At 41.3% G+C, this 144,179-nt stretch overlaps 1 long non-coding RNA gene across 3 annotated transcripts; it reads right to left on the bottom strand.

Annotated features, from left to right (window-relative positions):
* Positions 1-81,987: 81,987 nt before the first annotated feature.
* LOC122876661 lies at positions 81,988-137,973 on the bottom strand. 3 transcript variants are annotated; one of them, XR_006378105.1, is made up of 6 exons: positions 137,741-137,973; positions 136,644-136,966; positions 112,111-112,228; positions 104,598-104,673; positions 104,423-104,470; positions 81,988-84,261 (listed from the first exon to the last, which is right to left on the bottom strand). It is a non-coding gene; the product is annotated as an uncharacterized LOC122876661 (long non-coding RNA). The 3 variants fall into 3 exon arrangements; XR_006378106.1 differs by lacking the exons at positions 104,423-104,470; positions 104,598-104,673; positions 136,644-136,966; positions 137,741-137,973 and adding an exon at positions 121,106-121,157; XR_006378107.1 differs by lacking the exons at positions 104,423-104,470; positions 104,598-104,673; positions 136,644-136,966; positions 137,741-137,973 and adding an exon at positions 112,876-112,944.
* Positions 137,974-144,179: the final 6,206 nt, after the last annotated feature.

The following is a 144,179-nucleotide window of genomic DNA, read 5'->3' as shown; positions in this document are numbered from 1 at the left end:
CCATAATGCTGTGGGTATACTAAATGCTTCATTAACGCCACACACAGGAAATGGAGGGTCAATATTTATAGACCCTGCACAGAGCACTATGTAGATACGGGATCTATTGGCTTGCATTCTAGGGAGGGGAATCAAATTAAGTCAGCGAGTGAGTGGAGTTTTTCTCTCGGTCTTTCTTCCTCTATGAGACGGTCAATTTCCCAACGATCGCCGGTGGTGGCTGGCTGCCACAAGCTTGACCCCAAATCTGTGGAGAGGAAGGAGAGCTGCGCTGTTGCTGAAGTCAGTGAAGGTGGCACTGAAGATAACTCTAAGGTATTATCTCTCTTTCAGAGAGATACAATGTGATAAACAAATGATAGTTACCTTAAAACCTTCATTCCATTTCTCTTCCTACTTACTCTACTTTGCCAGTCGCTATCACTGTATTTTAAATGACTCCCACATTTGGCCAAAACTTTCATTTAATGTGAAACTTTTAACATTGTATTTAACAGATCAAAGAAAAGAAAATAACTCTTGGATTTAAATATGTGTAAGGTAAATAGCTGGTAGAAGAAGTAGAAAAGGTGAGAATCTATGTTACATTAGCACATAGAGAGGGATGGGGAAAAAGAGGAGGGAAGAGAGAGAGCTAGAGAGTGTATGTTAGAGAGAGAAAAAGAGTGAGAGAGAGAGAGAGAAAGGAGTGAAGATATTGCCATAATTCCTGTGTGTCGGCATGGCTGTTAGGAGCTCAGGTGGTTGAGCGTTTGCCCCGGCCAGGCCTCATCAACGTGAAGGGCGATCTCATCCTTTCTGCATCTCTCCTCTCCTCGGCTTGATTAATTGGGTTCCAAATACGCCAGTGGAATACGTAATGTACCCCTCACAACAGCGCCCTCTCCCCACCTGAACACCCCCTCCCTCTCCACCACAGACACCCTTCCTCCCCTCCACCTGCCTCCCAACCTCATTGCTCTTACTCCTCTTCCCACCCCCCATCTCCCACCCTCTCCTCATCTCAAACCCTCTCTCATTCTCATTCCTCTCTACCGCTCTCCATCTCTGTGTGCGCTGGCAATCTCCAAAACACATTAGCATACACTTGGTATTCCAGGCAGGCGGGAGGGGGTGAAGAAATATGAAAAACAATTTAACAATAATAATGACGCTGATGATAAAATTAATTATGCCCAGGGATGGCGGCTGAGAAAAAAGAGAAGGAGGCCTCAGCAGCAGTCGCTCACTTAATTTGATTCCCAGACGCTGGCGGATATCAGGTGCCATTTGACAACCAGACACAATGAATGTGTGCTGCCAAATCTCTACATGGATATGTGCGTGTGTGTGTGTGTGTGAGTTACATGTGTAAGCGCCTGTGTGTTATCCTCAACAAAGGTGCTGTTACAAGCCTCTAAGACAACACATGGGATAGTTATTTTTCTTTTTCACAGTATGTGTTCACAGTGACACTGTGTATGACTGCACACCCTGCAGACAACATCGCAAACGTACATGTGGGCATGCGTACATGCCAGCCCACCCACATCTCTGCCTGCACATCCCTGCGTGAGAAGGCAGAGAAAAAGAAAATGCATTCTGCTTTTCAACAAACCACATCTGTAGCCTACACCGGCACACAACTCTGCAAACATGTTGCAGTGAGTGATGTCGCCTCCATCTCCCAAATGTAGATTTTCCACAACATGTTTTATTTCCTTAGTCTTATGAAACATGCAGCCTCTCCCTAGGGACTGTGATTGACACATACAGGCTTTAGGGATAGGAGTCAAGCATAACTGGCTCTCTTGGGGGGTTAACATTTTAGAGTATTTTTCTCCATAACTACTGCTGTAGTGATGTCTTCTGTAGCAAAGCTGCCTTGTGCTGCTATAGTAACTCATCTCATTAAGATAAACGGTGAGATCATCCTGGGTGGGGTCTGTTTCAATCTCCCTGCATCTCATGTTGCATTATCACGGCTGTCATCATGCATGTGCCATGCTGTCCCTTTGTGTTATTTACACTGCTGCTCAGCACTTTCAGTTTTTCGCTTTATAATTCCAAAACTGCAGTGTGGCAGCAGAGTAATAAAAACATCCTTATCTTCCTTATCCAGGAAATCTTTAAGGTTTAGGCTCTCACTTTCTGTCTTCCTCTGTGGGTACCATGTGTGTGTGAGAGACAAGAAAAGTGAGAGTGGGAGAAGGAGGGGGGGGGGCTTGATAGAAGTGAAAGGGGGCAGAGACCGGTGGGTGCATTGATTTAATTTGCGGAGGTTTGCACGGCGGCAAGGCCTCCCTTTTAACGATCACTAAATTGTTTTCTGACAGAACCCCACCAAGCAATTTCTCCCCCCCGACATTTGATTTACATATGATCTTTAAACACCGCCGAGGCCGCGCTAGCTATTTGGTTATCATTCAAATCACTCTCCTCCGTGTCACACTCCGGGATAGGTCACTTTCCTCATGCCGGCTCCAGAGACGAGACGGTGAAGAGGGAGGCCAGAGGGAAAAAGAGGAATGTATAACTAATGAAATAAATTGATTAAGGGGTGAAATCAATTGGTTTGCAGCCCGCAATGAAGATCTAGTGCTTAATTTAGCATGGACCCTGCAAGCCTGGGCTTTAGCAGCAGAAAGGGAACTGAAAATCTAATTGGTGCTAAATGAAGTAGTGTACAGTGATGTGCACAGGGACACTAAGAGGGGTTCCCATCTTTTCCCTTTTCAAGCTCCAATCACCACCCTCTTTGAATGCACTCAAAGCACACCTCAACTTTGATTCTCCATAATGCATTTAATAAGCCTAGTTTATTGGAATGAAGGTAAAAGAAAGAGAGAACATTTGCATGTCTTTGAAGAATCAAAGAAGAGCACCCTTTAACCTGAGATGTAAAAATTTCAGAAATGTGAGCATGCTGATGGAAAGTAATGATTGCACTGAATTTTTTTCTTCTTTTGGTGAACGTATAAAATCCAGAGGTGGATAAATTAAATTTGAATGTATTTCTGAGTAACAAGGCCTGCACGACCCAAACCCTTGTTTTCATTTTCTTCCACAGAATTGCATGATACACACTCATGCAACATGCTTCTTGTCTATCCACTGTGTTGCAGTAATCGACAGAGGAGTGCGACCATTTTTAATATTGTGCTGCTTTACAAAAAAAACATTTATAATGTCGTTTTGACTGCCGCTTGTATGATGAATCTGCAGAAAGGTTAAGTTAAGTTTAAGCCAATTAGAGTCCCGCTGAGGACGATGGGGTCTTCCTGCACATTGGCACAATTAAGGCTGATCTTTAAGATGAGACACACTGCCAGGCAAACCTCTCTCCATCAAAATGGAGTAGCTGTAAAGCACAGCGACAAAATGACATTATCTGTCTGCTTGTTCTACACCCCGACTAATGTAAAGTGAGGTTCTGACATTAAGAGGAGTCATTTTGAATGTGCTGCTGCATGTTCCAGAGAGGCCTGTTTTATGTTGACTCTTCCCATTTATTCTAAATGTTAGCACTAAGAGGAAAAACTACAAATCTTTGGATATGATAAATTCTTTCTTCCGCATTCTAAACTAAAACTGGCAAATTTGTGACCAAGCGATGGGGGGATGAGCGTCAATAAAATTCATAGGTGGTGAAGAAATGGGCATTGATTTTTTTCCCGCTTTCTCTGTATTTTATGAATGTGTTCCACCTTTCCTTACCTTCCCTGGACGGCTTTTTACAAGACAGGTTTTAGTGAGTCGCCATAAAAGCAATGAGGAGCTACTTAAGTGCACAACAGGGACAGACCCCTGTAAAGATCATCAACAACCTTCCTCGGCCTTCACTTCCTTAAGAGGAGAGAGTATGGGAGCAGGATATAGGAATGTCAAAGACAGTAAATAAAAATGAAAGTAATTGTGAAAAAGCAGTTTTCTAAATCCTGCTTTTTAGTACCCCAGTCGTGTTAAACAGCTGGAGCAATAGGGAGAGTTTCTGCATGGGTTTATTCACATATAGGGGCAATAAACCACCTGGATGTTATCTAAAGCAGACCACATGTAGCCTGATTAAAACTGGTGGAGTTTGTTTCCATCTTTTTTGATTACAAATGCAGTTGTAACTTGTGAATTGCTTCCCTTTATAGCTGGGCAGTCTTTTCTAGTTGCCGTTTCCAGAAATTGCTTTTCCATCCAGATGTCTGGAGAGAAAGCAAATAATCATAGATCTGGTGCTGCATGTGGAATTGGGAGGTCAGTTCTGCATTTGATCTACCAATGACCTAATAAACATTCTAATGCTTTACTTTTAATTAAGTTAGTGTTTGAAAGGAATGTCTCCGCTTTTGATAGCATGCAGGTCGTTCATTGGCTCTGTGTGGGACTTACTGCTAAAGGAGACCAGAGGTCGGTCCACACCTGACTCAAAGTAGGCAGACCTGGACTTTAACAATTTTGCATTCAGTTACTCTCTTCATCAATATTAACAGTGATTAAGAATGGAAGGTATTGGACATGCATTTATGCTTAATAGTGATTTAGATGAATTATGGATTGGAGTATGCTGTCTGTCACCTAAGGGATTTGTACAGCTGATTTTAAATGTCTTTACACACGCACACACACACACACACACACACACACAGACATATATATATATATATATAGATAGATAGATAGATAGATAGATAGATAGATAGATAGATAGATAGATAGATAGATAGATAGATAGATAGATAGATAGATAGATAGATAGATAGATAGATAGATAGATAGATAGATAGATAGATAGATAGATAGATAGATAGATAGATAGATAGATAAATAAAAAATAATGAATGATGAAGAGGAATATGTCAAGCTATTGAGATGGAGAGAGAAAGAGAGGGAGAGGGAGAGGGAGAGGGAAGGATGCTATTGCGAGTGGTTCAGTGTAGGAGAGTTATCAAAGTGGCTCTATGCATGTGAATGAGTCTATTGATCGCGGGGCGGATCGATGCTGTATTTATAACACAGGGGAAGGCTGAATCAATGCATACTTAATGTGTAAAGAGGCGGGAATGCTGGGGCAGGGGTGCAGGATGAGGGCAGGAGGTGGGAGGAGACGAGGGGGTGTGAGGATGGAGAGGTGGAGAGGCTTGTTAAATAACCAGCGTTTACATTTTCTGTTTGCTCAGCACTAGCGGGTCTGTGTGTTTGGAATGTTTTAGTGCAGGAGGTTACGCGTCCCTCACATCAGAGCCTGTTATTCTGATGAGCTGTCAATCAAAACTCCATGTGGTGATCCATGTGTATGCCCTCAAAGCCACAGTTCATCTTAAGTCTAAACCTTTACAGCGGCGTATGATGCAAACTGAAAAATCTTTAAAAAATCCACTAAAAACCTTGGATTTTTCACTTCCTTCCACAAAATTGCACAGTAGCAGTCCTCTAGCACCCACCCAGCAGATGCAAGAGTAGTCCATGTTGGAGGAGGCTCTCAAGGAAGGCCTCCAGACTCCCCTCTCCACATGTTGGTACCATACAAAACAATTAGCATTTTAATTGTTTTGTGTTTTCTTTCATTTGTTCCTCTTTGTTTTCTCTTCTCCTGCATGGGTGTATGCCTGTAAGGGTGCATAATTACAATAATATCCTCTGGTTTGAGAAACATTTCCTGAGAAACATAAATGAATCAGTGAGTTTCTTTTTAGTCAGTATATATTATCTGAAAGTGTCATTTCAGCTCTGAAGAACTGACCCTGCAATGTAAAGGAGCAGAGAAATAAAACAAAACAAAAAACAAACTACATATACTGTACATGGTTTTGGAAAAACACACACTTAAATATAATGTAATTTAACCTCATTGAACATGTGAAACACAGGCCAAATTCCACAGTCAACTTTAGTTCTTAAATGTGTCTGATAAGACAGAAAGTGACGAATGTTGCCGGCTTTTGCTTCCCTGCAGACACATCACAACATGTGATGGGAATTTGGCCTGTGTTTCACATGTTCAATGAGTGGAGCTCAAGCATCATGTCGTGTCGAGGTTCTTCCGTTCAAAGTGCTCCCAGAGAACACATAATGTTTTACTGCTTTCTGCTGGCTAGGAATTTTTTTGGTAAGACTACTCCTGTGGGTCTGATTTGTTTTTTGACTTTTACAGCATCCTACTGAAGACTGAAAGAGCGGACTCACTCACTGCCTGTTGTAAACACACAGGCAGGTGGAAACATACACACACAAGCTGATTTATTTATAGTGGGAAAGGACTATATGGACTGTTTCCTATACCTTTGCCTGAAATGCCATCTTTATTAAATGTAGAAGGATACCACTAGTGTCAACGGCTGTTATGTTCCCTACAGTGACCTGAGGCGCCAAAGTCATTAAACTAGCTATGCTTCCTGGTTAATCAAAGGTTAAGTCAATACAACAAAGAGGCCTTGAAGCTAGCAAACAACAACTAAGAGCAAGTCTTGTGTAGAAGGGTTAACACAACAAATATAACCAACATAAACATCTAGATCAGATACATTTACAGTATTTGGTGTTATTGCTCATCATAAAATAATATAACTGTAGCCTTGCCAAATGCTACAATGTACATCCAATACATTTGGTGCTGCATTAGGTGTGTTTTAGTTTGCAGAGAGAAGTTGTCACAGCTCTTGTTAAAGAGGTCTGGCTGAGGTGAGCAGTCTGGCCATCCAGCAGGTGCTCTGCAGGACGACTATTTCCCAGAGATTTATGTCCCTGAAAACCTACAGGGAGGGTTCACAGAAAGCTTACAGAGGTCAGGTAGCTGATTCAATTTCAATTAATTTTTATTTCCATGTGGATCTTATCAAATTCTGCAAGAGAAAGGGGTAGTAGAATTGTTTTAATCTTTGTGGATTCAAGTTCTTTGTGCTGTATGCAGTTTTGTATTATACACACGTATGTTTAGCAAATGAAACAAATGGTATAAGAGACAAATAATCTAATATTGGCAAATCCAGCTGTCTCCCACTCGCATACACAGTCATTTAGAATTAAAGGAATAGTTTCATATTTTGGGAAATATGCTTTGCTTTCTTGTGTTGTAAATATGAAGCTACAGCCAGCACCTGGTTAACTTAGCTTAGCACAAAGACAAAAAGGTAACAAAATCTGAACTAGTCCTTTAAATTGTGTTTTGCTCTAAACTTAATTTGGGTAAATAGTGTTACAGTTTGGGACACTCTTCTCTGTTGCAGACCCACTTTTTATTGGAAAGTTTAAAAGTTGGGATGTATTTTTCAGAAGCATCTTACACACAATACAGTAGTAAGTACCGTAAAATATCACCATAGTAATGTACTGCAACATAATCATAGAAGATTTAGAAGAGGAGAAAGTGTAACTGTAGCATGAATATGTTTCCAAAAATGAGCAGTGCTGCATGTGTGCTTGTCTGACAGGCGTCTGGCTTTGACTTTGAGACTCAGTTCTGGACGTATGCTTTTTATAGCTCTCCCCCCATTTGAAACTCACATCTAAAAAGCAAACATTTCTCTCTCTCTGTTCATGCGCACCATCCGGGTCCCTGGTATTCTGCACATGTTGGCGCTGCTCCAACACCAGCATCTGCTTTCTGCATCCTGAGCCCCATCCAGCACCAGGAATCCCTCCTCTGGATGGAATGTTTCTGTTCACGGGAAAATAGATCCTCACAAACTCTGCACTAATATTCAGACTGTGTACGCTGTAAGCTGTTCATAATGATAAGACCTTTCACAACAAGGAGGGCTTTTGCACACTCAGCTGAATGTGAATTGGCAGGTTCAATAGGCCATTAGTGCAACACAGGGAAAAAAGCAGCACAAAACATGACATAAAAAGTCACAACAACTCAATAACACGCCCTGTTATCATGATACAAGCAGTTGATGCCTTTAGTCTGTGTGCTGACTGAAAGTAGCTGTGAGTAAATTACTGTATAACATGCCATGTCCAACATTAAGTACACTCAATATTTATTTACATCAACATGCCAGGTATTGATACTGTATTCAGGTAGCTACAGTATGTCATGCTACTTCTCACAATGAGCCTTTAAATGTCAAGCAGAAATCAGCATGTGCAGTAAAGTAGAAGTCTATCCACCCACCTACAGTGCACGCGCACACACACACACACACACACACACACACACACACACACACATACAAAAACGGTGTGTGCAACTGGAAACATTACCTCTATAACTCAATTTAGAGTGGGATGTTAAAGTGAATACACAATGTGAAAAATGAGCATGCAGTTACAGTTGAAATATGGATGTTCACAGGTACATATATTTGTCTGCACACTGAATCATTTAATCTCACCTCTCAGAGTCTGAAAATCCTTTGGCAAGTAAATTTATTCTGTGATTAATCCTGGAACAGTAGAAAAATATTATTCATGAATTTTTAAAATGTTCTAAACATTCAATTCAGCGCAAGGAGAAGCCTCGGAGATGTGCTCAGTGGCTGCACTGAAGAATATTCAATTAGATGCAGTAACATTAACGTTAACATTAAGAAACACTGAAGATGCCTCTGATTATCTAAATCTTTAATCACTGAAATTATCTTTACATGTAATTGGTGTAATCTACAGGCTGTCCAAAATACGTAGCAAACAATCACGCACAAATATTTCCCTTTAATCCACCTGTACTTTAAAAACCTAAAACTAATTTAATGGGTGATATTAAAAAGAGAAAACAGCAAGAGCACCAGCTACGGAAATGTATGTTTCTTGTGGAAAAATTATCTGTATAAAGCATATTAAAACAGCAGGTTTAAACGGGAAGCTTTGAAGACCTATGCGTGGCTGACAACAGACTCCTGATGTATGGCTTAGCAAATTTCATTAAGAGTAGGAATGGCCCATGCTAAAGCCCAGAAATATCACTGGTGTTTTTTTTAATTTGTCAGGTAATTTGTTACAGTGTGATTGAAGAAACTGTTCATGTAATTGGAAAGAGTCAATCTATGAGGGAAGAAGGGGCGAGGACAGATGAGGGGAGAGGGGGAGAGAGAGAGAGAGAGAGAGAGAGAGAGAGAGAGAGAGAGAGAGATGAAGGTGGAGATGGGGGGCTGGAGAGGAGGAGAAAGTGGGCTGGATAAATTGGACACAAAGAGCAGCGGACTGAGATATAAGAGGACAGAAGAGAGAGAGGAGATAAATAGAAAAGCAATGAACAAGGTGAAAGTGAATAAAAGCAGAGCATGGATAAATGAAAACTCATTTTAATTCTAACCGCAGACAGTACCTTCAGTATGATGCCTGTAAGGGAAACTCTTTGATACTTGCTCCCTATCCTGTTACACAAACATTACTTAGGATGTGTGTGTGTGTGTGTGAATCCACAAGTGAGGCGAGTGTGGTTGCTCCACACATGTCCCCAGGCTGCATGGATGTGGTCACTCACAAGACTTTGATAGCTAACAGTCTCTCGGACTTGAAACATTCACAGAAAAGCTGAGATGATGGTGGTCAGCCCAAGGCTCAGACTGGGTGTCGGCCCTGCTCGCTCCAATGCTGCTGTACTGCCTGGACAAGTGACTGGACTCCTCTGATGAATCACACTCAGCCTTTTACAAGACATTTGGGTCACTAGGCCATGTGTGGTGGTGATTAGAACATTATAAAGTGTATAAAGGCTAGCCTCACTGTTGATGCCATAAATTACTGCTATTACATGACAGTGTGTCTGTGTGGGTCTAAAATGATAAAACTACAGTGTTATGATATAAAGATTCTGTCTGACCAGCACCTGTGTCCTTCCACTCTGAATGAAGTTAGAAAGTCAAGATATGGAAAATAAAAATGATTTCCACGACTGTCTCAAATTCTTTCAAAGTATTATTTTTGTTGCTTTTTCTCTGAATTCCTGAGGTAAAATGACAGGTGTTTTGCATCTAATTCTTTCCAAATGCTGTCGTCTGGATGCCACTGATTGTAATCACAAGGACTGATGATGCTGGAGGCCTTTTTCTTTCAGTAACTTCAGGGGATCTTTCAACCAGCAGGAGGCTTGAATGGTGAAGTGCTTTAACCAACAATCAGGCACAGAACAAACACAAACTAACAGTATACAACATGCTCGTTTTAAATTTATGATTAGAAAACAGCTGTTGAATAGTCTGAATAAAACAGTGCCCCACTTGCTCTCAGTACACAAAAATATGTTTGTTTATTTCACAATATCAATCAATTTGAATCACCTGTGTAAACATATTTTTATTCTGTGAATATATTTTCACTGGGACTATAGCATAGCTGTTTGCACCTTAAATTACTGTAGCTGAATGTCTGCATGAATGCGTATGGTGGCCTCAAGTGCAGCTCTGTATAGATCTTAAAGGTAAGCAACATTTATAGATAAATTAACAGAAAAGTTTGTCCGCGCTTAATCTGTGACATCTATCATGTATGCATTAAGTATAAAATGGAAGCATAATTGTGGGGGGGACATCGTTTGATGTTCTTGCAACTTAAAGGTTAAATACCACATTACAATGGTACATATTTGGATGCAAAATGCTATGTACTTTTCTGTGGTACTTACAGATAACTTGATGGTATCTTGCATATGTGCCTGGCTGTTATGTTTCAAGCTTTGGAATGCAGTTATGTGCATTTATTAAAAGTAAAAATAAATGATACCACTAACATATCTCCTCATACTATCTCACTTGTGTTAGAGACAGCTTAAAAGCTGTGGTGGCTTCTCTACTGTGTGACAGAAAATACTGAAAAATTGATATTGACATTAAAGAACAGTTTGTTGCATAACAAGTTTAGAATTTATTAAGCTTACCAAATGGTAATAAAGTGCAACTTCTCCACTTGTATTGAGTCATGCTTGCTCACCCAGTGTACATATGACAATATTTGTTTGTAACTAAGGCAACCTGTCTCTGACAAAAATGTTTTTGGTTAAACTTGCTTTAACAGTAACTGCACTAAGATGGTAAATAATATTTTATATAATAGTTTACAAATGTATAAAGTTTGGGCAATTTATGACATACAAACAACAATCAAGCTAACAAATTTGGCTAGTAGGCTGGTTTGATACTGACTGGACCACAGTGTAGCCATATACTGAATCTACAGTTCTCTACAATACACTGAAGGAGTGAAGTTTATTCCAGGCCTTACTATTCAGGAACAGTTGATGCTGCACACCTGAAAGGCATCCTTGGACAAATAAAATAAACACATAGAAATCAACTGATCAGATAAACTAGGATTTACTGTGATTTCTTTCTGCAACATTTTTACAGTAAATCAATCAAATCAATCAAAATGAACTGCATGTTCTACATGTAAAGACTTAATGTTTTTAACTAAAGATTTGTCACTTGGCAGAAAAATCAGATGTTAAGACACCTGCAGACTCATGGGAGGGTATACTGACATACTAACACTCTCACTCGCACGCAAACAGACAGTATTCATGTATCTCAGAGGGCTTAATAGGTTGTGTTTGTCATTTGAGTGTATGATGCAGCGGTGGCAGTGTGATATGTTGCTATGGAAACATAGTGGCATATCTCTTGCTGTGGTTCTCGGCACATTTCATCACATTCGCCACAATAATAAGCATAATAATGTGGGTGGCGAGAGAATATTTTAAAAAGGATCAGATCGCCCCTAAATGGATGTCAGTTCGATCAAAATGACAGTATCTATCCAAATTTGAATAAACGTCACTGCAAGTGAAAATAAAGGCTTAATGCGTGGTAAAAAAGACGTTACAGTCATCAAGAGAAGTCTGTATGTAGAATCTTTTATTTAGCTGTAGCTCCCATTTCGTCCTACTCCTTCTCCCCTCCACAGCTTATTGGCCTTGGCCACCCTGTAATGTGTGGTGCCTACACTGCCACAATTCCTCCTGGCTCTCGGCTGAGAATGTATCGATTGTTTGCTAGTGTGTATTACGCTCAGGGAAAGTGTCAGGGGCGCTACAGAGAGGGGGTTAGGTGGAGGAAATATCCTGACAGCTCACTCATATGTTCGGCCGCAATAACACCTTCAGAACTTCTCTGGAAAGGCTGTGGAGCAGTGCTGATGTGTGCTGGGTGTTACGATGTATCTGCACCTGTATCTTCATCTTTCACAACTGTTAATCCTTTTATAGCCATAAAGATTTTTAAGGAGAAACCTCATAATTAGAGGTGGAAATCCTTCATTCACTAAAATACACAAGCATGAAGAAAAATCAAAATCAGAATAGTTCATTTTTCCCTTTCCTCACTCTCTCTGTCGGTCTCTCTACTGCAAACATGGAGATGAGTTTCCCATTTATAATTCAGTGATACTGTATCAGGCTCTATCCCCACACAGCCCTTTCTACTTTCCACTGGCCTATGATTACAACTTGCTATATATAGGATAATCAGCGTACGGGACTTCCCTCATTCTCATAAAGGGAAATGAGGCATATGAGTGGTGTAGCCTAGCTTGGCTCAGCGCAGCACAGCCTTGCATGCGCACACACAAAGACAGGATGAAGAGTGAAGGTGTGGCTAAAGAGGGCAGGAATAAGGCAAAGGGGTTAATATTTTGGACGCGGTTACAGGCATATAGCATATTATAGCCCTGGAAGTGTCAGTTACAATTATTTTGCCTTACTAGCAGGTGAATAGGTAATTGCACATTCATCTGAATTTATGTACTGTTAATGAATACGTTGTATTTTTATCCCCCTTTTTAATTTATTTGCATTCTTTTTTTCAATAGATTAGCTGCTTTAGCATTTTGCAAATGTTTATTTTGTTTGTTTCAGTACTCACTTTTCACTGAAATGACCCAATATCCCCGCAGGGATCATTAGCTTTCATCTAATCTGATTTAATATGCACAACTAGGCTAATGTGTATCCACAGAGAAAGGCCCCCTCTCCTCTCTGCTTTCCTTTCACCTGGCACTCTCAGACTCTCCCACAGCAATCCTGGCTCGTCTTGCAAGCTACAAAAGCATCACTGCAATCAAGTGAGGAGAGTATCTGGCCATGAGTATCCCTATGCAGCACATAGCGGACAGGGGAGTCTGATTCATAGTGGGACACTCTGCTCTTCATCATTTTAATAAATGGTCCAGGGGACTGGGGAACATTTTGCCTGCTACAGAGGTACTGATCAGAATGGGGACATTTAAGCTCTCTGTCTCTGCCACTCCTTTTAGCTTGCCCACTTCCTTTTGTCTCTTCTTCTCCCTGCTCTCTCTCTCTCCCTTACTGTCTTCCCCGGCCATGTCTGTCTGGATGTCTGCCTTAAACAGGATAGATTCTCTCGGTGCTTTAAAGGATGGCTACATCAAAGGGCCAGCTGGCTTCACTCCTTCATCAGCAACACTGACCTTCTGCTTGTCACCGCTTAAGCAGCCGTCACATCCACTCCACAGGCTCATCGGCCACTGCCACAGGGGAAAAAAAGCCAAAGAGCCACCTTAATCCAATACAGCGTCTGAGAGCCATGTAAACAGCCAGTGTTTTATGTACTGGGGCAGACGCAGTCTGTGTGCAGTGCTGTGTAGGGATGTATGCTGCTGTGAAAGGGCCAGCGATGATAGTTTGGCTGTCGACCTCTCTGGAGTAAGATAAAAACATATAACTGAACTAATCTAAAAGTTTAAGTTATGGAGCTGCATTCATGACTATTACTGTGGCAATACCAGGTTTTGGTTTAAATAATAGACGCAATAAAGATAATGTAAAACTACTCATTCAACAATCAATAATTCCATCATTTTAAAACCTATTCATTTCAGAGATTTGAACACTCAAAATCATGCCCATACAACAAGGCTACAGCTACACCTTCATGAAACTTTAACCTTGTGCAAGATACTGGCTCTTTAACGACTCCTTCACTTACAGTGCCGAAGCGGCCCTGTCTCCAGAACACTTACTGACCTAAAGATGCAGTGACACAAAAAGCTCAAAGATAATTAAATATTGATTTTTGTTTTCTAATCCTATATAAAAATTGTCCTGAGACTCCCAGCGGTAGTTTTCACACTCAGTAAAAGAGGGGGAAAAAGTCTGGATTGGCGGTTAACCTCTATTTCATGCTGGGGGTGTCGGCATGGGGGTGATAGGATGGGGGTGGCTGCGATGCCGATACGTTCTTGGCTCCAGCCTTGAACCTGGCCCGCACCATTACTCTCTTGCTGCTGATGACACTGATCCCCTCTCTAATCTTTCTCCTGGAGCGGACCGTGGCAGGCTGCCTCTACATTGCATGCCCGATTAATATTCTCCTCACCCACCTCTCCCCATCTTGAATTTACACCCCCTCCTCCCCGATCCACTCCCTTTTTTTTACTACCCAACCCTGATACTCCATCTCTTCCTGCACTCAGAAGCAGAACTTTGAGGTGACATGGAGCTCTCAAAAAAATCCCTCTTTCAAATGTTCTCTCTTCCTCTTTCACACACACTCAGCACAAAAAACACTTAACAAACTCATTCACAAATGGGTGCCTTTGGCCATGCAGTCATTAGAACTAAAAAGTTAGCCACTGGTGATCAATAATGTAAATAAAACTGTAATAACATTAATTCACAGTATGAGGTGGATACATGAAAGGCAATATTCAATCAAAGACATAGTACAGGAAAGCTATGCCAAATGAGACAATGCACAGTATTCTGAACTACATGGTCAAATGCTGTTATTGTGTGTGTGTATTATAATTTTAGCAAATCACAATGTAGTAGCACTCAATCAACATAAAGATGTCCACAGCTTATGTTGTGAGATTTGTCTGTCAGGAAACAACGGAACAACGGAAATACAAATCTCCTACACACACACACACACACACACACATACACGGATGCAGCATACCCTGCAGGGGGCAGCAGTGACCAACCCAGTCTCCTGCACCACAGTGCTAATGCATTAACTTTTTATCCCCTCCATCATGCACGCAGACAAACAAACACTCCACTGGGGTTGTGGGCCAATAAAAGTGATCTTATTAGCACACCCCAGCCCCCACACACACACACACACACACAACCTGCTGCCACCTCCGTCACCAACACCCCCACCCACAAACACACACTTTTAACTCCTGTAACACAACCTACACCGCCCCGTGCGTTCAACGCTGTGCATCCTGATCCTCTACTTCATTAAATAACACTCCACCACTGCCACCATGGCCTTCACTTGCTAAGTGCTCCCCCATCGCCCCTCTTAACCCTGCTCTCCTCCTGTGTGTAACTGAATGGATAACCCAGTTAAGAAAAAAGGGAGAGAGCAGGGCAGATCCAATCCACAGATTGAAGTCGCAGCTCCACGCTAGTTAGTCCCAGGTGGGTCCGTCAGAAGGGGCTACGAGGGAACATATGTGGCTTCTTCCATAATAGATTATGGTAATGCCATGAATACAGTGAAAAACAGAATGTCTGGGTTTGGGCCACATAAACACTTTTTTAACATTTCGGCATGCTGAGACATGACATCTTTATTTGCTGTGACATTTTTTTTTAAACTCAAGGAGATGTTTATTCAAGGCAGCATGCACAAGCACCCTCATGTTTTATTTACAAAGCTGCTGAAGTCGCAATGAACTTATTTGAAAAAGCCTTCTGACCAGCACCAAGGTGATTGGGGATAAGAGTTTCAAATTCCAAATGCTGTTCTTATCATGAGACACTGACTGTGAGTTTTTGTTTGATAGCAATTATTGAGCTACTTAATAGACCTATTATAAAAATAAGGATTTCTTTATTTTGATATATTATATATTTCGTGCTTTAAACTTACTTACAACAAAACACGTGTCAAGTGACATGCCACATGAATTTAATATGCATCACTTTACCTTTACCTTCAGCTGCAGGCAGCATGTTGCTTCTATAGCCGTGGCCTACCATGGAGGGATAATTCTGTTTGTTACCTGCTGCTGTTATCCATATCTAAACTGTCATTATTCCTCTGTTATGCAATGTGTGCTGATGGGATCATTGTATCGAAGCCCCAGGAAATATTGTATGGCAGTGAAGTAGGAGATTATTCAGGCCAAAGTGTGAAATGCTTCTCAGCACTAGAAATAGATGATGGAGTAGGTGTAATAGTCTGTTGTCTTTGTGAGAGCCTAGTTGTTTTTTGTAACAAGCAGAAACACACAACAAATAGACTGGGTCATATACAACTTTAGCTTTTAAAAAAATTGGGCAACAGGACATTTTTTGTGGCAATTGGTATAAAAGTTAATATATCTCACAAGCTTTAGAAAAAAAGATTTTTGGAATACCTTAACCCTTAAACACATACCCCAGGTTTTTAGAGCCCTAAGACCATACTACACCTAAACAATAACCTTAATTTTATTCACTTAAGCCTTCAAGTGCGGTCTACTCCTCAAACTATTTGTTTTTACCGAAAAAGTGTCAAATTTGTTGAAAATCTTTTTTATGCGTTTCTCTAGAAAGTTTATAGGGAGACGAAGTCCCTCCCCTTCCGGTCTCTCATTCAGCATTTCTTTCATCGGTCTTTCTGAAAAGTGAAATGTGTTCCTGAGGTTTACTTTCCATATTCATAAGACAAATCAGCATCCACTAGCAGTTGCTATTAGAAATTGAAACATTTGTAATTTTACCAAACCAACAATTACTTTGTAAGTACAGAAAATACTACCGCTCTCATGGAAATTTACCAGCATGATACTTACGTCATCGTAGCTTGGTTTAATCTATATTCACTCACCAATGCTCTCTTTTAAAGTCATTTTTTCAATTTTTTAGTTGTAATCTCTACTGTCTAAAAACGTCTATAGCATTCACTCCTCTCTGCCCTGCCATTGTTAGAGACATGTCTGAGCTAGCCGCGACCCCTCAACTCGTCCATGGACTGGTCTCTTCTGTTGAGCCGTGACGTCACTTGGTGGCCCGCGGGCCACATCCAGCCCAGAAGCAACCTCTGAGTGGCCCAGCATACATAAATCTATTATGTATGGAAGTAGCTAACGAGTGAGTCATCTCGCTTCCTTCTCATCTCTGTTGAGAATTCCACATGTGCAGTACCGATCGGACAGGCTCAACTTTTTCTCATGTGAGTTCCGACCTTAGTATCTTATCCAAACATCTGGCTATTGACAGTCGGGAAGTGCTCTACTCAAGATATGTCTCTGTCAACCCTGAAAGTATTTGTTTATTTTACTACCATCTCCGAACGCCTGATATTTTTTTTTACTACATTCATTTGCATTTGTTTGACATTTGTCAATACCAAAAATAAAACAAAAAGGTTTTAAATAGGTTGCTGAAAATGTCTGGCCCATCTACATTTCCTGGTTTTAAAATATGGTCCAATTGAATTTGTAATTGAATTGCCCTAGTCTAGGGCTTATGGGAAATGCTGTTACTTAAAGACTGCCATAAAAGAGATATTCAATAAACAACGATATTATGTTTTTTTTAATTACCGTCCTAATGAACCATATGAAGTCAACAACATGCACTGAACAACACAACATATTTTTAGTTATTTGTGTGATTACAAAGGGATTTTGAATGACGTTTTCTTACTTCTGGAGCAAAATCCGGATGTTCTGGTTTCACTTTGCCTCTCTGAGGGATGTTTTTTTTTGTAGTATGCAGATAGCAGCTGATAACATGTAAAGTAATATTGCGTTTTCCTGTTTAGCCTCATTTTGTGTCACAATAAGTATGAATTCATACAGAGAAAAGGATGAAGAAGATTATGTTAGCATACTCTCACAATAACATGATGATGCAATGCCAGTGTGTCAGGTTCACTGCAGAGCAGCACTGTCTTTGATATTGGAGGGTTTGATGACAGACTCTGAGATGTAAATGTGTCTGAAGGAACAGATGATAAGTGATAAATCAGATAATTTAGAAGCAGAATTGGAGCACGAGTATGACATTGCTAACTCAGAGGACATAAACCTGAAGGCAAAACAGTAGACCGATGCAACAGAGTGTGCATAGCCATGTTGGAATGACCACAAGATAGGGACTGTGATTTGTGATGACTGTGCTGACTAATTTGTGTTTGGTAAGTTCAGCGATTAAGCAGTTAGAGTAACCTATGTGTAACACAGTATACACATTATAGTAACATGTATGTAAACATAAAACCTCTGATAAAGATATCAGTAGGTTTTGAAAATAATTTTTTTTGGCATACATAAATGATTGGAAAAACAAATGGCAAAAATGTGTTTTTGGGGGTTTATTATTGATAATACTATGCTTGGAAATGTTAATTTGAAGCTCAATATGTACTCTCAAAAGACCCATCATGTAGGAATGTTTGGAAAATACCCGTGTATTTCAGGGTTAAAACTGATATTACATTATATCTATAGACAATAAACTTTCTAAACTGTGTTTTACAGCATGAGAGATTCTAAGCATTTCTCTTCTCTCAGTACTGCAGGGAGGCATCTATTTGCTCCTCTGTCTCAGCGTGACCGTAAAGACCTTGAGCGTGTGCGCCTATTAGAGCAAAAGTCTGGCTGGATCCAAAATGAATTTGTACATGACGGCTCTGTCAAACATCCATACACCTCCTTCTACCCCCACCAGCAGCTCACCCAAACCCCCCAGACAGGCAGACAGGTGGACGGCATGCACTGGGACAGAATGGTTCTGGGGGGGTGGGTGGGCGATATTGATTCAATGTCTACTGTACTTGGAGAGAGAGGGGCCAACAGCGCTTTTCTTACAAGACTAACTCTGGACCAATCTCATCACATATTCTCTCAGGGGACTTATGCATTTTTTTATCCTCTCCCCCTTTTCTTTTCCTCCCACTCTCTGTGTTGAATTTGTTCTCTCTTTCATTTTTATTCTGTTAAAGGCAAAAAAAAAAAAAAAAAAGGTCGACAAAGGTTGTCCTCACAGCAGTAAACAGAGGGAGAGGGGGGGGTACAGATAGCTCTCCAGAAGACAGGCCTGAGAGCCGAGATATCCCACAATGCAGCTGATAAGAAAGTGGGCCGTATAACCTTTGTTGGGCACGTGACAGGAATGCAGACGGCAGACAGCGTTGTGAAGAGGATGGGGATGGGAAGGGAAGATGCTGCTGCTGCGGGTGCCGCACTTGAAAGATGAAGTCAAAGTCGGGGAAGGAGGGAGGATGAAGAAGGAAGGCGGTGATAAGCAAAAGAAGATGTTAGGTGCCAGAGAGAGAGGGAGGGAGGATGAAAGAGAGATAAAGAGAGGAATTGAGTGGACGGAAGTGCAGGAAAGTGGTTATGTTATGTCTCACTGAAAAGCAAAATAACAATTGGCCTGGCTTTTGTCTAAAAACTAGACCAGGAATGAGCCAAGTAGACAGGAAACTGGAACAAGATACGGTAAAAATATTACTTGAAATATTATTTTACATTGCTTTTATATTTTTTGAGATAACATGTCTGCTCATGTCTTTTATGGTCTCCCTGCCTGGATAGCATCATTTTCTAAAATTGTTATCATTTCACATCTTTGACTTTGCAAAACACTGTATTTGAATCCCTTGTACATAATTAGACTGGCTGAATTAAATCAATACACACTGTTGCTTTTTGCACAGGCATCACTGGGGATCATATCCATGGTAATGCTACATTCAGCAGCTCCCTTCCCAGCCGCATGCTAACACATATCAGCATGATTTGCTCCGTTGGAATAATTGACCCTGAACAATTATTACAATGAGTGCTCTCATTTTTCATCTTCTCAGTTTCCCTCGGCCGTGCATGGCGGATGCTCTCCTCAGTCTCTAAACTGTTGACTTACTGTGGCACAGAATCCAGCCGAAGTCACCTCACAAATGAAGTTCTCCTCTCTATCTCAGGAGACTCTGTCGCCATTTGTTTTCATTATTTTGACAAGCCTTTTTAAGGAGCTCTCCTCTTCAGCATCCATTCACCTCTCTCTCCAACGCTGCTTCTGTGCCCCCCCCATTTATTTGGAGCTCATCCCGAATGAGGTGCAGCGATGTGTTTCAGTCACAGCTCTGTGCCTCAGAAGACATGAGGAGGAGTGGGAGGGGATGAAGAGCGGCACTTCCTCACCTAGATAAGTAGACACCTCCTGTCTCTATCTTCTCCCTCTCTACATCTATTTACAGTGAGTTCTAAGAGGTTCTGAATCAGTCCAGACTGGGTCATGTCAACCCTCCAGCTCTGTTTTCTGGGCCTTTTGCAGCTTTTAGCACTAGAACAATATCATCAAGCTGAAAACACTGCTTCATACAAGGAGTGAATGGAGGAATAAACTAATTTCTTCCATTTCCCTCTCGCTCCACACTCATTATTTACTTTTCAGGAAATGTCTCCATCCTGCTGGAGGTCATACCATTATACAGAGAAATTGAGAATATGTTAATCATCATTTACATGAATATTCAATGCAGGTCATATTATTCAATATAACCATTACCTTAATTGTACTGTAATCAATGCTAAATTGACATTCTCTTTGTGAGTGTGCGCACACTGAGAAAAGCAGCTGAAAGGGTGGAAAATATAAGAGAGTGAATCTGTAACTGAAACAAAGTAATGCCCTGTTGCACATTCCCAGACGTGTTCATGTTCAAGCCAACGTTTTCTTGTCAGTCCCTAAAGTGAGGTACCAAAATATCTTAAACAGACTGATTTGTATATTCCTGAAACAAAGACCTCCAACATCAACACTTCATCAAGGGTAAACAAATCGTCCTTTCTCTCATCTGATTTCACCTCCACTGCATTATGCATCCTGTTTCAAAGCTGGTCTTGATTTGTCTTTGGTTTCAGCCCTGCTTCACTACCACACTAACAGAGCGATACATGAACTCAAAAGGAAAAGTTTAAATCTTGTGGGAGAACAGGCTGTTCACACATCTGGCTGATTGCTATGCAATCCAGCAAATACTTTTTCTAGCATGCATATGGGTGGAGTTTTACACATAGGACAATGTAGTGAGTGCCACGGTGTTCAGACAAAGGAAATCAATTGGACATTAAATTTATTTCACTTCTTTTTAACATCTCACTTGACCTACCTTTTCTGAATCGTCATGACTCTCAAGTATCAAATGAGTGAAAAGGTATTTGCAAGTCCACACCATAGTTTTAGAGATGGAAAAAGTTACATGCAGCCTTCTTTCTTACGAATACACTCTCACTTTAATGCTCCTTAAATCAGCAATGCACCTCGTGTTTATGGGTCTGTGTTGCTCTTTGGTGCATATTCTTGAAATGCTGGCTAAACAGAAATGGAAGCATGTCATGTCAAAACATTTTCAATGTAGCTACAAAATAAATGAAGAGCAGAAAATTTTTCCTCAATCTGAAACATCAATTTTAACCAATAGGCTTTTGGTGTCACTCCATCAGGAAGGGCTTTTTTTCTAGACTCACTGTTTAACAATCCTACAGGGAGTTATCCATCATAGAAGAGACAGACAACCTTCTGCCTGGACCCACTGGGCATAGGAATCATAATCATGTTACATTATTTCAGGTGCTAATTCACCTTAGCGATGATTGATCAATGATGATTTGATTTTCAGCATAGCCACATTCTCTACATAGCACTAACATTACTTGTGTATATCAATAAAATGTGCAATAAAAACTTGGAGCTTGTAAACAGCCAAACAATTACTTTACCATGGGTATCAGCTACTTTGTCGCAGAGATGCACAGAGGTCGGGAATGATGCGTTTTCCACTTCCAGTTTCCCACTTCTGGCCCAGTCCAGCATCCCTTGGAATCACATCCATATTGGAAAATCTCACACATCGTGATTCACATCCAGTTCAAACCTTCAGTGCCAAGGGGAGGGTGGAGAGGTTTGGGTGGTGGATAGGTGTGTAGTGCATCTGACTCTCTGCAAGAGTCTGGAGTTTGCATCCCATCACAGACCTGCCATTAATGTTCCCCTTTTATTAACCACAATCTTGTTGTTTTTTAACATAATCCTGGGTTTCAACATTCTTGTCTGGCGATAGGGTTGTCTGGCCATACATGAACGTGTCTGTCATCTATGGGTTGGAGACAGGCTCTCTGGGAAACGTAGGGGAACCCACTAACTGAGGTAGACAGACAGGAGATGAGGCAGGTTTAGAGAACATCTTTTAAGTTATAATAATTCATCACAAAATATGTTCAAGAATCCATTTAGTAACACATATTTATGAAACATTAAAATATAAGTGTCTATATAGGCCTAGTTCTTTCCAATAAAATCAGCAGTATGATTTTTCAAAGCAAGAGTGAATGCGTTTTTTTTGGGAAAAGACACGTCACAAAGTGTTGTTGTTACTCAATAGGATTATGTACTAAAAATATGTATGATCACAAAAGGACATCAGGTTGACAGAAAGGAACAGACAGAAAAAAAAGTGAGAGAGAGGGGTGAGTTAAAAGAGAGAGAGACAGACTGAAGGCGAGATAGGGATAGTTTACCACCAGCGTTCCTTTGCTCGGCAATGATAGCCAGTGAAGCAGAAAAGTGAATTACCCTTCTACTCCACCACTTCTTAATTTAATATCTCCGATGAGCGGCTTCAGCTCTGGATTGGGCCAGGGAGTGCACATTCGTGCTGTGTCACAAAACATTAGACACTGTCGCTGCTATTCATTTCTTTATAGTAATTCTGAGGCACACCTCTTACTCAGGGCAGCAAGGGACATCTCTCTCCAGATATTCTATTTTGGGTATTTTATTGGGAGAATTATCATCCATTGATGTATATTTAGTTCCTTTTGTGGAACTGTAGAGGAATATGCAGTGGCTGATTGAGTAAAAGGGCACAAGTAATTCCATTGCTCATCTATTTTGCCTTCATTTTTGTTTCCCCAGGAAGGAACTTATGCTCAAGGGTAATAAACAATATAATATCATAAGTGTGAATGAAACAAAATGGTTTTGAATGTTAGTTACCAGTGTTCTATTCCAAAGTCCACATGACAACACAATTTGTATGCATCTTGCTTTACTCATGTTTATACTAGCCAGTTTTCCATCCAGATTCGGTAAGTCAAAACGGTGGCGAACTGCCAAATATTTCAGTGCTCTAATGATTGTGTGAAAGTGAAAAGGTTACCTGGTCTTTACCTTTTAGAGATGTGACAGAACGCGCTTTATGCGTTTCACTTATTGGGAGCTCAACCATGAGATGCTTCTCAATGGCTTTAAGGACGGCGGTGACTTGGTGGGATCATTGTGGGTGGCGACTTTCTCGATGCTGAGTGCTAAGTGTATGTGCATTGGGTGATAGGACTCCCCATAACCTGACCCCCCCCCATCCCCATAGCAAGGCAATTGGCAGGCAAACAGCTGCTTGGTCTAAGCGGGCTGCATATCAATGGCTCTAATTAATTGGATTAATGGAGAGGGTTCTGGGATTTGGGGAGAGGCTGGAGGAAGCATTTCAGCGGAAACAGAATTGCTGTCCCTGAGGGCAGGGGGGTCGTGGGGGAGCTGAGAGGGGGCACACAACTGAATATGGATGAGGAAAAATTGAGTTAAAACAGAAGAGACTGCGGCATTCATTAGACCGCCCACCCTCTGAAGTAGCTGCTTAATATGCACGCTATTACTATGCAAATCAGCGATAATGAAACGCAGAGGATTTTTTTAATCAGACGAAGAACAAGCAGATGTTGGGAGGGCTTGGAAAGAAGTGCCATGAGTGTTTGTGTGTGTATTTGTGTGAGTGTTGCTGTCTGTGTGAATATGTGAGAGTATGTACATGCCAGCGCTGGAAGGTGTTGAGTCCTTCTCTTTAAAGAAAATAAATAAAATAAAATAAAGCAGTCAGTTCTTTAAAGCAGTCATAGCAAATGTGCACTGGGCACAAGCTCCACGTGAACAAACTATCTGGGGGCCTCACTCAAACTGATTAATCTTCTCTGCAGGAGTTACATTAAGAAATCAGAATTAAGAACAGGTTATTTATTGGAGAGATTTGTGTTGGTACCTTGGGGAGAGATAAAGCTTGATCGACTCATACCAGACCAATCTCTGCACTGCCTACAGTGATATGGTAAATCCCTGCGGCAGTTCCCTCTAACTGGAGAGTCAACACTGGTATACACCAGCTGTGCTGGATGGTCTGGTCCTCCTGCTGGCAACATAGTGGAGTGGAGTGGTGTGGGTGTGTGTGTGTGTGTGTGTGTGTGTGTGTGTGTGTGTGTGTGTGTGTGTGTGTGTGCGCATGCGTATGGAGCTGCGCAATGAACTGTGAATGATGCTATGTGTTTGTGCCATCACATATACATCAGTGAGTGTATATATGGTCTGGTAAAGACTCCTGCATGGAAAGCTTCTTCCTGTAAGTGGCTCCCCATAGCTCCTTGCTCTCACAGCCTAATCAAAGAGTTTCTCTGTGGGCCTGTTTCATTAATTGTTCTCTCAGCACAAGTGGAGGAATCAGGCAGACTGGATGAAGTCATCGATCATCAGACAGCCGCCTTTTTAGCAGTAGCTGCCCTGCAGCGCCGAACCTGAGCAAGATGTTGGGCGGGCAGAGGCTGAATGTACGGGACTGGTTATCAGCCTGTGGTGTCGCATGGGTTTTATTTCCTTTGCCTTCAAATAGATACATGCGTCCTACAGTGTTAATTGAGACAAATTAAACAAGAGACTGAGGTTGATTTTATCTGGTAGAGATCAATACTATGAGCCATGCGGATTACAGCAGAAAAGGATGCAAACATTTGTGTTGTGTTGAGATAGACTTTAGTATTGCAGCGGTGCACAGTTGGTATGTGTGTTGTTCATATGTGCGGGTGAGAAAGACAAAGAGGAAAGAGGGAGAGTAAACAAATTAGTGTGTCAGCCCTTTGCCTCAATAGATTGTTGTCATTAGGTGGAGAATGTCAAGTGGGTCCTCCCTAGTAGGCCATATAGAATATTACAGGACTGAATCTCCATCCTGTTTGACTCCCCATGGCACAGTAATAACAACAATCTAATGACTTACAATACATCAGGTGTACTGAAGTTCCCACTATCCTGGAGCCAGGCTGGAATTTGATCTCAGGCTTGATAATGAGAATGGTGATGATGATGAGGTGGTTGAGTGATGATGATGGTGGTGTCCCTTGTTAGTGTGTCTCAGTCCTAATTAGAGAGGGTTATTACAAGGCTGGATTTAAGAGCTACTGTATGTAGACCAGACAGACTCAAACGGGTCTCACTGATTAACAACCCCTAAATAAAATCCATTTCTCCATACAGGCTCACAGCTATTATGGGGAATTATTTTGCATGCCCAAAAGTTCTTTCTGCTACAAATCAAATCAATGTGTCATCCAACTCAGTGCCTGAACATGCTTTAACAATATAAGGAACAGAGGTCACAAGACATTTATCATGGTGATTCAGTAACTTGTGAAATGTTAATTCGTGGATGATTTTCAAAAATAAAGGACATCTAAGAGGGCAATATTCAGATGTTCCAAACCGTCTTTTATGCCAAGGCCCCCGAAGTATTGCATTGCCCTGCAGGAACCCACCACCAAAACACAGACCATCATCGATCCAAATATTTGGTGCAATCTGACTTGGATAATGCTGGTGCTAAATAGCCATGGTCCATGGTATACTGTAGCTCTTAATACTTTTAATTCATTTCCTTCTATCAAAGTAATAGTAGTAGTATCTAGTAATTTGGTATTATACTTAAAGTATTTATAGTACTATACTATAAAGTTTGGAGACTCACAAGAGACAGCAGAGGCCGAGATTTCCTGACATTTAGTCTCTAGTATGAGTCAAGCTCCAAAAATGCTGTATCCTACAATTCCCATAATGCAACTCAATAGCATTTTTCATCAGATCCCCTCCACCTCTCCATTCACTCCACACCTCCAGTTTGTAATGTAGACTTTTTGTTATAATTCTTAAGTCTCAACCCCAAAGTATATATAATTACATCATCAGGGTTATTTTCTCAGACTTTAGAAATCTGAGAGGACGAAATACTGTTTTCACAGGTACTCCTTGTGACTAGTAAGCTGAACTTCATGTGTAAAATTAATGCAGGCTGAAAGTCCACATTGAGAGTCAGTAGTGCACCACACTTATTACACTCAAAGAAAGAGCCATTGAGCCACAACCTTGATAACTAGGGCTTTGGCTGCACCTCGCGACACTGAAACCAGCTAAACCAGCCAAGCCCTACTTCGGACTCACACTGTGAAGGTCAAAGAGGATAAACCCTGTCATGCTCCATCGCTCCATAGGGATATCTCAGCATGTGTGTGTGCATGTATGTGTGAAAGGTATGTGTCAGGTACTAGAAGAAGCATATAAAATCATCACACAGCACAGGACTCAGATATTATAGTGAGCTGCTCTTGCTCACATTTTCCACCGTCACTACCTCCAACACTCACAAGCCGACCGCCATGATAAATAATGCCCCTTTCTGCAGTTCTCCTCAGTGCCATACACTTGAACTAATTGCCACTTCTCTGTCTTTTTCTCAGTTCTCTGTTGTGACCTCATGGGCAGCTGAGATGTCAAAAAAGCGTTTATAGAGAGATAAAATCTTTAAAAAGGTTGTTTTAAACCAAGTAGTCTTTTCCACATATGTAATGCTTCATGTCTTGCTTAGCTATTTACAGTGTTTTATATGTTTTCATTTACTTTGTACAAAGCTATGTTGGAAGACACTAGATAGAAAATTTAATACATTGGATTCAGTGAAAACATCAGTGCCAGAGTGTTACCCAGCTAGCTGTAGACTGTTTTTTGTAAATGAGTTGTCATGAAGTATTGTTTAAAAAAGTAGCCAAATCAATGAAGGATATAGCTGCAGCTCATGGGTACAGCTTTTTTCCTCTAAAGATGCCAGTTTGTTACTGCGCCTTATTTTCCTGCTCAGATGTTACTGTATAATTAGAAATCCAGCTGCAGACACGTGTCAGTAGATTTAAGCAGCACCAGAATGCTGTTGTTTGTGTCACATTTTTGTCTTTAGCACAATCCTGCAGTTTATCTTGCAATTTCTGTGTTTTTCAGGGTGTTGTCATGAACACGAAATCTGTTTGGATGTGTGTCTGTGTGTGCTTGCCTTGGTTTTCTTTGTTTGCATCTGGCCTTGGCATGAAGGGGCCGGAAGGTTTGGTCAGAGAGGCGCTGGCTGATGTCAGCTGGCCAGTGGGCACATGGTTCAGTCGCATCAAATTGCCATCACAGGCCGATTTTGGCTCTACTCTGACACGCTCACGCTCAGTCTCCTGTCTCTACCTCCCATCCCCCTTCTTTCCTTAATAACTCCAGTCTCTTTGTCTGCCTCTGCCTCTATATGTGGATTTGTGTACTGGTAATTCTTTGGAACCAATTCATCACTCATTTTAAAATTACTTTACCAATTATTGTTGGTGTACCAACTAATACCCAACTAATTCTGAACAGTTACACACTGATCGAGAGCATTATCCTATACAATATGCAAGTGGTTCACAGTTCCAATTTCACACAAGCCAAAGTCTATTTACTTCCATTTGACCTTGTTTTTTTTTCTGCATGGAGAAAGCATGGACCTCCTTCATATCTATTATGCTTCAATTAGCAACAGATGCTTCCTTGCAGACCGCTAACCCTAACTGTACGTGATGAGCAAAGCTAATCGCCCTGGTGCTGCCTGACCTTCCTACAGCTGTGAGGGGGAACTTCTCCCAGACTTCTTCAAACACACACACACACACACCTACACACACACACACGTGCGCGCACACTGTGCACCTCAATATTTAAAAATCGAGGGTGGCTGGGGGCACTGGGAATGGGGCTAGTTTTGGTGACCGCAAATTAGCTGCTGTAATTGCATATCCCTCCCTGTGCCCATAATTTTTCAGGCCTGTTTGGTGCAGTGAGGAGAGTTTGTTTGTTTTGGTGTCAAGAAGATTTAAAATCAAGATGAGGACCTCCGGCACACATGTGGACCCTCAAGCCAAATGGCAGCACCATACCCTTAAATAGCCCCGCCTTACCCACTGCACAGTGCGGCCCAGAGGGAGACAGCGAAAAAGGGCGGGAGGAGAGAAGAACCAACTGTGTTCAGTTAAGCATTTTGCCTGACTTTCATGGTTTTTGCTGCTGGCCAATGCCAATAACCAGGAGTACTGCAAAAAATTCTAGCCCCCCTGAGAACAGTTTAACAACTGCTCTGATACAATAAATACTAGGCATGTTCTAGGGCTCCTGTCCAGCTGTGGGCCTCCTGAAATATTCAGGGTCACCACCTAGTCAATGATTGTTTGGGGCACAGTTAAATAATCAATAAATGGATCATGGAGAATATAGCATTGCTGTGTATCAAGGTGGTGTTAGAAGTGTATATCTTGTACCACCACTGCCACTGGGGTTACCTGTTTTTACTGTGTATGTGGTGTTACATGTACATTTTTATTGCAGACAAATACATAATGTGAAGTTGTTTCTACACTGTTGCTCTTTCTGGAGTTAATCAAACACCAATATCATCATCATCCCAGATAGAAACAAATCTGATCCTTGCCAAAATGGAATTTCACAAAGTTTGGAGCTTATTGTTTTGTATTAAAAGTGGTAACTCTTCAAAACCCTCAGGCTTATTGCAGAGGCTTAAGCAGAGCTTACATAAGTGTGTGAGGCAGAATAAGCAAGCTTTGTGTGCTTGTAGACCACCGGGCAAAGGAGTAAGCCAGTGTTCGGCTTACTGAAAAGTCCAATTTTTCTTATTTACCAAAGACAATGACTTGCAGATGATTTTGCTCTCCTCAAAAATGTGCAAGCTAGCAAGCAACCAAACAAGCATAAATCACATTAATTAGCTTTGCAGCTGTGGTGCGGTCCTGTTGATGCCTCAGTGGCTTCAGCGAGATAAGAAATCCTTATGCCATAGTGTAAATACAAACAGCTAACCAAGATTGAACAACAAAGACCAATTAGTGCTTTGGGTTGATAATTTAGGCTCATATTTAGATTAATTATACTCTTGAGGATCTGAAAATAAACATTTGATTCAAACCTATCTTAATCAAAGACACTAAATTACCTGAGTAAATCCTCTTTATCCTGTGCTTTAACTGTGATTTAATCTTGTTCAGTTCCCCTGAATTGTAAACTAAAAATTGATTGAGAAATATTTGAAGATGGTGGATTTAAGCAGTCTTTACCTGAAAAATGTGCAAGATTAATATTTCCTTTAACTGCAATTGTATGTGAATAACAGTTACTGTTACTCTGCTCAGTCTCAGTTTGACCCTGCCTCAATATCTTCTATTTAGATTACACTACTGGCAGATAATATCATATTACACACATAGACTGTACATATATAATTTACAGAGAAAACAGACACTGTTTATACATCAGTGTACTTTTTTAAAATGACAGCGAACAGCACTGTATGTGTTACCACCTGAATGAATACCATACATGAGGATTGTGTTAATTGTAATACAAATGGTCTAAAGATTAATTTGTAGCCACCTACCTGCTCAACCCCAGAAGTCTGGAGAAAATCATGGCAGGATGTCATGAGGAGAAGATTGCATTTTGGCAATGAGATTGTGCTCAGACCTTTGTTCAGAAGTGGTGCTTCTAATTTGTTTTTCTGATCAGTTAGAAAAAGGAAAAAAAAACCCAAAACAATTTCAACCCCAGTGGATGATTCTGAAATTGGTTGCATACAATGTGTCCTACTATGTCTTTGAGTCTTGGTAAAATTATTAATTTTACCAATTTACTGATTGTACCAGTTGATATCTTTGTCACTTTTTGTGCTGTGTAAGAATTTTGCATGTGCAGAAAAGAAAATTTTTCTCACTTATAATGTTGGGCCAGTGCTGAAATTGTGGTCAAAGTTGCAAGCCAAGTTTTTATTTACAACTGACAGTTTTTGCTGGCCAAACATCAAGATTTCACAACTAATCTTGGTAGCAGCAACATCTCTGTTAAGCTCAATTTGTAAGTTTAACAATAGCTCAGTGGGCCATTAATTGTATGTATGTTTATTGTTACTTACTATATGGAGTCACTCACCCATTATTAGTGATTGCACGTTAGGTAATACAGCTAAACAGATTTCATACCAACTTATATACATATACAGTATATACCTAGTGTACACATACTTCTATCAACGTGGCCAATCTGAGCCGCAATTAAAATTAGATTTTTCCATGAGTTTGTAGTCGTTTTGCAGTAGAACAGTAAAAGCCTGTTAATTTGGGGTTTGGGAGCTGCTGGCACGAAAGTGACATCAAAGCATGACAATATAGTTCCAAGATGATTTCTCGTGAAGGCAGTGCCAAACACCAAAGCAATGAATGTTTATCACTGAAGCTGTTGCCAAAAACCACAAAAACAAGAATCTTGAAAAAAATATGGACTTCATTTATCACTTTAAACAAGTGAGTACCACCCACGTGACTGCATGTTTTCCTTCAGTAACTAATGTTTTTGTTAGAACTTTCTGGATGTCTCACTAAGAGTTGGGTGTAGCAACGCAGGATTAGCTCTTAACTGACTTGTCATGACCACAATGATTGAGTCATGAAAAAAAAGAGGAGCATGCTGTATATTCATAACATTGAAAGTCCACCACGAAATTGCACCTGATCTACAGTGTTCTTCACATTTTCTCTTGTTAGCTTGACTGCTGACATAGCAGTTGTCAGTTGTGCACTATTTGACACATGCCAAGGGACTCAAACTCACACAGATGGAAGATTTCAACTGAAGGCTCACATGTTAATGTTCGTCTTTGGAGCTAAATGAAGCCTGGGCACACACTGTTCATGACCACGTCCTTTGGCCACCACAGTTAAACACCACATTGACCACCGCTGGTCAGGGCCCCAACCACCATGGCCATTGAAAATTGGTGGTCAAAGTTTCCTTTTTTTCCATTGCGCTTTGCAGCAAACACATTTTACTGTTTATAAATGATAATGATGAGAATAACAGATGCGTCTGGTGAAAGAATCCCAGCATAAATCGTATCAAGTGAAACCATATAGTTCTAAAATTGTTAAAATGTTGGCATAAATAGTCTGACTTTGAAAGGGGCCATCTCTACCAATAAGTCATAGTTATGGAAAGAACAATTCCTCAATCCTGATTTTCCCCATAAACCTTCCTCTTTTTGCAGATGGCTATCAGACATGCGCATCACATGTCTCAGCAGAACAAGACAGGGTGGTAATATTGCATTGATATGGTTTGAGCCCCCACTATGTGCTGATGACATCATTATCTAGTTGTAACCCTGATCAGCTCCATGTGTTTGTGGGAATGCTGCAAGCACCACAACAGAAAGGGTTCATTGCCTCCATGGAGAAAATACAAACCTAAGCAACTTATGTTGTGAGTTATGCTGAAATGAAAACTAAAGGTCTAATTAATTTAAACTTTCAACAAAAAACACTTTACATGGAAATTAAAGTAATTTCTTTACACCTATGTCTGACATGATTAAAAAAGTTAATTGATGCATTCTACTGTAAATTGATGTCTCTCCAATGTAATTTTGTAATTTTGTAAGTTTGTGTTTCAAAATTAATGCAAATTTTGAAATCTGAAACTGTATTTAAGCAAAAAAGGGTTTGAACAAATCAAATGTGTGGATGTCTCTCCTTAAACATGTCCATCAGTAACCACTGGTAACCATTATAAAAAATACATTTCTGTACAGTGGCAAAGCACGTAAAACATTCTGACCATATATGTTAACACGGAAAGGTAACGTGATATGTTTGTAATCATAATTTTATGTATTATGGTCAATGTATGACATTTCAAGCCTGCCCTCCTACAAATGTATGTTTATATACTACTAATTTGCAATTTGAAAATATGTTTATTTGTAATGTACTGGCACCCAGATTATGTTTTTGAGATTATTGAGAAACGTTGTTAATTAACATATCTGGCAAGTTACAAAATGTTGTTTCTGTATCAGTAAAATTTTCAATAACAACATTTCATTTGTTTTCCTTCAATATACTCTCTACACAATAACACTCACAGCACTTGGTTAAGGTTAGGGAAATATTAGGTTAAATATTGATTTGAAGCACAGTGTGTTTACTGGCGTGTGAATCCACTATCTTTCCCTGACCTTAACCAAAGTGAATTTGTTGCCTAAACTAAACACACGCGGGACTCAGGATGCAAATTCCGGTCTCTAGTGTCAAAGTCCTGCATTTATAAGCCCACCATCCACCCCAGTACAAGAACACACTTCCTTCCCTGGAAAAAACATAATATTTCATAATTCTAGCAGCATTCACATTTCCCTAAAAATGTAGCTAGCAAAAGTGGTATATAACTGTAATTTATAGGAGACAGGGATGGACACATTTGCCTATAATTCAAGTCTAAATCAGAATAAAATAATATAAAAGTTGAAATTTTGTGTCATTTACTGTAATTTAATGCTGACTCAACAGATTTTACCTCTTAATAAAAAGCTATTTAAAAATAGGCAACATCTACATTAGTTATCTCCTTACTGGTCCTCTGTATAAGGTGTTTATTGGTGGAAGTAATTAGTTGTGATTGTAGTGGTGGCAGTGGTGTGTTTGTGTGATTTCATGTGTATGTCTGAGCTGGGGTTATGTTAAAAAGGGAACTAACTGAGTGAATGTACAAGCATATTTCTTTTGTATGTACCAATCCCAGATGACTCTTGACATCTTCCAGGTAATTGTGCCATGTACACATGCTGTTCTGTGTTGATTAGTGTATTGTTTCCTAACCAGCATGCCATGAGTCAGTTATGAAAGGGCTGTGTTAAGATGTACTGAAGAAAGTGCTACGCATGTGATTTACGATGCTTCATAACCGTAATTAATAAAGGCCTTAATGATGTGAAGTGTAGCAAAGCTTCCAACACCCTTTGTATAATTCATGACCCCTGTGTCGTCATTCTTCTTCTTCTTTTCCAGTCGACATTCCCTCCAGTGATCATGTTTCCTGTACTGGGAAAGTTGCTTTTGCCACAGAGACGAAGCGGAAAAACATCTTTCTTTGGAAGCAGCAGAGAAACATACGAATGTTAAAGGCTATCCACACGACCCAGATGACTTCTTTGGTTAAAGCTCTTCATCTTTCTGTTTTCCACGCATTTCTCATCCTCCATTTTTTGATTCAAAATGAAAATTGCAGCAGTTCAGGAATAATAGATATGTTTTTAGAATCTGGCTTGTTTTCCACTTTGTCTTCGAGGTACAACCAGCAATATGTACTTAAAGGACATAAATACCCAAACAGATGTTGAATTAGTAAAGATTTTGAGCAAATGGCCTGCTAATTCACAAGCTTAGAAAACCACAGTGATAATCATGAACCAGTTTGTTGATCTCCAAAGCCTACAGTAAATGCTAATCTAGGCCTGAACTCAAAGAAACATTAAAAAAGTGATCTCATCGTGCCAATGATGGCTGTAATATTTTCTAAAAGTCCCCTTGAGTTCTGCCAACAGTGGTGCCTGTGCTCTAAAAATGTCAGTCACACTGAAGAGGTTAACCCCAGCCCTATAAGAGAGCTGATGGAATATTACACAAATAGATGGACTGTATCTGATCCCAGCTCAGCATGTTGTAAGACCACCCCATTCCAATCTTGCCTCTCTCTGTCACCTCATTAAAAATACAAAGAGGGTAAAGAAGGGCCAGTCCTGAGCAATCTCCGTTAAAGCTGCCAGTGAATGCAGCGGCGTTAATGTCATTTAATGCTGTTTCATCTGAAAAGCCACGTTTGAGTCAGATTTAGTAATCTGGGTTTGCCCATGCTCGTCTGTATGATGTCATTATGCTAAACTGACCTTTACTGCCAGATTAGGATGGGGTGGAGGGAATAGAAGGAGGATTTGGAAAGGGAATTAACAAGAAATGAAAAATGGTGTATTTGGCATGTGGATGATGAAGTATTCAACATAATTTTCAACCTAAGTGCCATCGACCACAAATCAGAATGAGAGTGACAAAATGCCTCTTTGTGGTTTGATCAGCTCATACCCATGTCTTTAAATTAATGTTTAGCTCTTTCAGGAATTCCTCGTGTCAAAGCTTGGTTCTTTTTTTACGCCTTAATAAGCCTCAGCACAAAAAAATCTGATATATACAGTATAAAACCGCTGGGTTGTTCTAAATCCACTGCGCTTTTTAAGTTCATTTGTTCCACTTTCACATTCTTTTCCGTCTCCCAGAACTCCCTGCAGAACGATTCCTGTTCTCTTTACATTTGGACAACATCTGTCAATATGAGCTGGCTAAGCTGCTGCACATACTGTACTGAGACGAGGAGGTGCAGCACACTCAGCATCCCTCACTTCTAAACTTGTGGAACAGAATAAGCACTTACTGTAGATACAGTTCTCTTTACCTTTTACACTAAATCACAACAGACAGACACAAAAGTGAAATAAGGGTTTCTGCGAGAGGATTAATAAACCCAGACTTAATCTTAAAGTTGTGCTCATATTGATCATCTCGGCCATCTTCGATATTCAGAGAAGTTAGAGCTCTCTGAGATCTCTGCTTGAGAAGATGGATAGAGCTATCGACTGCAATTACTGCTTCGCCTATCCATCATCACCAATTCCAAACTGGAAATGTTACACATCCTGGCCACTTTACAGTGCTTTAGCCTCACATAGGGGAGTGAAAATAAATATTTGCACACACAATAAACTCCTGCCTGCCCTGTTGGCACAAGGGGGATTTTCCCTTTGCTTCTCTCCTCCTGGTGGCTTAAGACAGGAGGTTTCACTCCGATGGAGGTGTCTGTTGGGCAAAAGAGGAAGAAATATTATGTTCTAGCTGAGCTTTGACACATCAACACCAGCATCACTCAAACAGCCCTGAGGTATTGGAGCTGAGGTGAAACAAAGACAGGGAAGTATTGCATATAGGCTATTACCGTACCTGCCTGTACCGTTTGAATATTAGAAAAAGCATTCACTTACAAACAATCTGTGAGAGTAAACTCTTTGGTTTTAAAATACATGTCAAAAACTTGGCACTGAAACTGACAACTTGTATTAAAATATTTATTATTGTCACCTGATCAGGTATTTAAGCATGTCATCTATACAAGATGCATAAATGTGACACTTTCATAACCACTGCATACACCTGACACATACCCAAGCGTTTCTTTACCTACAGGCACTAAATGCAGCTCTTGTCAGTTCTGTTCCTCCTCTGCTGACATAATGACATGATAAGCGCTTACTGCACAGGGGGCAGATTCATCTTACACTTCCTTATCATGTCATCATCACAGTGTCATGTCATTATCATAATTATTATCATGTTATGTTCTTCCAGGGAGAAAGTAATTGATGGGTCAGCTAAACTCATCTCTAAGGAGAAGCATCCCCTTGTTAGTTCCTCAGAAATTGCCCAGTGAGCATGTTTGTGGCGTGTGTGTGTGTGTGACCGAGGTGTGACTGTCAACGCTAAGCTTAGACCACCAGATGGTGGTGGTGGTGGTGGTGTGTGTGTGTGTGTGTGTGTGTGTGTGTGTGTGTGTGTGTGTGTGTGTGTGTGCATAGACAACATTCAGACAACATGGAAGAGCAATTTCCCGCAGACAGGAGAAGAGACTGCTCCTGTGAAAACACAAGAGATCCAAACACGTTTGTCTCCTTTTCCTTCACCCTGTGGGACTCTGCTAAAATGAGTGCACGGTTCCTGGTAAATGGAGTGCCTCTATCCTCCAGCAGAGCCACCGTGCCCCTGTATAACGGCCAATCTCCTCTTCAATTGGGCCTGTCTGGCCTGAAGCTGGACCAAGATTCAGAAACTATATTTGTTTGAAATAGTTTGCATTTATCAATGTATGTCTATTGGAATGACACATTTCTGTGTATGTAATATATTTGTAGGCATTGAAAACAGAGGTATTAAACAATGAAGACAGGCAGGTAAAAGATGCATCAGATTCTTAAGCTTTGTTACTACACAACGTGATCCTGTTTGAGTCACAGTTTATTTTGTCATGCTAAGCCTGGATGTTCTCTGTCATTCTGTCTGCTGTGTCTAAACAAACAGTAAATGTGCTGTTTACCCATTTCTCTCTCACCTCTTGTCAGAGACGTACTCTGTGAAGCCAACAGTAGTGTCTCAGCAAAGATCAGAGTGACAGAGACAGCGACAGCAGAGGGAGTGACAGTTATGGGGCCAGGAACACTCCCATGCTCAGTGCTCGTGCACTATTCCATAATTAGCCAATGAAGCCCTCATAAAAGTGAGTTATGTGCCATGAGAGGGGAGGTTCCATATGGCACAAGTGATCCAGAAAAGCAACGTGTCGCAAAGGACCCCTAGAGCCCAACAAGTCAGCTTTTACAGGGGCCTCCCTCCCTGTCATTAATTGATTTTAATAACAGGCTGCGAGGGGCAGAATGCTCTCATTCATTGGGCTGATGGGGCTTTTCCCAGGTCCCTCAGCGAACACTGCAGCACTTAGAGCTGTTTGTTTGGATTGCTTCTAGTGTGTGTGGCTCTCAGACCGGCTCAGTTACTCAGTCAGACACATACTCAATGTCCCAGCCGTTCACTCACTCGCTCGCTCAAACATTTGTTCATTTACCAGCTCACTAATTTCTTCACTCAATCACTGGCCTAGTCATTTATACACTCATTTATTCATTCCTCCTTGTGTGCTCACCAAGGGCCATCATCTTCAAAGCAAGGTTCATGGGAACATGATCAGTGTCTTACAACAGGTCATGCAACCTCAGAGTCAGACACCTGCTCCACTATGTGTGTAGTGGTATTTTTCTGGAAAAAAGAGAGAAGCATACATGAACCCATACATGCAAAACAAGTCTCCACATTGCATTAGACAGACTCTTTCTGGGGAGGTGGGATCTTCTTTTACACAGCCTACATTCACATCTTTGTCTCAGTCATTCCACAGACTCAAAGTGAAAAATCCCTCATTTTGCATAATTTTACTCTTTACTTTGATTTTTCATGATGGGGAGGGGATAGGGAGGGAGCTGGGCCTGTCATAACGGCATAATACACCCATTACTCCTGTGCAGCAGAATTACCACTGATGGAAATGGGATTTTGGAAGATATATGGAATGTAATTATTATATACATATATGCATAGCCTTTTTTGCTCTGAAAAGGAGCTTTGGAGTGATATTTTCAGGTGCGTGGCGTTTGTGTGTGTAACTGCATATGTGCAGCTGTCTTTATGTGTTTATTTCTGTGTATGCATTGATTGACTGTTGCCTTAGCTTGACAAGAGTGCATACAGAATTTTAACATGTTTTGTTTGCTATTTTTTGTATTTAAACGGTGGCAAAGTGCTTTTCTGCCCTAGTATTCCTGTAACCACTCGGTGCAGCCTCTTGCCTCTGCACCTCTGCAGCATCTCTCTTTTGGGGTTGACCCTGTGCTGAACATCTCTCTGAAGGCTAAGGTCTGACACTCCTAAACAGGCAAAGGGGGTCATGCTGACTCATCCCAGCAGTGAAGCTGTCTGAAGAGTCATCAGCCTCTAGAATACCAATTTTTCAAGCTCCCTCAACCAAATAACACACACAGAGAAACCAAATTCCCCTGCAGTGAGTAATGCCAAGATAAGAAATAGAGAATATTTCCTATCATGCACTCACTATCAATGTGAGCAGATGAAAATATTACTTTTAGATTGCATACAAATACCGTGCAGTGCTTTTGCCATAATGTCCCATACTGAGTTCCTGTATTATTAAGTGTGCAGCTGAAGCACGCAACACGACAGGAGGAACATGAGGCAGTATGTATGGTTTTCACTGTGGTGTACCTTAGGCGAGGGGCCTCTGCAGGAGGTTTTCTTTGGAAAGCACCTGGGTGTGAAAATAGGGCCTCCCAGTCTGGCCTGAGAGGCTGTGTAAACAGAGGTTCCAGTCGGGCCAGCCTGCACTGGACTGGACCTCTCCAAACAGAAACCATGAGTCAGCCTCAGGAACCCGTCCACGGTCCTCCTTCAGGGATAATCAGCCAAACGCAGCCTGGAAAATGTACACGCTATAGGGACAATGGAGGTACTAGGCTATTTAAGAACATGTATAAGTATTATCTTTATATAGACTCTTTGTAGAAGACTTTGAAGAAATTTAGGATAGTGTGCTGATTCAAAGCCTGATTTCATCACAGAAAACGTTACCCTCTCTCATCTTATTTCCCTTTACAATGAAAGAGCCCTCTAAACCACAGAGCAAATACTTTTAGTCTCAAAAAGTATCTTATCTGACTTCATGCATGATAAGCATTGCACAAACTGAGTCAACTGAACAAAAAGATTGAACTTTTTCTAAATAAAATGAAAAACCTATATGAGGCAGTGGAGTCTTTGCAGCCATCTTCATGTCAGTGTCTGGTTGAGTGGAAGACTTTATTAAGGCATTCGGGCGTCTGAGCTCTGCAGAGAGGGAGACTTTCCCCTCATCTCCGGTCTGCGTGAATGGAAAGGCAGGGGCCTCACACTCCACTAAGGAATATTTATCTTTCCAGCTGGTTAGATGGATTAAATGACCATCCTGCAGTGAAGGGAGAGGGAAAGAAGGAGAAAGAGAGTTTGAGAGAGAGAGAGGGGTGAGGGGATGGAGAAAGTTTTGTAGAGGAAATGTGCCTCAGAGAAAGAGAGCAGAGAGAGGGTGAGGAGTGGAAAGATGCTTACCATCTTCCACTTAGAAGAAAATAAAACAATGAGAATGACTTAGCAAGTCACATTTACCCCCAGCTGTGACAAATACGATTGTGACTTTGTCTTCTCTCAGTGGCGGGGGGCAAGACACGCAAAAACTCACGCACGCACACATGCAATTACAAATGCATATGCAATCATGCTGGCATGCAAACACTCAGAGCTAATTAACTTCTTGACACATTCACAGAAATTCATTTTCAAAGACAGAACGCATATGTTCATGCAAATGTGATGAGAAACCGTTAAATGCTCAAATATCTGAGGAAAATTGAAAATAATTCTCAATCACTCACCCCTTTGTCAATTTGATCTGACTTTAAAATGTTCTAGATTTCAAACTATCAGGGCACCTGCTGCTCCTGCTAGCACTCCATGGTAAAGTCAACTCAAAGTCATATTAATGTTAATTGATTACAATATACAGGATTTGCTGTATCTGAAATGGGTGGTGGTGGTATATTTTTTTATGCACTAATGTTTCTGAAAACAAATAAATGGACAAACAAAAACATCAAAATTGCCTCTCCACTCAATCGACATATTACCACCTGCCTAGTTTTATATAAAAAAGGGACAAAAGTCTCATTACCAGGAGTTTTCATTTTTCCTTTCATTCAGTCACTACTCCATTTAGTGCACTGGGCATTACATATAATCAGCCCACTGGTATAAGCACATAAACTGCATATAAAGGAGTGTAATAACATCAAAGACCTGCTCTGTGAAATGTGATGCCGGGGTATTCAGACAGGAATGTTGAATGGGTGGCAGCTATGTGTGTGTGATTGTGGTTATGCAAAGTGCAATCTAAGTGGGGAGCTGAAGTCATGGAAATTTCCCTCTATAAAAGTGAAGCATGACAATGGATTTGGAGCATCAAGGCCTGCGGGATTATGGGGATCACATAAATCCCCCTGCACCATAATTTTAGCAAACCACATCAAGCTCTATGTTAAGGGTTAATAATCCAGTGCCCCACCTCTTCCTGCTCCCCTTGCACCCAACCTCAAATCCCTAACATTAACATGTGTACCCAGATGTACTGTACAGAATATAAAGAAATGCAAACACACACATAAACAGACTGGTGCTGGTATTCATACACATGCACAGACCACAAACCTGGCACACACACACACACACACACACACACACACACACACACACACACACACACCTATACAAACATACTATCACACACATACTGTCTGACAGACCCGCACAGAGACGGACTGTGTTCTCAGGTCTGTCCTGTCCCTCTGCATCTGACATCATGGCGGTGTTATAACTGTTGGCAGGGTGTCATGGAGCATGCAACCAGAGGAACTGTCCCCCCTTAACCCCCAACCACCTTAAACTCCCCCTCCCTGCAGCCCCACCCTGCTCCCGCTCCCAACACTGCATCATCTGGAGCTCTGAGGTGTAAGAGGAGAGGATCTGGAAGGGGCCTGAAATCAATCGATGCACTACAACAAGCTGAGCTTCTCTCCACACCCTCGACCCATCCCCCAACAACCAACAGTTTACCATGTATGTGTTTAGGTGCATGTGTGTCTGTGTGTGTTTGACTCTCTCTCTATCTCTCAGTGTCCACTTTAACATCTGTACTAGCAGTAATCAACAATTATGCACACACACACACACACACACACACACACACACACACACAGCACTCTCTTCGAGCTGTTTGGAGAGAGAATCATGCCATGAGGAGAGCACCGGCTCCTTTCCTCTATTAGCCTGCTGTCGGAGGGAAGGCAGGGATAATATATAAGCCAACAGGATTAGGAGGCAACAAAGCATCAGGCTGAAGAAATCCCTCCCAGCCCTGGGGTCCAACCTAGGCCTTCCCTGCTCTTTGGCTGTATGGAGGGCTAACTGAGTCTACCCAATCAGTGCCCTATTCATGGTATGTGTCTCCAGCTGTCATCTAGTCTAGCACTCCTGTACACTACTACCACCATCATCACTCATATTTATCCCTCCTGCTCCAGTAATGATCACTGAATACTGTACATCCTGCAAATAAGAGGTCAAATCCAGTACAGGCAGCCTTATTTTCTGTTTGACAGTCATGATTATAACTTGGGGTTCTGTACCTGTGGGAATCACTTCCATCTGACAGCCTAAAATGCTTTCACCACTTACAGTGTATCTTGTCCAGCATTTGCATTTCAAAGAAGACACCTATGTCATGAGCTTGATGGCTGCCGAACAGCAGCTCAGCTCCCTATATAAGGTGTTGAGCTGGAAGTAAATCTATGTGATTAATCAGGTCTGAAGCTAAAACATAATAATAACCCCCTTTATATTAATGCGCAGCTCATGGCTTGAACAGCTCCGTGGAAAGGCCATTAGTCACCAGCTCCCTGCAAAGCCACAATTAAGCAGTCGCATATTACTCTCTCTCTCCCTCTGTTTCCAACTTTAATCACAGTGCTGTCTCCTTCGTTATGTATTCTGTTCCTGGGTGATCGTGTCTTTAGGCGATGACTTGGACAAGGAAATCATTTTATTTTCCTATTTGTTAAGCTGTGTATTAACAGAGGTAATATTATTCCAGAGCTAAGGTAGAGAGAGAGTGGCTTGAAATGGAATATTAGCTTTCTAAACAGCAAGTTAATGCACCACTTCCAAGTTCAACAGCATCTGCAAGAAAATGGTGAGGCTTTTTTGGAATGGCTTGAAAACACTTCATTACAGATATAGATATTATTTTAGAACATTTTAGAAGTATATTTTGCACCTCATCACCCGCTGTTCTTTCATCTGAGAAAGTGGGTGTATGAAAAGGGGGAACTGACAGATTTTATAATTGTTATAGAAATCGTATTTGAATTCAGGCGCTTACTTGTTTTTTTTGTAAGGGACACTTTAAAAAGCTGTCATGCACGCCAACCACAGGCATTTCCCTCCTCCCTCCCCTCCCATCTCTCCCCTCTCCCCTCTCTTCCTAGTTCTCCTTTTTTGTGATATCCTCTAATTTTGCCCATGCCTAGGCAAATTTGTCGCGGCGCGTGGGCCTGTTTGATTTCATTAAACAGAATATTTAAGCATAAAAATTGTTTAATCGTCTCATGTCATTAGGAGATGGATTTCATTTTGCATACATTTGCATACTTCCCCCTCAAATTAAACCAGGCAAATATGCAAATGCAGAGGCCCAGGTTATGGCGGAGGTGTTTATTGTCATCACTTCAGGCAGTTCCACACTGCAGCGCCTCCGCAGAACAGGGTTGACAGCAACATCTGGACGCCTGGGGGTTGGGAGGGAGGAAGAAGGTGTAGGTGTGAGAATGAAGGTGTGTAACAGGCTGCTGTTCAGTTTTGGCATTTTTAACACCAGAGAGCACTGATCCACCGCTGCAACTACTGCAGCATCTAGCACCAAAAAACTGAATATTCGTCATCACACCATACTGGCTGCTTTAATTACCAACTTCATCCCCAGTGCTTTGGACATCGCTGCGCTAAAATGTATAGTGAGCCAATGAAGACATAAAACACAGCACTGTTCTTTCAACTGTAGCCTCTGCATGTGTTTTTTATCAGCTGTTCTGCTGCTATTGTCCACATGGCTAAGCACTGCTGCTAATGAGGCAGTAATTAGCAACAGCGTAACGCTTCTTCACCCGTGCTTAAGTCCTTGCTCATTTTTTTCCCCCCTGCACTGTAATTTTCTCATGCTGCAATTTCAGGCATCACAGCAGAATTTGTTCCAGCACAATAAAAGGCTGAGCTGCTAAGATGAGTACAGTAGGGCAGCACATTAGCACAAGTGACAACTTTTGCAAAATGGAAAATGTAGGTCTGGATCTAACCTAATTTTATTTCCAATCAGAAGAATGCACTGTGGATGATCCAGATGACGTTCTACAGTCAGGTTCATAATTAGGTAAACACTTCCCTCATCTATCACCTTATAATCTATTCTCACTACATATCACCTCAGTGTTGTTACTAATTCCGAACTAAAACTAGAGGAGCATTGTATTCAATCTGTATATACAATAAATTAAAGTGATGCTGAAGAGTGTTTATCATAAAAAAAATAAATTGATAAACATGTATGGCAATGTAGGAGCAGGCACAATCAGTGTGTTTATACAAGTGGTTATTACCCATGATGATGTACAGCCAGGAAAATGAATGGACATCGGGATCGCAACCTGTTTGTGAGACCCACCACAAGAAAGAGAGAGAAAATGAGTGAGAGAGAGTGTGTCCAAATAGAAATAGACTAAACATACATCAGCAGGACTTGCTTCTTCATGTACCCTGGCGGTCTATAAACAAGTTGTAGAAAAAGAAGAGAGACTGAGAGCTGTGTGTTTGTGTATGTGTGTGCATGTGTGTATGTGGGAGATGGCAAGCACTGCCAGCGTGTTACTGCACAAGTCGGTTACAATCAAAGAAAAGTGACAATGAAGTATCCTGACAAATCATTACCTTCATATGTTGCTATCTGACCAGTATTACATTGCTGTAAAAGGTTAGCCCGCTGCAGACAGCTAGAGCCCAACAAGAGGTCTTGGTGAGAAACCAGGGCCTTGTAGTGACTTTGCAGAGTGGCAGAGGCCTGATGACACTCAGCCCCAGTGGCAGGGACTGGGGTAATAAATCATGGGCAGTGGCAGTCAGATAAACGGTGGTCTGAAGCTGATTGGGAGGAGAAACTATTGTGACGAGTGTGCGATGGTGAGGAGGCACTGACGACCTGTGTGAATAAGGGTCACCACTCCGCAGAGGCAGACCCAAACAGCTCCCTGCGTCTTAATTTACAATGAAAAGCCATTACAGCCACTCGGCTTGCTTCTTCCTGACCCTCCCCTCCTCTGTCCTTCTCCTCTCGCTCGCAGTGGGACAGTCATTCTCCATGACCTTGATGGCCCTTAAGCACTAACTCTGAAATGAGCTCTCCTATCTGGAGGCAGACGTTGCTACAGACTGAGGAGCCGGTGACTCACAGAATAGTGGCCCCTCTGCTGGTCATTCAGGTACTTCTAGACTAAGTCACAGGGATATTTTTATTGGTTTCATTGCATTGGACAGAGGGATTGTATGGATTCCAGTAGCTCAATTTTAATGTTAAATGTTCAGTTTCTCATTAATATTAAATATTGTCATAAATGTACAAGAGCCAGCACAATATTTTGTTTGCATGTTAATTGCAGTGGTGGAATGTAACTAAGTACATTTACTCAAGTAAGTACAAATTTAAAGTACTTGTACTTTAATTGAGTATTTCCATTTCATGTTACCTTATGTACTCCTATTCAACTACATTTCAGATGAAAATATTGTACTTTATACTACACTATATTTATTTAGTTTCTAGTTACATTCCAAATTAAGATTTTATATGACATACGATGAGCTAATAAAATATGAAGCATTGTTACAGATTTAACTACCCAACAGTATATAAAATAGTTCATAGTTAATAGTTAATGCATCAGTAACAATAACAAACTCACAGGGGTCATTTTTCTGCATTCTTACATTAGGTACTTGAAAAAGGTTTTGCTAATAATACATACATGCATTAATTTTCAATTTCAATTGACACTTGAACTTGTAATGGAGTATTTTTGCACGGGGCAATTGCTACTTTTACTTAAGAATCTAAATACTTCCTTCATCACTGGTCAATTGTCAAAATAAACAGTATTTTTTATACATGTACATTTTTATTTTTATTCTTTCTATGATTTTTTTCTGTATACATTTTTTCCTAACTATTATAAACAAGGTAACACCATACTTCATCCTCCTTGTATAAGCTATTGAATGCAATATCTACAAGTCATGCATTAAGCCTTATATTTTAGTTACAAAGAATTACTTTCCTTTGTGATGAATGCTTCAAATGCTTGAGCATGTACATCATTATATATTGTATATCAATATCATTAGGCTGCACTGACTTAAATTCATCAAGGAAGACAACACAGCAATGCTTCTCTCCAAATTTCATGTTAATTTGTATGGGAGGTTTGCACATTTAACTTTTTTAGCCTTCAGATAGTTGTAACCTTAATGTGGTAATGATGTATAACTTAACATATGATTTTCATCTGTTTGTTTACTTTTTTTTTTTTTTTTGCTTTTGGTCAAGATGGCTATCATAGTCAGTGATACTGAATTCTCTGCAGATTTCCACAGCTCCTCTACCTCCCACTCAGGTTGTTCAGTGGTTAGTTGGGGATAAATGAGATTTTTATGACTCTCATGAATCTAGTTTTAATAGTTTTTGATTGCTTGTTTAAGAAATCGTAATTCAAATATATATCTTGATTAAATAGACAATTCTGCAATACTTGTATTTCCATAGGTGTGATGTTTGAGAACAGTACCTATGTATTGTTTTTTGCAAATGCAGGCTGCTTCAATTTGGAGCTGACTTCTTGCTGTTAAATAATTGCTTTGACTATAACTAAAATAGGTTAAAGTAAGGCTTTACTGGCAGTGTAGGAATTATAAGGCAACCTTTATGAGTCACAGCATTCATTGGAGCCAGCACAAACACTGGTGTTGGACTAAGTGTGCTGTTGTGCTACTTGGCTGAGTTAATAACTCCTCTTTCAAAGAGGAAAAACAGTCATCCCTCTTGATCACTGAAAAAGCTGTTCAAAACTACTAAATTGCTCTTAAACTTCACTTCACCGGTAAATCAATACTGCCACTTATTTTCATTAAAAAAGAACACATTTTCACTACAAGAATCTCTATTAGCCTCAAGTTCAAACCACCTGATAAAAAATGTACGGAGAGGTGGTAAGGAGAGAAGCTGATTTCAAGTATCATAATATTTGTGTAAAACGCATTTTCTGTAAAAACCATTTGTGTTTCTATATGATAATCCATACAGTTGTGGTGCTGTAATCCGCTCAGTGCTGACAAAAGCAGGAGAAAACTGCTGCTTTCTGAAAAAATAGTGAAGCGGGTCACAAGCATAATCAATGTAATCATCATACAGTGTTTGCTCCTCAAGCAGAAGCAATGTTTTTATAAAGCAATTCACCCAAAGGTGACCCCCAAACTTCCTAATAACTTCACATACCACTGTATATATAATAGTTTTAAGTATATACTATACTCTTTAGTATTGACTACTCTGCAGTAATTTCAGTTACTTACCTGGTGAATGAGCATTTTTATTTAGTTTGACTCAAAGCTAATACAATGACATGATTCACGCAAAATAAAGGGACATACGGCTTTACTGGATGCATGGATTACAGTCTTTTCAGAAGCATCCAGAAGTCCAGTCCAGATTATGGAGACAGTAATTCAGCCCATCACTGTTTTAGAACAACATGGTGACTAAAGCCTGTGTACAGCCTCGCTGTGCAGAGGAGGAGCTGCATTGTTTGCAGTGGCTCATCTAAGCAGCACCCTGGCGACTCTCTCCTCTGAGTGATGCCTGTCAGTGACACTCTATCAGCTGCCTACATGCCACCAACACCCCCTCTGCTTCACCCCTCTTTGTGTGCTTCCTCTCTGTTCCCACTATGTACTGTCTTGCCTCCTCTTCTCTCTTAGGATTGTTTCACTCCTTTTCTGCTCTCTCTCTCTGACTTTCCTATACCCTGTCCCTTTTTCTTTCAATGTCTACACTCAATCTCTCTCCTGTCTTTCAATTCCAACTGGCTCTCTTTAAAACTCTCCTCCTCCTCCTCCCATATCCTCTTCTCCCCACCTTACTCCTTATCCTAGCTTTTCCTTCCTCCCCGTCTTATGATTAGATAGCATTGGTGTTTGTGCACTGGCTCCCAGTGGACAATCACACTGTGAAGGTGGACGAGGGGGGGATGCAAGGGTTCCATTTTCTACTAGAACAAAACATGCCTGTGGGGCTAGCAGGCATCAAGTGGAAATGCAATCTGGGCCTTTGAGCTGACACCCAGGGTGGGGTAGAGGTGTGGTGTGGGGAACAGGGGCCGCTGGTGTGTGGTGGGACTCCAGAGTGAATGTTATCGTTCTCGGTAGATCCCAATCTGCTTCCCCGGGTCCTCTCCCTCCTTCAAACTTGGACACCGTGGGGAAAACCAGTCCGAGTGGCCTGCAATGAGGAGGGCTAATTCTGAGCATGACGGCCTCTAGCCTTTCCCCTTCATGATAGCCGCATGCAATGTTCAAAAGTGTTTATTGATCGAGAACCACTATTTCTTTAAAAATTCTCTATTATGTTATCATATAGGAGTGTCATTCTCCACAGCACAGAAGAGAGACGGCAAGCCAGTCAGAGGAAATGTGTAGGAAGAGGAAAGAGAAGGACAGGCGAAGGGAACATATAGGTGGTTGGTCTCGGCAGGGCTGGTGTGAATGCAGATTGGGAGTTCCTGGACATGCATAATTCACCACAGGGGAGATAGGAGAGGAGGTGGGTAGGAAGAAAGGGAATAGAAGGGTGGATGAGTGAGAGAGAGAGGAGAGAGGGAGAGAGGGAGGGACAGAGGGAAGGAAAGGGGGAGGAAGGAGAAAGAGGAAAATGAGCAGTGCGTCTCAGGCAGCGTCAGCGTCTACAGTGAGGAGGTAATTAGGGAGCTGTCACTTGTTCCTGTCAGGCACCACTCCCGCTGAAACATCGAGTGTGTGTAAGTGTGTGTGTGTGTGTGTGTGTGTGTGTGTGTGCGCGTGTGCGTTAGGTTGTTCTTGTGGGGGAGGGCTGAGCTTGTGCATAACTGTGTGCGCGCGTGTATGTTTGTGAATGCATGCAGGGTTGCATGTGTATATAAATTGTGTGGAAGAGAGTAGGGAGCGTGCGGTACGAGTTGAATTCAAATGAGACAGAAACACCAGAAGAAAAACAGAATAAAGTAACAGATTCACTGTGATGGAATTGTAATAATGGTGGATAAATATGACCTAGAAGTACACAGCTCAGAGTATTAGAAGAGAGGAGATGGAAAAAAGAAAACTATCACTCCAGGTATTTGGACAGGAGATAGGAGATAAAGGATGGAGAAAGATATGGATGGATTCAATTTGATAAATGATATTTGTGGCAACAAAGAATTCCTCCAACTCACACACATGCATACACACACACGTGCATGTGCCAAGTCAGAACAAAACCCCGGCGAAACAGCCAAGTGATTTGTTGTGGTAAACATATTCATATGCATGCATTGTTGACACAAGACTCACATATATACACTCAGCAGCCAATGTGTCTACTGTCACCCATCTGCATGCTGATTGTAATCCCTATTCAAAATAACAATACATTAATGTTTAAACAGTCTGGTTGTCATGTCAGTATGGGCAATGAGAATATATTTGACAGATTCTTAAGGTGGAAAGACAGAACATGCAGTAGGTACATAAATACAGACATATGTGACACACACACACACACACAAACACACATGCACAGTCAGTCAGGGAATGTGATGCATGGGTATTTAAAGATGTGAATGCCTTTATAATCTGCAGCCCCTCAGGAGACAGTAGCTCACCATATGAGTGAATCAGTGTGGGCCTGTCGGTAGAGTTTTCACTGTGACACCAGCACTCATACCACTCACTGGGTGTTCCAATTAAAACCCACCCCTGCCAGGAGAGCAACAGCTCTCCAACAATACTCAGCTCTCCCATATGCACACATACATGTGCACCATGCATGTGCACACATACACACGCTGCTGACAGACCACAAACACAGTCAGGCTGACGATGATGGATGGTGTGCATAACCTGGCTGGTGATATAGACTTTGGCTAAACAGCTCAGGCCTTCCCCAGGAGGTTTGTCCTCAGGCAGGTGGTGCGCTTCTTTCACACAGGTGGTTTACCAGTGATGTGGAGGATAATTATCTCACAAGGAAATTTCCTCGGTACAAGGAATGTTTAAAGACTGGGAATGCACCACAATAATGTGTGAATGTAATGTGTTAAGCACCATTAAACTGTCAAAGTTTAGCAGAACAGTTTTGTACTGGTCGCTGTTTTCTTTATGCCGATAAACACTGCTGATTATTACATGAGGTTAATAATTGGCATGTTGGAAGACATAGAAAAAACAAGCTGATTTGACAAAACAAAAACATGAATACAAGCTCTTTCCATAGGGCCATATGGAGATGAGCATAATAACCAAGATAACAATTTGTAAGAACTTCTATGCATTGGTTTTCTGACTCGCCAATTCAGTGTAAACAAGGCATATTGTGCAGCAATGTCACAGAGTGAGATGAGCCATTTTCCCTGGGCTGGCCCATAAAAGACTCATTAGGGCACTTCAGACGTATTTGCACTGCAAGGGGCTGCCATTAAACACATCACAAGGCCTAATAAATGCATTATTTAAAAGCTGTGCTCCAATTACTAATTGATTAGAGTCGAGCACCTCATCAATAACGCAGAAGCGGCCCCTTCAAATCAAAATACACATGATTTATACATGAAAGGCTTTAAAAGGGATAAGTTCTCGGCTAATCAGTCATAAATGTTTTAAACACCCAAATTTTTACTCATGATTTGAAGAAAAAAAATTGAGGGCCTGTCAGAATGCTGTGCGTGTGTGTGTGTGTGTGTGTGTGTGTGTGTGTGTGCATGTGTGGGTGGGTTGGGGGAGCTTGAAATATGCACTACAGACAGAGAAACACACATCCTTACCACTGGGAATCAATATAAATGAGGCAGAAACATAGCATGAAGTAACCCTTCAGTCAAACATGACAAGTTTATCGGAGGCAGATTTTATTTCACAAATAAGTGAAATGACTATAATTTGCTTTGCATTCCAACTGTATTAAAACAATTGTCCCTATAGGCAGAGTACTCTTGTCTTTGAATGCAATGATCCATTAACACACTAATGCAATATGAATTACACAATTATTTAATTAAAATGTATGCTTAAATGTGTCATGTACAATTTAACTTAATAATTTAATAATAGACTCAATGACATTTACAATGAAATATATGCCAACATATGTTGGCAGACCAACAGTGACAGACAATGCCAGTTAAAATATTGCTATAAATACATTTTTATTTGAGATACGTATATATTAAACATGCATAGATTTGGTAATTTTGTTTTTCTACATTTTGTTGAACAATACAGTATCTACAGTACTTGATAATGCAGATGATTATAAAAGCACTATGGGAGGTCTCACGATGTCACTCTGCAAAAGGAAAAGATTGGTCATCCTCTCAAAGTATGAAACACAAATTGAACTTCGAAAGCAAAACTACTGAAGTATAAATAATGCAATAAACATTTTTTTGTGCTTCACCTTCCAAAGAGACATTGCAGTATATTCTTCCAGACATTTGAGCCCCTGTGCATATCACTCGTTCCACAGGTGATCATAGCATGATAGCGTACCTGGAGGAAAGAAAAAGAGTGTGAGGAGTAGCATAATGAAAAACAAAGAAATAATAAAAGGCCCAAACCCCAAATGAGATGGGCCCCGAGGAGAGCCCAGAAAATGAGAGAAAAACATCACCACAGATTTTAAACAGAACAGAATGTAAAGAGAGATTAACATGATTATGTCATCCATGTAATTCTTGCATGCATCCTGATCTTCTACTGCTGAATGTTCAACACTCTGAATCATTTATATTTGGCATTGATTTCAAATGTTATGATACCTCAGCCAGTTAAATTATGCAGTAAACCAAGTCAAGTCAAGTCAAGTTTATTTGTATAGACCATTATCTCATACAATGTGTCAGTGGGGTTAACGGGCTGACCCAGCCCAATATCTCTAAGAAGACAAAACTCATCAAACAGACCTTAAGGTCTAGTATGTAACATTTAGGAGGAGCTATTGGCAGAAATGGAATATAATATTCGAGAATGTTTTCATTAGTGTATAATCAACTGAAAATAAGAATCGTTGTGTTTTCATTACCTTAGAATAAGCTGTTTTTATCTACATAGGGAGCGCGTCCCCTTCCACGGAGGTTGCCATGTTGCACCGCCATGTTTCTACAGTAGCCCAAACCAGACGCTGGCTCTAGATAGGGCTGTTCGCGTTTTTCGTGAGTTTTATGGTCATCGTAGTTTCTCCACACACACACACTGGACCTTCAAATGATAAATTTTGTGATGTTTAAAACCCCCATGAAAAACTCAAAACCAACAATGAATTGATCCTACTAACAAGACGCCTATGCAACCAAAGCCTGATATAGCTTCTTTCTCTGGGTCATCAACTTGCATTGCAGTCCAAAAACTATCAAAAACAACTAAATGGGTCACATCATTGCACTGGGTGACATGTTCCTTCATTATAATGAAGACGGTTACTGAGGTTTACTTTGAGTCAGTGCCTCACATACCAGCTGTAAATACTTAAGTGTCGCCTTCATGCAGGGTTATGCGGAGGTGTGGCCACGTTTATTTGTACTTTAGAACGCAACCACTGTCAAGCAATCAGAAAATATCTTTTTATGAATCGCTTCTTTGTTCTCGCTGAGCCGCGACTCGCTCGCTAAAGACAAAATTCAAGTAGGTAGCCCTGTTGTAATAGAGATGCAAATCCCTGCTGCGCATGGTTGATGCGCAGAGTCAAACCGAGTCAAGCCAAGCCAGCACATGTGTATGGAAAAGGGCTAATGGATTCCACTTCAACGCATGGGTGTTACAGCTACAGACTGTAACACATGGGCTTCACAGCCACCAGCTATCTGGTGCTTAACAAAGCATCCCTATGAAATAGGTTATGGCAGGCCATCCTTTTCACTGAGTTGACAGGCTGGAAGGAGGAAGAGGAAGAGAGGGGAGAAGATGAAGAGGATACAGGGGGCTCACAGCGCCTGAATCTTTGGAGGCCAACAGACTGTGTACTTTAGTGGTCAGAGCATTCATATGTGAATGTCTCTGTATCAACCAACCTGAATACATAAGACCAGTCAAATCTATCACACCCTCTGAACAAGCTTTACATCAAGCTGCACCTGTCAGTCTTGAGTGCATTCAGACCAAGACAAGTAAGACAGCTAAGTTCCTCAGGGAAGGTGTCATCGCTGATCAAATAAACTGCTTATGAGCATGAGCACTGACTTTGCTGAATCATAAGGTAACTATCTACTGTTGGAGCCCATAAGAAGTTTACCTTAGCTTTTACGCCATTTAGTGAATTGCTATGAGCTAGCTAATGAGGCTGAACACCACTTTTTGTGTTTACTGTGAGGCTGATAACAACTGTATGGTGAGGAGCAGCATCAACACTGATTATAATGGTACTGCTCTAATACTTGCCACTGAAGTAATCAAGACAGAAATGAAGATATGGCAATTAATGGTCAGGATGTAGATGAAGATGAAGGAAGAGGATGATTGTTATTACGTTGACTGTGATGTTGATGTTGATGGGGATGCAAGAGAATGTATCTACTCTGGAGTTTCAGATGAAGCCAGTTCTTTGAGTTGTCTAGCTGAACGCGTCGTGCCACGGGGGGTTGTCACTTTCCGATGAAAAGACAGGTCCATGCCTACGATGGAATCTCCCAGCAGCCACTGCGACGCCCCATGGAAGCTCATGCTAATCGCCGGCGCTAGTGTTGCCCCCCCCACTGTCAGCTCGCTGAGCTGGCTCCACATCACCAGGGAGCTCCACACACACACACACACACACACAAACTACCATACACTACGACAGCAAGCACAGCGCAGGGACACAGAAGAGGAAGAGGATGGATGGAGGATGATCCTGTCAAGTTAAGATGCACACACTCACTAGCGTACACGATCATGTGTGTGTGTGTGTGTGTGTGTGTGTGTGTGTGTGTGTGTGTGTGTGTGTGGTATGCACGCTTCACTGTATGCAGATGCATGTACACCCACACACGCACACACATTTCATGATGACACTAATGTGTGATAGTACTTTAAATATAGGCATATCGTTTATCTGCTAATGAGTAGAGGGAGATGAGCCTGTTGAATATGGTAATTTGCTGCCGTATTAGCCTTTAGAGGATAGAAGTGTGAGCATGTGTGAAAAAGCATGTGTGTGTGTGTGAGTGTGTGTACTGTAGGTACATGTGTATTTACTCTAGGCATTGTAGCTCTGTGAGTCTCAGTGCTTGGGCTGCACCCCTTGTCTTCCTCAGGGAGTTTCTGGCTCACTATCTGCTATCTACTTCTGCCTCTGTTTGCTTATTTAGAATGAGACGCAGTGCTTGTGAATGTGTCCATGGATGTCACAGGATGTTTGCGTTGCCATGTTTACGTGTGTGCTGCAGGGCATATTTACTTATGGGTGCGTTAGATTTGTCTTGTAGACTGTTTGTGTAGTTTTTAACTGGTTTCTTTTTGTATCAGCCTAGCCTGCATGCATGAGCTTTAATGTGAGAGTCTAGTCCTGCTCCAACAAGTCTCTTATTCAGCATGGCGTCTGTCATTTCTTTTCTGTAAGCTTTTATTGAGCTTGAGCTGGAGCAGGTGACAGTTTTATGAATTGTAACTCTCTGTCATCAGCTAGCAGCGGCACAATAATGTTTTGTTTGCTTGCTCATCAGCTAAGGAGTACAGGTTAAACACTGGTGAGCTACTGAAAAGATGCATTAGCTTTTACAGAAATTGTTAACAATCCATTGCACATCTCTACAACACTGTTAATTCTTATAACAAATATTAGTTTTTCACCCCTAACCAAAGTGTCATTTTTCAAATAGAATTGTTATTAAAAGCTTGCACCACAGACTCAAGCATATCTGACAGTCTAAGTGCTAAAATGGTTAGTAAGTGCACTGTAGTGTAGATACCATGAATAGACTTTTTTCTTTGCATAGGACCTTGTGTAGAAGCTCTCTCCCCAGAAGATGAATTCTGTGGACGATGTACTTGAGAAGTATAGTGTCCTTGTCTGCAACATGGAGCCTATGGTGGTGGTTCATATGGATGAGAAGTGACAGGGGTCCGGAAGTGAGGAGGTGTCTGTCATATGCGGCTGTGCCTTTGACCTCATGTTCTCATAATAAGGGGTAAGGACTCTGCTTTGTCACTCCTAGGTCAGGTGACAGCACGGCAAGCTCGGCATGGGACGTGTAGACAGCAGTGAATCTAAACAGTGATTTGGAGGCAGGCACAGACTCACAAGGGCAGTAAGACATATAATAGTCTGTACTATACACAAACATACACATTGACGGAGAGAGCAAAACATGCATTTTGCAAGTTCCTAAATCCTCTCCCTCAAGACCCCAAACTCATACTTACTCTCCCTCTTCTCCCCGCTCTTCTTTGCCACCCATAAGTCCTCTTAATATTCCAATCGGCACACATTAAAGCAAAGGCAGAGAAATGGAGAGATGCCAAGCAGCCAAAAGGAGCATTACTCATCAGGGTCATGCTCCACTGCGCAAAACACAATCCCTCATACATCATCATAACTGCCACCCAATGACAATTACAATTGAGATGGCAAGAACATGGAGAGAGCTCTTTAATTTAACATCCAATTATTACAAGTTATCACCCCTTGATCAATGTAATATAATAGACAATCAATGTTGCATGTGACACAAGAGATGGGGGGCCTGCTTGGGGGGGTTGTGTATCCTTAGATTGTTGGGTTAAGGGTGGTTGTGGTTGTTAGGTGGTGAGACATACCTCTGGGATAAACCAGTTTCCTGAGTCTCCTCTTATGAGTCACTCGACACCTTCACTGTGTATCACGTGACAAACAGTGAGAGTGGAGCGCCATAAATAGCCATTTGACATTATCACATTTACATATGCACAAATGCTGTAGGCTACCTTGGAAAATGCTAACAAAATAAAAACAATGGAGGAACCAAAGCACTCAATAGTGTATTATATAAAACGGTATCTACATATAAAAATATAGTTTTTTCAAGTTTTCTCTTCTATCTATGTGGCTACAGCATCTTCAAAACTGACTGCAGGTTGTTGGTAGGCACTTGATCATAAGACAGCAACTTGTGATGGCTTTCTGGGTGATATTCTACCTGTCACTTCTAGGATGGCAAAATCTTGCACATCTTCCACAGATCAATCCAGATTAGGCTTGTAATACGATCCCAACATCAATGTTATTGATTATTTAGTGCCACAACAATAAACCAATATGACCTGTAGCCGAATTGCGTTACCACTGGAGATTAAGTCATAAAACAGCAGCCTGTGCCAATAAACTGCACTGTTTACTAGCTTGATATATTCAACAGAGTAAGATATTATTTCTCTGTTTCTAATAGGTCTTGACACAAGCATGTACTGTATACTTCCTCTGGATTACACATAAAGGTTGGTGACATATTATAGAAGAATTATCGTTACCCTAACTACTGTAACTAATGAGGCAAATTAGAGCAATGATGTAGATGATTCTCAGGATGGCAATAATCATAAAGATGAGGAGGAAATGTAGGATGGGCTTTTATTGTTTAAAAAAATGGGAAACCAGCCAAAATCCAGCAAAGTTTATCCTCTTGCATTAATTTGAAGATGTGAGTTCCTATAAGCCTCTTTGAACATAAACTAAAAACAAACATACTTGACTCACTGTGGCAAAGCATGGCAAAGTAGAGTAAAATCCATTTAGTAATTAAGTAAATCTGCATATCAGTATTAGCCACTATTAGCATAGTGTATTAATGTTGAATATACAAATTCAGGCCTTAAAGCTTTTAAATCCTATTTCAAATATATGATAATTAATCTGGATTAATATATAATTTATGTAAATTATGCATCTCTTTTGGATTATGTCTATTGTTTTCCTTTAGTAAATGTAGGCAGCAGCACCACTGGCTGCACTGAAATGGTAAATGCTTATATCCACAAGTTCCCTTGCTTCTTGTTTTCCTTTTTTCCTTCAGTTCTTCTAATTTTTCCTTTAGCTTCCTCTTTTCCTTTCTTTCTCTATGATTTTATCTCCTTCACAACTCTGCACTCTGATCCCAGTGGCAGATTCCCTCAGCATTTCAATCGAACGCTAAAAATAACCATCTTTTCTTTTATTCACACTGGCTTTGCTATAATGCAGCCACTCTGTGCGGGCAGACTAGAGGTCAATCCATTATCTCACCACTACCCATACAAGCTGCTGTCTGACTCTTCAGCGCCAAACACAGAGACAAACCTCACCTCCCTCTCTCTGGTGTACAATCTTCACACAGCTTTTGTATTTCCGCATCCCTCCTTCAAAGCTAAAAATCTCCATAAAATCTCCATTTTAGAAAGAAAAAATCTAAATGTTTTAAGCGTTATCCACAAAGACAGTTTATTAGCACTTTCTTTTGTAGCACCTTTAACATATTTTGAATTATCTGGAGAGAAAATAATATACTCGGTTGTGCAAGGTTTCAAGCGTGGCACATTCAGTTTACATCCAAAGTAATCACTCCTTTTCTGTTCATTTAGCTGAAAACTACAATGCATATTATGAATATAGTATATGTTGCAAATCAGCTGATCCATTTATACATATCAGGAAGATAAATGCTTTAATTTCCATATGGCTGTGGCACTTTATCCTTCATCGGCAATAATGTGATTCTTCCTCTGAAAAGATGAAAGATCAATATCCTCTCAGGCCTGTGAGTTAAGGGGAAAAGCAAGAAAAATAAGACCATCCACTTCATCCCTATTGATATATGTCACAGTAAGATGGTGTAGATCATAATGAAATTGTTGAAAATGTACAATTTATGTGTCAATGAGTCAGCTTCTATGAGGTTTCCACCACACTCCCCACAGGCCATTGTCAAACCAAAACCATTAGCACGTTCTGTGTGTAACATTAACCTTTCTACATGGGCTTACCAATATCTCATCACAGCCTAAGTCTCGCTGCCCCACGCTTTTAAACACTACTCATTTATGAGATTAACCGTCTCCGAGGCCTTTAAAACATATATATGCATTAGAAAAATGATCATTGACAAAGTCCATCATCTGCTGCGTTTTCTGACAATTTCTTTGAGTTACAGCCATTTGTCTGCCTTTTGCCTGCTCGTCTCTAGGGGCTTGGCAGGGTCTGGGTGCTTTCTGCTCAGAGACACAAGGCTTTTCAACAGCCATCAGTGAGGTGTCATTGTCTTTAAGCGCGTGTCACTTTTCATGTTTGGGTCAAGAGCTCAGAGGACAAGATAGCCACTCAGTGGCACAATCAGGAAAAAGTATTGATCTATGAGCGTTTGGCTGCCACCAGTTCATGTAGATTACTGGCCAGACAAGGTGAAGCTGAAATATTACATGTACAATCCTAAATAATTTTCAAATGCAGATTGGCAAATTAGATGCTTAAGTTTTTCCTCAGTCTGAATATTTTCATGTATTGCAGTTTAACTGTGCATTATCATTATCTTGCAAAATAAAATAAAAACGGGTATTAAACAGTGAGTGACCACTAAAAATATTGAGAAGCAGTGCTTATGTGGATGTGCATGATCAGTATAATGTATGTGTGTGCCTGTGTGTGTCAGCGCCTGCCTCTTTGTTGGTTTGTTTGTTTGTGTGTGTGTGTGTGTGTGTGTGTGTGTCAGGAGGTTGATTGTTGTGGTGGTGGTGATCGTGGCTGCAGGGCTCCTAATGAAGGTGTGTGTAATAAAATCAGTGCACTTGGGTCCTCGTCTGCGCCCCGCCTCCCTCAAACTCCAACTGATTGAAAATGGAACAGCTGTGATGATTTAATTTACATGTTAATAACCAACGGGCCTCCAGAAAATCGTCCAATAAACGCCTTTTTATTACCGCCTGTATCTTCTCCGACACAGGGGAATGAGTGAGAGAGGTAGAGGGATTGAGTGGGGGGAGGAGGGTGAAAGGAGAGGTGTGTAGGGGGAGAAAAGGCGACAGTAATTAATTGTTTTAAGCGATTCTATTAAAACAAAAATTATCTGGTGGAGATGTGTGTGGAATGAACATGGACTAGTTGGCAGCGGCTAGCATGCGTGGGTTGGAGAGTGGGGGTTGGATGATGGTGTGTGTGTGTGGTGGGGTTGGTGTGTGTGTGTGTGTGTTGGGGGGGGGGGAATTATTCTTTTCTACAGATTTTCATGAGCTCACTTTCAGTCTGGATTTTCATGATATCCTGCCAATCTGATTTCATCTTGTTGCCATGGCTGAGACAGCATTAAGTTGTCAGCTTGGAGGGAATATAGACTTATTCATAGATGTGTGTGTATATACTATTATGCACTTATACAGTGTCTGCGATTGCTCACAGCAGGATGCATATTTTTATGACATTCTGCATGATGTTACAGCGAAGGATGGAATGGTTTAACTACACGTTATTAACAACACCAACCTCATATTTATCATCATCATTGCCGTCTTTACCACCCTCTTCATTGGAGAACTCACAGCAATACCATTCAATGGATGCCATACGGCTTTTCATGGATCAGGAATAAATTCTTGACCACCATAAGCACTTATTCAAAGTCCTCTGTGGAGGTTGACTGGTGGCAAAATAATCCTATGTCATTAACTTTTATTGGCCTCCTGGGCATAGCTGTTACATCACCAAGGCTAAAGTGCTAATAGAAATTCAGGATTTGTTGAAGTTTTGCCTCTTGTTTGCTTGTTGTCCTCTGTGATTTAAACCACCTCCCCTCCCCTCTCCTCATTCCACCTTTCTCTCTAAAACCACCCAGGGAACTGAGAATTCCTTCCCGACCACGGAGAATAGTGAAAGAGAAATAAGGGTTGAACCGGGGCTCCCTGCGCTCATCTTTCCCACCCCTTTTCATTCTCTCCATCTTTTCTCCTCCTCCTCCTCCACCTCCCCTGCCCTCTCCTTCCCCCCCATGTCCCAGTCCTCTGAGAGGTGGCCCTGCCACCGTGGCCATTCATGTCATTGTCAGCAAAGCCACATGGTTGCGTCTCTCTGCTTCTCCTGGGACATGGGGGGCCACATAGACAGGGCCCTCGCTGGGTGGGAACAGTAATTAAAGAATAGAAGCAAAAAATATAAAGAGAAAGAACAAAAGGCAAATGAACAAAAGGAATAACAGATTAGTCTGGGAGGGGAAAATGAGCAGGCTTGAGGTCCGTGGAAATCATTAGGGAATATTCCCAGGCAGTGTACAGTACTGCATAACAGCTCAGTGGTGGGATCTATTAATGATCCAAATACCTCCAAGCCCTTCTACTACCACTCTTGTAGAGTGCAGCAGGGGAAGATATGTATGCAAAGGGTTTGCATCACCATGTTGTGTCATGGCGTAGAGTAACTTGGAATTTCATCCCACTGTCATGAGCATCCTTGTCACCTCACTGGGTGTTCATTTTATTGACTTGGCTTACTGCTGGTGTGGGACATTAGAGAACACAAGTTGGCTAGGGTCCTCCCAGCCCTCTGAGATTTGACACAGTTAGAGCTGTAATGCATTTGGTGCCCTAAGGCTTTGTCATGCCAAGAAGGAAAGCCAACCCACAAACAACACCTAAAGCTGTTTACCTTTCAATCCTTAAAGCAAAGAGATCTGACTGTGACACTGCAGAAAGGCAAAGAAACAGAACCAAATTTATGCTAATAGAATATTGTTTAGTGGGCTTTAAAAAACATTCCCCCACTATGTTGTGTTCGCAGCTGGGACTGCCAGGGGGAGAGGGATACAGACAGAGATAGTGAAGAAGAAAAAAACACAGAGATAGCAAGGAGAGAGGGGAGGTAAACAGAGAGATCATGCCTACATGTCGCACATTCCAATATGGATCGGAGAAAAGTTCTGGGGTGGTTCCCAGGAAGCGCTAACTTTGGAGAGGTAAAAGGTCACTGTATCTGGACAATGACGCCAGCTCAGCGTCTATTGATGGGGAGGGGCCAGGGGCATTGTGGGAAGGGCACAAAGTGGCTCTTACTGCCAGTCATGGTTGTGTAGTATTTGCATGGGCTGCCAATCAACTCAGAAAGGAATGCACTCGGGTCGGAAGGGTCAGGCAGGCGGAGTCGGGCCGAGAGTGAACACAACAAGCCCTGACGCATCAGGAATGATGGGCTGGAGTGTGTGTGTGTGTGTTACTGTTGTAAATAGTAAGATCAAGCTGCAGAGCAAATATAGGCTCCCTATACACATATTGTATAGCTCAAAGTAGAACAAAAGCATATATCAAATTATCAGTATAGGCTACTCTCAGTTTATAGTTTGTTACCAGGCTGGTCATATAACATTGGCACATTCTCTGAAATCAAACTCTTTGGCCCTCAAGCTACTTCAACTCCAGCAACCATTTCAAAGTTTGTGTGACAATTCTAGCAGGGCCTGCAGCTCACCCTAACCAGCCTCACCCTCTCACTCTGACTGTGAGCAGTTCTGTGAAATGGAAGGAGGAAGAAAGCAAATTGTTTGTGCCGTGGGCCCTGACAGGAGGCAACAGCACCCCAGTATTAGCTAAGGATAAAAGTAATGGGATTTGTAGTGGTGAGGCAGCGTATGTCGCAAGGTGCTGTTGATGGGTGATAGGGGTGAATCGCTGCCTTTAAAAGCTGATAAGTATCTATGTGAGAGAGGGAACAGAGAAGCCAGCAACAGAGCCAGGCTCAGATAAATACCTTTTCCTGCAACTGCTCCGTGTGTCTATATCACTTGTTATCCATGTATTGGGATTTTGTCTCCCATCAACGATCAAATTACATATTAAATTTCTTTTTATCTGCATACTCTAAAGACATGTTCAGTTAACACTAAATCTACAAATTACAACTGCAAACTTCTATTGCTAAGCTATAACAATAATGCTGATTTTGTTGTCACCCAGTATTGCATACACTAAAATGTAAATCTGTTAATTCTCTATTCAGCTGCTAAGGCAGCGTATTGTGCCACCATGACAAAAAATATTTAATAATATAAGAAACTTTTCACGTTACAACAAGATGTTTTTGATAATGACATTTTCTCGTCATGCCAAATTATTCAGTTTTTACAAGAAACTTTTCTAATTATATTAGGTAACCTCCACAGGCAGCTGATCCACATGTCTGGATCAGTCATGTAATATGTTTATCAATCAGGTTATATGTTTTCTCTATAGGCTACATTGTCTCTTCAGGCAATGATGGATCTTTTTTTCTCGTTTTAACAGTATATTTTCTCTTGTTATAACAACATACCAGCTTATCATGTTATAACAAGAGAAACGTTTGTTTTAATGTTGATTTTGTGAAATAACGAGAAAATTTGCTATATATTGTTATACCAAGAAAAGTTTCTTGTAAAAATGAAATTATTTGGTATTTAGTAATGACAGGTAAATATGTCAAACTAACTTCTTATAACATGAAAAGGATTTCATTAGACAAGAAACATTTTACGTTTTGACAAGAAAATTGGCATTAGTTTTTTTGTCATTGTGGCAGCAATACCGTAAGCAGCAACATATTGTTCTGTAAGCATTTTTAAATTGAAAACATGTGTGAATTATCAGTCAATTATCTTCACTACTGCAAACCCTCAAAATACAACAACTCACAGGATTCACACACGCACACAAACACAAAAATAGTAACATAATTTAGTTTTTCGTTATTAACTGGCATCCACTATGCTTATGCTTCAGCTGTTTATTACTGTCTTTAGAGGGTGGAGCAATTTAATTACCAGATAAGCAACATAGCAGCTTCAGGATTGCAGTGAAAAAGCAAAACTGTCAGTTAGCACTGTTCTCTGACACTGACTGTATACTAAGCGTGTTTCAGTTCTTCTCACACAGTAGCACTTGTTCCCAGTAAAGACCATAATAACGCAACTCTGACTACATGAATAAAACAGAATACTCTGGTAGAGAGGGTGTCGAGGTGCTGTCGAGCCAGGCAGTTAGCGCCACAGTCAAAGCTGTGCAGCGAGCCCTCTGACCACTTCTGTGGAAGCGGGTCAGTGTAAGCAGGCCTTTGGAGTTCAACACAGCAACCACAGCGGCTGCTGATCTGTGACTGCACAGAGCGAGAGCTGAACAGCAGGTGGAGGCATGGCCTGTATTCACTGCTAGTGTTGCTGCTGCTGCTGTCCAACCTGCAACAGCCAAATATGCGTCAGGCCAGGTGGGTTTCAGTGTGCAAAAAGATTGTATATTGGAAAACTGAATTTAACTGCTTTTCAATTGTTTAATTTTGTTGCTGTCCTTTAATCAACTGCAAATAGTTTGTAAAATAAGAATGAGCAGTAATTATGAGCTACTTGTTCTGCTTTTTAACTGTCTGAGGTGCATGTGTGGGGCAGAATGGCAGAAAATATAATGAACATTAAATATAAATAAATACTACAATTACTTTAATAACATCAAATGAACCTTTCCTCAAGTTTAATCAAACATCTTAATGTCTTGTGTTTATTTTCTCGGGACACCAGTGGAGCGTGTCCCCTAAGAACCTGTCTCGCTACTGCTCTGCTTTTCTGTCAGCCACAAACTGGAAACACTGGTTTTCTTTCCGCTACAAAATTTCATCCTTTTTAAATTAAACCTACAAAAGAACCCTGAACCCATGCGCTTGAAAAATATACAGACATGTTATCCTTTGCATTCAAAAATACACATACTATCAGTGAATGTTTGGAAAGAGAGGTGAGGGAAGAAAAAAAAGGAAAGGGAGCAGACTTTCTCATATTGACTCAACGGGCGCTACGCCACGCAATTAGTCCAAACTACGAAGAGAGGGAGAGGCGGGGGAGAGTGAGATAACCCAAAAAATAAAAAGCTGTCTGTGGAAAATTTGGAGCACTTCCCAAAATACACAAACTTTCCCGACGAGCACATTTCTTAGGTATGTTGTAATCTCATATGGCTGGCCTTTTCTGAGCCCCTCCGTGAGACTTCTCTCTCCTCTCCACTCAGCTTTCCAAGCTCCCCAGCCCCCAGACCTCACCAGTCTACTTCACAGTCTGGCCTAGTCTCAGGCCCCCAGCCCCTGCCTCCACAAAATCCCCTTCCAAAACCCACTGTCCACACATGGCAATCATTAGGCAACTCTCTTAAAGAGCAACATTATACCACCAATTGCAGCCTTGCATGAAATTTTGATCACTTAAACCCATCTTAAAGAGGCAGCAGCCACTTTCTGCTCCACAACCTCCTTTTCTCTCTCTCCATGAATGGTAATGCACTTACCCCTCAATGGTAACCCCCGCACCCCTACTCCCTCATTGTACCAGCCCAACAAAGCCAAATGAGGCTTGTAGCCACTTATGAGTAGCAGCACCATTAAGGGACACTCTTTAAATAAACCTCATGAAGAAAAAAAAAACATGCTTTGTGATTATGTATCGGTTAGTTAAAGGGTATTTTCTGCTGCATTTGCTCCCCTTGTAGTGAAATACATACAGAAAAGAACAATTCCTGGTGCAAAAGAGAGGATTTTTGCACAAATCATTCTTTAAAAGAGTAATCACTGCTTACAGGACTGTGTCTAACTACTACATCTTGTTATACTCTGGAAAGAATAGCACACCGCTAAGTGAGTAACGTTAGAATTGCGGGTATAGGCTAAATTGGGACTACAGAGGAAGGTAGAGAGAAGAGAGCAAGAGCCAAAAACCCTGCAGAGCTCTCTCGTAAACAATGATTAAGGCACCTCAAGCGGTGGCATGCCCACTCTTTGCCACTCACCTCACACCACTGGCTAATTAGCCGGGGCTTTGCTTTTACTGCTGGCTTTAGTGTCATAAAATTAACACATTTTGCAAAACAGCAGAACCAGGCTCAAACTGTGGTGAGGGTTTAACAAGCCTCTCTTGGGTGTTTGTCTCACATAGAGGAAAGAGCATAGTCCCTGCAGGTCAGCAATTGCCATTTGTGGGGCATGGGGAAAGAGAGAGGGGAGGAGAGAGAAAGAAGGGGGAGTAATAGGACATAAAAAGCAGGGATGTAAGGAAAGGAAAGGAAAATGGACTGGGTGAAGAGGGGGATTAGGGCTCCATGTGGAGCAGTTTATCCTGAGGAGCACAGGGAGGAGAGATAAAGCTCCGGAGGGCCCCACATGGCCCCTCAGACAAACCCTGTGCCAGGGGAACAGCTTACCCTGCCTTGTGCCCAGCAGATGAATAGGATTTAAGCAAAAGTAGATTTTGGTGAACTCTTCCCCTCCCATTCATCTTCTGTCTAGAAAAACATTCCCCATTCTGAAGGGGAGCCACAGTGGAGACAATGCCGTGTTGTAGATGAGCTGGGGGAAGAGAGGAAGACACGGCCAGTTGCTTTGGTGTTGGAAGAGTTCAACTGGCATGGCTGCCAAGATTAGGAAATACATAATAGAAAACCGATTCATAATGAAACATTCAGTGTTCAGTACATACAGAGAGTAATGTGAATCAAATTATGCTTTTTTAAAATTTTGATGTACTTACTGTAGTCTTAGTGGTCTGGAAACAATAATTTTACCATCATTTTTTAAAAACCCATCCAAGTCTAATTACCACACAAAACAAGCCTGGGGGAAAAATGGGTTGTACTAAAATAACATCTTAACATATTTACATATTATGGGTCTTTAAAACACAATCCACCCAGGAATGTTAAGAAGGGTACTGAAAAAAAACCCTGACATTTAATCACTACATATCTACATTGCACCACAGCAGCACTAGCATTGGGCTTATCCGCTTTAACCTGTTTGCAGAAGATTGCAGCACAGCTCTCAGTTTTAAATCAGATATTCAGCTGTTACTTGGCCTGTTCGATTTTCCCCACTAATTTTTTTTTTCTTGTGTGGCTTCATATTAAGAGGCACAACGTCGTTTGGAATGCTGGTTTCTATTTTTGAAATGTTCTGAAACGATGTTTGCATACATTTGCATAGCCAAGTGCAAATTGAGCCATGAATATGCAAATGCAGAGCTGATGTCTGTGGCAGCCTCCGCTCTGCCAGGTTTATAGAAGAATTTGTTTACACACACACACACACACACACACACACACACACACACACACACACACACACACACACACACACACACACACACACACACACACGCACACACGCACGCACACGCTTACACACTTACATATGCAGATTTTCTCTCACCCCTTCCATCTCTGCGTGCTCAGGGAGGACTACTTGTTTAAAACATGATTCAAAAAATCATTCATTTGCTTGTATTGCCTTATTAAGTTGGTATTTTCTGAGTGCTGTTTTTCTGTTGATGTGCTGGCCTGTACGCTTTTCCATTGCCTCATTAAGGCGTGAGATGGACTGCGTACTCGCATAAAGGTTCTCTAGCTGACACTGAGACTAGACGCCAGCTCATGCTCAGTGCAGCCGGCCCCTCAAAATAAAGTCTGACTTAATTTGTTTACTGTATCTGTGGGCACTCACTCTGCCACCCTCTCAGCCTCTCTCCCTCTCTCCCTCCCACTCTCCCACTGTCTTTCTCCTTCTTTTAACCTCAGAGCCATTAGAAGCATTTGACATGAGAGTTTTAAATAGACTTGTTGTGAGCACAAAGTCTGTCTCATGAATTGAAGTGTGATTGGAGCATGTGATAAAAAAGGAAAAAGGATCATACAGGGCACACTATAAGTCATCTTAGCCCTTGCAGGTCCAATAGGGTGGCTCATCCAGATCTGGCTACACTACTTTATTTCTGTCCGAAGTAGTTATGCTTTTGGCTTTTTATAACTCTGACAAGTGATCATTCATCCTCACTTTAGCAGGCAACATTTCACCGAGCATTATTGCAGTAAACAATGAGATCAGTATGTAATCTTCAAGATCAGTGATTAGACAAAAACATATATATATTTTTGAGGCAAAATAATTTGAAACGTCTGCAATAAATCTGTAAGTGTGTGTAAGCCTAATATATAATTTCTTCCCAAATTAGGTGGATTTTCAATTTCCTCCTGATTAGAGTTGGTCCAACATTTGTAATCCTCCACCCAGCCCTTCATGGCTTAAGTTGCAGTTCCTAGCTGAATGGCACCGTGTCCATGCACAGTGTTATTGGATAAGGGGCAAAACAACAGTTTAATTAGGGAATAGGAGGGGAAAAAACAAACCTTGCATTTAAGTTTTCAATTAACCCAATTAAGGGCAAATGGATGAACAGCCAGAGACACAATAGGAGCTGTGTTGCTGGCAATGCTCGCCTTTACTGGTGCACTAAGGTTTCTAACATCTCAGAGGTTTTTCTTATGATTCTGCGACTCCATTTCAGATCTCAGTGGGGATCCCAAACAAAGCCGACGAAATCTGCACATGTACTCCAGAGAAATTATGCTAATGAAGGGAAAACAAAAAAGAACCTTATCATGACACTCCATTCCCCTGAGCCCAGATTAAAAACTCATTCATTTGTTAAATATTTGACACATCGATGGTTGAGCTTTGAGCTTAGGGATTTGTGGAATACTTCATATCAACTTGTGTGGGAGAAATGCCCCCCTCTGATACTGGCACATTTACAGAAGGCCAGACAACTGCGTGTATATGCAGATGAACACAGATTCCACTGTAATGTGCTCTGAGCTGCCTCTATGTAGACAATTCTTTGTTTATACAGAGCCAATGTTTTCTATAGGGGCTTACTGGCTCACTACAAAAGTATAGTCTCAAACAAGATTTTAGTCTCATTATTCTAACAATGTCAATTTATTTATCAGTCTAGTTGCTGAACATGCAAATTACCTAGGCCTTACTGTGTGATGTGTCCTACCTACAGGTGTTTTCTTACAGTACCACTACAGGTACAGTATTACACCCTGTAATTCCTTCATACTGGGTTGTGTCTAAACGCTGCAACTAGACTTGAGCCCCTTGAATATCTAAAACACATCAGTTGCTTGCACCTCAGTTTAGCATGTGAACTAGACACAGAACTGTGCAACCATGAAGGAGGGATGAGGGGAAACATGGGAGAAGTAATGCAGCAGGGCACAAAGCCATTACGCCTACCCAGAAAATAATTCACAGGGGACAAAGCAGCTTTACGGCTTCATTCCTGGATAAGAATAAAAGGAGGGGAGAAGGATTTTGTGGGGGGATTCGGGGGTGGCATAATTAGATGATCACAAACTGTACTAGCAGCTCAGTTTTCACTCTGTGGTCCAAATTACAAACCGTCATATTTTTAAAGTCATGCTGACATTCTTTCGTCCCCAGCAGCTGCCAAGAACAACTGAGGCCGGGTCTGTCTTGGCGTTTGATCAAAAAGAAGGACCCAGTTCCAGTCACACAGCAACTGAAAACATTTACACAGCTGGGACCCTCGAACCCTGAGGCTGCCCTGCCCTACTGCAAGGACCTGCACTGGGGCAATGGGAGAGAGTGAGAGGGAGGGAGGGGGGACCAGGTGCTTCTGGGGAATGTAGGAGGTCCAAGGATGGAGCAAAGGATAATGACCACTATGAGCTCACTGCTACTCAACCGCTATTCCCCTTGTCCCAAAGGTCATGTTTACCTCTGTCACAATTTTAATGAACGGACAAAATACACTCTAGAGTGAACACAAAACTCCAACAAGACACGCAGACGTGTGCGTGCACAGACATTCACAATCATGCAAACATGCAAACAAAACAAGTTCATATTTGTATGAACCAGGTGAAAAGCAGGTAATGATAGGTTTGTGCTTTCCCTTTTGATATTTGTGTTTATGACTGTGCTCATGTGTCTATTGTGGGATGTGTTTCTGTTTGATAAAATGGGTTTGTGTGTTTATTCAGAGATTAGAGTAGATTTCTCGACTGGACCATGGGATATAGTCATAGATAAACTCTGCACTGCACTGCATGCAGTATATCCATAAACTAAATGTACATACCAGATGAGCTACACTTCTTATGCATACATTCATAAATATACCAGATGTTTGCATTAATGCTACTCATGCAGAATTTCGACTCCTTCACAGACAGTTTTTCTGCATATTGGGAAACCATCAGAATGAAATATAATATTGCTTTACTCTGGTTCCCCTCCCTGGTCAACAGTTCAACACAGGAGGTGGAAGTACATACACCTGTTCTGATCAGCATTGAAAAACATGGAGCTAAAATGAGAAAGTCCCAGCAAAGCAAAATTGAACCTCTAGTTTGGTTTTATGGAAATTGTTGGGAATTTGATTGCTTTAGCATATGAGCGCCTAAAGTCCATGTGAGGGGATGTCATCAAAACTGGATTTTGATTCTGCCTTGAAGCAGCCCTCCTTATACCTCTCAGTACCAAACAATGAGGGGGGATCAGGTTAAAGTCTAGGTTTAAATAGTGCAAGTTTTGAATCCAATCCAGGTGAGAGGGAGATGGGTGAGGGGAGACTTCTGTATGAGAAACGTATGGAAAAGAAAGGTAGTGTTTAAATTGTGGTGGTGGAGGGGGATCGGGGGGAAGAGAAGAGCGATGAATCCAAGGTTGTCTTGACCCCTCGTGACCTCATCCCAGTAACCCTGAAACCCCAGAGGAACAATGACATCACTCCCTCATTCCAAGACAGAAAATCAAAGCACTGCGGTGCTGGACCATCACTCTGTGCACGCACGCACACACACACACACACACACACACACACACACTCTCTCTCACACCGAACTATTACACCCCATTTCTAATGTGTGTATGTGCATGTGACAATTCACCACCATGGAAACAAGAGAAGAAGTGGGTGGGAACTTCTCATAAGTAGAACCAGATTTATTTTTCAGGCATATATGCCCACCTTTTCTTTTATGCTTGATCTCCTCCTGAAACCTACTCATGTGAAAAGCATTTCTCAGTGAAAGGTAGACATATGAACTGACATGACCATGACCTATCGCTTCAAACACCTTATAACTTTTTCCCCGTACCTATGTTTCCACAGTTAATCCTATGAAAAACAGGCATACAGTATGTCATGATTTACAATAGAAAAAAGTGAGACTTAAATATCTCAAGACCACAGACCACCAGACACCAAAGAAGTAATTCATCATTGGTCCATTCAGTGGCCAACTATTGGCCTGTTATTTTACAGATAATTCCTATATTTTATTTACTTCTAATAATAAATAAGTCCTGTCTGTGTCCATCACACCTGACCAGAGGACACACGGCATGAAGAAAGTGTGCAAATCTTAATATCAACAGGGGTCAAGGTGCACAGTATGAGGGGTGTAACAAAAACAAACTAAAAGCTGAAAGCACAGACATTTTCTCAAAAAGACAGCAGAAAACTAGGAAAGAATTTGACAAAGATTTGATTTAGAAGCTGTTGAAATACTATTTTAAAATTCACCCCTATTACCATCATATATTGATCATTAATTTTATTTAATTTCAGGTTGCTATGTTACCTTTTCATTTAAATGAATAGATTGATATTTTGAGAAATACACATATTTTCGATGGCATATTAAGGCCATTGTAGGTAAAGAAAATATATATCACGGAACCTGGGGGAGCAGGTTGATATTCTAAGAAAAAACTTGGATGTTCTATAAAATTAAAGTGGTAAATCTACGAGAAAAAACTCACAAATGTATGAGAAAAAAACTTGAATATTCTCTGAGATTATAAAGTCATAAATTTGCAAGAACAAACTCGGATAACACTATTTTTCAGAGGTACTTGTGTTATTATTAAAGGCTCTGTACTATGCAGCCATCACATGTAAGCTACTTTAACCAAACAATATTAATACTTCCTTCTGTTCAAAGACCAAAAGCATAAACAATTGGGGAAGAACTGCAGACATTTATAAATGACTAAGGCTACATCCATACTACTACCACTACTTTTAAAACAAATTCCGCCGAGACGAGCATTTCAGCACCGTTTCAGAAATAATCTCCATCCATACTAACACGCCTGAAAACACATATATTCACATACACTCAATGCGCGGGCCGATGTAAACAGGAAGCAGATTGTCTACTCTACCGGTGGCCGGTGGTTGTTCAGTTATAGTAAATACTGCGAACGAAGAACAACAATGGTGAAAAGTAAGATCTGAGATTTCTTTGCTTGGGCCAACAACAAGGCCTGTAATTCCTTATCCATGTTGAATGAGCAACTGGTAGTGGAGCAACTGTCTACGTCATCATTTCCAAAAGTCTCCGTTTTTGCACGTCCAGACTAGAACGCAACCCCGGAGTTTTCAAACGAAACGGGGCCAGCTGTGTTTCCAAACGTATCCGTTTTCAGGGCTCGGGGATGTGACCCCATTCTTTCAAGTGGCTTTGTTGCAGTCCCTCATATGTGACTAAATGTCTGAACGCTCCACTTCTTATGCCTGCACTGACTCTTGTATTATTAATGACTGAAAAAACTAGGAAAACGCCATTTTTCCAAGTTTTTTTTCTCGTAAATTTGTGACTTAATAATCTAATTTTCTCATAAATGTATTACTTTAATCTCTGAGTTTTTTTTCCAAATATTACCCCCCTAATAATGGGGGGCCCTAATATGCCGTCGTACTTATTTGCTTTCTTGCCAAAAGTTAAATGAGAAGATTGATACCACTCATATGTACTGTACATATGAAGCTACAGCCAGCAGCCGGCGAGTTTAGCTTAGCACAAAGACTGGAAACAGGGGGAAACAGCTAGCTTGGCTCAGTCTGAAAGTAACAAAATCCACCTGCCAGCACCTCTAAAGCTCACTAGTTAATAAGTTACATCTTGTTTGATTAATCCGTACAAAAACCAAAATGTGAAAGCTTCCTTGACTCTTTGTGGTTCCAAAATATTGTCAGTGTGAGTAAATCTGTCATAACTTTAACACACACTCAAACATTATATGCTGTACGTATTTTCTGTGGTAGTTTGGTGTTGTCACTTCCTGGTTTATTTTGTAGTATTCTTTTTCCCTTGTGTGTCTTGTGTTTTTACTTCCTGTCTGTGTTTTCCCTCCAGTTTTGATTGTTGGTCCTCCCTTGATTGTTGGCACCTGTGTCTTGTTATCTCACCTCCCCTAGGGTATTTAGTCTTGGTCTTTTCTTTGTTCTGTGTCAGATCATTGTTGTACACATGGTGTTGTTGCTGCCGAGCCTTGTCACTAAGTTGCGTTGGTTTCTTTGTTCTCCCGTGAACCTATTTTGGCTTTTGTCTGCTCATTACCTGTCTGCTCACCTCTGCCTGTTCTTGCCTGCATTCCACCCAACAATAAACACGGTAGTCATCCGGCTACTTTTTCCCCGAGACTGCTTCCTCGTCATCTGCTTTTGGGTCCCCATACCTCCATATAGCACCTCGCCTTACGACATTTTCATTCTCACCTTATGTGGGTTAGATGGTGTAGGCATATATTGAAGAGCTTTGAAAATGGCAACATGCTAATTGTGCTATTGTGATCTGATTGGTGTAATAGTGCTTTACGAGTTATGTGGTGAGTAATAAAGTGACAGTGCGTTTAGCTCCAAATCATGCGGAAGACGCATGCTGAGCTGTCTGACGCTGGCAGAAAGGACTGCTCAATTAGGGAGCAGATTTAAGATGAGAGCGTTGATTCCCCAGCCCAATTAATTAGCACTAGAAGAAAGGAGAGGCAGCCAGAGAGCAGAGGAGAGATTTAGCCAGGAAGTGCCCACCAGGGACTCGCTCTCATGCTCTTACCTCCTCACCCTTACTCTATTCCATGCTCTATTTCCCTCCTTCTCCTGCTCATTCTTTTATTCTTACACTGTGCTCCTCTGACTCGTAGTTCACCTTATGCTCTCCCTCTGTCGTTAACAGTCTTGTAGAGGTCCAAGACACCAGTATAATAGTCTGCTCTTTGAGCAGCCACTGCACCTTGTCCAATTTGTGTATATTAACAAATTCATTGTAAAATGTTCTCATTAGGTAATACTGAGGAAAAAAACAACGCTGCCTCGAAATAAAAAAGGTGTGGGTGAATCAATAGCAATAGAATCTTGCTTGAAAACCTTTTCAGTGACTGACCCCTCAGTAGGTCTGTCATTGCAAACATGTTATGCAGCCAAACATTGTTTATGCTCACAGAACTTTTGGTTTCTAGTCAAGATCAAAGGTTTTCAATGATATCAAATGACTGAATTCCATAGAAATGTTTATAAAAAAGTAAAGTACATTTGCAAAGTACATTTAAATGTCATACAGCCATAAAAATGGCATCTAGGATTACTTGAATGTAAGATGGCTTACACCATTAAATATTTCACACAATATAGGCATATGGGTCATGCTTGTGAGGTGCGGGCACAAGCAGACAAAGAATATATATATGGGAAATTGTCCATGAGCATGGAAAATAGTGTTAAATCTAACTGACACCACTTAACATCACCATTAACTGAGAACATTTGGCCATAAAGTTGATAAGGCAAACATGTTAGCAAAGAGTGGCTAATTTATGCCAGCAGATGCGAAGCAACCTTAGCATTCATTAGAAGTTGTCTGTCTCCTTTTAGCTTTGTTTTGCTCTCCACCAATCCCTGAGGGAAATATCTGGCTCTTTAGCTGCGAAATGCTTCACTACATTCGCCAGCTAGTCACTAACTTTGTCTGTTTGGCATTTGGTAGTGATGGGCGGATGAAGCCTCATAAAGCTTTGGGGCTTTCAAACTGAGCAAGCACAGTGACATCTGGTGGCTTATAAAACTTAGCAGCCCTTCAAGACAGGAGCCAAAGCACTACAACACCTCGCACTATTACGCTTTAGTCTCATATGTGTGAAATAAAAGTCCATGCAGCATATGTGTTATTATTAAAACTGTAATACTCTTGTTCAGAAGGGCTGCATTAAATGTAGATGTTATTGTGCAATATGTCACAGTAAAAATAATTAATAAATGCACTGTCCAGAAAGCTTATGTATTTATGTAACATTTCAGTGGCAACATGATGTGACTGGAGAATGATATACATTAAATTACTTTTATTATATTATTACTTGGTATCAGCTGGAAATGTTCTCCTGATATTGTCTTTCTAAAATGTACATTGTCATATTTCTGTTATTCTCTTCTCTTCTTATTCCACTTATGTGCATATCAAATAGTTTAACTGCAAAACTTTTAGAACTGTCAAACTGAAAGAAACTCTGTCTCAAGCAGCAGTGATGTTTGAAGCTCTTGACGTCATCAGTCTCGTGGTATTCTTCATTTGACACAAGCTCCAACACAATGTATTGAAACAGTGCGCTTCACAGGAGTGAAACAAGCTTCTGAGCTTCGGTATCATCCGCCCATTGCTACCATCTGGTGCTGTGCAGGTTGCTTACAATGGGAAAATGACACTGATGAGAGCGGTGAGAGTGAACCAAAACAGTAAAGTCCTGGGCCATAAAACCAAAACCAGAAGTAGAAAGCGATATAAAGCTCTGTAGAGTTTGGGGGGAACTGCAGATTTAAGTGATAATTCTCTGTAGGTTCATCAACATTGAGGTTAATGTGTTTACTGGGCAAAAATAGCAGGTACATAGGTAAAGCAAAGGAGAACCAGTGGAGATGTTTTATTGCTCATCTTTAAATTGTTTAAATTGAGCTTATATCCTCCAGTCATATCAATGACAGCTCCTTCTATGCATGTACAATGTAGTGGTGCAACACAATTAATGGTTAATTTACAGTCATTCATGTCTATGGTGTCAGAGTTAATGCAGGTTTCATCAAACAAGACCACAGATTTGTTATTATAATGCTTTTCAGATTAGTTTATGATGATGCCAGACCTTTCCCTTGGGCTGGTAGCTCAACAATATACTAGAAACCGATTATTTGTGCCTAAAAAAAATACCAATCTGCAGCATACATATTTATTATGGGACATAGCCAATACCTGCGATGGTTTGTCAATAGGCAAGGGTTGTGAATATATTGTGTCTGGACCCATGACCCCGCCTGCCTGAATGTCAGATAACTTACACTATTACTGCCACAGCCCACCGGCCATCTATCAAAACACAGCAAAATGTCAATATCAGAGACTCGTCCCAAAACTCTTAAAATTACCCTGGTTAGAGGGAGGAAAATAAAAACCAATCAATGTGTGGTCTGAAAGGAAGGGCCAGTCCTCACTGTGCTGTATGAATTTTTGATGCCTCTGCTGCTTAAGCTCCAGACTATCAATTACAAGATAAACAGGGTCTAGGTGATTGTTGTCATGGTGCACAGGGCTGCCATCCAATTAGATCACGCGCCGACTAATGTGTTAATATCTTACATAATTGGTGTTGGGGGCTATTTCTTTCTCCCTCTCTCAAATGCCATGCTGATCCTTATAGAGACTAATATTACACCATTAGCACAATCTTATCCGGGCAAAGTATTATAGATGAAATATATAGAAAAGTACTGTATAATTCAAAAACTCATTCCAGTGGCTTGACAGACTATTTTCTGCCTGTTTCCTAATCATCACCGTTTTCAGGTCCTACTTTCTTTCCTATTGTCAAGCCAAAAAAATAATCAATAATATGAACATAATGTTCCTGCTGCAGATCACTTGATTGTTTTGGGAAATACATTTTCATCAGTTTTTTCACTTAGCTGTGAAAAGGCTCACAGATAAAACAACACCAGCTTTGTTGTCAGTTTTTTTTGGGGGGGGAGGCTGGGAGATAAAACCTACAGAGACGGGGGGATTTTGGATAGAAATAAGCAATAAGAGAGGGGAAAGTAAAGAAACAACAGAGCAGAGAATATTTGTAAAGAGCAAGAGAAGAGTCAGAAAAGACGAGGGATAAAGAAGAAAAAAGAAAGGAGAAAGAGAGAAGAGAGCAAGGGATGAGACGACTGCCTGGAAAGACGATTAGTATTCATGCGGCGTGGCGCTCCAGAGAGGATTAATGGACTCTGATGCCTAATATCCTGGAGAACAATTAATTTGCCCACAGTTTTGTCATGGTTGAAAGTCAAATGCTGGAACAGATCGATGCGCACAGCCGCCAGTGAAATCGCGGCAGCCCCTTCTGCCAGGCGCAGAATTTTAATTTCATCATCATCATTTTCCCCGGCTGCCACCCTCGACGAAGCTGTCCCTGACATGGCTGAGAGGGCCGCCACATCCCAACAGGCATGGTGCACACACACACATCAAAAGCACAGTGGATACACAAGCATGCAGCACACACTCACATACACACATGATCAGTGCATAAGAACTCTCATGTATGCATACACAAACTCCATTGATACAAACATAGGCAGAAACATACAAAAATCAACACTCACACACATATGAATCCTATTCTATACATTTTTGCATCAATCAATGATTCAGAATGTAGAAAATACAGACATTTGAATCTCTCCTCTGTCCTAACTGCATGGCTAACCATACACACTTTATAGCTTCACTTTCATCATCCACAATACTTGATGACAGCTGGGAGTCTCACCATAGAGCACAAACTCACACCACTGAATTATTTTTTTCCATGGTTAGATATTGTAAATACCATACATTTGAGAGGAGACGAGACAAAAATGACAAAATTTAAAAACAATTGCATATAGGAAAAAGAAATCTCCATACATTTTAATTAGTCTTTGAAACAAAGCGGTGGGGTAGTGGTCTAAGCTGCATACTATGTAAACTTGATGTCATAGGTATAGATCCAGCCAAGAAGTCACGTGACACCCCTCAAATTCTACAATAAAAAAAACGACAAAAAAAAAAGATGGAAAAAAAAACCTTGGACAATCACACTGCAAAACAGTGACCATTTATCTGAAAAGCTGGATAAATCTAGATATTCACTAGGAGTGGTCTATGCTAATAACATCAATAACACAATCACATGTCGACATCACTATCGGCAACACAGCGTTGATCGCCACGCATCGCTGCACCATCGTCAGAGGCGGTAAATATTTCATCAGGGATGCAGATGTGTCAATTAAAGATACGTAGAGACACAGTGAGATCCCTCGTCTGACTCCTCACTTTATTTGTCTTTTAGCTTCTCTGCCTAGCTCAAGGATATTCTCATTAGCACATTAATGCAACACAATGGGGAGGGACATAGGAGACAACCAGAAAGCCAAGTGGGAAAAAATAAAGATGTGCTTTTGGAGGACGTGCGTCACTTCATATAGGCTAGCATAGGAGCTTTGCCCTAATTCTTTGTAGCTAATTCAGTTGTGTTTTAGATATCAGGCTGATATCTACAAAAAAATCAATAAATAAAATGACACGAACGTCAAAGCATACATGACAATATAAAATATATTTTTATATATCATATATAAAGAACTTAAAAGTTAGAATATAGTTAAATTGGAATCTGCAGAGGAAAGGTGGTTTCCAGCTTTCACAAGGAATGTTTTTCAACTGTGTTATAGTTCATGAGAGTCAGTCACACTGATCGCCTGCTCTCCTCATGACTAGCCACTCTTTAGTATTATCTTACAGTCCTTGCCTTCAATTCCCTGGTTTTTGTCATAGTTACCCTCTGCGGGGGAGAAAAAACGTAGACATCATTCTATGAATTATTAAAGGCGCTGGTGTTAATTTATTTAATGAATTAAGAAGAGTCCGGTGGGGGGTATTTCAATAATGGAGCACTGTTAGTAGTGTTTTAATAAGGATGGCACACACTGATTGGGTAATTACATCTCAGCGCTCCCCATGCTGCTTCACTCTGGGGCCACAAGAGGAAGAAGCAATGTGACAGTGGAGAAGTTGTCTGGCTTCTATATTTATCATAAAACACACATCACGACATGGAGTCCTACTCACTGGCCTCCCATTAGAGATCGAATTGGGTTGTGTCTCACAGCAGTCAAATGAAAGGGTTATTGGATAAATGGGTGCAGTGCACAATCAATCAACAAGCAAATGTTTGTGTACGCGAACCTGCATGCCTGTGTATACACTTGCCTTCATTTTTGATTTATGAAGGGGTTAGGGTGAAAGGGGTTGGCATTTTTCTGTTTAAACACTAAAGCAAAAAAAAAAAATAGTGTTTTAAATAGTTTTTTTCATACAACTAAACTTAAAAAGCCATTGCAAATATTTTTTAAAAAATGAAGTTAAAAATCAGTCAAAAGTTAAAAATTGACCAATACCTCACTTAATGTTTTTTTTCTGTTGTTTTGTTTTTTGCAACAACATTAAGTGTATGTAAGATGTATCTAACACGTTTGGTAACACTACCAACAGTGATGTTAAAACAGACATTCACAATTGTACGGTTACAAGCCTGAAATAATCATGGTCATTACATTCATCTTAAATTCAACTATAATAAAATAGCAAGGCAGAGTTCAAGCATGGAACTCAGTGACACTAAAATGTAATGTCAGATAAATCTTTATGGTTACTATGACTACTATGCAACAGCACACGATAAAGACACTCATATTGTGCTATGGCCATACTTATAAGAGCTCATAATACTTATTGATGCATTATAACTGCAGTCATAAAACATTAGAGATGTATCATACAATGAATTTATGTACCAGTGACTTGAAATGTTCATTTTGTATCAGGGTTATATAACAATGATCCATGCAGCATCGTAATCTGCTACAGTAGACATTAAGTTAAATGTGACCCTCTTTTTTCTTGCTGTTGAAATATCATTTTTAAAAATAAAATAAAAAGTCTAAAAGTAGTCTAAAAGCTATTTCTCATATCTAATGAGTTAATGTAATGACATAGCTATTACATGTAATTTTCTATGTTTAGCTATATCAGCATGCAGTCCAAATGGTATATGCAGATTGGTGACGTATTTGGGTATTTCCATTGTTAGAATAGTGATTTAATGTTTTGTTAATTAACACCATGGATTACATTAGATTAAATGTCTTTCTTCCAACTGAGTTTTAACACTGTTATGTATGAAGACCTGTAAAGCATCACTATGTGTGAAGAGGACCAAAGTGCAGATCATTATAATGCTTTTTTCAGTACATCATCTGTAGTTTAAGTGCATGATTAATAATGTGTTTATATGATAATCAGGTAGAAAATTATGAGATCATTTTCAGCCAAAACATCACATAAATTCACATCTCCAACACCAAACCATTTAATTTTTTTGTCATCAGCAAACTGAAATACAAACAGGTGAAATGGTGAGAGAAATGGAGGTGTGGAAAGGAAGTTCTTCTGTGGGTGAAAAGACAAAAAGCACAAAAAAGCTATACATTTAAATGACAAGTGTGCAAAATTGACACATATATTGCTGCTATAGAGCATCAAGCACTTGTTTTAAATTGCAGGAATGATAATAAAACCAAAACAGTCCAGTTGTGCAAGCATTAAAATACACAAGCCATAGGATTACTGTAAAGGTGTCTAACCTCGTCTAGGAGAACTGATCAATCCTGTTAGTGCTTTATTTTTAACACTTCTGCCACTTAAACTAAAAAAAATGAGAAGGACCATAAAGGAAAGTAGATTGAGGGAGGGAGGAAAATAATCATTCCTCAGCAAAAATGTCAGGCTTGGTTATGAATTTTTTAGAAAGCAATAAAGCCCACAAGCCTCGTCTGGCTCTTGTCTCACCGTTCAACACATCCAATAGCTTGCAGTGAGACATAGAGGAGGAGAGAGGGAGTGAGAGAGAAAGAGAGACAGGGACCAGGCGTGAGAGAGAGAGAGATAGGAAAAAAGAGACTGTCTATAATGGGGGGCTTCATTGGTCCGGGCTGAGCCTGTAATGGGACTGGATCCCGATCAATAGAGACGCTCCTCAGGCCATTCGTAGGCGTAATGACTTTAGGTTTCTCAATAATTAAGATATTGTCACTGTGCTGACTGCAGGGTCAGCCAATCATTAACCCCATGTTAAATATGCCTTTGTTTTAATTGCTTTGCCTTAACTCCTCCAGATACACAGGGATGGAAATTAAAGGGACAGCAACCCTTTTTCTGTATGCATTTATGAGAGTCAGCGAGAGAAAGACAGGGAGAGGTAGGAGTCCTGAGGCATAGATGTATGTGCACTGTTGAGTTGTCTGTTTTTAGCATGTAACCAACCTATTAATTGTCCCTATTTTTAGCTTTCTGAGTATTTATTTTATTTTATTTTTTCAACAAAGGCATCAACTGTGCTGTGGCATTATTTCCTGTTCTCTTTAAATATAAAGCTATACTTCTGGAGATGTGACATGAGAGGAACCAACCTATTTTCTTTTCTTTTGAACACTCACTCTATTGAGCAAAATCTTTTGGAGGCCGTGTCATCTGATTTTCATTTGAGTGTTTCAAAGGCAATGTAAGCTCTACACATTGTCTGTCAAAATTCTGGGCAGCGAGGCTGAATGTGGGGCCGATGGTGGTAAAAGAGGGGTGCTCATCTCTTCTGTCACACAGGCAAAGCCTACTTAGACGGTAATATTCCTACCTCACTTCCCCCATCCCAGCAATCACTCCCAGCCATTCTTGCCCCAGCTGGGTGATGAGAAACAATGAATTTATATCCAACATGCTGCCATTCTTTTCTCTCTTCTACACAGAGTCCTGTGCTTCCCTCTCTCCCCTCTGCTGCCTTGCCATTGGCGGTTGGTAAATGGACTAAAGCGCCACTCAATAGGCCGATGCACTCCGTCAAGGCGAGGGGCTTGACCTTTCCTGGCGTGGGGAAACGCAATTCATATCGGCCCCAGACCAGCTGCCCGCTAAACGAACATCTCATCCAATTTCCAGACGCTTGCAACACAAAAAACTAGCGGGGGGGGGGTTAGGTGGAGTGGGGTTGGGGGAGAGGGGCTTGTGGGCAGGGAAGTCCTGATGGATTTTAGATTGGTTTCTCAATTTCTCTTCACTCAGGAGAGGCGGGGGGAGAGATGAGACAAAGAGGAAAAACAAACACCAAATATGTGAATGCACACACCAGACACATACACACAAGACAGCCTGAAAAAAGGTTACTTAAAGTGACCTCTTGATTTACTGATTATTTATTCACTTGTCGAGGTGTTTATTATGCCGAGTTGTTAAATGATTTTATGGGATTTCACTTGATATATCTGACTGCACCCATTTTTTTTGACTGAATCTAAATCATCAACACCAGACAGACTATTAATGACGGACCACCAAGAGAGACGGTTACTGTGGAGACCGCATTCCCCCAGGACTTACTCATGACAAACACACAAACAAGAATATAAACACTCAAATGCACACACAGGAACCCACAACCACACACACAGTCATCTCCACTCACTGAATGCATGCACACTCATACTTGGACACTTGCAAACACTCACACAACCATTTGCTTGTAATGGAAGGTGTTTTAGTTTGTGTAGTGGTTCATTCAACACTTGGTAGCTTTTAAAGTATGATCATTTATTAAATAAAAGAAGTTGGTGCGCACTGCAAAAAGACAGAGTAAATTAAATGCAGGATTTGTCATCATATACACATGACAAGTCCATTCGGATGCAAGGCAAGCAAACTGTCTGAGAGAGAAATGAGGATCTGTCCCTAACACGGGTATATTTTTGCACATGTGGTTGTGCGTACAATATGTGTGAAAGAGCGAAAGAGCAAGACAGAAACGAGACACACACACACACACATAGAAATGAAAAGAAAAGTAGCTTGTGTATCAAAGCAACTCTGTGGGCTTAACACATTAAGTCCTTTCTCTGTCTTGAAGATGGCTGCAATAATTGGACTGCTGTCTATATATGGCGATATACTGTGTATATAGAACATTTTTTATACATATATGTGCCTGTCTTCATGTTCGTTCCTTTTTCCCTTTTTGCTGTTTGAATAAATATTTGAGGCATCATATATTATTCATCAGACACTAGCTTCATTTATCGAGTGGAAATAATATGGTATACATTTCAATTTTGTTATGGCTGATCTACATTTTACCATTCGCTGCAGGGGGGTGTCACAGACCTCAGTGGCTGAGTTGGAGAGGGCTGTTACAAAGACGCCAATACTAAGGCATGCCGACAAATGCATTTACGCATACACAGAGACACATAAACAAGCACACAAACACACACAGGCACAAGGAGGTAAACAGTTCGCACTTTTGAGAGTTAGAGTTATGCCTTGGGCAACAAAGCAATCATAGCTCTGCTGTATGAGCATGTTTTTTAGATAAACAACTGGTATTGGTAATTTGGCGCAGCTCCCTTGGACACGGCAATGTGTAAGCAGTGTGTCCTTAAACTGTGAGTATACCAAATGAGCCACACAGCAGCACCAAGTCAGATACAGAGACACAGTGCCTGACGTCTCTTGGGTATGCTGCTTTTCCCTGTAGGTCTGTGTCTGTCTGGCAATGTCTGCATGGTAGTGTTAGGCCTGGCCCAATTAAACCTATTTAGAGAGCCTTCAGCCTTGGGCTCACCAGGGACTCAACATGTCATTCTACCTTCCACAGACATGTGACTTCCTGCCTGTAACAAAGGCAATTGATGTATGATGTAACCATTCAGTATTTTGGAGAAATATGCACTTTTCCACACTTGGATTTAATGTTTGTTATTCTTTATTACTAAAGTATCAATGATACCTGTTTTAGGGTGATTGTCCTCATAGGTCCTTTCATTCTTGGTGGTAGTGATGGGTGGGATGTGGGATGTGGGTTGGCTACATGGATGGAGATCAGATTTCCTACACACCACAAAAGCAAACACAGCTAGTCGGCAGTGTGTGCCGTGCATCCCCGGAGTCCAACTGCTGCTCTGAAACCAATTTAGCAGCCCAGGCTGGATGGAGTAAACCTCTGCCCCCTCCCTCTTTTCTTCTATCCATCCATCCCTCCCTCCCATTTCTTTCCTCTCCCTTCTGTCTCTACTCAGTTCTCCTCTCACTAACGTTACTCTTTGGAAGACACAGTGAGACAGAGGGAGAAGGAGGGAGGAAAGGGTGGAAGAGTTCGGGCATGAGAAGGGGGAAAAGAGGGGAAAGGGTTCTCTTCTTTCTGAAATCATGCTCTGGATCAGTCTGGAGAGGCCTAGTGTGTTTGGATTGGCATGGCGGCTGGCAGACGACAGGGGGAGGTGGAGCTGGGAGAGAGTTATAAATAAACATTTCAACATGGCTGGGGAGAGGTGTCGGCAGGCCTCAGGCCACGGACCTTCCTTGGGCTCGTTGGCGCCCCTCCAGGTCACATTACATGAGTAAACTGCCGCACAGCAACATTGTGTGTGTGTATGTGTATGTGACCGGGAGAGAGAGAAAGAGAGGAGAGACCTGAGAAGGTGGAGTGTGTGTTGCTATAGCAGCGAACTCAATAAAGGCCTCACTATGCCAACCTCAATGCACAGAGAGAATTAGCATATTATTACATAAAGACAAAATGTTTCATTCACACTCGCTCACTGACGACGTGCTAAGATGTTGGTCTATGATGAAAAATCCTTATTCATTTATATCCATTAAACATTAACAAATGAAAAAAATGCTACTAATAGAAATAAAAATAAATAATTACACAATTAAAGTGTTCAAAAAGTTGAAATTCTCTTTAATATTTAATGTCATCCTGATACAAGAATATCGGTAGACCAATAGTTCCCTGTTTAATGCATGACAATGAATTTTTTAAGTTTGTTCAATTGGTTTTGAAAAGCTTTTGTGGATCCCTTGTGTTGTACCACACTTTACAATCAGTTATGTTCTGTATTAGGAGGCATCTTCATCAATATGACTTTCCATAATGCTCCTTTTAACTGTTTGCTGTTAAGTGCAGTAGATAATAAAAACAGCAAACATTCTACATCAAGAATATAAGAAAAATAAACACAACGTAAAACAAAAAATCAACAAAACTGCAAAGGAGACAATGACGCTTGTGTGCAGAGCTAATTCCTGCTTAGAGCTGTATGCATGTTGCATACAACTCATAATCAGAGGAATTTGCTCTGATCCGTCACTACATTGAGTAGAAATAAGATCAAAAATGAAAATGTTGCAGTTCTGCCAAGCACCTAACTGGCATTTTGAGAGAAGCCACAGGGATAAAGTGCAATAAAGTGAATCCAAGCCTGGGAATGAGAACAGATGCCCTGTACTTTGCCCTCCTCTGCCCAGGCTGAAAGTTGTGGAGTTGGGCACTGGACTGAGAAACCCTTGGCAGCAACGCAAGGACTCTGCACTACTTATGTGTTTTGGAATGCCAAAAATGGATATCAGTATAAGGTGTGGCCTGAGGAAAGGTTACAAGAATGTTATGTGCTGTATCTGTATTTACAGATGGCGCCTGTATGGCTCACAAAGATGAAGATCCCTGTAAGAATCTGTGTGCAACTCCACACTATGTTTATTGACTTCTGTGTGCAGATTTCTTTGTCCAGTATAAACTCAGCCTCCCAGATGGTTTTCCACCCAATCCGGCCTCAGCACTCCCCTCGGTATCCCCTGTGTGACTAAGGTTCACGGTTGATGGGGCAGATCCCACAGTTCTGCTATAGGAAAAGAGACATTTTGGTTTCATGGTTACTTATTGCAGGCAGATTTTTATGGTTGTATTTTGGCAAAGAGAACTTGTGCATTTGACTTAAGCTGTCCACATCTGTGCTCCACAGGGGTTATCTTGTGCTTTCACTGCAACCCCCCCTATAAGAAATATAGGGAATGGTGATCATATTTAAATGGATACTCTAAGGTGTGGACAACAACCTATAGAACTGTGCCGTAGGACACAATGTCTTTGTACAAATTATTGTGTTTGAAGAACATTTTTTGTGGCTGCACCATTATAGCAGCTAACTTTGGAACTTCTTGAACACATTAAGGCTTTCATGAAAAATAAATCTTCCAATGGAAAGCCGAAACGATAAAACACTGTTTTTAAAGGGCTAAAACAAAGAAAACTATTAGGAGGAATGGTGGATCCAGCTGCATATTAAATTAAGATGAAAGGAAAAAAGAGAAGGGAAAGAACTCTAATGAAAAAAAACTCAAAGGGAAATGTAGACCACAAAATGCTATGAAGTCAGAGCAAGCCTATCTCTTTTTAGTCAATTGTGGTTTTGCTCCACGATTTACTATAAAAACCTGGCAGTGTCCATGGGGGCTAGTTAGCAGATCCCCCTGATATGGCTGGAGCTGGGTGGCTTCACCACATGCTTGGCCAGGGGTGAAGTGACTCATAAACACTTGGAGGCTGGGGGGGGATGTGTTCATCCACCTGTGGAGAGACTACACAGCCTGTAGTGCAAGCAGACATAACTGACCCTCTGCTTGGCAGTCGGAAGACTGGAGGGTTTGACAAAATACAACTTTGTTTTAATCAGAGCATAATCATGATATAAATCAACCATCATTTGTTGAATTGCCAATTGCTACTGTAGCACAAGTAAAAATTAAATATGTTAAGTTTGCTGTGACAAAAACATGACTTTCAAACAACTTTTCAAACAACTGTCTAATAGCAAAAAAACAATGAAATCAGATTTTTCCAAATCTCTGGTTGAGGTAACTACAGGGTAGATATACATCAAGCTCAATACATTTTTTGAAAACAAAACAGTCTGACAACTGTAATTTACTGATTGTATAGCATACACTGAATGCATTTTTTTCTATATGGATTTGAAGAAAGTGCAAAAACACAATGTGTACCTTTGGTTTATTTTATGGTCTAGGTCCATTTTTCCACACATATATGTTATTACACATCTGTTTTTTTCTCCTTTTTTGTTCATTCAGCGAGAGAGAAATGGGGATACAGATAGGGGGAGGAAAAGCAGTGCAATACTATTACCATTTCCTGTTTCTGTGGAGCCAGGGGTCTTCAGGGAGCGAGCTGAGAGGAGTCCTGGCCGCCAGCCGCCTCTGATGGGCCAAGACATACTGTGGAATGGGGAGAAAAATCATGAAACCTGCCTGCAGAGAAACCACTTTTAAATAATCCCAACACAAGGCTTGGAGTGCTCCTTACCAGTGCCTAATGAGAAATTAACTTAAAATCAGATAAGCACTCAAAATAATCACAGGAATGGTTGCATATTGCAGTTCCTTAACTGTGGCCACGTTTTCTATGAAAAATCTCTTTTCCTTGAATATTACCTCTGTATTTTCTTTGTTGCAATTCTGGATCAAACTAGTTGAATACTTGCTCTAGGCATCTCATCTTTACAACAGTAAAGCAACTGTTTCTAATTATATTTTAGTATCATTTTCCGAATAGTCTTTACCAAGAAAACATTCTTATAACTGTGAGTCTTTTACACTGTGGTTTTTCACTATAAACACTCATAATATTACACCACAACTTTATTGCCAAAAGAAAAAAAACGCACGGAAACATTAGCAATGGAGTTTGCATGGTGGAGGTTAGATGAAAATATGTACAGCATCATTCAGTGCATTAACCAACATGCTCTAAAATACACTTTTGAGCAAAAAATCTCCATATTGGTACAATGATGTTGCAGCACAAGAGCTGTTTTTGTAGAAAGAAAATAGTTCTGAATCTTTGCCAGCAAATTCAATAATATAATTATTGGTAGAGAGACTATGATGAGTATATTCTTAAAGATTTCATGTTTGTTGGCATCATACAAATTTCTTGAACTTGAAATTATTTTGTTATAATAAGTATTACACACAAATAATTACAAAAACCTTTTTTTCTAACTATAGAGTAAGGATTTTTACATTGTAGCATCAGGTACATGTTTAACTTAAACTAGAAATCTGTCTAGTGAAGGATAAGTGTAAAGTAAACAAATATAGTCAAATAAGAGGTAAATGTTGAGGAGCCCCTGAAACCCCCGGCCCACCCTGTAGGAGACCCCTTTCTCCCTTAACGGTGCTACCCAACACATCCTCCAGCCCTGCTGCTCTCCTGACAGGCTCAGGGTCTGAGGCCTAGAGAAAACAAACTGGCTCTGATTGTGAAAATAGTGCTGTAGGGCCCTCCTGGTGCCCGCTGCTTATCTCACACAAGGCAAGCTTTGTGTACTGTGGGGGCTCCTTGCTCCACCAGGTGGAGATTTCCAGGACCAAACTCTCCTCCTCCATCACCCCCTCCCTCCATCAACTTCTCTCTCTGCCCACATGCGTACCGTGCCGCCTCCATTGAGACCACTCTGTATATTTTTTAAGGGGAGCATCAGGAAATTGATCCACAGGCCCCACACTGGTGTGTGGGCAAAAGCAATTCCTTAACAGCTGGAGATGATGAGACTTCCCAACCATGAAATGCCAAACATTATTTCATATCCACAGCATTTTGAATAAAGGCTTGATATATGAAAATGCCTGAAGATGACCATGTATTTAAGCAGGCGATAAACAGTGTTGGGGAGTAGCGGCACTACATGTAGTGATCTACTAGTTGAACTACATTTCCCAGTAGCTTTCAGGTAGCCTAGCTATTTCCACTAAGTAGCACAGTATCACAACCAAACATTTTATTTTCTGATTTTCTTGTTTTCTTACTGCATTTGATTATTATATTTCTTAACAGGAGATGTTTTTGATGTGAAATAGCTTCAGTGTGTTAAGCTATATTTTTTAGTAGCTTGTAGTGTGGCTTGCTACTTTTAACAAAAATGTTGCATTGCTGTAGCTTAACTTTCTCCAATGAGGAGTAGCTTGTAGCTTCACAAGCTACTGTTCCAAAGTAGCTTCCCCAACACTGAGAATAAAGAACTACACCAATACTGGGTCACCCTACTCAGAAAATAATGAGGGGTTTGGCATCAAATGGTTGATTGGAAGTTTGTGCAAGACTCCTTTGAATTATACTTGTATGTCCATTCATTTTTATGTTTTTTATTTTCCTTGTAACAAGGATATCTTGACTCATATGAATGTGATGACACTGGTCATTTTGTTATATATGTCCCTCATTTCCTTCCTATATCCCAGGAATACCTGCAATTGGTCAAAACACTACTAATAAAATTAAAGGGACCTGTGATTCCAGCGTGCAGATACTCCTTGTATTGCATGTTTGGCAATCAAAACCACTTTTGTGTCTAGTAGATAGCATTTCCCAGTGCATATCACAGATTACTAACAACATCCAAAGCAGTACATGGCTTGCAGATTCATAATTTAGGTAAACTAATTATTTAACAATTATGGAACTACAAAATTTGAGATTCAATTACATTTTTTATTTCCAAAGTTACCAAGATGTCCAAAGTCCAGAAAAGGAAGATCTTGTGTTTTTGAAAGTAGTACCAAAAAAATGCAGTTTTTCATCCAGTTTACCAGTTATCTAGTTTAGCTTGCACATGAGAAAACTGGTGGATTTGTTATAAGCATATACTGTATGTAAAACAACTATTACTCTCACAAATCTTGGATTATTCCCAGAGTAATTCATTACCCTTGCATATGTATAGATAAGACTGAAGACACTGAGAACAAAATATATATCAAGATGTCTTCTTTTTGGCAAACAGACCACACTTTCACAGGAAAGGGAGTAGTCTGTGCATCCAGCAGCTGTTTCAGGAGTTCATCAGATTACATCAATATAGGAGGGAAAATGGATAAGAAAACTGGAAATAAATGATTGGTCATCTCTACACACTTTCGTGAATGTAATTATTTTCAATAACAAACATTGCAAATATGTATTGGCACTCACCCAAGATAGCAAAGCAGAGATGTTAGACCACTAATAGGGTAGCAATGCCACTATGGTTGCTGGGCATGTCTATTGGAGTGATATTTTACAACAATCAAATGGCTGCCTGTCTGTCTGATGTTCAGCCAAGACAGATTGTCAGTATAAGAACAGATGCTTCAGTGTTGCTGGCTTCAAAATAGCTGGAAACAATATTTGTATCTGCACCATTCAAAAGTCAATGATAACTCACCCACAGTTATGAGTGATGTTTCCCCTGAGGTCACAAGCCCAGTCAAACTTCCAGCTGTGCCAAGCTGGCTGTATAATAAAGCTAGTTACCGTAGGCTATTTACTGAGGCCGTCAGCAAATATGTAACAACACAGTTTTATGCCAGAAACTGATTAGCGTTCATAAGTTAATTTACTTAACGTCCAATCTAATTACAGTTAGTTTGTAAAGCAAGCTGACCTCTCCATTTGTGGGAATAACAGTGGGTGCAGGTCAGTGAAAATGTTCTGCTGGAGTGCATTTCTTCTTTCCATTTGTAGATTCAAGAATCCTGAATTTGGGTTTCATGGCATAATTTGGAATCAAGTGTAACCACAAATTTTTAACAGGTCATCACAACAACAAATTCTTTGTAAAATAATCCCGCAGGGAATGAAACTCAAACATATGAATGCTGGTGTCACCCAAAGAGAATACAGTATGTTGTGTTGTACCACGGAAGAGGAACTGCTTTTTAGGACTGAGGAGTTTCAGTCTTCTCTTTGACAACTTGTTTATTTTAACACAGCACAACCAATCATGTTAAAGGTTCTTTTCTAATATAGATCAGTTTAGTAACTTCTGGCCAATGTCCCAGTTGGCAATCTTGGCCTGCTATAAATTGCTAGAAAGAGTATAGGGTACGGCATGTTAATTTTATCATTATGGTGACTTGCCAAGTCTTGGAATTTGGTTTATTTGTAGGCTATGTTATTTCTGATACTTTTCTGTGTAAGGGATGAGGCAAAAACTATAATGGCAATTTTTAGCTATGCTAGTGGTAGGTGTCTAGGATTGACAATGTCAGTCTGTCAGTCGGTCCACTATTTGGTCCAGACTGAAATATAAACAAAATTTCTATTTGTCCACAATTTTGGCTTATGACCTAATACCTGCCAAACTAATGACATTTCCATCTGCCTCGGCTGTGTTTAGTGTTAATTAGCTAATGTTAGCATGCTAACACTCTAAAATAAGATAAACATTACACATTACATTAAACATTAAACCTGCATCCCTATATCAGCACATTAGCATTGTGAGGATGTTAGCATGCTGATGTTAGCATTTAGCTCAAAGCACTGCTGTGTCTAATTACAGCCTTACAGAGCCACTGACATGGCTGTAGACTTTTATTCTTCTTGTTATGTGTAAAATTGGTTTGATTTTTAGCAAAAATAAAGGAGTATCTATGCCAGTTTACAAAGCAAATAAATACCAACTAACCTGAAAACCACAGACTCCCCAAACACCTCTGTAGATAGGGTGCCAGGGACTTTCTTGACCTGAGTTCAGGCTCTAAGGCAGCATTGTCTTATAGCTTGTAAAAATCCACCTGGCACACTTAATGGCCCAAACCCATCAGTAACCTTAACCACTTGATTGATGGAGCTTGATGCGGGCTGTAGACAGCCTTTAAACTGCTTTACATGTGGGTGAACAGAGTGCTAACTGTTGTTGCCAGTTGAGAAAAAGTGAGTCGTCCCTTACGCAAAAGCCTTACATAATGGATAAATGAGGCAGTTGTCGGTGAAGAAACTGGTGGCTCTAGGATGTTTTACAATGAATTTCTCCCTGTATGACTGCTGAACATTGAGGTAAAAATTATGAGTTTATAAAGAAGACCATGCTTTTTGAATTGCCTGACTCCAAAACCTGATCACCACTTTAGATGGCTGAACTTTTTCTCCTACCACATTCCACAGCTGTCAACAATTTTGGAACAATTTAGAATAATTTTGATGATTCTTTTTTTTTTGCTCAAGCAGACTTGTGCTAGTTTGTTTGCCAGTAACACAGCAATCTTTTTTTCTCATGCAGTCATTAGTTGATGCTAAGTAAATTGGCAACAGCAGGCATCTCTAGTTGACAAAAATTATCTTGGAGATTTGAGGGATGATTCAGAGAGATGTGCACAATTGAGACCATAAGTTTGCTGACAATTACCAAAATTAAAAAGAAAATTCTCCAACATTCTTATTGCTGATTAAAGCTCCATTGAGCAACAGTTCTGATATTACCATTGAATCAAGGGTTGCTAGTGCTAAACCCTCCAAATGAAAATGGATTATGAATCGGTACTTATCAGCACCCAGTGTACAATAAAATTGTGGCAACCCATCTCAGTACATGAGCTCACACAAGCCAGTTGTAAGCTGCTACATTCCAGCATGACTAGAGCGTAAAGTGGTTGTTGAAAAGAGTTAAACATTTAACCATTTTCCCCAGGACTTCATGGACCAAACCTAGCTAAATGGCAAGTGAAGATTAGACTTGAATTAATCAAACTTGAGTGTTAAAGTTCTTGCCCTAAGAAACAGTAGTTTGACACAAAAATCTTAACTCAAGGTCCACTTGCTAGCTTTCCAGCCATTCACATCCAATTGCAATTGCAAAATCTTTTAACAGATACGGGGGTTACAATCTCCCCCCATGTTGTCACATGACTGAAGTTCCGTTATTAAGGTGTGTTTATTTGTCAAACAGCCAATGTACCAACTGTACGTTAGCTGTAAGCTGGTAGGTCGTGGCTCTGGGAGTGTGCGTGTTCAGCGCAGCCTATGACTGAACTCAGAACTAACCAGAATCTCTGGTTCTTCCTATTATTTCCCTCCAGTCTGTCTCCTTTTTTCTCTCATCTCTGTACGATTATGAAGTAGATTCATAAAGCCCCAGGATATGCACAAATATTTTGCTCAAGTTGAAACAAATCCGTGCCAACTCGTATCTTTACGTACTGACTGCATGCAATTGTGCCACCTCTAAAATCCTCCTCCATGCTCTCTGAACACAGTTAGGTCATGTGATGACAACTTGACTATCTCCATGATAACTGAACAAACTCCATCTGCTGAAGAAGAATGTGAGATGCAGTTGAAAGCTCCTGAAAAAGCTAGTACAATTTTTTGTCAAACATTTCATACATTTATCATGTAAAAATAGGAATCTAAAGAGATGCTCATGTTGCTCTGTGTCTGCTTGATGTGTGTAATGTTAGGCAGCTGTTTGTTGGCATTTATTTTAACTATGGAAACAATCATTCCACATAACCATGATCACACTCTTTCCCCAACCTTAACCAAGAGTTTAAATTGCTGAACTTTAACCATGTACTGTAGGCAGCTGATTGGAAAACAGTATGTGTCATTTCGGAGTACATTGACAAATGACCTATTTTGTCATTTATATTTTAGAGCTTACCCATACATTCAAACTATATAATAAACATGCTTATACCGCATATGTAAAACCAGGTCTCTAGTGTCAAAGTAAATCTAGTAAATCCATCTATCTATCTGAACACCTTTTCTTTTCAGTATTCGATAAGAACGCCACACAATTTTCTTGGCACTAAACATACCAGGTTGTTTTAAACTGAGCAAACAACTAATGCTGATGCTGAATGCTAAGTCTTCCAAAAAGTTTAGATGAAGTTCAACTTCTAATACAAGTCTTGCTTCAACAAGATATGTTAAACAGACAGCCACCAGCCTCGGGTATGAGCTTTGTCAATGAGGAGAAAAATCAGCCTGATAATTGATTTAGTCTAATAGCTGTGATTTAGCTCTGCCGGCAGCTGTGTACACACAGACAGATAGAACGACACAAAGTGCACCTTCACCATTCAGTCATTCATTCAACTGGTTGACGATGATGTAGTAGGTGTGGATAAAGAAAATGGGTAAAGATGACGATTACGAAGGCAATGAGTCTTACTTTATCCAAAGTGGGCAGCAACTATCCAAATATAAAAGTGACACTTTTTACTGACATTTTACTTTCTACTTCTGGTTAGTTTTTCCACCAAAAATAAAATGCAATGATCAAGTTTGTACAATGGCATAAGGGGAAACTCTTCCATATGGAACATGAAAATGCTGAGCTGAAAAGCCTTGTTTGAGGTACATGCTGTTGCACCAACCATATTTCAGTTGGAATTCATTAGGAAGTTGGGGCTACATTTTTCTTATGGAAACCAAGAGAAATGAGAAATGTGGATGAGGCTGTTTTTTCCAAGGTCCTTGGAGAGTGTGTAAGTGATGTGAGACACTCGGGGTGGCGTCTGGATGAGCCTGGGTTTGGATCAGGACCCTGCATCTGGGGCACATGTGCCGTCAACAGGGACAGAAAGACAGGGATACAGAGCCAAAACCTCTCTCTCTCTCTCTCTCTCTCTCTCTCTCTCTCTCTCTCTCTCTCTGTGTGTTTTTTTCCCTTTGTCTGAAAAAAAATTTAATTACTTTCCTGACCATGCCACAAATCTGACCTTCTATAACTTCCCAATGAGGTTTTTAAACAGCGCTTGTAGCAATGAGTATAGTGAGTACAATAAAATTACAATCAAATGTGTTGAATGAAACGACACTGTTGACACGCTCAATTGAAAAATGATCTCTGCAAAGAACAGATTTTCTCTGTGGTTAAATGTGTTTGGTGGTGCAGAGGAAAACACAAACCAGCAACAGATACACAATAAGACTTAAGACAAAATGAGAAAAACAATAGGGAAGAGATAAACAAAGAAAAAGATGTGGATGTTGTGGTTCCTTGGCTGAACAAGCCACATCTAGTCCCACTTGCAGTCTCTTGGCATCTCTCTGGCTAGCCCTCCATTAGCGGCATCAGGAGGCCCGGGGCAGCCGACAAGAGTGTGACGGAGATTATTGTCCTGTGTGCTTGTTTGGGTTAAGGCTTTAGATGGGGAAATGGGATTAGGATAGGCCCGGTTGGAGAGACATACACTAATGGGAAGCAGAGGAGCACTCGCCTGATCCTCCTCCACTCACAGAGAGCAACCCTGTTATCCCACCTGATTGGATTAGCCCCCTGTTAAATGTTCTATGATAAGGGAGGACCACTGCTGAGACTCTCCTCGGTGCTGCTAGGGTGGAAGCACAAAGATACTGTACAAGGAGCGAATAGATTCTTCCACACTGTTTATAATGGATGATATCTGTTTCGTGTTTGGCACTTATTTGGCTGCGATGACACAATGATGGTGTATACAGAGTGTAATTTAAGTATATATGACACTGGCCACCATTGACACATGATTGTCCTTGCAGAGATTTTTTATAGTCATTTCAGTTGCATTAAGATTGGTTGGATCCTTTTTGTCCAACTACATCATCTTTATTTGTTCTTAGTTCCTGGAGTGGACCACTATACTATAAGGGACTTTACAGTAACCTCACCTTGCTTCCCTGAGCTTTTTATATGTATGCAAATCTTCAAGAATCAAACTTGCTAATTGCAGTCACTCTACCAATCAGACAGTAATTACTGGTATCCTGCCTTTCCTTCCAATGGCTGAGCAGCTAATTTGAGCCGTGGTTTAAACAGCTGGAAAACAGCATCCTGTGGCAAAACTGGAGGCCTGTGTTTGAGCGTGTATGAATGCATGTGTGTGTGCGTCTGTTACTATTTATATATGGTGTATGGCACTTTTTGGAAAATACAGTGTAAGGTATAGTGAATTAAACTAATAGAAAAAAATGTCTGTACACATTCTGTGCTGATGTGTGTAATGCAATATTTCTCAAGAATCTCCTCCATAACTACATCTTCGCCGAGAAAGTCAACGCCTCTATCAATATGTTAACTCTATGTGACCTACCTGTCAGCTCAGTCCCCTTCTCTGTGATTGATTAACATTTTATTAATGTTTCCATTTGCCGGTTCAGGTGATACAGCATGACACACAGCGCTGACTCTAGGTGATGATTGGATTAAAAAGGTTACTGATCCCATAATTGCTTTTAAATTACACTCCATGTGAGCGTGTGTCATTAATGTAATGATTATCCACATCACATCAATGTTACTTCAGTGAATCTTTAGCCATTTAGTCTTGATAAGGTAACATGTCACACTCATCATCAAACACAGACATAATCTGCTCAGACAAAAACATTTCGAGAAATCCTCGAAAAAACATCAAATCAAAAGTCATTAAGAGCAAAAGCAGCGACTACCAGTTTGCTTGGTCAGTGTCATTTCACCCACCTGCTGGTCATTTGCTGGTCATTTCTGTAAAGTGCAACGCCACTAAATACTTAGTTTGCTTTACTTGTTTTACACCCAAAACACTTTTCTCCTCTAAAGTCATTTTCACAATTGCACTACTTTTCATTTACAGACTATTTCCTAATGCATGTTTTCATTTTTGCCTCATCTCTTGCTCACTAGCTGCAGATCTGTGACTTCAACAGAAACAGATTGAGGATGTATTGCATTATTCTGATGTTCCTGTAATATTATTTTGTAAACACCAAAAGTGGAACATTTACAACTGCCAGTTGTAGTATAAACTGTACTGTTTCCACACATGGATTACTGAAATGCACAAGCTTGGCTTGGCACCATGACTATATTTGCTGTTAGTAAACTATTAGAAAAGAGTACACAAGCAGGAATATTGAAATAAAATTGATGAGGGTTATGCTGTTAGTTGGCTTGTGTCATGGACTGGGCAGCAGAGAAGATATTCTGTAGTCTTTTCTATTGCAGTTGTATATTTTCCACCAGTTTGTATTTTGTTCTTCCAGTAAATTCCTGTGATAAGAAGTGCTTCATGCTCATGCTGCTGGTAATGAATCTGTCAGCAGGGTTTTTGCCTCAGGTGGGCCCAAAAAGTTTTGGCCAGGGTCCAATTACCATTTGTATAATGGCCCATTGACATTTCATTGGTATTGTTTGATGTAGGACTGCCTCTATTAGTCGACCAAACGTCGATGAGAAGAGTCTTAATTGACTAAGTTTTTGTTGGTCGGTTAGTTGCAGAAAAAACATCAACCTCAAACTCCTTTCAGCTGCTCCCCTCAGGGGGACAGTTGTAACACGGACCTTTTCTCTTGTAACACGGATATGACTTTCCTCGGGACCAGCTCAGGCTACGCATCTCCTCACCTTAGGACACGAAGTACACCCCGTTGTTGAGTCCGCAGCCAATCAGTTTTGCCAGTTACAGTAGAAAAATTGACTTTTTGCTTGGTGAGAAAAAAATACAAAACGGAAGTGTTTTCTGTTTTTAAAGAAATGTTTATTTGGTAACGATTTTAAATGTATATCATCTGTTAGACCTATCTGTAGGCTAAGTATCAGTGAAGGTTTATTTATCATGCTATGATCTTTATTTATCTCTATCTTTGGTGCTAGCCAGGGTAAAGATGTTACGATGTTATACTGTGTTGAAATAAATTAACTAAATTACTGGTTGTTCCGACACATCAGAATCATTACCGCTTTTTCCGTTAGCATTGTCATTAAGAGGTGGCTCGCTTTGTATTTTAAAGGCTCATTATTATGGTTTTGTAGTTCTTTGTGATGTAGCACAGTGTTAACAATGTTTCTTATAACATTCTTTCTCAGCCCTGGAACTCAAACCATTTTCTGATGCCCCCAAAAATATATATTTAAATATTTAAATTAATATCATAAATGTGCGATGTCTAGTCGACTAATGGCTTGAACTAACGACTACTAGTCGACCAGGAAAATCTTTGGTCAGGGGCAGCCCTAGTTTGATGTAAACCTAACACACTGACAGATAGCTCAGTAGCTGAGTGAAACCTGAAAAGAACAATTAATCTGTTACAAAATGGATGTATGAAGGAAAAAAGATCATTTATCCCTTCAAATTAAAAAGGACATCTTGTGATGTGTACGGAGGACTGATTCACTGATGGCATCTCAATATGAGCAGGATCTTTCTGTCTTAACAGACAACAGTGATTCCTTTTGCATTGCAACTATGACGGTCTGCGAGACAAAAAAAAAAATACCAGTAGCCCTGGTATTTTCCTTCATTGATGACAGAAGACAGAAATTTTTTTTCCTGCACAAAGAACCTCATTGGACATTTTTCCACTGGAACTAACAGATAACAGTTCTGTTTAGTCTATGATTGTTTTCCTCTCTGTTGTTGTATTATTATTCTGGATAGTTTCAGATGCAAATACTAAACTTTGCAGATGCTGGCACATCATCGTGAGAGGGCACATGTAAGAAACCAAATGTTTTCAAATGCTCTTTAAAGCATTAGATGTTACTATAAGTATTTTATTTGGGAATTTGTACAAAAACGTGATTCACGTTGTGACATATGTGGGCAGAATATTTATCAATTGAATATGTGATTCTCTGCTTCCTAATTTAATCGTTGAATTAAACAGTATATTGATAGTAATGCACATGTATGTATATGTTCATGTGATAGCCTAGCTGTGTTTATGTGTGTGTGCTTGTGGATGTCTGTGGGTCTTTCTCATCCAAAGCAAGTCGTGAAACCTAATTGCTTGCACATGTGGAGGATTTTCAAGTGTTTAGAATAAAGTTAGTTTCAAGAAGAAGCAAAAAATGTAAGGGGGGGGGAGAACTGAGCTGTCTGCAGCTAGAGACAGCCAGCCTGAGTCCCCTCCCTCTGCTGAAACCAATGCCTTTCTCTTTCTCTACTCACAGAAGTTAAGGTCAGAGGTCACGGGGGGAAGATCTCTGTGATTGGACACAGGCCTGTTGTATCAAAAGTAGAGGACACAGTAAAACTATAGTGTGTAATGTGACACTCCCCTGCGTCTGATCAAAGTGATATCATAAATGAAAATAACATATCATCTACCTTGTAGTCATTAAATATATAAGTAAATACAAAGCAAATGAGGTAAAAAAGAAAAGTCTGGCATACAACCCAAAACTCGCATTACCCCTCCTCTCACCCCTCAGTCCTTCTTAGGGGGAGATAAAGTGTTCCAGAGACAGGGATCCAAGCACATTTCCAAAGATGTATCAGAGGGTAAAGATGGAAAGTGCTTTTAATCTTATGTAACCCTATAGGGCTCTAAATGGGAAGGGCTTCAGAGAAAGGATCCTTTAAAGAGGACATATAATCCTAATTAAAACACAGAACAGAGCTACCACTTGATCTAAGGGGGCCTCAGCTTTAGCTCAACCATCATCTTATTCAGGATCTTTTATTGTTGTTGAAGCCGCACTAATGAAATAATGGTCAGTCTAGAAGAAGCAAATCAAGTGACCATTATTGCTATCCTACACTGCTCTAATTAATACCTTCACTTTATGCAAACCCCTATATGTAGCATGTGCAAGCTTCAAAGCTTACATGAAAACGACTGTAATCTATCAGAAGGTCATTACTGTATAAATATCGGGAAGATAGACTTTATCTCTTACTGAATGCCTTTAACAAAGCAGGAAATGCATTTTTTGTCAATTTTTATTGTAACTAATGCAAACCCATCAAGAATATTAGCATATAAAACAAATACTCTTTACCTGTGTGGCGCTTCAGTGAGGCAAACAAGGTTGTTCTCAAAACTAAGACTATGACAAGATTGTTCCCATCTTCACTTGATCTTCCTGTAACTTTTTCTCATTCTTAACAATCTGTGTCCTTTTTTTTTTTTTTTTACAGTGGTGCGTGCCCCCCACCCCCCACCACCACCACGCCCCCCTCCCACACACACACACACACCCACACATGCCCCCCCCTCCATTGATCAGGGTAATTGAGAACAGCCATGTCCCCCAACTTCTCTGCCGTCCTCTCCTGCTGCCCCTCCCCAGCCTCACAAAAGCCCAGACATCTGGTCCGCATACATCCCAAGTCTTCATCCCCCAGTCACCTCCAAGCCCCTGTCCTTCTTGGGAATAACCAGACAGAGTCCCAAGATATTTGAGCGGTTGAAGAACAAGAAGAAGAAGAAAAGCATGAATAGGAAGAGGAGGAAAAAGAAAAAGAAAAAGATGGAGAGGATATTGAATACACACAAAAAAAACAATAAAAGTGAAGATGTACAAAGCTTTACAAAACATTTGTTGTATAGCAAAATAGGCTGTATCATATAAGTAACATGTAGATAGATGTAATAGATTTCTCATTTAACCTACAATAATTTAATATGTTTTATGAAGTGTTGTGATGTTGTCACATGTAGTCATGTTTTGATTTTTATCACCTTCTTAATGGTAATGGAGAGTCCTTCACTGCTTCTTCATAGCATAGATTGAGAAAACACCACATGAAAGGTGACTGAGAGGCTTGATTTGCCAGCAGTATGATCTTTAGCCTTTATGCATATAATATGGGCATAGAGGCTTTGGTATTACGTATTATGGTACTATAAAGAATTGGCAATAACACCTATGTGAAAATATATTATGCTACCCTGTACTGCCTTTATAATAGGAAATGTGTTTCCTTTCCTGTCTGCAATGGAAGATAGGATGATTAAAAGGGAAGTCTGGGACTTTAAGTTTTATGTATATGTGCATGTGTTTGTGTGTGCACAAGTCTGTGTGTGCATTCATCCAGCAGCAACAGCAGCAGTGGTGTAAGTTACGTGTTACAGATACAGATCGGGCAGGGACAGATTTAATTAACAGATATCTCTCCTTAATGTAGATTCTTTTGGCTCCCTCAGATACATCCCCTTGTGCTTATCCAACCAGAAATAACTTATCTTGGGTCTGCACTAGTCCTAATGTATTTCGTACAGCATTTAAGGGAACAGGGGTTTCGGCAGAGAGACTACACCTTCATGTTTACTCACAGCAAACAGCAGTCGATGAGATTAGCGCTCAGAGAATTGTCACTAATATCTGCAGTACGTATCACATTCACATACATCCTCTGTCCTGTGCAGCTTTCAACACATTGTTTTGGGTAACTGTGTGTGCCTGTGTGTGTGTGTATTAATTTGCTCGCCATATACTAAAGCTAATAGAGATTTGCCCTTTTAACTATCTTTCAAGGTGACCAGATTACTGACATCAATTAAAGCAGGTCCTGTTGGCTGGATGCCCAAAGCACACGCTCACCCTTAGAGGAAAAGAAGGGATCATCATTCAATAAATCACCCAAGGAAAGGAGAGAAGGGAAGAGAGAAAGAGAGGAGAAAAAGTGAAAGAGTGAAACTGGAAAAAGCAATAGAAAGAGAAGGACTTCAGAAGATATTTGCCCTACAGCAGGTTACATACAGTGTTTCAATGATTCCAGTTAATTAAATAATGAAATAAAGTTCAATGCTTATGGATTCTATACCTGGATTCTACAGTAAGTACAGTCCTGCTAGTCACCACAGCACAATGATCTGGAAAGAGTCAATGGGATGGAAGAAAGAGAAGGAGAAATTAAAGAGAAATAAATTAATTTAAAAAAGAAAGTCTGGGGCAGTTTGCACTGAAAAGCTTCTGATGCAATTATTAACACAAGCTTCAATGCAACAAATGTTTGTTTTTCTTTGCCTAATAGCATAATTTCATATACCATACTGTTACAAATGTGTAAGTGCAGTGTTTATTTGTTGGCATGTGGATAAAGTGTGTGTTGTGTGTGCATGTTTGTGCACGTATGCTTGCATTAATGTGTGTGTGTTTGTGTGTAAGTGCATGTGTATATCTGGCCATACATTTGGTCACAATTTACATCTGTGTTTGTATGTACATACATTTGTGTGTTTGTAACAGTTTGTATATTTTGAGTGACTGTGTGTCTATATTTTTGTATGTTTGCACATGCACATGCATGGAATTGTGTGTGTGTGTGTGTGTGTGTGGGTGTGGGTGTGTGTGTGTGTGTGTGTGTGTGTGTGTGTGTTCGTGTGTGCATGTGTGTGTCACCCTGATTCTCCCTCAGGTAATCGTTCATCCCGCTCATTAACACTTTACACTGATAGTTGCTAAAGTTGCCTTAGTGTGAGTCAGACTCCCATATCTAAGTCCGCCGGCAGGCAGCCCACTCCACTCACACTTAACCTTGTGGATTCAAAGTATTACACATCATTATAGAGGAATGTGAGGGCCTGTGGCTTGTTCAAGAGAGAGATCCACAAGTCGAGCTCCCGTATTTACCCCCAGTCTCTTCTTTTACAGTATTTCCCGTTTGGCCTTTGGTGTAGGGTTACTTGAAACCGAATCTATGGCAAATTTCTGGTGCATTCATTATACAGGTGATGCAATGTCAACGTTTTTGTGCGGGTGGGATAACTGATAGTAATCACTCCCTTATGGGCATGTAGAGTACTCCCCACAGCTACTGCAGGAAACACAGATGCTGTAGGGTTAACACACACTTCGTTCATCAAATATATCAAGGTTAAACGTTGTTGTGAGAGGCATGTCGTTTTGTGAAAGGCGGCTGAATTCCGGTGGTATTTTGAGCATCAAAATCTGCATGCATGCCTTGCGTGTGTGCACCAATTGATGAAATTAAATGTGCAGTGTGTCCATTCAAACACACCCACGCACACACACACACACACACACACAATGAGTCCATCATTAAAGGGACTAAAATACAATCCAATGACACATAGCACTCTGTTTAAAAGCATACTTTGAGAGGGGATGAGGAACTTTAATTAACCTGGGTTGCAGATAGGAGGCAAGAAGCAGTTATCCAGTGGCCTCTGGCATGGTGCCTGTCCAGCCCTGAGAGGTGAAATATATTCTTATGGATCTGAAGTCAGCACCATGCAATATTCTCTCCCTTCACATACACATTAACCTTGCAGGCGTGAACACGGACAAAGATTGGGACAGATGATAGAGAGAAGGGATACAAGAGATAAGGTGGCAGATAAGGGAGGGAGGGAGAGAGAGAGAGCAGAGAGAGAAGAGATAAATTGTCCCACCACTTCACTGCACAGTGTCAACAACGCGATCAAGGGCCTAACAAACAAAATGTGATTTCTCTAAATGAATTGGAGTCTTCAACTACATTTAATATAGTCGCCCCTAATTTAAAGCAAAGACTGTTTGTTAATGCTGTGGACAAAAGTATGAATGAAAAAGTCAAGATGTAACTGATATTTTTAATGATCAGGACATTTCCCTTGCTTCATTGAAACTGCACCCCTAAACTTCATTCAGTTCATAATGCACTACCTGCCCCTGTGGCCTATCCTGTCTCTGTACCTCACCCCTTCTAAACCTCCCCTGGGTTCGTGACTTCGTAGAGTTTGGGTCCAGCTTTCCCAGACGGTGATTTAAAATAACAATTGCATGAATATCAGGTTACAGGCCTCTGAAATACATGTGAGATGAGGTAATGTGATCAGTCCAGAGCACCATCCAAACCTCTCTTTACACTTTGTACATGTGCATGCATGTGTGCACATGTGCGTGTCTCAACTATTTTTATGTTTAAAATTAGAGGTATATTTATTTTACATGTAGAATGTGGTGTGTGAAGAATAAATGGTACACATACAACTTTAAAAACAGCTAATCTCCTTATATTGGACACTGTGTCAAGCGTGAGAGCTTAGTGCCTGTTTTCAATTAGATCCCAAGTTAAAACGGTATTAAACTCTTACATGGTTTCATTGAGTCAAAATTACAACTCAATTAATACCCCATAAAATGGTCACAGAGTTAACGATTGAGCAAAGAGACAGAGCCATAACGTTACCCATAACATTAAAATTAGAAGTCAGGGTTGCAGTGCCTCACTGCACATGGAGAGACATAGGACGCTTGTCGACCTGGTAAGTGCCAGTGAGTAAACACTAATAATAGCTTCCATAAAGCCACTCATATAGCACTGTGGGCCAGGCCTACAAGGACCATTAAAAATGCTCTGGCTCAGGGCACCCCTCGCAAGATCTGGGCAGAAGTGTTGTGGTTTGCATGACACTGGTGGATGGCAGCACAGTGAGGTGATAAGAGCGACCCGTGGAAACAAAGAGCCAGAGGGACAGATACGACAAGCAATTAGAGAGGAGAATAAAAGCAGCCATTATGCTGGAAAAGAAACTACAGGTGAATGCTCCTCAGTGATGTAGCAGCGCTCTGATTAACAGTAATACCAGGAGAATTGTTTTTCTGATTAGGAGGGACAGCAGCTAAGCATGGCATTTCTATTCTCGGGGATGATTTGAGGACTTTTCAACCAGCTCTGCGTGAAACACTAACAAACTACCTGAATACAGTACATAAATAAAATATTAGAAAAGGAAGAAAAGCGCAGGAACTTATCCGTAAAAGTAAAGAAGCATGGGCAGGCTCATTTTTTTTGCTCTGCTCTCTTGCTCCAACCCCCAAATCCAGCTTTCTGTACCCCAAAAAAAAAAAAAAAAAAAAAACGCACTCCTGGTTTAATCTCACAGTAACACGTTCATCTCACTGCAGAGATGAGACCAAAATCACTCACTCCTTTCCTCCCCCTCATGTCCCTTCTATTTTCCTGGCCCCTTCCCTCCCATGACAGGTACCTTTCAATCGGGTAATCATTGGTTGAGTAGCCATTTTCTCTTTCTTCCCCCTATTGAAGGCTGGCCATGTAGAAAAGGCAGGGCCTTGTAGGTATGGCTGCTAATGTGGCGACAGACAAGGCCTCCCCATTCTGTCAGGAGGAGCTGAGAAGGAGAGCCTCTTATCAGCAAGCCACAGCCACCATTCCTCACCAAATTGGCTTCTCCTTACCATCTCTCCCTTTCTCCCACTCTCTATTTCTACTTGCCACCATTCCCACCTGCTTATCCATAAATCCTACTTGCCCTTGTAATTTTTAATATAACTGAGCAAATCAGCTTTTTTCATTCGTTTAGATCATTGCACTTTATGAGGAATGATGACAGGTTACTTCACTTACTTCACAGGTTGCTCAAAGTGCAATCTGCTGTACTGGAGAAGGCCATCCAGAGGAGTCAAACCTTCTTTCTGAGAACTACAGAAAATGGAAGAACCTATATTCTGTAATTTTCCATAGTCCTTTTTCTGTTTCTTATTTTAAATGTTTCCCTATTTTTCTCTCTCTCTCTGATTCCAGTTAAGTGAAAACACTGAAACAACTTGTGCCATAATATGTGATCGACCATTACACGTTGCTCCCTTTTTCTCCATATTATTCCAAATATTCCTACACATTCCCTTTTATCCCTGGATGTGTGCAATTAAAGTGCAATCTCCTCTCCTGCTCCCCCCTCAGTCCCATATGTTGTTGAGTGGGGAAGCTGTTGAGAAAGAGAAGTGTTAACCTCCTCTCCAAACCGCAGGCAGAAGGGCTGCATTCCTCCCTGAGTACTCAACGTGCTGTTTATCTGCATCCATGCACTCTGTTACCATGGCAACCCTAACCAAATACACTGGCCTGTTCAACAATGTTTAATTTTTTCCTCCCTTTTTTGATTTCATCACTGGGCTCCCATGCTCACTCTCACTAAGATAAACAGAGATGAAGCCCATACTCAGCCAAACCTGTGTGAGTTTATTTTGAGTCTCCGCCCGGTTCGGTCCATGACGCTGTTTCGCCATCCCTCTCACTTTTCACAGCTTGAAAATTGGAACATGTTCAGCGTTTGTGAGGCAGAGGAGACTGGAGCTGTGGTTTGAGTTGGCTCGGCTCATCTGAGACATAACGCCCCAAATAGTTTCAGAGCAGCGTGTTCATTGCATGGCTTACGACATGTCAAATTCAGAGATGAGACTAGTCTAAAAAATGTGTGGCCTCTGGGAGCAGTGAAGATTCATTATTTATCTGTTTACACACTGTCACCACTACCCGAAATAAACAAATTTTATCACTCTCTTTCATAGTGCATGCACGCAATCACACACAACCCTATATTCATATTCAGAAAATCAGGGGATGCCAGTGAGATGAGCCCTAAAACTCGCATTAATGGACTAGGCTGTAAGATGACACTTTGTTCTCTTAATTAGCACTTCTTTTCCTCCATTCAGCCGGCGTTCCAATGGTTGACTATTCCTTTATTAGGCAGGATTCCATCTCCAGCTTTCCAATAGGCACTTAACTCCTGCCTAATAGAGGATTTTCCCACACTTCCTCTGACAAGCCATTCAACTGAGAAGAGTTAATTTGTTTCTAATGCTTGGCTAATGGAGGATCCTGATGGCAGGAATTGAGTGCTGGATTTTTGGGGATTGACTTCCTCGCCACATCCTCGTGTAAAATTAAGTCTATAAGATGAGAATTTTTTTCTTCTGTAAACCACAGAGTTGAGGCGAGAATCAGTTTACCTTGAGGTCTTAGGACCAAAAAAGGGGACAGAATGGAAATGAAAAACTTTAGGCTAAGTTACACTCTACTACACATGAAGTTGAATTGAGTGTTGAGCCCTTAAGGTCTAATCAAAGGACACAATTTTGTACCCAGAAAGGAACTCTCTCTTGCAATGGTGCATACATTGTTGCTTATAATTAATCTTTTTTTTTCTCTCTATGGATGTCAGAGGGGGACTCTTTGGGACTATCTCAGCCCTGCAGTGGCCAGTCAGTTAGCGCGTGAGTGACAGCCTGTGGCACTATCAGCTGTCTTGCTGCACAGCAGGAGTATTAGGGAGAAAGAGCTGGGGGTGTGAGTGAGGACGAAAGCAGAGCCATGCCAGGCGAAGGGGATGAAGCTCACTGAGGGCTATCTGGAAATAGCACTGTGCCCCAAATATGGCTCCTCTAATCAATCTAATTCCATCTGCAAGCTCTGGCCTTCTCTCTCAGACGTTACACTGCGTCTAGATAACCTTATCTTAACCTGCCACATCCTTTACAATTAGCGCATGCTCTATAGACAGGCACAATAGCGCACACCACAGTCAAACACACACACAGATGCATGTTCTCATGTTTACACACACACAAATCTTACACTAGCCAAATGAATGCAGTGGGAAAAGCTGTAGTAGCCTTCTATTCATTTCATTTCTACTTTATATTTTGGCCATCTGTATTTTAAAGGAGCTTTATGTGAGATTTGAAAAAACCTACATGTCTTTACAAACCAAACAAACCATATGAAAATCCTATTTTTCTGTCCTTTCAGTGGTTTCATATCTTTGCTTTAAGCAGTTGTTAAACATTTAGCATCTGGGAAGTGAAGTGCATCCACTGGGATGGTGCATGACAAGAGTGTGAAAAGGAGAGTTGTATTGTAGAAAAAGTTCTGCTCCGTTCTGCTTCACACCTGTGTTCTGGAAGAGTGAGCAAACAGTAGTGGAGCATCGTACGCAAGTGACAGATGATCATCAGAGCATTTTGACGTGGCTAGTGTGGGGGAGGGACGAGTGGGTGGGGGATGTTAAAAGTGCCTTGGGCTCTGTCACGTCATCTCAGATAGGTGGGGGTGGAAGGGTATGAAGATGAGACTTTAATGAGTTAGCGCTCAACATGGCAATACTCACCACACCTGATCAGCTGCTGATTGCCATGGGAATCATCCGTTCCCTAGCCTATGGGGAGGCAAAGCACAGACAGAAAATTGTGATGGAAACATGGGCAGATCAAAGAGAATCTGCCAGAGATTAATTTGTTTATGTTTGTGTGCATTAGCATAAGCGAAGGGAAGGGTTTTCTTACGTGTAATGATCAAGTATTTGAGTGGCTGCCTTTCTTTTGTTCCATTTTAAATTTGCCCGGTGGTATCCTGGCCAATCTGTGAAAATATCTCTGCAGAAGATAAATCTCAGCAAGGTCAAACTAACAAAGACTTTACCGCCTCCCTGTTTTCTCTTGCCCCTGATAACTCTTTGGATTTCAAATACCTTTTCTGCTGCCTTCCATGAAGTCAGGGACACAAGCTGGATATTGATCTGCTACTTCACTGTTTTATGTCTGTGCATTCAGTATATGTTTGTGTCAGTGCCAAGAATAAATGTCTGTGTGCTCCTGTGTGCTCTTACTTGTTTGTGTCTGTGAAATCAAGAGGGGCACACACACACACACAAACGCACACACAAGCTAATGGTGACTTGTCAAGGTAATTAGGACTAGTAATGAGATGTGGTGGGTGAAGTTCGTCTTCCTCACCAATGCTGATGACCAATGCCCTTGAAGTCCATCAGGGGTACGAAGGTAGAGAGAGACAGCCTGATCCACACGCAGCCAGTCACACAGTAACAATACCATGTCTGTTTTATCCTTTCTCCAATAAATAATAAAAAGGAAGTGATTAATTGTATCCTATTCAAAACTAACAATAAAACACAGTACTTGCAAATCGCTTTTGCTCTGAAACACTGATAATCCCTGCCTGTTTTACATTAATATAATAGTGACATGATTCAATAAAACAACACATTTGAAATGATATCTGATAACCTCTGAAGAGGGCAGATCATTTGGAGTCTCTTCATAGTAGCGCAAAGAACCAAACGTTTGTCCCTCATTTGATACCACACCACAAAATAAAAGATTAAAATAATTGATCAGTTTACTCAGGGGCCAAACTGATCAATGAGATACATTATTAAAAGAAGGCTATTGATCAGAATAGAGGCAAGCTGAGTAAAATGTTTACCGCAGCAGAGAGGCCGGGATCAATTATGCAGCCAATGCAGTTGAATAAAGCCCCATATGGATCAATGTGTGATGGCGCAATAGGGCTTATGGATCTGCCCAGTGCCCACTGTCCCTTTGTAGCAGACGGACAATGAAAGAGTGAAAGCATGAGAGACAGTAGAGATCAAGGCTGAGGTAAGACAGGCTCTGCCATCTTTATTACCATAACAGACTTTTCATTAATGAGTATGGGAGCATGGCAAAAGAATGGATTTAACCGGGAGTTGATTTCCATGGTGTATGTGGTGAGAGTATTTGCATTAAGTACATTTACATCACTTTTTAGTCACTGACATTCTTATTGATGTTGATATCTAAAAGTTAGTGCTCTTCAATCATGTATTATATGGTGAAGTATAACAACGGTTGGCTCTTGAGCAACATTATTTATAAAGCAAGAAACTAACAAATCATCTTTCTCACAATGTGCATTTTTGCTTGTTGTTTGATTCTGCCACAACATAGTTTGTTATCATGACACTGTTTAGCAGCTAATGGTCATATCTCAGATTTTGGTGCCTCTCAACCATAGACTGTATAAAAAAAGTGGATATAGTGATGTCACCTATTGGTTTGTGGACTACCATTTGGAAGCATCGAGTTTGGCATTTTGGCTTTTGCCATCTTGGTTTTTTGGAACCAGAAGTGACCATATTTGGACGAGAGGGTGGAGCTGGGGAGGGTTACACATTGCTACCCCCCTGTCTTGACTGACAGGTCGCTGTGGTAGCGACTTGTCAATCACAAGGTAGCCACACCCTGAAGCATACCCTGCTTTATTGTCTATTTTACTCTAAATGGGATCATAATTAAAAAAATCAGCATCATGCTGTATTGAAGAAGACTTGAAACTAGCGATTGAGACTATAAACTCAATAGGAAAATGTTTACCAAGGCAATAACTCAAGTCAGAAGTAGGGTAATTTTCTCAGTCACTTCTATACAATCCGGCTTCTTTTTGCAAACCAGTGGAGTCGCCCCCTGCTGGCCATTAGAAAGAATGCAGGTTTAAGGCTCTTCCGCATTGACTTCACTTTTCAGACCTGGAGATTCCCGTTGGTTCTCAACCAGCATATAAATACAATAATAGTAAGTGGACTTTTTTGTTGTTGCATCACCACATAATGATGAGGTAACCTTGACAAGAAAAAAGAAAAAATATTGTGATGGATATTCTATGACCATCAAGTTTCAAGTTTCTGCAAGTTGATCTCCACACCGTACGAAGTAAATGACCTGCCTGGAAGGTGGGAAAATCCCACTCAACAATCTACAGCGATTGTATGCAAATGCATGTTAATACATGCAAACACACCAGTTTGGTCTTTAAAGGAAAGTTATTTTCAGTAGAATACAGGCTTCTTCTTAAGTCTCTGAGTACAAGTAATATTGCATTAATAAATATTTGTCTGTGCTTTGGTGAATATTGGACAAAGCTAAATGTGTGCATATATGTTTATATACCTGCATAAATACATACATGCTGTATTCATGAGCTAGTTCAAGTATGTGTGCACACAATACATGTATGTGTGCATGTGTGTGTATGAATTTAGGGGCTATTGATTGTGGACAGGAACATTTTTAAAAAAGTCAACACAGACCACTACTTCGCCATCAGTTCAAGGAGCTATTTTCCACACAAAAGAAAGCTTTGAGGAAAGAAAAGAGAAGGGCAGAAAAAAGAAACAGATTTTAAAATGTGCTCTAAAGAAACTCAAGGCTCCTCTCTTCCCTCCCTTCTTTCTAGCTCCTTTCTTTGCAGCTATAGAAAGGAACAGAATGATTGTGGGGTGCAATCGGGGGGAGACGGGGGTTACTGAATAGACCTCAACGCTTTTACAGATTTCCTCCCTCACCACCATGGAGGACATCTGACCTTTGAGGAGGGAGGATGAGGGAGTGAGGGGGAGACAGAGATAAAGAAGGAGGGGTAGTTGGGAGAGAGGGGAGGGAAATCATAATGAAAAGTGGTAATTCTTTAGAGAGGGAGTGAGAAAGAAATGTCTAAGGGCCAGTAATGAGATCGTCTGACTAGCAGGTTGCTATAGCAACCACCACAGTATTACTATACACTACACTGTATGAATGAGAGAAAGACCATCTATTGTTGCCACAAGTGGATGGGTCAGAGAGAAAAAGAAAGACTATGAGTATGAGGCGAGGAGAAGCGGCTCAGTGTTAAATGGATGACACATTAAATGGCATTAAATGAATTCCATACAGTTTAAAGGGTGAAAAATTAATGGAGAAATGTAAGGTTACAATAACGTTTTAGCAAGTACAGACCACTATAATGTACTGTAAGTTTTCTTAAATTGGTCAGTCACATTTAAGAGGTTGAATGCTGGGAGCTCCACCTCTTGGAATGCCCAGGTCGAAGACAGTGTCTGCAGGTCCTGCTTACTTGGCTCAGTGTCCACAATCTCTAATTTGCCAGCCAGGGATCCAGGTGGGGGTAAGTTAACCCTGTGGAATTGTTTGGTTGGTTGGTAGGTCAGCGCTGGACTCCCCCAGCTCTGAGATGAACTGCAGATCTGATTACTCTGGTCTCTTTACAAAGCCTGCTTCCACCACCTGCTCCCACTCTACTCCTCCAGCATCTGATAAACTATCATCACTGCAGATTGAGACAAATGATCTCCCTCTCTCCCTCGTAGTCCCACTGCCCAACTGTTTGTGCTTGTGTCAGTGTGTATGTGTGTGTTCAAGAGGAGTAGAGAGAAGGAAGGGGGAGGGAGATAGAGACAAGTTAGAGCTATCAAGAGAAACAGAGTTTTACTTTGTGATTACAAAATGTTGCTGAAGTGGATTATATTTATGCTTCTTTATGTGAATAAACTTGGAATCATTTGGATTCCTTCATGAGAGCGCAAAGACATCCAGGAAGGGAGCACAAGCATGCAGATGAATTTTTCAGTCAAACATGCCTTTTTGGGTCTGTACAGTGTAGTTGTGTGACACTGGCCCGTGGGTAACGAACGTTTCCTTCCTTGGAGGAAGCACTGGTTCATGTGAGCCCCGGAGACAGGAGGCAGTGTGGGTCAGCGATAATCATATTGAATGGACAATGCTGCAGATAGGTGTGGGCGAGCTAACACGCATGCCTGGTTTGACAGGGAGGGCCTGCAGGAACTGGCCGTGAATACACACTCACGCTATGGGGTCAACAACAAAAATAAAACAGCCAGATAAGAAGCACAGACATCCCACTTCCATTTTTTTTCAGTTGGTTTGTGTGGGTATCATGGAAAAGGCACAAAGACATGGCATTTAGAAAAAATGAGCAGACATCATGCACTGTTCCTGTGCGTTGAGTTTGTGCATGTGTGTGTGTGTGTGTGTGTGTGTGTGTGTGAGAGAGAGAGAGAGAGAGAGAGAGAGAGAGAGAGAGAGAGAGAGAGAGAGAGAGAGGTGGGGTAAGGAAACCCTGCTCACTTTGGACGGATGTAATATTCACATTAATAAGTTTAAATACCTAGCTAATGTTTCTTGTATGTCTTACATAAGAGATTGATTTTTTATTTGGAGTAAGCCTTTGATCTCCTCTCTCTACACAGACAAACTACCATATATGGGCTGAAATATAATAAGCCATTTACATTTTTTTACATTATTGCACACTGGCATAATATGAATTTACAGTATTTAGTGAACATCTGTACGCATAGTTAGTCCAAAAGGGAGTTATTTGATATTTGGATAATCAGTGACAATAAGACAATATTGCCATAAGAATGTTTTATACTGTTCTTGCAGTAAGAGACAGAGAGAGGTCAGTGAGGAAGGATAAAGGGAGGAGGAGGAAGGGTGGACCAGACACTGACACTCAGAACTGCAGTAGAGATACTTACTTCATTCTGGTACTTTTTATATTAGCAGACAAGTTACATAATTATACAGTGCTGCTCAATGGTCTTAAAAGAGTAATTTATATGGTTTTAGGCAGGGGTGGAAGAAGTACTCAGATCTTTTACTTAAGTGAAAGGAGCAATACCGCAGTGCAGAAATACCCAAGTGAAAGTCATGGATTCTAAATTGTACTCATGTACAAGTACAAAAGCGTTACATCAAAATATACTTAAAGCACCAAAAGTAAAAATGTTCATTCTGCAGAATAGTCCATTTCAGAATAATGTTTATCATATTATTGGATTATAATTATCTATGGATTCATGTGTGTGTTCACTTGAGTATCAATCTTAAACAGTGATGGTACTCCAGAATTTCTCCATTCCCTGCATACAAAGCTGCCCATTATCCATTGTTAATCCTGCAGTTGAAAAGGTTCAATATGACAAATGTACCTGATTAAAAACACCAAACAGTGCCACACATTTTGTACAAAGTGATTTCTAACACATTCTGCTTAACAACTGGAACTCACATTTTGACTTTTTTTCACCCATGTTGATAAACAATCCTCTACTAATTTTGGTTTATAGCTAATGTTGTAATTGTCAAAGGGTCATGATCATCTTATTGCACATTAACAGTGCAATACATTGGCAACTAGGAGCCACTTGGAAGTTTTGGCCTCTGTGTAAAAATTTCTTTACTGGGTGTAGTTGTGCCTAATGCCATCATTTTGGATTTACAATAATACAACCTGCCAACCTGCCAAACATTTGTATAAGCTTTCTAGGTGTAATAGCCAGTAGATTTTGTGGTACCCTATATCAGGAAATGCATCAACACAGTAACAAATTATGCAGTAAATCCTCCGATCATGGCAGTTCAACATAAAAAAGCCAAAATAATGACTTTTATTACACTCAAGCTATCGACCCACCGAGCTGCAGGAAAGGTTTCTTACAAAAGGTTAAAAAAGGTACCTGCTGCAGTTCATTTATGCTTGTTTCAAAAGGTAAAGTACATCATGTTGGAATGTGGACTATGCTAAACCAAGTCATCAGATAATGTTGATGGAAGTTTGGATGTTTCAATTCCACCTAATGTACATTTAAACACAGACCCTCCCAAGTGGTTGTAATAAAATGTCTTCCTATTCTTCCACTTCTTTCAAAGTGCTGTGAATGCAGCATCAACTTAATAGAAGAGGATTGTCTCACGATACTCAAAAAGGCAGATGGCAAAACCACTGAAGAATCGCCCGTCCAAAAGCTCCGAACCTCATCTTTGACGGAGGAAACAAAATGAGTGAAGGGAGTGACAGAACCAGCGGAAAAACCATAATGATGCCAAGTGTTGGAAAAAGGTCTGTGAAGAAGACCAATATTGGGATGGTTTTCCTTCTATTGGACAAGTTGGTAATATATATATATATATTTTGTTTTTCTCACCCAATGGAAGTCTTTGTCTTCCATGTTTCAGAAACAAAGGGGACATTTGGTGACAAAATTGTATTTGAACGCCTTCGACATGTGACATAACTTTGGAATGCTTTCACTTGCTATTTGCTCTTTAATGTGTAATGAAATGGGTAACCAAGGCAACCTCAGGATATTTTGTTTTCCCAAAGCAGTGAAAGGGACATAAATGCCATTTCTATCTATGCTCTTATCAGCACTGGACCGGAGGACACAGGCTGCCCTTCCTTGTCCCTGCGACTACAGCCTCTTTAAGGAATCTGGGGCCACCGCTTACCATTGTGCTGTCCTACAGGAAGTATGGTTCACTGCTCACTCCCAGCATTCACTGGGTTTCCTGTGTCAGGTTACCACGTCCTGTGTTTATTTTCTTTGCTTTTTGTCTGTATCCACCCTATAGGATTTTCTAACATCCACCAAACCATACAACAGAGAGGATGGCACTATCTCAACTATTGGGAGGAGGTGTTCCACAGGGACGAATGCATCTTTATCTCTTCAGGGAGCTACTTCTCCCTCCATGAAGAATTCTGCCTTGTCTTACTGTGACCTATCTTTTGGCATAGCTTTAAATTCCCAAGTCTCTATCAGGTCTGCGGAAAAGCGTTTTTCCCCACCGAAACCAAAAAGAACCTCAATCAATTTCAAATTAAGCAGTCCATTCAATGGACATTGTCTTTGACAGATAAGCTTGTTACACCTTAAGAAAAGGCTAAAGGAAAGACTTTAAAACAATCTCTTCAAAGTAATTATTGCCCTGCTCAGAGTTTTTTTTCTTTCTACCCCTCTAAAACAAACAGCTTTGGAAAACTTAGCAGGGTGTGATTGATAGAGAGCATGAATGATGTATAAAGTCTATTTTGCCCAGATCAATACTGAATTTCATTAGGACACACCTCACATGCACACACACACACACACAGATCTTTACTGAGGACATCACAGTCACTGTTACCGGCCCTCCACTGTATTTCCATTGGTTGACTTAACTGGGTGGGTATGTGCCTGTTATCATTCCATATCAGCACCTCTAAATAAGGTGCCCTGTCTAATGCTGACTCTCACTCTTCACTCTAAGTTGGTTAGGCTTTCCACATGCTTCCACAAAGAGTTCACCTGCATGCTAAGCACTGACCTCTCAACCAAAGCAACACAGCCCTTCTTCATTTACCCCTGTGAGATTCCCCCTGAGGATAGCTCACCTCTATTGTCCTTCCTCTCACTCCTCTGTATGCCCGAACTGATGACCATGCTGCTCCTGCATTCACATCCAGCATCCACCCCGGTGACTACTGTTCACCTTGACAGGGAGAGTGGAACCTGAAAAAAGAGGATAGATGTATACATAATCATACAAGGCACCATTTGGGCTGAAGTATTAGATATACAGTACATGTCTAAATCTTTTCTGTCCAGATGAGCAGAAAGTGTTAAACAAGAGAGAGACTAAACAAGTATGGTGGACAGAGAAAAAGCAGGGTCTGGAAATCATTTCCTTCTGAGTGTTTATATACAGAGCCAGTGCTGGTCTTTAGATGGTGTTCAGACACAGTGTTGTAGGACTTCATACACCCTGGCCAGACACACCAGGGACAGAACTGGTGACAGATGAGGACATAAGAATAGACTCTTTTTGACCCACTCAAATAGTTTTTGCTTTTTACAGAAACTGCATTTCTGTGCAATGGCTCATTTCCTCTCAGTTTATCCCTGCAATACAGGATGTACAGAAAGATATTCAATGCAAATCAGTGAGCTCAGCAAGAGAGAAACCAACTCAGTGGCATGCTTACTCTGAAATCTGTCCACACAAAAGACGATCCATATAAATAACACAAGCTTTGGAAAAAGTTTTTTTTTTTTTAAGAAAAAAATATATGCTTCATCATCCCTCTCAGAAATCTACTGCAATATTTGACACACATGTGCTGAAGAGTAAATATTGCCATTTGGATGGATCCACTCACCAAAGAATATCAAACAAATTCAGAAACAATCACAAACATACTCTACAAAGGACCACATGGCTACACTATGCACAGCTAGCTGTGGATCTGTGAACAGACAGCGTCTGAGCATGCATCACACTTGCCGTTTTACGACAGAGGTCAATCACTGTGACCTCTGTAGGCTTGTATTTCATGGCAGGACTTGAGCAGTGGACCGTGAGGTGCTGGTGGGGGGGGTTTGGGATGTTACCGCTCAGGATTTCATCTCCACGACTCCCAGGGGATACCAAGCTTGGGCTTGTAATGAGAGGCTTTAACATATTTTACTTCATATTTGTGTGTGTGTTTACGGTGGAGGGTCCACACTGTTCATAAATAATGAACCTATATATGTCACTTGCCATGATACCACTTGAAAAAAAATTGTGTTTTTCCTGCAACATAAATCGTGTTTTTGGCGATACGTGACAAACTAGTAGGAACATTTAAGTTTAGGAACAGAGAAGGGGATGCAGCCTTAACTGTTGTCAATTGGGGTTTCATGCTCCTTAATTCAACTCTCATTTAGCAGTACTGTTTATTCAAGCTCTCTATTCAGGTAAAGTAGTGAAATGGTATCATTAATTGACTTGATTATGAATTATGCCAAGTGCATTTACCCAACATATTTTTCTTACTATGGCTCAGTGTTTCTGTCAGCGTTAAAGTTTTTATATATCTAACTGATCATATAAAAATAGCCCCACTAAGGGCAAAAATGCTGTAGGAGTCAGTAGAGAGCAGGCAAATGTATCACTGGAAGAAAGGTGCCACTGCCACAGCAGTACACACCACTACACTCTTCCCATAATACTTATCTGTTTCTGCCCAAGGGCAAAAGTCTTGGTCCAAACTCCATGACTCCAGTTTTTATTGTATCATGTCTGTTAAGTAGATATACATAGAGGCGAATACACACAATACCCTAAGATCAGCTGCTCTGCTCCACTTGTACTTTGCAATACCCCCCCCCACACACACACACACACACACACACACACCCCTCCTCATTTTCTGGGAGTTACATTCCACGCATAAAATATGCAACCCAAAAGCCTCTGGGCCCCCTAAGAAATAAAGAGGACAGTTACCGTGGCAACCTTGAACAACAGCAGCACACAACATCGTGCTGATGGACAGCACACTCCAGGAGGCCAGTGCACAGGTGCTATTTTCTTCCAAAATGTAAAGAAAGGAAGAAAAAATCTGAAAGTGTTAATGTTTTTAAATATAAAGAAAATTACTTTACCAAATGCTCTTTTTTTTTCAGGGGCCGCCATGACTTGCGCAGCTCAGATGTCTTGTGTCCAGTGAACATTTGTGCTTCGTCAGGAAAAGAAATCACAATTTTTCTTATCACTTCCTTCTTGACATTCAGACTGTTTATGCTTAGCAAAGCAATAGTTTCGGAAAAATTCTGAAGGTCGTGGAGTAAACTCATTGTCCACTGTGCATACACATAAATTATTAAAAACTCTCTTGGTCTCATTTATGTGTTGAAAAAATCAGATTTGCCTGGGAATGCAATACATACAAGTAATAATTAGTTTGTTGATTATCCAAAGGAAACAAAAGTAGTATTAATGTGATATATCAACCCTTTACAGGTAAAAACATCTGTTGGCAGTCAGTGAGGGAAAATGTAGCAAGTGTCTCTGATGTGATAATAAAAGGAGATAAAAGCTCCAAAGGAAACGTGAAAGATAAAGGGATGCAGAGGGGGAGTGGGAGTCGTGCATGAGGATGTGTTAGTGGCATGGAGCGTGGGTCCAGTTCCCACAAAACACTTGATCAGCCTAATTAAAAGAACCTTGGCATGATACGTTCTGAACAGTGGGGATTCAGGCCACGTGCCAAGTTTGCACTCACCTCCTCTCTCCCACACACATCCATAGACTGCCATTAACCACAACAACATGAGGAGTAAAAGAGAGAAAGCAAATTCTGGGCAAATTCTCAAGACGCTCTGCTTTGTGATCCAGCAAAAACAAGGCAGGAAACTGTATTTGAAGCACAGCAGAGGCTCACTTTCAAAGATGTATCTGCTGTCACTGACCACTGGCTCTCCTGTTTGTCCTCTTAGTCTGAAAAGCGCATTCAGAGTCCCTTCGACAGAGTATCCCGAGTGCTAAAGTGAGTCATCTTTGGCAACTCCTGGAAAGAAAACCAGTCTTTTGGAGCACTACTGTACATATGAATCAAACTTATGTATGTGGAAGGACTGCCAGGACTTAATGCGTTGCACATTGCTGGAGCATGCAAACACATATGTACTGTATCCTAGCACACACACACACACACACACACACACACACAGAGAGACTATACACAGTCATACAAACAGCTACACATGTTTGTTTAAGCATTTTTTTCTTTTTCTCCAAAATAGACACACCAGGGTTGCTACAACAAGGACACAATCTACAAAACAACCTAGCTCAGTAGAAGACTATCATCTTACACAGGAAAAAATTCTATATTTTTACTGGGTAAGAAACTGGAAAATATTAGATAGTACTCTGGACATCAGCTATTTTTCTGAATTAAAAGGAAGAATCTTGGTTTTATTATTGTAAATGATAAAAAAAAAATCATATTTCCCTTCCATGAAAGATCATATTGAACACTATGGACTGAAGAATTTTATTCTGGTAAACTATTGCTAGCTGTAAGGTCACCTTTTCTTCCTACTGTAGACATCAATTTTTAAGATTTTTAATGCCCATTGCAGTGTTTTTCAATTATTTTGACAGAATTCAAAAGAATGTGTTCATTCACAATTGTTTTTTTTCTCAATCATAAAATTCTTGAGCTCTGCATAAAAGTTTGAATTTGCCGACCTGTACTGTGTCTTACAACGCTGTTGTGATTTCAATAGTAAGACAGCAATGAATATTGCACCTCTGCCTGTCAACTTGCCTACAGCACCACCTGTCCATTTAAAGCACTGTTCTTCTACCGTGCTACAGTGAGCAGACAGCAGAGGACAAGCAGGTAATGAGATTGCCACACCCTGTTTGGGTTCAAAGCCATAGGAGCTCTCAGCTGTAGGACAGCACACTGGGATGTGTCTGGGGAGCATCACCTGGATGCAGGAATCGCTCAACCTGCACAAACTCATTGTTTAGCGCTGTCTCAATCTATGTAGGAAAGAAAAAAGAAAGGACAATGAAAAACAGTGTTCCCAAAAAGCTGTGTGTATAAGTGTGCATGCATGCTGGCATGTGTGTACAAATGTGCAAATATGCACAGTAGTGTCATGACATGGCCCTTTTTTCCCTGTGTCAACGGGATCTGCACCTTTGAGATAAAAGAGGAAGTCTTTTCCTCTAATCCTTCACATTAGCTATTACTCCCCTTTCTCTCCTTAGTTTTCTCTGTCTATAGAACACAGGTTGTCACTGTTAACTTTTCAGTTTCCCCGAGCTGAAGTCCTTCGAGAATTACCTATGCTCTAAGATTAGGAGCCTGTAATTCCTTTTTGTTGTTGAGGCTATAATGAATATCACAAGATGCTTATTTTGTGAGTATCAAGTCTGTGTTTGAATGATGAGCATGTGCTCTGGGTGGGTTTTCCTCTTTTGAACCATGCATTATTCTGTCCCTGATATCCCACCTTCCATAAAAACAGCTCCATGCTGCATCCAGCATCATTCTGCCCTCCCTCCTACCTTAACTAAAAAAAGAAAACTTTTCCATCTTCCAAATCCCTTCATCCGTGGCCTACAGGTTATCTCCCCCTACTCTAGACATAATCCTAGCCCCTCTGGCAGAGAAAGAGAGACAAAGAGAGAGGGTGAAAGAAGAGAAAGGACCATATAGAGACTGAAACAGAAACAGAGAGGGGGAGACGGAGAGAGTCAGACAGAGAGAGGGAGAGAGAAGTAGCACAGGGAGGAAACACAGAGACGTAAAGACACAAGAAACAAGAAGTATGGAGAAACAGCAATGCTGTTAAGTCAGTGGAGCAACAAGAAAACATAAACACGTTCCCTTCTCCAACAGCCTTTACCAGAGGGGGGGAGGACCTGTCAACAATTGTTAACACATGTGTCCAGGCTTCCTCTAGGCCGTTTACTTGGAGACTGAAGGAGGCTCAGCACCAAAGATTTATGGCTCCCGGGGAAGAAAAGGAAGTGTGTTATTGATAAGTTGCAGAGAGAAGGCGAGGGCACCCACTGCAGTAATTAGAGGATGAACTTGCAGCCCATTGATTGAATGGAGTCCAAGACAGACACCGGAGCCACTTCATACAGTACCACGGTCACAGTCTGACCTCACCATGGACAGGTGACTTCACCTCTGGGCTGGGAATACAGGCCGAAGCCATATATAATCATAGCTAAGGACTCAGAAACAGATTGTTGAGTTTGATGAACAAATGAGCCTCTACAGCTGATGTTGCATCAGAACTCAGCAATATAGGAATCAACGATGAGCAACCAGGCCCAAATCTGCTCTTGAGCATGCTTTAGTGTCCATGTGTGTGTCTGTGCATGCACAGTGTGTCAGTGTGTACATGTGGGTGGAGGGGGGGAAGAGTGCTGCTTCTGTTAAAGCCTAGTATTATCCCAGCATTCACCAGTGTTTCCAGTGACCACAGGCTTGGAGGCCAGCCCAGTCCTTCTAGACACTGCTTAGCAATGGGACCCACCATTGTTTGATTTGGCTGCATATTCCAGTGTTTTCAGTATTGCCTAAAAGAGGAGGGGTCAGTGGAAGCACTGAAGAAGTCTGGGCTAAAAGGAGGAGGAGAAGCGAGGCTACAGTCGGCCGTCTTCCCATTCCCCAGCTTTCCTAGAATTTAGGAAAAAACAACAGATGCAGGGACTGAGTTCAACTTCTGTTTCTTTCTTTTTCCCCCCACCATTTGGTACCAACAATAATTCTCAGCTTGTTTCAATCGGCTGTTGCAGCAGATAGGTTTACATCATCAAGATGACTAAGATGGTGATAGGTATCTTTAATCAAGGCAAAGTATGTTAAATACATTCCAGGGTGCAAGCAATCATTGGGGTCATACTATTTTCCAAAGTCCACACGTTTGACTTGTGCTTGCTTAAATGTCCTTTCTGTCTTTGTGTTTGCACTGTAAGCATGAATTTGTGTGCATGTGTCACTTGTTTAACCCAGCAAATTAAAACACTCGTAATAGTCATTTGCGATCCTTTTCTGTTTAGTTTCCCCATTTCAATCTGTCATCTACATTGCTGATACTGTCAAAACAAGTCTCACAAATGATGATGATGTTATTTATAGCCTTTCCTTAAAGACAGATTCTTGTACCTACTCTTCATAGTAGGTGTTATGCATAAAGGTAAAATGTTCCAGTGCCTGGAGAGTGTTCAGTTGGAGCAGTGCATTGTAACTAACGCTGAGGAACTTCCAGGACACAAATCCACCTGAATCCTTTTGTTCCCCAGAGTCAACATTTTAACAGTCCAGAGTTCCCATGCGTAGCCAGGAGCTGGTCTGGAAATCTGAATCCCTCCATCTCATTAATAGTAGATGCCCTCCATCCAGGGTTGGAGATGCCTGAATAATCCTCTCCTGGGTCTTTGTCATTCAAATGAATTCCACCCAATGAGACACCTGTTCTGCAACTTGGGCCTCCTGCAGCACCACAGGGATTCTTTTTTCTCACTGAAGGAACCATAGACTAGGAAAACTTTCTAAGGACACCTAAACATGCCTATATGTTGGTACAGACTATCTCCTCTTCCGTCACAACCTGGAAGCAATCGGCATTTTGTGCAGCAGAACACCTTCAACAGGACGAAACCCAAATGAATATAAAATAGATTTCACTAACAGTAGTAACTAGAGTGTACTCCTCTTCCTCTTACCAAACACACCAACCCCCACTCTCTGCAACTCCCTCTCACATCCGCCTTACCCTCCTCTTCTGCCCAGGTAAGTGTTGTTCAAGCTGCAGCAGCAGTGGAATTACACAGGCAAGATGAAGAAAGCTCACAATTATCTTCAATATCTGTCAGACACATGACAGCAATAGCCTGCAACCCCCCACCCCACTCTTCCCACCCACCAATACACCACACACACACACACACGCTCACAAGCCAAAGGAAAGTACAAAGAATGGGGGTGTGCTGCTCTTTTTGTTCAGAGGCATAGAAATTGTCTCTCTCTCTCCTGCCCCCTCTTTCTCAATGCCTTTTTCTGCTCATTACCCACCACATTTGCATGCAGGCTGCCAAAGAGCAGGCAACGATGGGGAGGGAAATAAAATAAAAGGATTAGAACAATGGTAATCACTAGTGCTGCGTGCATGTGTGTGTTTACACACATGCATGCAAGTGTGACAGAAAGTGAAGTACAGAAAAGGCATTCAATATAAATTCATCTTAGACAGCATTTTAAAGAGTGATAGAGAGAAAAAGATGAAAATATACAGGTGTAATTAAAATCTGGGGTCAACCCTTCTTTTTACGTCATAACAACTCTAACATGCATTATTTTCTCTTATTCAAAAAATGAGCAAATTTGTAAATTAGATCCACAGTTTCAATCTGAAAACGAAAACAAAATGGAAACATGTGAATGATTAACATGTGTACCAAGCGTTTAAATCTATTTGTGAAGCAAAAGTGTAGAAAAAGTTTAAAGTTTGAACCAAGCATAATTAGGAAAGAACTGCTTCTGAGCTTCCCAGCACTATACTAAGAAAGTGTACTAAGTTATAATAATTTCTAACTTTTCAGTATGTCCTTGGGGTCTTTACCTTCCAGAGTTGCCAACCAATGCCCTCTGGGTAGAGAGGCTCCATAACTGACATGAGCTCAAGCATGCAGACAAGACCTAATAGAACTGGGCCATATCAGCAGGGCTGAAGGGGGGGTAAGGACTGGCCATATCGCAGCCCTTGGTAAGACCTGCAGGAAAGACTCTTTCAGAGCAGGGAAGGTCGATGAAAGTGCCACAGAATGGATTATGTCTCCTTCCCTCTCAGCGCACTGATAACCACATCAGCTTCAAGGACCCCCTCAGGGCTGGTGCAGGTAAGGCTAGCTATCTCGCTCACTTACAATCATGAATCCTTGATGCATAAACTGTGTTTCAGATGCATGTGAATGTAGAGTGGTCTGCGCTAAAGGGAACAGATGGGGATAAAAGATGGAATGTGTTAGTGCAGAGGAAGTGGAAACTGGAGACCAATCAGCAGAAGCACAACAAAGCTAGGGAATGCTAACCTTTGAAGGACTAGCAGTTTGAAATAGGCGGGTGAGTGGGGATCTGTGATAATAGCACACACTTGATCACGCCATTACCTCGAATTAGGGATAATTAGCCTCGGTAAACTGGGCACGAAACACGCCTATGATGTTAGGCCTAGAAGGCATGCTGTGGTACCTTTTACAGCCCGGTGGCTGATTTTGGGCACGCACAACTGCTGCTCACAGCACGGCAAGGAAGCGATAAAAAGAGTGAGCCCGGCTGGCTGGTAGCAAACTGGGAGTAATTATCAAAGAGAGCTTATAATCAAACATCCGAATCGCAAACACGGACTATAAAACCCCTTTGGCTTACATCCAGGAGTCGTTTTATCCAATTAGGTAAATGGCTGTAATGTGGGGGATTGAGGTGGGAGTGAGGGGAGGGAGCTGAGGCAATAAACGAATGGGGCTCCACAATCATACATTGCAGGGGATATTTGTCAATATTTTTCTCTTTCAGTTATTATCCCATTGTTTTCTGTTGAAATAGGCCCAGAATCAGTTTGTTGGGTGCAAATTTTAGTTACTTCAGATCTGGCTGCTGCACTATTGGAGAGCAGCAATAGCTTTTGGCAGTGTTTGCCCATTCCAATTAGCATTCACTCTATCTGTATTTAATTATCAAATGTTACAATAGAGGAAAAAGTTGGTAACGGTTTATTTTAGAGAAAAGATTTGGCTTTGCACAAAATAGGATTACGCCTGGTCAAGAACTGCTAACCAATGAGCAGATGCTGGATGATCCAAGTAGCCACATGATCTGTAGTCTCCTTAAATACTGTAAGTACATACAAATCTCTGTCAACCATAAAACAGCTGAGTAATCACTGAGAGATAAACCAGTGACTTCAGCTCTCATTTTAAAAAGTCCTGGTGATTTTGATGTACCACAACCATTGTCATTCCCTTTAAACATCAGTATTTAAACTCTGATTGCGACAGCTCTCACTTTAAAGAGCTCTTGCCTCACTTACCTCTCTCTGTGTAAGTTAACTGGGAGCAGGACTGTTCAGTGGTGATGAAATCCAGATACAACCCAGTGTGTGTGTGAAACAACTCCCTACCTCCACCACACCAGAGAGGAATGTACCAGGCAGGGTAAAGTGAGGAAAGATGCTAGACGTGTGGCCTTCAGAGCTTCTAAAACCTGAAAGTCACATTCCACATCGTCTTGACACTTCATAGGCTACTCAAAAATCTGGGCTTCCCTTTCTGTGAGTGACAAGCTTCACACTGTGGGCTGTTGCCATGCACTTGTTAACCCTGCTCCTCTTCCCTTCTACCATTCAAGGCACGGCTCACACTACAGCAATACTATGTTAAGAGCTATGCAAATAGCAATTTCAGACACCACAAGCAGGGGCTGGATATTTATGGATACGCATAGAAAAAACATGAGCAGTTAACTGGCTGACATGATGATGCCAGTACAAGTGTGGGGAACTTTTGTGTTTCAGCCCCTTTTTAACACTATAAAAGCATCATTCCAAAATTTGATATTCACCAATGAAAGGAATATTCCACTATTTTGGGAAATTTGCTCATTTGTGAAAGATCAGTATGCCTAATCTATTATTTTTATCATTCCCTCTCACCTCAGTATATCATAACAGATCAGATGATACTCACAGGTTTCTGTTACATATCACCGAAACTGTCGATTACGCATGAAAGTAATGATATGTAACCCTAGGGATAAAAACAGAGAAGAGAGAAGCATTCTGCTAAACACAGGTGAGCAGTAACAAGAGAGCGCACACAGGTGTGTCTGTTATTGTATCTATGCATTTTTAAAGCATGCATAAGTGAGTGCATTTGTGTGTCTATGCATGTTCGTGTGTCACAGTGCTTGCATGCATGTGTGTGTGCTTTTGTCAGATAAGGGAGGCAGACACTGACTCCTCCAGATGCGAACACCTACGCTGCGCTTTGCCTCCAACTCCTCCACTAATAAACTACAATATTAGTTACAGCCTCTAAACTCAGGAATGTGGCGCTTTAACTCTTTCCTGCCCATACAGGCTGCACTCGGCAACCCTCCCAGCCCAGGGCCCGCCAGCAGAGTCACTCAGGCATGAGATGCTGGCTGTGCGTGCATGTACAGGGTAATGTCCTACATGAGTAGACACATACAGGGCTGCTCGATAGTGAGGTGGCTTCTATCCCCGCAGGGCCTTAACAGGAAAACACAAGAGCAACTGGGATGGTGTTTCCTGTAAACACCTTAGTGTTACAGTGCAGGTGTCATGCAGAAGGCAAAGCAGCACAGGGTTGTGTGTGTGTGTGTACAGGTGTTAGTAGACATGACAATGTATGCATTGTATGTTTGTGTTCGAAGAGAGAGGAGTGGCTTTCTTTCAGGAAAATAAATGTTTTGTTGAACATTACAAATGTTTGAATGTCTGAAAACAGAAAAAAATCCTCTGACATAGACAACAATTCTTTGTCACTATTGTACTGTAAGGCCTTTATTATAACACAGCAACACCCGATCTCTTCTGGTTACATACAGTAGTTTGTGGTCATTCAATCACAACATTTTTCCCCACCCTACATTATTTTGTCAGTTGATGAAGAGGAGAGACCCAAGTGGTGATTGATGTGATTTACTGCATAACCTCAGAATATTAAATCATTAGGCTCACTTCCCACTTTAAAGGAATCCAAATCCTGTAGACCGGATAGCAACACTACTGTCTTAGAATATTACTGGTGGCTGCTTTGGCATGACTGTGGGTAAAAATTGCAGACTGTAGAAACAACTTGCATGTATCATCTGTGCCATCACTCAAAAGTTCCTGACGGGATGTTTTCAAGCTTTGATTTGGGTTTACTGCTTGCCCCTGTCATCTTGGTGGAGCCACACAAGAGCCACAAAATCCAAATTTGGTTGAAGAGGAGGAAGCCTTGGTGGAGCAGAGGTGGGAGGAATAAGTGGCAGCCACCACAGCTGACTGTGAATGGACTGAGACACTTGTCAATCAAGCAAACACACCCCAAAACGTAATTCTCTTTAAGCCCTAAAATGTCCTTAATGGAACAATTATTCTGAAAACCACTGCCAAGATGCTTTTTTGTGGGGAAAAAGCAATAATTTAAAGATGGATATTTGAAGTCAACATAAGCATATAGGCTATCATATGAACTGCAGCTTAAGGTAGTTTTGGACTGGCTTCACCACTATTGTGTAGTCATTGTAGATTATTTGTTATAGATTTTATATACTATAAAGTTTATAAAGTTATCTGTAATAGTATGTTTTCTGTGGTTATACCCACAATGTGTGAATGTCTGACTTAATGTTCAAATTCTTAATCATGTGTTTGTGTTAGTTTACACAAGAGTGACATTTACATGCATGCTTATATATCTACATATACATGTGAGCATCCGTGTAGAAATACACATGCGAAAGAAACCTAGGAACTAATGAGAGAAATATTATAAGGATTAGAGGTCGGATATGTCCTATAGTTCTCTATGTGCAAGAAACAGTCTCAAGATGGACAGACAACAGCAGGGCTAAGGGGAATTTGATCTGCAAAAGGTCAAACAGAAATTGCACATCACTTTTTTCCTGCTTGTATCATGCACATGTTTGCACACATGCATCTGTCTCTCTCAGAAGCATGTACTCTCTCAGATGTGTGCAAGCGTATCACTGCAGATTTGTAAAAGCATAAAGCAAGTGGTATGTGTGTGTGTGTGTGTGTGTGTGTGTGTGTGTCTGTGTGTGTGTGTGTGTGTGTGTGTGTGTGTGTGTGTGTGTGTGTGTGTGTGTGTGTGTGTGTGTGTGTGTGTGTGTGAGAGAGAGAGAAACGCCATTTCTGGTTGACATTCTCTAAATCAACTTACTCCACCCTCAGGAAAAGGCAGAGGAAGGATGCTCCTGGCCCTTTTGCAGTAGAAAGAGTTACATTATGATTCAGCTTTCACTCTCTCAAAGGCATCAGCCAATCTGTGGGTTAGTGGCGGTGTGAATCAGGACTGTTGCAACTCCCACTCCCACACTTTGAGACTGAAAATGTGTCTTTTGGATGACAAGTAAGTGTGACTATTGAGGCTTATTCGAATTTATTTCATGTGCCCTTAATGTGACAATACAAACACATTTCCAAAAAACTGAATAACACCACTTGTAAATAAAAAGTGAAGTGATCAGAAGATGTTATAAGATGATATCTTATACATATCTTATACAAATGAACATTCTTGCCAAACTGCCAATTTAATTTAAGTGTCTTCTATCATTTACTTGGCTGAGACTGTGACACACTGAAACATTACCGACTTTGGGGGTTTCTGTTCTGTAACTGAGCCCATGCTTTAACCCAGCAAGGGAAGAAACAATGTCCCTACAGAGATCAATAGAGTTTTGTTATTGTGATATTAGAACTAGAATTTCCATCATTTAGGTAAGCAATCGCACTTTCAGAGCTTGTTCATGCACTAAGGAGCATAGCATGCATATACATGAGGTTAGTGGGGCTATTATAGGTGTCAGGTGGATTGAATGTGTCCTTTGGAGCAGGCTAGCAGTGTTAAACTGCAGGGCTGCAGCAGGGCGAGCTGCAAGAGCATGACTGATGTATTGAGAGGAGCATCAGTGTGAATGCAACCGTGGCTCCAATCAATATTGCCTTATTTGTTTGTGTGCCTGTGAGTGTAAAATTGTGCGTTGTCTCTCTGTCTCTCAAGTTGTGTAAGTTAGGGCCTTGCATTTAGGGAGCGACAGCAAAGGGCTGAGAGCAATGAGAGGTGGAATGGAGAGATAGTTGGCATTTCAGTCCCACAGAGAGGCAAGCGAGGAGAGTATTCATGGAATGATCTCAGCTTCATTCACAAATACAAAAGCCACTTGCTCTTTTCTAGGTGACAAAGAGGCCAGCTCATTCTTTTGCATTTACCTGCTTAGCATCAGGATCGTATTCCTCTGGTTTTATTCAGTCGCTACTATCAAGTGGCCTCTCTTGCGCCTCTTGAAGACTGAGGCTTTGAATGAGGATGAGCAGTCAGGGTGCTGCTGCCAGGGGAACCTTTAGTTTTACATCTGATGAGAGAGGAACCATGTCCACACCGTGAACTCAGAACACTGCATCAAGTGGCCAAGAGTGACTACAGACAAGTTTAACTAAAGGTTTTCTTCAGGCCACTCTTCCACCATAAATGGATTAGCACAAACCCACATTACTTTGTAAAATGAATTTGTGCTACATTACACTATTTTCTCTCATTTACTGTAACACCAACCAAGGGCGTCAATTAAGTGTTCACGAATGTAGTGAATTTCAAGGACTTGAATGAATTCTTCACTTGCCTGAGGCCCATGTCTAACAGAGACTCATTCCTTGTAAGCAACATGTTCAGATGAGGTAATTCAAAACAATGGGTTTTTTAAGGTTGCAGTAAACTTTGTTTGTACTTTAATACTTGTATTAATATTGAATTTTTAATCAAAATTATAAATTAACAAGAACTAACTGCAATGTCACTGTCTATTTCTAGAGAATCTAAACACATGAAGTGTCGCATACTGCCTGCTGAACTGTAAGGAATAAATTCATGCTGCTTATACTGCCTGCACATATAAAAAACAACAACAAATAATGAATGCTTGCTTATACCGCCTGCACATATAAAAAAACAACAACAAATAATGAATGCTTGCGTGCTCCACACACATAAACATACAGTCTCTCACACACACACACACTCATACCAAGTGGACCGCTATTCCAGTAGATGTGCTACCTTGATGACAGCCCCATGATGAGAAAGGCTCAGTGCTGTAGAGCACATGACAGTCAAAGGTAGCATCCTGTCAGTCAGTGAGTGTTACAGTGGGATGCCAGGGCTGGGAGATGGCAGTTGTTGAACTCTGGAAAATCATGCTGAAACCTGAACCAGGCCCCCAGGAGAGCAGCCTACAGAAAAAAAAAAAACAGGTGCCCTGCACATGACGCGTCTGACGGTGGTTTGGTTGTGACAGTCGCCCCCGATCCTCCTCATCATGCAATGTCACTGGGCTCAGGAGCCATTGCCCCCCCTCAGGAATAGCCATGAGTTGTTAGGACACAGTGTTCTGATAAAATAACATCATCTTATGAACTGTATGAACTCCTGTCCCAACAGAGAGTTGCAGTGACTAAACTTTTAAAATGTTAGCATTTGAATGCCACAGTTTTTATATATGGTCAAAAAAGAAATGCCCTGAGTATGTGCTGCTACTGTAGCCTATTTTAGCGTGTTAACTTATTTTTTAGCACAACCTACATACAAGCAGAAATAACAGAAAACAGCAGCCTGGCAGGCCAGGGTAGTTCAAGCATGTGCTCTCAGCCCTTCCGCTGTTTTCAGGTCTCTGATAGAGAAGACAGGACAAAGGTCATGGCTGGGTACACACAGAGGAGATCTCCCTGACCTGTGCACACATGGCCTCTCACCTCATCCACGTCACGGTAAGACAAACAGCACACAACCTTACTGAAACATTTAGTGGCTGAGAGAACTATTTCTAAGAATGACGAGGAGCATCTATTATTGGCGTAGTGGTCTGACCTTGCACCTGTTGGGTGTGGCATTAATGGAATGGGGGGTAGCTGTTCATGTGAGCGCCTGCCTATGCACCCCTGTGCTTTTCCCTTTTATATCCTTATGTATTTCACATCAGGGCATCTTGACATTGTATTTTTGAGTGCACTCATGTGGTACAGTATGTTTTTATATGCATGTGCTGGATTTCTGTGCCTCCTTATTTATGCACTTGCATGTGTGGTCTTGTGAGAGAAATTTTTGTGTGTACTGCATGTGTGTGGTGCTCCCCCATCGGTAAAGTTTCACCCCCCCCACAGGGACAATGCAATCAGATGTCACCACAGGAACCTGATATAATGATCGCTGTGGAGTGTGCTAATTAACACTGAATAGAGCTCATAAGCGCAGTCCCTTTGCCAACAAATCAGCCGACAGCACAGCACACAGGCGTTTGTCAATGAGCCGAGCAGAGACAGGGTCACACACTCATCACAAAATCCAGCTCATTCCAAGGAAAGCGCACTGGCACCTACAGACACATGTGCAGCACATTGAGAATACATGCTCCTTTATTATTGGTGTAAACAGCATGTCAAGGCACAAGACTTTGAGGGAAACGTGTCCTTATTCAAGTGCCCTAAAGCTATTTTCACTCCCTGCTGCAGTAAACAGTATCATTATTTATATCATCATTGCCTATGATGGTGTGTACATACACTGAGAAAGCACAACACTGGCTGTTAGCAGCACACAAATTCAAACACACACTCGTACACAACCACTGGTCTCCTTTGAGATGTCAGCGATCTGCTCACGGTTTGGTGGAGTCATTGTTCAGAAGGGCTCATATTCTTTAACGGGGGGCCTTTTGTTGGTGTAAACAGCATGAATTTTTAATCCAGCCCAAGATTCTGGGCTGGTAATGAATGTGTCTCGGCAGCCAGCCTCTCTGGGGACAGAGGCCCCTGGCTCCTGTTGCTAAGTTTCAGCAATGCTTGTGAGTTCTGGAGGAATCAGCTTGTTACGCCCCACCAATCTAGCACACACACACACACACACACACACACACACACACACACACAAATATATATGTGCATGTGGGCACGCATAAATACACACGAGTACACTCATGTATGTAACCAACAGTCACTTGGGCACACAATCACTGACTTGTGCAAATACACAAAAACAGCCTTTAACATTATATACAAAGAAATTAAACTTTCCAAGTTAAGACAAATACACTTTATACTATATAATGTATTGATACTTGAATACTTAAATGAAAAAATATATGGAAACACACAGACACACACAGATGCTAAATATACACACTCAAACACGCAGGCATTCAGAGAAAGACAGCAACATTTTTCACTTAACTCACTCCCTTTCTATTAAGTCTCTTCCTCTAGCCAAGCTGATTTGAGGAGTGGTTCTATGTTTTCCTTTTTCCAGCTTGCTTTTTTTCTCCTCAGAGGATCCATATCTTCGATTCTGCAGCCAGAGGCTGTCACTCATTTTTTTAGTCTAAAGCTTGCTCGTTCAATAGTGTCAATTCCAAGCCTTGGACATTGACCTAAAGGAGTTCCTTCTCAACACCCAGCCCCAAATCAACCTCTTCCTCCACAGAAATTTTTCTCCATCAAGCACTTTCACCATCAACAGTGAAATGCCCTAAAACTCCTCCCAAACAGCTCACCTCTGACCTCACAGCTCCAGCTAGATGAATAAGGTATTTATTTATCTGCATCTTTCAGTCAGACACTTACAGATTGCACATAATGACTGCGTGCAAGCTTTGACAAAAGCATCCACACAGTTAAAAGCTAAAGCTCTACAATGGAATTTCACATTTATGCTTTACTCTATTCTGACACATTAACCAAGCCTTATCTAAGACTGTGGAAAGAAACAGTAGTTCTGTGGTCTTGAGTCTGAAAATAGATCTGCTCCCATTGGATCCTCTCCTGTCATAGTGAAAAGCTTTAATAAAACTGTGAGATGTATACCGTATGTCAAAGGGTTAAATCAAAGTGTTGCTTTTTTAAGTAAAAAAGCGGTGGAATTCTCCCCTGTCCTCTTTTTTTCTGTCTTCCCCCCCTGAAGCGATTAAATTGCTGATTGATTTTTGTATCTCAGCTCGATTCCTTGCCCCTCGCTCTCCGTCTCTTGCCATTGATCCTCACAAGGCTGCTGACTCCAAAGTCAGAGGACCCATCCTCTCTGGCCTCCGGAAATGAACTTGTTAGATGGGCTGTGCGATTTATTGCTCATGAGGCCGGGGTGTCTTTGTGTGAATGTGTGAGTGTCTATAGGGGCTGTGTGTGTGTGTGTGTGTGTGTGTGTGTGTGTGTGTGTGTGTGAGAGCCAACGCTGCTTACACAGGGTTTGAAATTTATTGCATGTCTGCATTTCTCTGTACACCAGTGCATGTGTGTGCATGTGAGGGAGCAAAGTGTTGAATTTACACCAGTATGTCTTAGTGTGCATGCATGTGTGTATGGATATTATTCATCTTTGATAATGTTACATATTGTGCCAAGTTGGACTTCTTCTATGTTCTATAACCCACAGTGTCCTGTTTAACTTTCCCTGCGCCTGATCTTGTGTAGTAAGATGTTGAGAGTTCCCCCTCCCTGATCTGTCCCGTCCACCTGTGTGTGGCGTCAGACACAGCCCTGTCCTCTACTGCAGCCTTCTCTGACATATTGATTCGGTTCCATTTAAAAGCCCTGTTCTCCTACCGTTATTTACTCCAATAGTAAATCTTTACAATGCCGTAAAAGACTGTTTTACAAACTTGGATTATACAATCTCCCTGCTGCAGCCGCCAGACAGGCGTGTGTCAGGCAATGAGAGCAGAGAAAAGGAGAGGAGAGGTGTGGGCTCGGCACCTCATCTCTCCCTAGAGGCAGATGCAGTGCAATGGCATCAGAAAGTGCCTTGGCACTACTTTAAAGGGTGCTCCGAGAGAATGAGCTGCCTGCTCTCCCTCAACTTCACTCTCCTCTCTCCAGTGTGCTTTGGCACTCCTTTTGTTTTAAGCTGCTGGGTTTTTTTTGTTCTTAGTACTGTGGCATTTAATTTGATAAAAGTGCCAGCTACTGTTATTAGTTTATAGTTCTACAGAAACCGATCTTGCATAACTGACACAGACCTCAAATCAAAGCATTTTCTTACATCATCCAACTAACTGAAGGCCTTTTGTGTGGTTTCAATTATCAGTTTGATGGGAATATTTTAGTGATGATGATTAATTTGAAGTGTGTGCCGCAAGCTAAGAGGTATGGAAATTATAAACTCTCACAAACAACACACCATGGAAGATCTGAATGATTAGTATCCATTAGGACATGTGTGCCAGGTAGTGAAGAAGTCACGCACAAGGTTTGACTCATGAATTCTCAGAGGTCACTATGCATCAGTGTAAATCATTCAGCTTGTATATAGCCGCAGTCTTTATTTCATTAGCGGACATATGCTCCACTTGTTCCCACTGCTTCTCTTCATTGCCGACCCCAGGCCTTCAGCCCTGCCCAGGCGCGGTGTTACTATGGTCCACATGGCCAAGTCACACCAGAGGTAATAAGTACTTAATTTAGGAGCAGGGAGGCGGGCCATGCTTGGCATTTATTGGTGTTGATGGCGAGCAGACTTCAAAAAGCCACTAGGCCCATAATTTATCTCTCTCCACGGACCCTGAGTGTTTCAAGAACAGAGCAAGGAAGACATAGAGAGTGTGAGAGAGAGGAAAAGAGTGAGTATGTGTCTGTGTCTGTCTTTCAGTGGGTGTTTAATACTGCTTGGCTGTTGACTTTGGTATACTTATTCTTTGATGTCAGTAACATGATCATCAATGATCTTTTCCCCAACCCCCTGCAGTAGTAGCACCAGCAGCCGCGCATTCCCACTCACAAACCCATCCAAGTTGAATTTGGCTGTCCAAATCATCTGCCGCTGGTAGCGCTCACATGGGATACCCAATCTGAAAATGTACACCCGAAAAAAAGATAATTTGGAATAAACAATAAATAATTCACTAAAGCAGTTAAATAAGTAATAGTGTGATATCTATTTCTTTGGTGGCGCTATTGCCTTTCTTTATTTATTAATGGGCTTAATAGACACCATGTCTTGCCATGAAGAGCAGTCTCTTGAACTGAGTCCTTAAGGGAAAGAGAAAGTTACGTTTATCTTGTCTATCTCTCCATGTGCCTTTTTGTCTGTCTCTGTGAAGTGGCGAGATGAAGAGCGCAGTCTAGACTTTTTAGTTTGTGGGGGATACGTGGGGGAAAGGGTCAAAGGAGTGACATGAGCCAGCTGTGGAATCCTGATCGTTGCGGCTCTCCTCTCCTTCATATAACACACACACATATATATAAGAATATTCCCATCCCCAGGTCCCCTGTAATAGCCATGAGATTATCCAAAAATACCCTCCCCCACCCCATCCAGAGGAGGATATCCACCCCTCTCTAGGGAGATAGAATGTTTCTCTCCATATCTGGCAACCATGACCACAAATTAAGTGAGGGCTTCTGTGAAATATTCCCTTTGTGTGGTTCTGGTTTTAAAAGCACTCAGAAGGATATAGAAACTCCTCAGACTAGAAACGAGCATACGTGTGAACACTTGGACATCACTTCACATTTAAGTGAAACAACAGCCTTCTCAAGCCCTCTTAAACGAGAGGGCTTACTGTTTCTGAGCCACCCAGCTTTGACTCACAAAGTTGGGATAAGAACATTTGGATGAATCCAGCTCACCACACAGTATACCTCTGAGCTGAGCAGATGCAAGGAAAACTACTGTTACTGTAGATGCATCCATATGGTACATGACTTATTCCTCTCAAAAGAACAATTGTGAACAGTAAAAAGTGATTATATTATCCAAACTCATTAAAAGTTAACCACAAACCACAAAAAGTAATTCTACCACCTATGCTAATGGGTTCCCCTTCCTGTAATTCTTAACTTAATAAAGGTGGAAGGATGATGATGATGGGTGGCAGTGAACTAAGGTGGGTGGGCTGATGGGCGGTTGTTCAAGTGTTGACACCTTTTAATATGTTGACAAATGTGTGCTTCAGTGGCCAGTCAACAACTTGCGAATATACAGCCACATCACTTTCTGCTGCTGTGGAGGACTGAGGCAGTAGAGGCAGTGTGGAGCAGAGCTGAGGAGTGTAAGCGTTTTAGCAGAGAGGTGGATGACAACAAGCCGTCATCCTGAAACATGGCCTGCTGTAGCCAGAGGCTGTAAATCTAGCAGCGTCAGAATTTCAGCACTGGCTACAGTGTGACCAGGCACCTGCATTCTGCAGTCTGCAATGTAGACACTGCAGTGTTCGGTAGAAATACACACTACAGACAACTTCATACAATTATGCATGGTTTGCTACCATATTGTTACTATTATTCAGTCACTCCAAGCTGTTGCAGCAGTTTGTGGTCATTGCACAAAAATATGCATGTGTGAGAATGTGCATACCTGCATATGCATACAGGTACATGCATGTATTCATAGGCACACAATACTCACATTTGCACACTCTCACACACATCTCTCGCCCTCTGAGATTCCCTGGGTGGAGAGAGGATAAGAAAACCAGGTCTGCCCCCTCTGGCCTGTGGCTATTGGGAGGAGAGGATGCCTCTCGACTCCCATTTCCCCTGTTCCGCAGGAGGCCCATCTCCACACAGCCACTGACCCATCTGTCCCGCATGGCTAACTGGGCTCCTGTGTATTCACCATAGCAGAGAAACACTGAGGGGAAGGAGGGGTGAGGGGGGCCCACAACATCTGGGAACCATCAACCAAAAGAGCCTTAGATCCTGAGATTCCAGTCTCCAACCCCACTCCTCACCTCCCCCCTTGCCTCTACTCAACCCCTCCACCACCACCTTTCCTCTCCATCTGTCTCCCCCCTTCCTCTCCTCCCCTCATCCCGGCTGCCCATCATTTCCATGTCTCTTCGGCAGTGGGCCTAATCCAAACAGATTGTCTAACTGTTTCAAAAACATACTCCCTTTCTCAGCCCCCTATGCTCCCCCTCTCCGTCCTGTGTTCATCCCGGGGAACAGACACTCTCTTTCATAGTGGAGGAGGTGCTGGTGTCAGTCTGGCCTGCGTTAGCAGGTTACTGCTGCACAGAACCATTTCAGGAGGAACGAGATAGCCAGGCCCCAAAGCACTTTGGCAGATCACTATTTAATACTCAATCCTGACACATTGCACGCCATCCAACCCTCTCCTCTCCCTTATCCTCCACCTCCCTACTAGGTCTGTTTAGGAATGACCACAGCTGGCCACATAGGCACACTGTGTGTGTGGTTCAAAGCCTATTGTCTCAGGCATATTATCCAGCCCTGCCACCCTATTCTGCAGGCCAGTGCTGAGCCAGGGAGAGCCTTTGCGGGGAGAGCCCCAGTAGGGGCTCGGGAGCTGAGAGGTATCCCAGGAGACCACCAGGCCTCCCACTGGGTAGCCTGCCTACATCAGAGGCTACTGCCTGCTGAACTCCTGCATACTGTGTTTTGTTTAGAAGGAAGCTCTGTCCCTATTTACCATAATTGAATTAAAAGGATTAACATGGTTCCAGTGTTGCTCACATCTGTGTTCTTTATGATTCCACCTCTTTCCTTGTGTCTTGGATTCTTGAGGGAGGGGGACTGGGGATTTGGAGCTTCTTAGAAAATATTTTCTGTGAAATAAATGCAAGATTTTACATAATTAAAGCCCTTTTTACGATGTGCAGGAAAAGCAAGACAGGCTATAAAAAGTCAATTTAAAATCTAAAGACACAAACTGAATGATCATCATAAGCCTATTAAAATTGAATAGAAATATTGTTCTGTATATTTAGATTTTAAACCAAATAACATAAAGTGATGATATAAGATGCTGTAAGAAATCCAGTGGAACTAGCAAAAAGATTCTCTGTGTTGATTTTAGACCGAACATGTAGCTGCCGTCACAATTGGATTGTGACTGAGGGTCAGGAAAGCGGTGGCCTACAGATCAGAGGCTGGATTAATTGTTGACATTCTCCCAGTCCAAACAGAACCCTTACTACCCCCATTACACACACACATACACACACACACCTTCCCAACTACATTAAGGTCCTGACAGACACTTTGATTTATGTCTAGCCACCAACAAAAAAAGAGAACAAAATCAATTGGCTATTACCGCACTTAGCACTGGGCTGTCACCACCTGGGAGTAGGGTGTTGAAAATAAAAGACAGAGTCCATACAACTCTTCCATACCACTCCATATACTCATTCCCACTGGGGAGACACAGATCAGTGCTCAATCTCCATATACACAGCTAGTCTCCAAACTGAGTGTAACACTTGTGCTCAGAGGCGGCGGTAGCCCAGAGGTCAGAGAAGCTGGCTTGTGACTGAAGTGTTGATGGTTGGAATTGCCAGACTGGCTGGAAAACTGTGGGTGGAGAAAGCAACAACCACTGCCACAACACCCCTGAGCAAGGTTCTGACTTCCATCTGGCTGACAGAAGAGTGCTGTGGTTGTACTGGGCTGCTAGCAGGTGTAACTGTTTGTAATTGCATGAATATGAAGCACAGTGTTGATGAAACAGATCAAACATTCAACATAAAATAAATGCAATACCTGAAAAAACTCAGTTTCGCCGATTCTCTACTGATTTGTGGTTGTGAGTAAACTTAATCAGTGATGTTGCAGCACTCAGATTTAATCTGTCTGCACACTTTGACCGGCCCCCCTTATCTGTTAGAATGAGGTAACTTCCAGGGTTTCTCTTCCTTTTCTCTCACTCTCTGTCACTCTTTTTGATTTGATTGAAATACTACATTCACTGTCAAGGGCACCTATTGTGCGTCAACTCTTTTGCACACCAGTCTACTATTCCCTGACATAATACAATACAGTCAGCTGTGTAAGGTTGGCTGAAATACCCTTTCTGTACTGTCACTGTACCCCTTCACCTTCACTCGACCCCTCTGTCCTCCACTCGAAATTGTCCTTCTGTATTTAGGTCTTTTTATTCCCAATGGAAGCTATTCCAGGCATGCATCATGCAAGCAATAGAGATATTTTTATGGTCAAGCATCAGGGGGTAGAGTGTAAGGAGGTAGGGGGTTGCGGCATTAAAAAGGCAGTGATGTATGTTTTAGGGAACCATGCTACTTGACTGAGGCAGAAAAGTTTACTCGGATACAGTGGAAAACAAAACAGAGAAATCACACACTACACTACTACCTTTTTTCTTTCCCCTTATAGGAGAGTGCCAAATGGAGTGCAGTTGACAGCGGTAAAATGGGCCATATTGCATCACACTCCCCCCTCCATGTCATCTTGTCCCTCGCCAGCACAGGAACCATGTCTGACCCAACAACTGTGTGTCTGCCAACTGGAATGCGGGCCAGGGTCAGTGGCAGGGGCCTCATGGCCTCACAGGGACTATTCTGAGAGCAGGAGCTCATCTCTGTTCTAACCCTATACTGGCGTCTTGTGACTGCAGTTAAAAATGGCCCTATGTGCTCACTGACTCTAAAACACAATCATACTCTCTCTCTCTCTCTCTCTCTCTCTCTCTCTCTCTCTCTCCTATCTCTCCCTCTCATGCACACACACAAGACCTCACTTGGGAGCTGCAAAGTGGAAATTAGGGGATGTAAAGCCACAAAAGCCTCATGTGGTCCTGTGTTCTCTAAGTTAAGCTTATTTTACATTTCTGCAGTGTTAGTCACAGGCATCATTATAATCAAATGTTCACTGGGGACTAGGCATAATGATAATAATTTGGGCAAAAAGTTAGATGATTATAACATACATGCTTGTACAATCGAGCTCAGTCAGCATATGCTAAGTGGTGTTAATATAGTAATGCATTAGATACATGTGGACACACCCACACTTGTGCAAGTACACAAGGACATTGTCACAGTCTCAAAAAATGATGCTGATAACATGTAATACAGTTATAATCTGCAAATTATCTTTGTAGTTCCATGTTCAAACCCGCTGACCATACACTGTAATCTCTGTGTATTTAGCGTTTTCTTTGGAGAGCTGGCCTGCGCAGGACCTCTTTACGACACTGTAAACTTTAACTGCCTGGTTCTTAGTGCTTTAACTCCAGTCCAGCCACCCGAGGGAAACAGGGAGCTTACGGACGGGGTTTACGGGATTGAATGGGAGAAAGCCACTGCTGTCCATCTCAGCAGCAGCAGCATGACAGCCCACAGCCAGCAGTTCCGACACTGCCATGTAGCCATTACGATACAGTATTTTGCAAGTTGTTCAACAGGTATACCTTTATGTTTTTGTTTTACTCATATTTCAAGACATACAATATGGCCATGGAGTACAATATGGTCTAAACAAACACTTAGCTTGTTCTGCTGTATCTATACAGTCCTAGTGATGTCAACCCCACCCACCATGTGCTGTACGTCAGACATGTTCAAACAACTACTAACTATAGTTTTTATATATACTGTATATATTATATATTTTACCCATGGTTGGAGGATATGGATAAACTGATGCCTAATCCCTTAGACTGGTAGCTTAGTGTCTCTCCATCTTGAGTTGGCTTTTATCACCAACTCTGCATGTGATGGAGAGGCTTCTTGCTGTTAAATCATCTATTTCATGAGTTGCTGTTGCTCTGAGGGAAAAAAACTCAAGGAGGCTATTAGAGCCTGGCTGTGTTAATGCAGCCACCCATTAAAAAATCCCCATGGAGCTGAGGAAAGTGGACTCATACACATACCAACAGGCTTGCACTCACAGATAAATATGCATACACACACAAAAACATGCAATTACAGACACAGACATTATTAAAATTAAAATATTTCATTAGACATTTAAATATTTAATTGCATACTAGTCATTCATAGATGCTTGGGCGTAAACAAAATCCAGAACAATGATGGAGTACATTATCCACAGAAGTTGTGCAACACATACTCACAGAGACACCTGTTGTGACACTCAGATTGCCATAGCCCCAAGATAGTCGGTCATCTCTGAGTGCTCGCTCACGTGAGCTCCTGGGGGTTGAGACAGAGCTGCCTTCTGGTGCAATACAAACAGGACTTTTATAGGCATGTTTACGAGCGGGTCGTCGTCGTCCCCCGTTTTGGGCTGAGTTAGGCTGTGCCGAGCTGGGCAGGGGGGGCAGGCAAGGATTGATGTCAGGCAGGACAGTACAACCCTGTCTGGGCGTCTGGGTCATATACCATGGCCTCTGCTCTCTCTGGTTTCAGCTCAGGTTGCTGTTTCATGTGGGCTCTCCTGCAGGGGGACACTAACTGTCAACATAGCTCCTCTGTGAATGGCATAGGTCAGTGCATACATGTGGTTGTAGGGTGTCTAGTTGGTGCTCACAATGGATCATGTAGAGAAAGCACCCCACTGTGAAAATGAGCCCTATAAATAAGAGCTAAACATGCTGCTCCACAAAAAACATGATCCAAGTCAAACACTGTTATATTGCTTGGGTCAATGCATTGATGTTACAATCACATCAAAGCTTACATTTAAGGACAGGATGAACATTTAGCTAAGGCATGGTTGCTTTCTAAGCTTCTATAGTGTGTAGTGTTACCACAGCTTTGCTAAAGGCCAGATGAGGCCCTGACTTCATAGGGCTAAGGAATCATTATGGGCTCATAAAGGGCCCTGTGCCAAGCCTCCACTCAATAAACCTGGATCCACATGGAGCCAATGCAGCTGATTAATTAGTCAAGCAATCAATGGGCTGCGCCTTCCATCCACTGATTTCCTCCAGTATTTTTCCCAGGTACTGCAGCAATTACTACACATGTACAAACACACACACACACATGCACCCACTCGCACACACACGCATACTGAGCGCAAGAAACCATACATACAGACACACAAATACACAGACAAGCCATCACACACTTTTCCCTCCTTTACACTCACATACACTTGCCTACAAAATGATAATGAGATACAAAAACAAAGAAAAACACTTTGAATTGGGGATAAGAGGCGACAAAGGGAAAAAAAAGCAGTGGGAATAAGTAAGAAAGTTCTCACCTTCAAAGTAGTGAGAGCAGGCTGGCTGTCAGTCAGGAGAGGGAGGTGCCATTTGAAGGATCAGTCATCCTTGACAGTGCTGTCATGGAGAGCCTTAATTAGCCAGGATTACTTCCTCACTTAATGAAGCATGCGCTTCTTCGTCTCGGACCGAATACTACTCTCCCCTCTCCCTATTTTCCCTCCCTCAGGTTTTCTCCTCAGTCTATCTCCCTCACTCATTCTCTGTAGCTCTTTCCTGTTCTCTGTGCTTCTCTTCAGGCAGGCTGTTGAAATCGCTCTTCATATTGGAGACTTCTCACATCCCCTATCATAGACGCTCTGTCACTTCCACTAACCCAACTGGGTGTGTGTTCACCCCCCCCATCTCTACTCTCTTTCTTCTTCATGCACCCTCAATTCCTCCTCAATTGTAGCCTACACTTTCGCAGGTTTTACTTAACCACTGCTCAACCACCGTGCTTGGACAAGACCTGTTGGTTTGTTGTTTGTCTATTTGATTGGCAGTGAACAATTAATTGCGTGGTCCTTCCAAAGCTGTATCGCAATGATGCCCTATAGGAGAGGGGAATTTTGAGCTAATGAAAGATGGTTGCTAGTTTTTGCAGCAGGTGAAGGCAATGTCAGCATTAGAATTCATCTTATAACAGAGGTTTGTATTCCCTCTCTCATTTTTCTTGCCAATTTTCACTGTATTCTCCCAATAACGCGCAAATGCATTACAAAATCTTAAAATCATATAAAGTTGGTATTTTAAACCTGTTGAAGGACTGCGGAGGAGGATGAAATAGTTGAGTAAGACAGTGATGATGGGGTGAGAAGGGAGAGAAGAGTGGTGATAAAGAGGGCTGACTAATAAAGTAGTGAAAGGATGGGCAGAGAAGGAAGAGAGGAGGAGGAGGAGGAGGAAGAGGAGAGGAGTGAAGGAGAGGTATAGGCTCGGAGGAGCAAGGAGAGCAATTTGCCGCCACAGCGCACACAATGTCCCCTCCATGCCTGTGGGCCATGTGAAGACTGCTCCTTCAATTACACTTCACACTGGTCAGGGAGAAAGAGATAGACAGAGACAGTCAGACAGACAGACAGACAGACAGGCAGGTAGACAGACAGAAAAGGTAAGAGATGGAGGGAGAGTCAGAGACAGATAGAGGCACAGAGATCCCAATATAGATATAGACAGCAACCCAGCAAAAAGGCAAAGAGAGTGGATCGGACAGTAAGTTCATGGCTCTAAATACACAATACTTGGATGTTTGTTGTTTAGTTAGCACTGATGAATATATATATCCTTTATTTAACTAGGAAGTCACATTGAGATTAAAACCTCTTTTACAAGAGAGACCTAGTCAAGACAGGGTTAAATAGCAGAATCCAACACATTGCGAATCAGCTTTGATCAAAATATAGAAATGTCTGGAAACTCTGCCAATTACTGGCGCTTCAGTCAGCAAGACTGTTCTGACAAGAAAACTGACATTATCTGTCATTTGTTCGAATGCCTAAAATTGCCCATGTTTACATGTTACTGACAAGGACCTCTAGTGGTCATGCAAAGTATAACTAGTGTCTTGACAGGTGCAAAGGCGGAAATAATGGCAAGTTTTTATACAGGCACAAAGTTTTGTAGGAAGGAGGTTAACCTTAAGCAAGACGTTTCTATGCCTAAATCTAACCATAGCTGTGGAGGATCAGACATATAAATAATTTTTGTTACAGCACTTGTAACGGTTCTGGAAGGCACTGACAAAAGATGTCCTGCCAATAGGCGCATCAGATCAGAAAGTGCTCAAATTTATTGTTTTGGAAGACAATTTCAAACGACTTATTTAGTCTGACAAAAATAAAAAATCTTAACTCAAGGTCCACTAACCTCCAATGTGACTCACCTTTTGTTTAGTTTGGGGACTTTCGTTAAATACTAAAAATCCACTAGCACAAAGCAGTGGCACTATCTACTGTTCTGGAATTCCTGTACTTAAAGGGGTGCTCCAAGTATTGCAATTCCATAAAGTTCAGGGACTTACAAGAGACAGATTTAAAAAAGAATCAGTCAAAATTGATGCAGTAGAGGCTGAAATGTCCAGACTTTTAGTTCCTAGTGTGGGTCAGGCTCTAAAAACAGCAGATCCTGCATTTCCCACAATGCAACTCAATTGCATCTTTCATTGGAAACTCCTTGCCTAATAAACACCCACGTCTTTCAAACTCCATACCCCCAGTTTGTAACACAGACTTTTTATTGAAAATTTGCAGTCTCCAAGCTCGATCCTGATTAGATCATCAATGTTATTTTCTCGACTTGACAAAGTACCTCGAGAACCACAAATGACATTATACAACTTGTACAGGCTGAGTAGTAAACTGCTCTTCATGTGTAAAATCAATGGAGTGCCCATTTAAAACAATATCTGGGATTTTCTACACAAATGTATCCTATTACTGCACTGATGAAAATGTGGCCACCCATGGTCCAGTATGCTTCTATGGCATCACCCACACAAGAGTCAAAAGGCTGGAGGAGAGTAAGACATTGTCCTCATTGGACAGGACAACAGGCACAGAGGGACCTCCAGCAGGCTGCTGTCAACAGGCCAGATGAAGTGATAGAAAGACCACAGCCTAGTAGCTAACATGGCTAACAGATATGATGATAACAGAGTGGCTGAGTGAGGGTGACAGGAGGGCATGTTCTAATACAGGCCACAGTCAAGATGGAGGATGGTTCCCCCTCTTCCACCCCATCCTCAATACATCTCCTCTCAAACATGCCCACCAGGCATGGGCCGGCTGCTGAAGAGGAGGAAGAGGGAGGTAGAGTGCTGGAGGGATTGAGAGATGGAGGTGGAGGTTTGGGAGTGTCGGGGGCGGAGGCGAAGGGGTGGGGGTGTCTGTATCAATCCGTCACAGGCTGACAGCTGACTCCTGTGCCCGCCGTGGCCACGGGCAACTGACCAGAACCAGGCCAGGGCTGGCCAGCTGTGTGTGTGTGTGTGTGTGCGTGTACGTGTATGTGTGTGTGTGTGTGTGTGTTTGCATTTCAACTCTGCAACCCCCTAACACACACATATATATGTCTCATCTTCCATCCAACATTAGCCATATCCTTCTCGCCATCTCTCTGCCTCTCTCGCTCTCCCTGCCTCCCCAGCCTGTCCATGACATCTTACAAGTCAATCAATCAGTTTCAGCGAGCTGGCATGAGAGCATTGCATTTATCCAGAGTACACCCTGCCTGTCATACTTGCTGAAGTATTTTTATTTAAACTGACCTTCAAACCAATCCACCTCTGTAGTGCCTCAGGTATGTGCAACAACATAAGAGAGTCTTCACAGAGAAAGGAATGGCAGAGGGAAGACAGAGAGCAACATCTGGTGTCTTTCAGTTCCACCCTCAGCAGCTTTTACCTGGACTCCTGATATTTGAAAAACTCTGTCTCTGGTATGCCCTCAGAAAATAAAACAGTTGTTTCATCTGTATCCATTTGCATGTGCGTTAGCTCTTGTGTGTGCAGTCAAATATTCAGATGATCTTTGTAAAAAACTTTGTTGATCCATTGCTGCTGAATTTATAGCATTACTTCTATCCATATATATATATATATATATATATATATATATATATATATATATATATATATGCAACTATAACTGTTTCTGTTGTCTACTGCAATTTGTTGGAGTTGTCCACCTTACTCCCACTTCCATTGAGATTCTTGTGCTCCATATGTTTCAATGTTTATTCTACATTCTTTGCTCCAATTACACACACACACACACACACACACACACACACACACACACACACACACACACACACACACACACACACACACACACACACACATACATACAGAAACATATAGTTACCCCATTCCCCTCAACTCCATTTCAAATTTAGGAGGACCCTGTGTTCCTCAAGTCTGTTTTTTTTGGCCTGATTTTACCCCCCTCATCTCCATTCTTCAACAAACCTCAACCCCCCTGGCCCCTCCCTATCATGCCCCCGCAAGCCTCCCCTCCACCACCACTCCCTCCGGCTTCTGACAGTACCTCAGCGGGAGAGCGCAGCCCTGATGGATGCCACAGATGGGCCTTTCCCTTGGAGCTCCCAGCTTTGGCGCAGTGTGTGCTCGGCAGGGTCAGAAGCCAGGCCTCCCCATGAAATGCATGTTGTAACAGGAAACAAAAGAAGGGCCCCGTCCCCACCAACAGCCACAGCAACCCCTTAAGCCTCCTCTCCCACCCCAAAAACAGTGGGGAAAGCAGTGGAGCTAGCCAGGGAGGGTGAGTGAGAGGGAGGGGTGCTGGAGGGTTAAAAGTCGGAGGGGGTGGTGGGTCACATAGAAAAGGGAGCAGTACTTAAAGAAGAAAACAAGAGAAGATGTGAAGGGACATTTTCAGCTGGGGTGTCAGATGGACGACTTTGGTCACTCGGTCAGGGCTTTGTCTTTTGCTCTTTGTTCCATGTAACTGTGTCCCTTCCACTGTGTGGGTGCGCAGCTTTCACGCTAATGCACACGAGTGTGTTTATAATTGGGCAGCTGAGAGCATGTACATGTGTGCTTGTTGCTTGTTGCATTGTGACATATGGTTGTTGTTCTGTTGGAAGTCCACCCACATCCCACCCAGTCCTCAGCAGCCCCATTGCATTGTCATTTTGCTGAATAGATATCTTGAGTGACATTGAGAGACAGGCCCTCACAGTGCAGGTCATTCAGTTTGAAAGAGAAAAGCCTTGGGTACGGGTATCGCTACCAGCATCACTTCACACTCACTGACGGTTAGTAGAACAATAATGCTAGGTGTAAAGTCAATATTTCCAGTAATACTGAATCATGTAATCAGAATGTTTAACTGAAATGAACAGTGTTAGCTAGTTTTTTAATATCACTGACGAGTGATTGACTCTGGCTCTGGGCATTTCATCAGTTTTTAGTGATGGACGTCTGTTAAGTTGTAAGTCATTTCTGTTGAGTATACAACTTACACCATTTCCATGTATGAGTTGTCAAATTGGTGAATACATTTCTCACTTTGCTTGTTTTAGTTATTTACAGCATGTATGTTTTTCTAAATGTATTGTTGAAGTGGTGAAGACGTTTCTTGTGTTTTGTCCATTGACACGTTGACACAAGTTGCAGTGTGTCAAGCTATCTCAGCCACGTTGATAATATATAGACAGATACACACATACATAGACACAATACATAAATAGACCTCCCATCTTCTCTGTATCTCTCACTGGGTGGGTACAGTGCGGTGTTTGTGTGTGTGTGTGTAATGACGGTCCTCACAAAGATAGAAGTACAAGTGTGTGTGTGTGTCTGTGTGTGTGGCTACATTAAGTTGAGCTAAGCTGATCCTAGTTAGATTCCAGCCTGTTGGAGCTGAGAGTCACACCAGGCAGCATAGCCAGCCTCTGGCTATCCACTAAATTAAAGGCCTAATGCACAATCCTTCGTGCAGGCTGACAAACTAATGAAATGGAGAAGTAGGTGCCCCCGGGAGGATTGGGCGGCAGATGAAGACGCCTCCAATGAGGGATTCAACCCAGGAGCAACCTCCCCACCTTGTCTTTTCCATCCACGTCTCCCTATCTCTCTCTCACTTTCTTGCTCCTCTCCCTTATTCTCTATCACTCACGTTCTCTTGCCCTGCACAAAGCCAAGGGTGTCAACAGCATGTCTAAGTGCATGGGAAAGGTGCAATACAGTTCTGTAGTATGTAGCTATATGTGTGTGTGTGTGACATTGAATTTTCGATATGTGTGTACCGTTATGTGACTCCAGAGAGATGGGTAGGTGGGGCAGGTTTTTTGGTAGCGGTCTGTTTGTTGCCAACAAACATGACGGTCCCCACAGAGGACTGAACAGACTTAACCCACTAACCTTGAAAGAGGTGCTTTGTCTATAAATAACTCCCACCAATTAAAGCTGTTTTTCTGAGTCCTCCCCACTGAGCCTGGCACCTCCGAGTCCCCGACGACTCGTCTCTCGAGCAGCGCAGCGCAGGAGCCACAACCCTGCTAATTAGAGTTGCTATCATTCACCTGCCCCTGTCTTACTGCTTGGCCCTACTGTCACACACACAACCACACAGACACACACAACTACATGCGCATGACATATAAATGCAAAAAATACTGCTATAATATTATATCTTAAGCAGAGGATTAGCCCAGAGGAGGTGACTCAGTAATTTAGTTATTTGCCCACTTGTTTGATATGGGTATTTTATCAAAACAGCCAATAACACTAGGGATGAAGAAATTTTACATTAAAAAAGGGATGCACCACGACCCTCCAGTGCTTTTGGCGAGGGAAAAAAGGCAATTGGAGGCGAGGGAGAAAGGATGCTACAGAGGGAAATAGGCTGAATTACACTTTAATTGCCATCGCTATTAATTAGAAGTCTTGGAAATCTGTTGCGGTTTGGGTCT

Source organism: Siniperca chuatsi, linkage group LG5 (assembly GCF_020085105.1).
Source record: "Siniperca chuatsi isolate FFG_IHB_CAS linkage group LG5, ASM2008510v1, whole genome shotgun sequence".
In the NCBI taxonomy this organism is placed as follows: Eukaryota; Metazoa; Chordata; class Actinopteri; order Centrarchiformes; family Sinipercidae; genus Siniperca; species Siniperca chuatsi.
This window is presented reverse-complemented; position numbering and strand designations above follow the sequence as displayed.